Source organism: Somniosus microcephalus, unplaced genomic scaffold (genome assembly GCF_052327205.1).
Source record: "Somniosus microcephalus isolate GS21.2 unplaced genomic scaffold, FLI_Smic_1.0 unresolved_chr7, whole genome shotgun sequence".
NCBI lineage: Eukaryota > Metazoa > Chordata > Chondrichthyes > Squaliformes > Somniosidae > Somniosus > Somniosus microcephalus.
In genome coordinates this window covers 9,278,297-9,419,414 of record NW_028225185.1, presented here as the reverse complement: position 1 = coordinate 9,419,414, position 141,118 = coordinate 9,278,297, and the positions used below count along the sequence as shown (strand labels likewise).

The window sequence follows — 141,118 nt, the reverse complement described above, 5'->3', positions numbered from 1 at the left end:
ACTTGGGCACGCCACGGACTGGTACTGCATTCAATAATGCCGTCCCGCAGGAGTCTGTCCACTTCCGCCTTGATAAAGTGTCTGTCTTCCAGACTGTACCATCTACTTTTGGTCGCTATGGGCCTACAGTTCGGAGTGAGATTAGCGAATAAAGAGGGCGGGCTGATTTTTAAGGTTGATAGGCCACAGACTGTGAGTGGCGGCTGGGACCCGCCATATGCTAGCGTGACACTTTCGTGGTGGCACTGGAAGTCCAGGCCCAAGATTACATTAACACAGAGTTCTGGCATCACGAGGAGTTTAAAATCCTTGTAGTCCGTGCCTTTTACAGTCAGTGTTACCACACAGTAGCCCAAAATGTCCGAAGTGTGGGGCTTAGCAGCCATAGCAATTCTGCTCCGTGTAGGGGTTACCGTTAATGAGTGCTGCCGTACCAGGCTAGGGTGGATAAAACTCTCGGTACTCCCACAGTCAATTAAACATTTCGTTAAATTCCCGTTTACCTTGTATGTCCATCATGGATTTTGTCAACGGGTGTGGCCTGGATTGATCCACCGTGATCAAAGCCACTGTTGGGCCCTGGGCGGCCGTTGAGTCGGGAAAAGATGGCGGATCCCAAGATGGCGGCCCGCACGGCACGCACGAGGCGGTGACGGAGTTGGAAATCGGATTCCCCCTGCAGACTTTGCTAAAATGCCCCTTTTTCTTACATTTGAAGCATGTAGCATCCTTCGCTGGGCATCGTTGTCTGGGGTGCTTGGCCTGGCCGCAGAAGTAGCATTTCGGGCCTTGAGACATTGCCGCTGTAGTAGGACTCCTGGGTGAACTTCTGTGTGGGGACTCCGGCGGTGTAGAGCTGGTCTGAGACCTGGATGGGGAAGATGGCTGATTCCAAGATGGCGGCCCGCTCGGTGCGCACGAGGCGGTGAGGGCCGCATGGCCGGAAGAATAAGAGTCAGAGTTTTTCTGGGCCACGTCCAGCGATCGTGCAGTGGCCACTGCCTTTTTTAAGTCCAGGACCTCCTTCTCCAGCAGTCTCTGCCGGATATAATTCGATTTGAGGCCCGTGATGAAGGAATCGTGGACCAATTCGTCAGAGTACACGTTGGCCGTCACGGCCTTGCAGTTACAGTCCCGGACCAAGTCCTTTAGGCTCTGTAGGAAATCGTCCATTGATTCCTCTGGTCGCTGCCTGCGTGTAGCCAGCAGATGTCTGGCATACACTTCGTTTACTGGCCTCTGGTATTGGGCCTTCAGGATAGTGATGGCCTCCGTGTAAGAGGTGGCATCCCGGATGAACGAATAAATCCGATGATTAACGCGAGTAGTCAGTAGACTCAGTTTATCTACCTCGCTAGTGGATGAGGCCCTCGCGAAGAGTTCGAAGTATTTGAGCCAGTGTCCAAATTGATTTGATGCTTCAGCAGAATATGGATCCAAGCCCAGACGCTCTGGTTTTAGGAGTCGATCCATCGTAGTATTCTTTAGTGATTAAAATTGATGTGCCTTCAATAACCACAAAACTAGAAGTTATAGGCTTTAACAAGTTATCTTTTAATCACTAAGATCAGAGCTAACATCTCAACACACTGACTGGCTCCTAGGAAGGAGTCATACAGATCCTGGGATCTTTATGTAAGAGAAGTCAGGGGCGGAACCAAGAGCCAAGACCTGGAACCTTCCAGGTTAGTCAGGAGAGAGGAAGTGAAACTATACCCCGTGTGGGGGTGGGTAATATACATGAGTGCAAAACGAATACAGGCAAGAACAAATACAGGCAAGGCAAACAGATTTCATTACGCCCTCCCTGCTCTAAGGAGAACAATCGCAGCCTCTCCAGTCTCTCTGCACGACTGAAGTCCCTCATCCCTGGTACTATTCTAGTATATCTCCTCTGCACCCTCTACAGGTCTTGACATCCTTCTTAACGTGTGGTGCCCAGAATTGAACACAATACTCCAGCTGAGGCCTAACCAGTGTTGATTAACGTTTTGCATAACAGCCCTGTTTTGTCATCTATACCTCTATTTTAACAGCATTCACAACCTGTCCTGACACTTTGAAAGATGGGTGTACCTGAACCCCAGGTCTTTCTGTTCCTGCACCCACTGTACTAACTGAAATGGCGCTATAAACCCTGGCAACATGTTTCCAGAAAGGCGCACTTTACAAGTAATAATTAATAATTCTTCACGGTTCCTTCTTTCCATATTAATCTCCGATTGTGATGATTTAGTACATGCCCGCTTCCCCATTGCTACATTTCTCCGGCACAATTCACTGCTATGTAAGTAGATGAAATGTGTTCAGCTGTATTATGGCATTGGGTAGTATGATAAATACTGTAAAAAACGAATAGCTCCTCTTGGTAACACCTAAATATGTAACAGTAACTTCCTCCACACATAATTTGTATTCTCTAAGTATCCTCGATTCACTGCATTATGCTGGAGAAATCACCCAGCATTTACCAGGCGAAGTTGCTCAGTTCCGGTCATGAGTTCTGTTTGATGTAGTTTATTCATGCTCTTTTTAAATAGACCCTGTAGACTGTTTGCTGTCATGCGCTGCTTAAATAGACTCGGTCTGCTGAATAAATAGAGTTGGTTTGCTGTAAGGTAGACTCTTCAATGTGAATCCCGCCTAAAGTCCCGTCCCAACTCCAACAACAACAAAAACTTATATTCATATAGCACCTTTAATTTAGCAAAACGTCCAAAGTCACTTCACAGGAGTGTTTCCAAAAAAATTTGAGACCCAGCCACATGAGGAGATATTAGTGCCGATGACCAAAAACTTGGTCAAAGAAGCAGGATTTAGGGAGTGTCTTAATGGCGGAAAGAGAGGTAGAGAAGCAGAGAGGTGCAGCGAGGGAAGTCCAGAGCTAAGGGCCCAGGCAGTTGAAAGCTCTGCCGCCAATGGTGGAGCGATGCTCAAGAGGCCAGAATTAGAGGAGCGCAGGGAGTGTACTATAGGCCCCCAAACAGTCAGGGGGAGATAGAGGAACAGATATGTAGGCAAATCTCAGAGAAGTGCGAAAATAATAGGGTAATAATAGTGGGGGATTTCAACTTCCCCAATATAAATTGGGACAGTCAGAGTGTGAAAGGCTTAGAGGGTGCAGAATTCTTAAAGTGCATCCAGGAGAGCTTTTTGAGCCAACATGTAGAAAGTCCTGCAAGAGAGGGGGCGGTACTGGACCTAATTCTGGGGAATGTAGCCGGGCAAGTGGTGGAAGTGTCAGTAGGAGAGCATTTTGGCGACAGTGACCATAATTCGGTGAGTTTTAAGGTGGTCATGGAAAAAGACAAAGACGGCCCGGAAATAAGGGTTCTAAATTGGGGGAAGGCCGATTTTAATATGATAAGGCAGGATCTGGCCAAACTGGACTGGGAGCAGCTGCTTATAGGAAAATCCACATCAAAACAGTGGGAGACTTTCAGAAGGGAAATAGAGAGAGTACAACGCCAACATGTTCCTGTAAAGGTCAAGGGTGGGACCAACAAGCAAAGGGAACCTTGGATGACAAGGGATATACAAAAATGCATTAGAAATAAAAGGGGGGCTTTTGGCAGTTACAAAAGACTAAAGACAGAAGAAGCCCTAGAGGAGTATAAAAAGTGCAGGGGCATACTTAAAAAAGAAATTAGGAGGGCGAGGAGGGGCCATGAAATAACACTGGCGAGCAAAATAAAGGAAAATCCTAAGATGTTTTATAAGTATATTAAGGGCAAGAGGATAACCAGGGAAAGGGTAGGGCCCATTAGGGACCAAAGTGGCAATCTGTGTGTAGAGCCAGAGGATGTAGGCGGGGTTTTAAATGAATTTTTTGCATCTGTGTTCACTATGGAGAAAGACGATGCAGACATAGAAATCGGGCAAGGGGACTGTGACATACTTGAACATATTAGCATCGAGAGGGAGGAGGTGCTAGCGGTTTTAGCGGGCCAAAAAGTTGATAAATCCCCAGGCCCGGACGAGATGTATCCCAGGCTGCTGTGGGAGGCAAGGGAGGAGATTGCAGGGGCTCTGACACTAATTTTCAGAACCTCTCTGGCCACAGGGGATGTACCAGAGGACTGGAGAACAGCTAACGTAGTACCATTATTCAAGAAGGGTAGCAGGGATAAACCAGGGAATTACAGGCCAGTGAGTCTAACATCTGTGGTGGGGAAATTATTGGAAAAAATTCTGAGGGCCAAAATTAATCTCCACTTGGAGAGGCAAGGATTAATCGGGGATAGTCAGCATGGCTTTGTCAAGGGTAAATCATGTCTAACAAATCTGATCGAATTTTTCGAGGGGGTGACTAGTGGGGTGGATGAGGGAAATGCTGTGGATGTGGTTTACATGGACTTCAGTAAAGCGTTTGACAAAGTCCCGCATAGGAGACTGGTCAAGAAGGTAAGAGCCCATGGGATCCAGGGTGCCTTGGCGCGTTGGATCCTAAACTGGCTGAGTGGCAGGAGGCAGAGGGTGATGGTCGAAGGTTGCTTTTGTGACTGGAAGCCTGTGTCCAGTGGGGTACCTCAGGGATCGGTGCTGGGTCCCTTATTGTTTGTGATCTACATAAATGATTTGGATGAGAATGTAAAAGGTATGATCAGTAAGTTCGCAGATGACACGAAAATTGGTGGGGTGGTAAATTGCGAGGAGGAAAGCCTCCGGCTACAGGACGATATAAACGGGTTGGTCAGATGGGCGGAAAAGTGGCCAATGGAATTTAACCCTGAAAAGTGCGAGGTGATGCATTTTGGACGGACAAATAAGGCAAGGGAATACACAATGAGTGGTAGGACCCTAGGAAGTACAGAGGGTCAGAGGGACCTTGGTGTACATGTACATAGATCCCTGAAGGCAGCGGAGCAGGTAGATAAGGTGGTTAAAAAGGCATATGGGATACTTGCCTTCATTAGCCGAGGCATAGAATATAAGAGCAGGGAGGTTATGATGGAGCTGTGCAAAACGCTGGTGAGGCCACAGCTGGAGTACTGTGTGCAGTTCTGGTCGCCTCACTATAGGAAGGATGTGATTGCTTTGGAGAGGGTGCAGAGAAGATTCACCAGGATGTTACCTGGGATGGAGCGCCTCAGCTATGAAGAGAGGCTGGACAGGCTGGAGTTGTTTTCCTTGGAGCAGAGAAGGCTGAGGGGGGACCTGATTGAGGTGTACAAAATAATGAGGGGCATAGATAGGGTAGATAAAGAGGAACTTTTCCCCTTAGTGGGGGGGTCAATAACAAGGGGGCATAGATTCAGGGTAAGGGGCAGGAGATTTAGAGGGGATTTGAGGAGGAACTTTTTCACCCAGAGGGTGGTTGGAATGTGGAACTCAATGCCTGAAAGGGTGGTGGAGGCAGGAACCCTCACAACATCCAAGAAGCATTTGGATGAGCACTTGAAATGCCATTGCATACAAGGCTATGGACCAAATGCTGGAAAATGGGATTAGACTGGACAGGGATGGACGGGCGGCGCAGACACGATGGGCCGAAGGGCCTCTTTCTGTGCTGTAAAACTCTATGACTCTCTATGACTCTATGATATCTCGGAGTGTTGTACGGCTGGAGGAGACGGCAGAGAAAGGGAGGGGTGAGGCCAGGGAGGGATTTGAAAACAAGAATGATCATTTTAAAATTGAGGTGATACTTCACCAGGAGCCAATGTAGGTCATCGAGCACAGGGGTGAAGGGACATGGTGCATGTTCTGGATGGTCTCAAGTTTACAGAGGGTAGAACGTGGGAGGCCGGCCAGGAGAGTGTTGGTATAGTCAAGACCAGAGGTAAAAAATGTGCGCATGAGGGTTTCAGCAGCAGATGAGATGAGGGGCGGTGGAGTCGGGCGATGTTAGTGAGGTGGAAATAGGCTGTCTTAGTTATGGCAGATATAAAACCATGGTTGCCAACGGTCTGTATCAGCCTCAGACATTTCCCAGGTAGAGGGATGGAGTCGGTGGTGAGGGAACGGAATTTGTGGCGGAGACCGAAGTGAATGGCTTCGGTATTCCCAATATTTAGTTGGATGAAACTTCTGCTCATCCAGTGCTGGGTGTCGGACAAGCAGTGTGACAATTTAGAGACAGTGATGGAGTCGAGAGAGGTGGTGGTGAGGTCGAGCTGACACAGTGGTGTCAATAGACACGCTGATCTTGGCTATTGCCCAATGTGGAACTACAGTTCCCAAGGTGCAGTGCGCGGTGTGGCCAGTGCTCTGCAATGATTGGTTCTCCAGTCAGCCGTGTCGGTGTCAGCAGTGACAAAGCTCTTGCTCCCTGTGCAAGGTTGAGAGAGCAGCTCCAGTCACAGCACCAAAGCCCCTTGAATAATTCTAACAGATCAGAGGAATCAGTGATCAGTTCAAGCGCAGAAACAGAACCAAGCACCTGGGCTTCACCGAAAAGCCCCTTGTCCAGGTGAGAACCAATCCCTGCCCGAATTCAGTGCCGGCTACTCCCGTGGGCGAGAATCCCTCCGGCCGCCCTGTGTGATTTTCTAAGGAACAGGGGAATACCTAACTTCACAGTTACACAGTTCAGATATTTATTAAAGAAAAAATATTATTCCTTTGACGCTATCTCGAGACAATCCATTTATTAACAATTTGATGCATTTTTCTTTCTCCCTCAAGTAACTGACACCAACCAGTTTCAATCTGCCTTTTAAAAACATGAACCCAGACTCAGTGTGGGGAGTTAGGGATTGACTCCAAACAGGGGAAGTGTTCAACATCAGAGAGCCCCAGAAACAACTGACCCCGCCGCTTAATAATTCAACTGGAACAGGGTTTAAAACGGGAGCTGCGCGCATTAATCGGACCGGCAGCAAATTAAAGGCAATGTGTCATTTTATTAATATCGTGCCGAGTTTTATTTGCCCTCCTGAATTTTAAAGGGGGTGACTCAGACTATAATAGAACAACTTCTCTTTAATCCGGGGCAGGGTGTAAAATGCCGCTTTCTTCCCCTCTTTCTCATTCATCTAATCCGCTCTTTTCTCCGCCTCAGGAATATTCTCATCAGAAATGTATTTACAGACTGAAGCCCTAATCATATTTGTCCGTTGAAAGACCAATTTTAAAGGGATTGACAAATCCAGGGTTGTCTTGCTGCTGATTTAGAGAAAGGGACGTCAGTCTATTATGAAATATGTATTTTAGGGGAAAGGATTATTTTAAAATCTGATGCAGTATATCAGAGAGTAACAGCGCGCTATCAGAACGATTCCGGCCGAAGTGCATCAGCTGATCCGTATCTCTACAATCCGCCCCTCATTTTTCTGGGGTAGAACACAGACTAAATATTCATTAAACGCAAAAATCATCGAAATCTTGGAAACTTCCCTGAACAGAAACTCCAATTGGAGATTAAACATATTTATATTAAAGGTTTAAGATTTTAATAATTAATCAGCCAAAAACAGATTAAAAAAAACATCTAAGTAATAATTTGCCGCCTTCCTTTTCCTGGCCCCTCCCAGCCATTTGCATACCGGGTAATAAATAGACCCGGAGTCTCGGGTTTGCAGACACTGTAACCGGACCGGGTCCTGGAGTTTACAGGAACAGCGCACGGTTCAGACGGAAATTTGAGCGGTGGCTGTTGGCGCTTGTCCGGAGGAAATGGCTCCAGCGATGCATCTCCTGTGGGCTCTGCTGATCCATTTAACAGGTGAGAAACGGATGGTTTTAGTCACGGGTTTATCCGCAACTAATTCGGTTCAATAACGAGAATCACGCGGTTTTCTCCGTGTTTATTGAAGCATTAACGTCCTATTTGTTGCAAGTCTCTGAATGAGTTGATTTTTTTCTTTTATTGAAGGTGTCCTGGCGGCTCCCGTCCTCAATCAGTCCCCAATATCCGATCCTGTCTCCGCGGGTCAGACCGCCCGGTTACAGTGTGCGATGCAGAACGGGGCTGTGGGCAGCAAGCCTGCGTACTGGTACCGACAGCGACCCGGGGAAGCTCCGGTGTGGGTGATAACCCATTATACCGATGGCAGCATCAACCGAGGCACCGGCTTCACAGGCCGTTTTCAACCTACCAGAGACTCCTCCAGTAACAGTTTCATTCTGACAATCGGAACCCTGGTGCCCGGTGACTCCGCCGTCTATTACTGTGCTACGTGGGACTCGGGAATCATCTTCGGACCGGGGACCGTCCTGAGTATAAAGAGTAAGTGACTCTCTCATTCTATCATTCACATTGTTTCAATTATTATTAATTTACAGTCGCTTTCATTCCCGGGCGCCAGAGAAATCTCCATTCAGTGAATTTTGATGTTGGATCTATTTATACCCAAAACATGTTAAACTGGTCAGAATTGGAATTGTTGAAGCGCCTCGGGGAATAATACTGCGCTGAAATGAATTTTGACACCATTTCCTGCTCCCATTCAATAGGGGAGATGAGGAGAAGTGTTTTTTTAACGCAGCGAGTTGTTGTGATCTGGAACGCGCTGCCTGAAAGGGCAGTGGAAGCAGATTCAATTGTGACTTTCAAAAGGGAATTGGAGAAATACTTGAAAAGAATAATGCAGGGGCTTTGCGGAAAGAGCAGGGGAGTGGGAATAATTGGAGAGCTCTATTCAAAGAGCCGGCACAAGCTCGATGGGCTGAATGTCCTCATAGGAGAACTGATTGATAAAATAGTGACAGAGGGACAAGAGGAGGCCATTCAGCCTCTCGAGCCTGTGTTTAAAAGAGCTTTCCTCCTAAACGGCCCGGCTCTATTTTTAAGTTGATCTCCCCTTGTTCTTGATTCCCCGACCGGAGTAAATCGTTTATCTGCGTTTACCTGATCGAATCCCTTTTCACATTTTAAACACCCCGGCCTCGTAATTTAACCCTCTAAACGCCGGTATCATTCGGGTGCGGCAAGAGACAGAGAGAGAGAGAGAGAGAGAGAGCGAGAAAGCTGTGAGCTACACTGTGAAGTTCTGATAGTGGACACTGAATATGTCCCTATGTTACACTGAGACTTGAACAGGAGACTATTGCAGGGCTGTGGGGAAAGAGCAGGGGAGTGGGACTGATTGGAGAGCTCTTTCAAACAGCCGGCACTGGCACGATGGGCCGAATGGCCTCCTTCTGTGCTGTGTGATTCTATGCCATGCATTTCTTATTTCTTGGTGTGTGTAGAATTATATCTGTTGTCCAGAGTGGGCAACGTTCGATTTTTATAAATTGCCCGGAGCCGGCGGGAGAGCCCCCGGGGAATCCCAATCCATTTACCGTCATTTGCAACTTTCAATGTTGCTGCTGGTTTTATTCCTGTGGCGTATTGTCCCCCTGACCGCAGCCGTCGGGTGTCCGGCTCTCGGCTGGGAGAGAGAGAGGACCCTCCCGAGACCCGCTGTCCCAGCACACAACAGCTTGGATCGACTCCCTTTCGCCAGCAACACCGGGACGAGTCGGGATTGTATTCGTTTGATGGGACTGGTTTTATTCTGAATTTCCTGCTCCGATATTTAATCTATCTCAGGTCATTATTCGCAATCTCCCCGCTGTTTATAGAGCAGAACCGGCGCTTTACCATGGAGCGGCGCAGTGACAATTACTGACCAGCCCCGTGTGTGTGAGTGAGACTGGGTGATGCTTGTTGAAGGGAACTTTCTCTCCATCTCATTCTCTCGCTGCTGACCGTCTCCCCTCCCCCAGGCTGTGTCTGATGACTCTCCCTGTCCAGTATCTCCCCGGGGATAGCGCCGATTCTCCTGGGTTGATCTGTCGGGTCCCGCTACCGCCCAGTGTTTAACGGATCGCTCCGGGACCAGCGAGACTGAGCTGATCCCGAGAGAGAAATCAGTTCACCCGCGCGGGGAGGAATCCTTACTTGTCTCTGGAGCGAGAATACTTTACAATCCTTGTGCCCGCTGTCCTAGAAATATCAAACAGTGAAAACCCTTCATCAAACCGGGAGAAAGATAAGACTGAGGAGTGACCGAATAGAGGTCTTTAAAATGATGAAAGGTTTTGATAGAGTGGACACAGAGAGAAAGTTTCCACTTGCGGGGAAGAGCAAAACTAGAGACCATTAATATAAGATAGTTACCAAAAATGCAATAGGAAATTCTGGATAAAATTTTTTCCCAGAGAGTGGCGAGAATGTGGAATTCGCTATCACGGGGAATGATTAAGGCGAATAGTAAAGATGAATTTAAGAGAAGGCGTTTGAGGGAGAAGCGAATTGAGGGTTAGGCTGATAGATTTAGATGAGGAAGGATTGGAGGAGGGTCGAGTGGATCATAAACACCGGCATGGACTGCTTAGTCCGAATGAACTGTTTCTGTGCCGTATATTCTGTGTAAACCATTTACAGTATTGTGTGTTGTATATTCTGTGTAACTCTGTGTAAACTATTTACAATATTGTTAGACAGAGTCACTACATTAATTCCCAGCCCGTGTACAATGTCCTCTCTTTATTCAGTGAGCTCTTCAATACCCGGTATCAGACCCGGCTCAATTAGCATCACCACAACATTTAAAGCGGGTCAGTTTCTAACACGCAATTCTAAAATAAATTGTAATGGTAAAAACCTTCCGGAATCTTATAGAATGATTCAGCACAGAAGGGGACCATTCGGCCCACCGTGCCTGTGGCGGATCTTTGAAAGGGCTGCATCAGTTTGAGATATCAGAACAGAAATGGACTCTCGGTGAAAAGCGGGTCACAGCTCCGTGAATTCACCTCTTTAAAGTTAACACTGACCGCATTTTAACACAATCAAACGCTTTATTATATTGAAGTAAAATGGGAAAAAACTGCAACTATAGGAAATTAAATAATAACAGAAAATGCTGGGACTACACGGCCGGTCGGTCAGTGTGTGGAACGGGAACAGACAGGTTAGTGCGGTTCCGGGGGTGTAACCTGCACCTGAACTGGTCAGTTACTGATCTTTCCACCTCACACATGCTGACTGACCCGGTCTGTATTTCTAACATTTTCTATTGTTACTTTGCAAGATAGAAAGAAAGAAGGAAAGAAAGAAATAATGAAAGGAAGAAAGAAAGAAATAAATTACTTTTAAAAATCCCCTTTCACGACCTCAGGATTTCCCAAAGCGCTTTACAGCCAATTAATTATTTTTGAACCAAGTCACGGTTATACTGTAGGCAAAAGTATTGGCAGAGGAGCAGAGATTTAAGAATTTATTGAACTCCTGTATTAATCAGTAATTTATTTTAAAGTGAATGTTCGGGGATTTTTAGTGTCTTTGATTTCAGATCAGAGCGTCCCACTGCTGACGGATTCCATAAACTAATGAATTGTCTCTCCCCCACACATAGGCAGCGAGGATCGAAGCCCCTCGGTTCTTCTCCTCCCTCCCTCCTCGGAAGAAATCGGCTCGGGATCGGCCACTCTGTCCTGCCTGGTGAGTCGCTTTAAGCCGGGCTTGGTGCGGCTCCGCTGGAGCGTGGATGGCCAAGAGACAGACAGCGGGGTGACGACAGGCGCCGTGTCCCCGGACAGCGATCAAACCTACAGCCTGAGCAGTTACCTGAGAGTCCCCGCCGCCGCCTGGAACAAGGGCTCCAGCTATTCCTGCAGCGTCAGCCACGGCTCCCTGAGCTCACCTCTTCTCAAGACCATCAGCGCTTCCTGGTGTTCCGACTGAGGCGGTGCGAGTTGGCAGTGGAGTTTGATTTTTGCTAGCGTTTAATGTAACGTAAGAGATCATTCGATGTGTGCAATCTGCCTTTATTGCAATGTAATCGCTGCAGCAATTTCAGTTTTTGGCAAAATCCGAATGTTTAATAATATCTGAATTGACTGAAATGATTGTCCAGCTTTGTGAGATGGAACTTTCGGTACAGCTGCCCCCAATACCTTGTGTGTAATCTTTCGCTGTGTGTAGAATGGGGACAGATTCCCCTTTAGTCTGTGATCATATTATGATTGGGAACTTGTGTAACACAGCTCTTAATAAACATGAAATGCTGTCACGAGCTTAATGTGGTCCGTCTTTACTCAGCACTCAAAGGGACATTGAATGGATTACATAGAATGTACAGCACAAACAGACCATTCAGCCCAACTGCCCCATGCCGGTGTTTATGCTCCAGACGAGCCTCCGCCCAACCTTTTACATCTCAGTCCATCAACATATCCTTCTATTCCTTTGTCCCTCAAGTACCTATCGAGCTTCCGCTTAAATACTTCTCTGCTATTCCAGTCAAGTATTGCATATGGAAGTGAGTTCCACATTCCCAGCACTCTCTGGGTATAAAAGGTTTGTCCTGAATTCACTGATGTTTTCTTAATTTTAAGGTTCTGCCCCTTTGTTCTGGACGACCCCCAACAGAGGAGTAATGTTTCTCCATCTACCCAATTAATTCCTTTCAAAATCTTAAAAACCTCAATCAAATCACCGCTTAACTTTCTATATTCCAAGGATTACAAGCCTAGTTTTGTAATCTGTCCTCCTAATTTAAACCTTGTATCCCTGGTAACAGTTTGGTGAATCTGCGCTGAACTCTTTCCAATATATCCTTTCTGAGATGCGGTGCCCAGAACCTGTACACAGTGCTCCAGATACTGAATTATTGAAGAAGGGTGGGAGAGATAAACTAGGATTAACATCAGTTGTGGGGGAGTTAATAGTGTCTGTCATTAAGGATAGAGTGACTGCACAATTATGCAAATTTGAGCTGATCAGAGGGGGCCAGCGTAGCTTTGTTGAAGGTAAATCATGCTTGACTAATGTAGTTGCGTTTTTTGAGGAGGTCACTAATCAGATAGCGAAAGGAGTGTCTATGGATGTTATCTATATGAACTCCCAGAAGGCACTCAATAAGGTTGCACGTTAAAGATTTTTGGCCGAGTTGAGACCGCATGGATTTGGGGGAGACTTTGAATTGGGTTGGAGTTTGGGTGGGAAGTAAGAGAGATAGACTTGGGATAATGAACAGGTACTCAGACTGGCGGGATGTGAAATGTGGTGTTCCCCAGGGATGTGTTCTGGGGCCTCAATCTTTCCACTGTATTTATTAATGAGTTGGATGAAGGAATAGAGAGTTGAATATCCATGTTTGCAGGTGGTGTTAAGATCGGAGGCACAGTAACTTGTGTAGATGGGAGCAACAATTTGAAAGGGGATATTTACAGGTTGTGAGTGGAGTGAAATATGACACATGTCGCTCAATGTGGGGGAGTGTGAGGTAATCCGCTGTGGATCTACTCCTGTTCCTGCGCTCCTAGATCAGCAAGTGAGGATTCTGAATATGGTTAATTATGCCTGTGAAATGTCCAGAGAACACTGGACAGAGAGTGTCACCAATGAGCATGTGCAAGGGTGGTGGGGGAGGTGAGGGTGCGAGTAGCATGCGTGGGCACCAACGAGCTTACATAGGGGACACAACTTTAAGGTTTTGGCAAGAAATTCAGGGGGCTTGTGAGAAAAACTGTTTTACGCAGCGAGTGGTGAGGACCTGGAACTCGCTGCCGACGAAAGTGGTGGAAGCGGACACACTCAATGTTTTCAACGGGAGATTGGATAGGCACTTGAGAGAAATAAACTTGCAGGCCTACGGGGATAGAGCGGGGGAATGGGACTGACTGGATCGCTCTACAGAGAGCCGGCATGGACTCGATGGGCCGAATGGCCTCCTTCTGTTCGGTTATGACTCTATGACTCTATATTAACCCTGCGTGTGTACATAATAACCGCACGTACGATGAACGTGCTGACGTACAATCACCGTGCTTACCTTGCATAATTAAATAGCTGTGCTTGTGAGTACAATTGATGTCATTCTGATAGAACAGGAGGTGCTAAGTTTCTATAAGTGTACTAATAAATAAAGATTATAACTCTATCTCTTGAATCCACCAGCATATATTAAAGTGAAGGGTAAGGATTATTCTGACACCACACATCACGTGGCTGTTTGATTTCCAAACCTTCAGCTTCTGTAGATCGGTGCTGAGACCACACGTGTCACTTTGGTGCCCTAGCTTCAAAAGCGAAATTGATCCATTGCAGGCCATCCATTAAAGAGCGCCACGCATCATTCTGGGAGTAGATTATGATAGAGATTGCTAAAACTCAGTCTGGTTCTGTTGCTCAATCAAGTATTGAAAGGGGACATCATCCTGGTCGGAAAAGTACAGATAATGAACATATCTTCAGTTTCTTTGGGCTGGGCTGTGAACGGGGAACTGGACGATAGCATGAACTACACGAGGGGCAGCAAAAGAGTAAAATATGAACATTTCCCACGCAGTATAGTAGGTCTGTGTCAAAGACTCCCTGTGGAGACACTTAAACCGAGATTTCCCCTAACTGGGCGGGTCCGTGGCGGGCGAGGTCGTTGGCGGGTTGCGGCCTCGCTGCTGGCTCAATCCCGCCCTCCGACATGACTTGATCCTGATTGGGCTTGTTAATCCCGTTTTTTGGGGTAATCCAGCCAATTGAAGTAAGTGGGTCTGATGACGTCATTTGCTGGCGCGTCATCAGCCGGTTTTCTTAAAGGGACCATGTGCAAATTTACTTTGACATTTGTGCTGTTCGTGTTCTGCAGCATTGAAGAGCTGCAAACATTGACAAGCACTTCACAGAGGTGCACTGCTGCACGCAGGCTCTCCCATGACTCCCTCCACAGCACGTAGGGAGGTTATTTTCCCTTCCAAAGAGACCACACCAGGAGAACAACGCGGCCTGATTGCACATTGGACAGGAGGACACAAGCAGGGATATCGTCAAAAGGACCAGGCTTCAGTGGCGCAAACCTTTCAATGATCTCAGTAGAACACGAAAGTTTAGTGCAAAGCCACACTCAACCTCACCCTGCTGTGCCACTCATCACATCCCCATCACTCTGTCTTCTGTCCTACTCCTGCACAGCCTTACGCACACCAACTTACCTTGCACCTCCACCCATCCCTCCCTATCTACATTCTCACTTCCACATCTCAATAGCCAACCCTCACACTCAGCCTCATCCTAGTCCAATGACACCAAGTAACAACACACAAGGGTAGGAACTTGTGTGTTTTAGCCAATTTCATTTGAAATTTCTGTTAATGTGCTGTCAGACATACAAATCTTTTTCTAACACTTTCCATTCTTCGACAGATTGGTGTGCAGCTTTGAAAATGGCTTAGTGAGTTGCAGTGAATGGTGAAACATAAACGTACCCCCATGCCTGCAATGCTGATGAGTGAGAAAGGAATGGCTTGGGCATTGTAGGGATGCTTTACGTTGTTGGTGTGGTGTGGTGCCAACCTGGCACATCATGTGGCAGCCATATGGGTGTGGAGCGTCAAGTGTAGTAAGTTCGGCCATGGTGAGGCCATCCCTGGCGTCCTGGGCAGCAATGTGGTTGGGTGTTAATGGCCTCTGTCCTGTGCTGCAATGATTGCAGAGACGGTTGGTGTTGTTGTTGGGGCTGCTGGTGTGCCTGGTGATGCTGGTGTTGCAGCTGAGCATGCTCAGATTCTGAGGACCAAGGTGAGAGAGTATAAACCATACCCATGCTGATGGAATAGATGGCAGTTGAACTTCAGATGAGAGAAGGAATCTGTCAGTGGTGTGAGAGGTTGTTCCAATGAGGTGATGCTGGATAGAGAGTTTGCTCCAAACACTTGCAACCTGCTTAAAGCTCAACCTGCCTTCCAAATGCAGTAAGCAACAGCTTTTTAGCCTGGAAAGTGAACAGCTGTGAGTTGGGAGCTTTTATGGCACATTTCTAGATGTCAAGCAATGAGATGATTCCATGGCCATTCAATTCCCGCTCAGCTAACGAGTTGTGATACTCGAGCTGCGTGGATCCCATTAGCGAGCTGTTAATTTCTAAAGGTGAGCGCATAATGACTGACTTGCCTCCCCTGCCACAGACTGTTGGGACTGATCAGCGCTGACAGGCCCGACATTGGGGAAAGGCACGCGGTGGCGGGTTGAAAGCGAGGTCAGGACACCACTGTCATCTCCCCTGTAGACGCCTTAGCGCACCGACAGCATTAAGTTAAAGTTTAAACTTCAAATGTAATGTGGCCATGGTCCCTTTAAAGATCCTGGCTCAAAACGCGCCATGAATGACGTCAGCAGACCCGCTCCATCTCATTGGGCCGGGTAACGCGCTGGGCGGGCTTAATAGGCCCCATTAAGGTAAGTTCATTATCCACAGCGGGATGGAACCATCAGCCGGGTCGCGACCCGCCATGGCCACCGCCCACACCGGACCCACCCAGGTAAGCAAAGATCTGGCATTGACTCCAAAGCGAAAGGACAATCCGGGAGGTGTGAATCCGGTGGAATGACACTCCTGTCACTTAAAGTGCTCCAGCTGCTCGATTCCCCCGCACATTTCTGAACATTTCATATTTTAGTTGTTGGGAGTGAAACTGCGTGGATTCCAATCTGTCCCAAGCCCTTCCCTAAACCTCTCCGCCTCTCTCTTCAACTTTAAGGAATTTCTTCAAGCCTATCTCTTTGGCCAAGCTTTTGTGCACCTGTCCTAATATCTCCTTATGTGGCTCGGTGTCAAATGTTGTTTGATAATCGCTCCTGTGAAGCACCTTGGGACGTTTTACTACATTAGCGGCGCTGTATAAAAATAACTGTTTGCTGGTGCTCTGTAACCTACATATATTGCTCTTAGATTATTTTATTGAGCTCGCAATTTATTCCTGAACCCAATAGGACCTGGGAACTGTATTGTGGGAATGGGTGGGAATAAGATGGGTGGGAGAGGGTGGGGGGATACATATAAAAATGAGGTAACACCACCTGAACCCACTGCATAAGCTCTTGCCGCCATATTTAAGCTCTCAGGCGGGAAACCTCATTATAATATTTAAATCAGGCTCCCACAGTGCAGTTGGGAGCCTGACTTGAATTTACCAGCTGCGAGCCGGGTTTCCCAGTGCTCAGGAAACCCGGCATCGAAATCTCCCTTTATCGCTCCCTGCTCTAAGGATAACAATTCCAGTTTTTCCACATAAGTGAAGTCCCTTATCCCTGGTGCCATTCTAGTAAATCTCCTCTGCACCCTGTACAAGGTCTTCACATCCATCTTAAAGTGTGAGGCCCAGAATTGAACACAATAGTCCAGCTGAGGCCTAAACAGTGTTTAGCATAACCCGCTTGTTTTGTCATCTATACCTCTATTTTAACAGCCTTCGCAACTTGTCCTGCCACCTTCAAAGATGGGTGTGCCTGAACCCCAGGTCTCTCTGTTCCTGCACCCCCTTTACTAACTGAAATGGAGCCATAAACGCTGTCAACATGTTTCTAGAAAGGCGCACTTTACTAGTAATAATTAATAACTCTTCAGGATTCCATTTTTCCATATTAATCTCCGATTGTGATGATTTAGTACATGCCCAGTTCCCCAGTGCTACAGTTCACCTGCACAATTTACTTCTATATAAGTCGATGAAATGTGTTCAGCTGTATTATGGCATTCGGTAGTATTGTAGGAATTAACGAACTCCTACGAATAACGGAGATCGACACAAGAGAACAATCAAACATGTCTTTACTCAATGGAGATGCCACGAGGACTGCCTGGGCAGTATCGTGGTTTGTGATGTGACGTCTTCGCGTTTGCCGGTGTTTTCCTGCGCTCTTAAAGGGGCCACGCCCTGTACATGCAAACTCTATTTTCAAAACACAGTAATGCCTAACACAATGGTACAGGTTTAGGCTGCTGTTAGAACATCGTTAAAGAGAATTATATACAGTTAGCCAGAGTCATTCAGTGGTTCTTCCACTTGCGCCCCCCCAGAATTCGCTTTAATGGACAAAGTCAAATGGTGAGGGGGTCTGACGAGCCTGTCAGAATGTCTCCTGTGCTCTCGAGGCAGAGGCTGCAGGGCGGCTGGCGGTCTGGCTGGCGGTCGCACTTGGTCTGTCTTAACGACGTTGGGTGGCCAACCCTGTCTTGGCAGTTGTGCTGTCTCGACGGGGTGGTCGAGGTCCAAATGTGCTGGCTTTAAGCGGTCGACCGAAATGTGGCCCGGTTTACCACCGACATCTACCGTGAAGGTTTTGTTCCCTGCTTCCAACACATGGAAGGGACCAGTATATGGGGCCTTGCGTGGATCCCTATGTGCATCATGGCGAATAATAATGTATTCAGCCTTGTGAAGCTCCGTGGGAAAGTGTGACCTCTGCAGCCCGTGGTGCGAAGTGGGCACCATTGCGAAACGTCTGGCCACATCTTGGTGATTAGCAAGCTGGGCAGACGTGGACCAGTGCACTATCGATGTTGGTAGGAAGTCCCCTGGGACTCACAGCGGCTGACCATACACGAGTTCCGCTGATGAAGAGTGAAGGTCTTCTTTGGGGGCTGTGCGAAGGCCCAACAGGACCCAAGGTAGCTTGTCTGCCCATCCAGCATCCTGGAGGCTGGCCCTCAGGGCAGCTTTCATTGAGCAGTGGAAGCGTTCACAGAGGCCATTCGCCTGTGGGTGGTAGGCTGTGGTGTGGTGTAATTTGACACTGAGTCCTTGGGCCACTGCATTCCAGAGTTCGGAGGAAAACTGCGGTCCCCTGTCCGACGAAATATCTGCGGGCACTCCGAAACGGGCGATCCAGGAGGAAATGAATGCCCTGGCCACGTCCGCCGAAGTAGTGGATGACAGGTGGACCACCTCTGGCCATCTGGTGGTGCGGTCAAGCATGGTCAGGATGTGTGAAAAACCATGGGAGGATGGGAGTGTTCCTACCAGCTCCACGTTGACATGGTCAAAACGTCGCTCCGTAACTGTGAAGGTGGCCAACGGAGCTTTGATGTGGCGCTGTACCTTGGCCTTTTGGCAGACCACGCAGGTGTTGGCCCATAGTCGCGGACATCTTTATGCATGCCATGCCATACAAATTTCGCTGACATCAGTTTCTGAGAGGCCTTCATTCCAGGGTGTGACAACCCATGTATGGCATCGAACACTTTGCGGCGTCAGACGACTGGCATGACAGGGCGAGGATCCTGTATGGAGACATCACACAACAGCGTGGTACCTGCCGAATGGAACTTGACGTCAGCCAACTGGAGGCCAGTGAGGGCCGTTCTGTAAACTTGGACTTCCGGGTCTGAGGCTTGGTCCGCTGCCATGAGGGCGTAGTTGATGCCCAAATGAACCGTATTGACGAACGCGCGGGAGAGGCAGTCTGCCACCAGGTTGTCCTTACCGGCCATGTGCCGTATTTCTGTGGTGAATTCAGATATGTAGGTCAGTTGACGCTGCTGTTGGGCTGACCACAGTTCGGCGGTCTTGGACATTGCAAAGGTCAGCGGCTTATGGTCCACAAAGGCGGTGAAATGACATACTTCCAGAAGGAACTGAAAATGGCGGATGGCCAGAAAAAGGGCGAGCAACTCCCGGTCGAACATGCTGTATGCTCTCTCGTTCTGCCGTAGTTGATGGCTGAAGAATGCCAACGGCTGCCACGTCCCGTTCACCCACTGCTGTTGCACGGCACTGACTGCGTAGTCCGACGCGTCAGTGGTGAGGGCGATGGTGGCTCCCGGCAGCAGGTGCGCTAGCATAGTCACGTTGGCTAAGGTGCTTTTGGTGTTGGCGAACGCTCGGGCCATGTCATCCGTCCAGTCTACCGGGTTCTTGCCAGTCTTGCCCTTGAGGGCCTCGTACAGGTGCTGCATGAGTAGCGCTGCCTTAGGCATGAAACGGTTGTAAAAGTTTACCATGCCTTGGAATTCCTGCAGGGCCTTTATGTTCTGCGGGCATGGAAAGGATGTCACCGCCTCTACCTTTGAAGGTAAAGGAACCGCTCCCTCTGAGGTGATGCGATGCCCCAGGAAGTCAATTTGGTGCAGGCCAAACTGACACTTGGCCGGGTTGATAATCAGGCCGTGTTGGCTGAGGCGTCGAAAAAGGGTGCGTAGGTGACAGATATGTTCTTCCTTAGTAGGACTGGCAATTAGAACGTCATCCAGGTAAACAAAGAGGAACTTGAGGTCCCGCAGCACGGAGCCCATCAGGCGTTGTAAAGCCTGGGCGACGTTCTTTAACCCAAACGGCATTCGTAAAAACTCAAAGAGGCCGAATGAGATGATGACTGCGGTCTTCTGGACGTCTTGTGGATGAACTGGGACCTGGTGGTAGCCCCGGACGAGGTCGACTTTAGAGAACACGGTGTTCCCTGCCAAATGGGCAGAGAAATCCTGGATATGGGGGATTGGGTACCGATCGGGAGTGGTGGCGTCATTTAGGCATCAATAGTCACCACATGGCCGCCATCCACCACCAGGCTTCGGGACGATATGGAGGGGTGAAGGCCAGGGACTTTCGACCGGCGAATAATCCCTAACCATTCCATGGTTGCGAACTCTGCATTTGCAACTGCCAGCTTGCCAGGTTCCAGGTGCCGGGCCCGCGCGTAGACCGGGGGGCCGTTGGTGGTGAAGTGGTGTTCCACCCCATGTTTTGTGGCTGTGGAGGAGAACGTGGGTCTTGTCAGGTTGGGCAATTCGCCGAGCAGGCGAGCGAACTCATCAGGAGTCGGGAACGCACAGGAGATGGTGCGTGACATAGTGTTACTACGGTAACATGGAAGTGAATTAAAAGTTGCTGCGTTGATGAGCCGCCGGTTCCTGACGTCGACCAGGAGGCTGTTGGCGCACAGGAAATCTGTGCCAGGGAGGGGCTGGGAAACTTTGGCCGTAACAAAATCCCAGTGAAAACGTTGCCCCCCAAGGCACACCTCCACTTGCCGTCTGCCAAAGGTCCGAATTGCTCTGCCATTGGCCGCTTCAAGGGTGGGGCCATGATTCCCTGTGTGCACGTCGAGGGCGGACCCAGGTAAAATGCTGCACTGCGCTCTGGTGTCGCACAGAAAAAGACGACCAGAGAGAGTATCGGTAATGAACAGCAATTTTCCCGCATTGCTGATCGCCATCGTGGCCGCGGGGTGCCCGTTAGACCCTTTCCTCGGTGGTCGCAGTGTCAGTTGTTGTATTTTTTTGGGAAAACTGCAGGAAGGGTGGCAACGCTTCGCCTTTGCGCCGAACTGCACGTGGTAGAAAGACAGATCAGCAGGCTGATGAGCTGGGGTGGTGTCTGCGGGGGATGCGCACCTTGTGGCGGCACAGTACTGCCGAGTTAAAGTGAAAATTTTATCAGCCTCCGCAGCGAGTGTTGCGCAGTCTTCAACTTCAGATCTGGCCAGGGCAGCTTGTACCTGTTCAGGCAGTTGGCTGAGGAAACATTCCCATTCTGAGCCGAGGAGTGTGAGCATTTGGCTCATCAACTCTGAAGTCTTGTAGTCCCTGAGCCCGGGCATAGCGAGTAATCGACGGGTGCGCTCTGATTTTGTGAGCCCGAAAACCTGCAGTAACCACGCTTTTAGGGTTTCATACTTACGCTCCGTTGGGGGTTTTTCGAGGAGGCTGATGATCCGAGAGGCGGTAGAGCTGTCGAGTGTGGAGACCGCATAAAGATACTTGGTCTGATCTGCATCGATGCTCCTCAGGGCGAACTGGGCCTCGACCTGAATACACCACGAGGGCGCTTGCTGCTCCCAGAACTGCGGTAGCTTCAGCAAAACGGCGTTTGCTTCCATGCTGTGCTCTTCTTTTGTGGAAAATTTCACAAAAACGGGATCACCAATGTAGGAACTAACGTATTCGTACGAATAACGGAGATCGACACAAGAGAACAATCAAACAGGTCTTTACTCAATGGAGATGCCACGAGGACTGCCTGTGCAGTCCCGTGGTTTGCAACGTGAGATCATTGGAATTTCCCGCGCTCTTAAGGGGCCATGCCCCGTACATGCAAACTCTATATACAAAACACAGTAATGCCTAACAGGTTTAGGCTGGTGTTAGAACATCGTTAAAGAGAATTATATACAGTTAGCCAGAGTCATTCAGTGGATCTGCCACATGATGATAAATACCATTAAACAATTAACAGCTCCTCTCGGTAACACCTAATTATGTAACAGTAATTTTTTACACACATAATTTGTATTCTCTAAGTATCCTCGACTCACTGCATTATACTGGAGAAATCACCCAGCTTTTATCAGGCGAAGTTGCTCACTTCCGGTCATGAGTTCTGTTTGCTGTAGTTTTTTAATGCTCTTTTTAAATAGACCCTTTAGACTGTTTGCTATCACGCGTTGCTTAAATAGACTCGGCCTACTGAATTAATAGAGTTTGGTCCTCCCAATATTTAGTTGGAGGAAATTTCTGCTCATCCAGTGCTGGATGTCAGACAAGCAGTGTGAAAATTTAGAGAGAGTGGAGGGGTCGAGAGAGTTGGTGGGAGGTAGAGCTGGCACAGTGGTGTCAATAGACACGCTGATCTTGGCTATTGCCCAATGTGGAACTACAGTTCCCAAGGTGCAGTGCGCGGTGTGGCCAGTGCTGCGCTGTGATTGGTTCTCCAGTCAGCCGTGTCGGTGTCAGCAGTGACAAAGCCCTTGGACCCTGTGCAAGGTTGAGAGAGCAGCTCCAGTCACAGCTCCGAAGCCCCTTTAATAGTTCTAACAGACCAGAGGAATCAGTGATCAGTTCAAGCGCAGAAACAGAACCAAGCACCTGGGCTTCACCGAAAAGCCCCTTGTCCAGGTGAGAACCAATCCCCGCCCGAATTCAGTGCCGGCTACTCCCGTGGGCGAGAATCCCTACGGCCGCTCTGGGTGATTTTCTAAGGAACAGGGGAATACCTAACTTCACAGTTACACAGTTCAGATATTTATTAAACAAAAATATTATTCCTTTAACGGTAATATCTCGAGACAACCCAATTCTTAACAATTTATTGCAGTTTCTTTCGCCCTCAAGTAACTGACACCAACCAGTTTCAATCTGCCTTTTAAAAACATGAACCCAGACTCAGTGTGGGGAGTTAGGGACTGACTCCAAACAGGGGAAGTGTTCAACATCACAGAGCCCCAGAAACAACTGACCCCGCCGCTTAATAATTCAACTGAAACAGGGTTTAAAACGGGAGCTGCGCGCATTAATCGGACCCGCAGCAAATTAAAGGCAAGGTGTAATTTTATTAATATTGTGCCGAGTTTTATTTGCCCTCCTGAGTTTTAAAGGGGGCGACTCAGACTATAATAGAACAACCTCTCTTTAATCCGGGGCAGGGTGTAAAATGCCGCTTTCTTCCCCTCTTTCTCATTCATCTAATTCACTCTTTACTCCGCCTCAGGAATATACTCATCAGAAATGTATTTACAGACTGAAGCCCAAATCATATTTATCAATTGTAACACCAATTTTAAAGGGATTGACAAATCCAGGGTTGTCTTGCTGCTGATTTAGAGAAAAGGACGTCAGTCTATTATGAAATATGTATTTTAGGGGGAAACGTTTATTTTAAAATCTGATGCAGGATATCAGAAAGCAACAGCGCGTTATCAGAACGATTCCGGCCGAAGTGCATCAGCTGATTCCTATCTCTACAATCCGCCCCTCATTTTTCTGGGGTAGAACACAGACTAAATATTCATTAAACGCAAAAATCTTCGGAATCTTGGAACTTTCGCTTAACAGATACTCCAATTGGACAGTAAACATTTTTATATTAAAGTTTTAAGATTTTAATAATTTAATCAGCCAAAAACAGATTTAAAAAAAACTAAATAATAATCTGACTCCATCCAATTCCTGGCCCCTCCCAGTCATTTGCATACCGGGTAATAAATAGACCCGGAGTCTCGGGTTTGCAGACACTGTAACCGGACCGAGTCCCTGAGTTTTCAGGAACAGCGCACGGTTCAGTCGGAAATTTGAGCGGCGGCTGTTGGCGCTTCTCCGGAGGAAATGGCTCCAGCGATGTATCTCCTGTGGGCTCTGCTGATCCATTTAACAGGTGAGAGACGGATGGTTTTAATCACGGGTTTATCCGTAACTAAATCGGTTCAATACCGAGAATCGGACGGTTTTCTCTCCGTGTTTATTGAAGCATTAACGTCCTCTTTGTTCCAAGTCTCTGAATGGGTTGATTTTTTTCTTTTATTGAAGGTGTCCTGGCGGCTCCCGTCCTCAATCAGTCCCCAATATCCGATCCTGTCTCCGCGGGTCAGACCGCCCGGTTACAGTGTGCGACGCAGAACTGGGATGTGAGCAGAAACAGCGTGTGGTGGTACCGACAGCGACCCGGGGAAGCTCCGGTGTGGGTGATCTATCACAAGCATGATGGCACCATCAATCGAGGCACCGGCTTCACGGACCGTTTCCAACCTACCAGAGACTCCTCCAGTAAAAGTTACATTCTGACCATCGGAACCCTGGTGCCCGGTGACTCCGCCGTCTATTACTGTGCTGTGTTGGACTCGGGATCCATCTTCGGACCGGGGACCGCCCTGAGTATAAAGAGTAAGTGACTCTCTCATTCTACCATTCACATTGTTTCAATTATTATTAATTTGCAGTCGCTTTCATTCCCGGGCGCCAGAGAAATCTCCATTGTCAATTTTAACGTTAGATCTATTTATATCCCAAACATGTTAAACTGGTCAGAATTGGAATTGTTGAAGCGCCTCGGGGAATAATATTGCGCTGAAATGAAGTTTGACACCATTTCCTGCTCCCATTCAATAGGGGAGATGAGGAGAAGTGTTCTTTTTACGCAGCGAGTTGTTGTGATCTGGAACGCGCTGCCTGCAGGGGCGGTGGAAGCAGATTCAATAGTAACTTTCAAAAGGGAATTGGAGAAATACTTGAAAAGAATAATGCAGGGCTTTGGGGAAAGAACAAGGGAGTGGGAATAATTGGAGAGCTCTATTCAAAGAGCCGGCACAAGCACGATGGGCTGCATGTCCTCATAGGAGAACTGATTGATAAAATAGTGACAGAGGGACAAGAGGAGGCCATTCAGCCTCTCGAGCCTGTGTGAAAAAGAGCTTCCCTCCTAAACGGCCCGGCTCTATTTTTAAGTTGATCTCCCCTTGTTCTTGATTCCCCGACCGGAGTAAATCGTTTCTCTGTGTTTACCTGATCGAATCCTTTTTCACATTTTAAACACCCCGGCCTCGTAATTTAACCCTCTAAACGCCGGTATCATTCGGGTGCGGCAAGAGACAGAGAGAGAGAGAGAGAGAGAGAGAAAGCTGTGAGCTACACTGTGAGGTTCTGACAGTGGACACTGAATATGTCCCTATGTTACACTGAGACTTGAACAGGAGACTATTGCAGGGCTGTGGGGAAAGAGCAGGGGAGTGGGACTGATTGGAGAGCTCTTTCAAACAGCCGGCACTGGCACGATGGGCCGAATGGCCTCCTTCTGTGCTGTGTGATTCTATGCCATGCATTTCTTATTTCTTAGTGTATGTAGAATTATATCTACTGTCCAGAGTGGCCAACGTTCGATTTTAAAGATTGCCCGGAGCCGGCGGGAGAGCCCCCGGGGGAATCCCAACCCATTTACCGTCATTTACAACTTTCAATGTTGCTGCTGGTTTTATTCCTGTGGCGTATTGTCCCCCTGACCGCAGCCGTCGGGTGTCCGGCTCTGGGCTGGGAGAGAGAGAGGACCCTCCCGAGACCCGCTGTCCCAGCACACAACAGGTTGGATCGACTCCCTGTCGCCAGCATCACAGGGACTAGTCGGGATTGTAGTCGTTTGCCGGGACTGATTTTATTCTGAATTTCCTGCTCCGATATTTAATCTGTCTGAGCTCATTATTCGCAATCTCCCCGCTGTTTATAGAGCAGAACCGGCGCTTTAACATGGAGCTGCGCAGTGACAATTACTGACCAGCCCCGTGTGTGTGAGTGAGACTGGGTGATGCTTGTTGAAGGGAACTTTCTCTCCATCTCATTCTCTCGCTGCTGACCCTCTCCCCTCCCCCAGGCTGTGTCCACTGACTCTCCCTGTCCAGTGTCTCCCCGGGGATAGCGCCGATTCTCCTGGATTGATCTGTCGGGTCACGCTGCCGCCCAGTGTTGAACGGATCGCTCCGGGACCAGCGAGACTGGGCTGCCGAGAGAGAGATCAGTTCACCCGCGCGGGGAGGAATCCTTACTTGTCTCTGTAGCGAGAAACGTGTACAATCCTTGATCACCCTTTCACTAGAAATATCAAACAGTGTAAACCCTTCATCAAACCGGGGAAAGAGAAGGCTGAGGGGTGACCGAATAGAGGTCTTTAAAGTGATGAAAGGTTTTGATAGAGTGGATACAGAGAGAATGTTTCCATTTGTGGGGAAGAGCAAAACTAAAGACCATCAATATAAGATAGTCACCAAGAAATCCAATAGGTAGTTCAAGCGAAACTCCTTTACCCAGAGAGTGGTGAGAATGTGGAACTCGCTGCCACAAGGAGTGGTTGAGGCGAATAGTATAGATGCATTTAAGGGGAGGCTAGCTAAGCACATGAGGGAGAAGGGAATAGAGGGCTAGGCTGATAGAGTTAGATCAGGAAGGATTGGAGGAGGCTCGAGTGGATCATAAACACCGGCATGGACTGGTTGGGCCGAATGGCCTGTTTCTGTGCCGTATATTCGGTGTAATTCTGTGTAAACTATGTACAATATTGTGAGACAGAGTCACTACATTAATTCCCAGCCCGTGTACAATGTCCTCTTTTTATTCAGTGAGCTCTTCAATACCCGGTAACAGACCCGGCTCAATTATCATCGCTGCAACATTGAAAGCCGATCAGTTTCTAACACGGAATTGTAAAATAAAATATGAATTGTAAAAAAAACCTTCCGGTCTCTTATCTAATGATACAGCACAGAAGGAGGCCATTCGGCCCATCGTGCCTGTGGCGGCTCTTTGAAAGGGCTGCATCAGTTTGCGATATCAGAACATATGTGGACTCTCGGTGAAAAGCGGCTCACAGCTCCGTGAATTCACCTCTTTAAAGATAACACTGACCGCATTTTAAGACAATCAAACGCTTTATTATATTCAAGTAAAAAGGGAAAAAACTGCAATTATAGGAAATTAAATAAAAACAGAATATGCTGGGAATACACGGCCGGTCGGTCAGTGTGTGTAACGGGAACAGACAGGTTAGTGCGGTTCCGGGGGTGTAACCTGCACCTGAACTGGTCAGTTACTGATCTTTCCACCTCACACATGCTGACTGACCCGGTCTGTATTTCCAGCATTTTCTATTGTTATTTTACCAGATAGATAGAAAGAAAGAAAGAATGAGTGAAAGAAATAAAGAAAGAAAGTGTTTGCTGTTAAGAAGCTCCTTTCACGACCTCAGGACGTCCCAAAACCCTTTAAAGCCAATGAAGTAGTTTGAACCAAGTCAGTTTTTTAATGTAGGTAACAGAATTGTCAGAGGAGCAGAGGAATTAGAGATTGAAGAATTTATTGAACTCCTGTATTAATCAGTAATTTATTTTAAAGTGAATTTTATTCGGGGATTTTTGGCGTCTTTGATTTCAGATCAGAGCGTCCCACTGCTGACGGATTCCATAAACTAATGAATTTTCTCTCACCCCACACACAGGCAGCGAGGATCGAAGCCCCTCGGTTCTTCTCCTCCCTCCCTCCTCGGAAGAAATCGGCTCGGGATCGGCCACTCTGTCCTGCCTGGTGAGTCGCTTTAAGCCGGGCTTGGTGCGGCTCCGCTGGAGCGTGGATGGCCAAGAGACAGACAGCGGGGTGACGACAGGCGCCGTGTCCCCGGACAGCGATCAAACCTACAGCCTGAGCAGTTACCTGAAAGTCCCCGCCGCCGCCTGGAACAAGGGCTCCAGCTATTCCTGCAGCGTCAGCCACGGCTCCCTGAGCTCGCCTCTTCTCGAGACCATCAGCGCCTCCTCGTGTTCAGACTGAGGCGGTGCGAGTTGGCAGTGGAGTTTGATTTTCGCTAGTGTTTTATGTAATGAAACAGATAATTCGATGTGTGCAATCTGCCTTTTTTTGCAATGAAATCGCTGTAGCAATTTCAGTTTTTGTCAAATGATCCGAATGTTTAATAATATCAGACGTCAGTGAAATGATTGTCCAGCTTTGTGAGATGGAACTTTCTGTACAACTGTCCCCAATATCTTGTGTGCAAAATTTCTGTCTGTGTAGAATGGGGACAAATTTCCCTTTATTCGCTGACCGTATTGTGATTGGGAACTTGTGTAACACAGCTCTTAATAAACATGAAATGCTGCCACGAGCTTAAAGTGGTCCGTCTTTACTCAGCACTTAAAGGGACATTGAGTGGATTACATAGAATGTACAGCACAAGCAGGCCATTCAGCCCAACTGGCTCATGCCTGTGTTTATGCTCCACTCGAAACTCCTCCCATTCTTCCTCATCTACCACTATCAGCACAACCCTCTATTCCCTTCTCCCTCGTGTGTTTATCTCGCTTCCTCTTAAATGTATCTATACTATTCTCCTCAACTATTCCCTGTGGTAGCGAGTTCCACAGTCTCACCACTCTCTGGGTAAAGAATTCCCCATTAGATTTATTAATGACTATCTTATATTTATGGCCCTTAGTTCTGGGTCTTCTCCACAAGTGAAACATCTTCTCTTTGTCTACCCCATCAAACCCTTTCCTAATTTTAAATACCTCTATCAGGTCACCCCTCAGCCTTCTGCTTTCTAGAGAAAAGAGCCCCAGACTGTTCCATCTTTCCTGATAGGTATCACCTCTCAATTGTGTTTCATCCTTGTAAATCTTTGATTTTATCTTCTCTAATGCCAGATTCGGGGGGCACAGAGAGCTGGGGTAGATAGTGATGTAGGAGGTTACAGAGATCGGGAATGGCTTAGGCATGAACGGATTTGAACAAGGGGATGACTATTTTAAATTGGGGACCTTTGGGGATTGAGGAGTCCCTGCAGTTCAGCAAGACCGTGGATGGTGAGTGAGTGGGAGTTGTGGGGGATGGGCTACGGGCAGAAGAGTTTTGGATGAGCTCAAGATTACTAAATGTCTTAGGTAGAGGTGTCCTGAGCATTGGACAAGTCACGTTAGGAGGTAACAAAGGCTTGGATGAGGGTTTACCGACAGGTGGACTGAGGTAGCGGGGAAGGCAGGAAAGGTTACCGAGTTGAAAGTAGGCGGCCTTTCACATGGACAGGTCATGGGCCGGGGAACTCAGATATGGGTGGAATAGGCCCCTGAGATTGCGAACAGTCTGAGTCGATTGAGACCGGGAAGGGGGTGGAATCAATGGGCGAGGGTGGCGAGTCTGTGGCGAGAGAGAGAGAGAGAGAGAGTGCTTTCCCGGGGAAAAGATTCCCTAGTGAAAAGTTCCAAAACACTACATGGAGACCACCTTCAAGTACAGGTGACCAGCTCGGCCACCTCGTTTTCAAATATTGTCCGCTTCAGCCAGATGTGATCTGGAGCCAGCAGAGAGTGGACATCCTGGTATTTCCCAGGTGCAAGCGGTTTGGCGCTATTTTAATTCAGTCCGGGGGAGAGCTCAGTATAAGCGTTACTAATCGGTACCCCTCCCACCTCACCCCTCCCACCGGTACATGTACAGTTACGCTCAGTGAGATAATCTGCATAACAGTGCTACATAAGAGAGTGCTTCAGAATCAACACAACCCATAATTCAGGCAGGGAATCGTGCACCTTATTTTCCCAGTTAGGATCTTAGGAAGAGGAAGAGGCCAGTCAGCCCCTGGAGCCTGTTACATAGGAAAAGGAGGAGGCTATTCTGGCCCTGGAGCCTGTTACATAGGATCAGGAGGAGGCCATTCAGCCCCTCGAGTCTGTTCCGCCGTGCAATTAGGTCATGGCTGATCTGTATCTCAACTCCATCTACCTGTCTTGGCTCCGTAACCCTTAATACCGATACCCAACAAAATCCATCGATCTCAGTTTTGAAATTTGCAATTGACCCCCAGCCTCAACAGTTTTTTGGGGGAGAGCGTTCCGGATTTCCACTACTCATTGAGTGAAGAAGTGCTTCCTGACATCACCCCTGAACGGCCTGGCTCTAATTTTAAGGTTACACCCCGTTGTTCTGGACTCCCCCCCACCAGAGGAAATAGTTTCTCTCTACCTTATCGAATCCTTTAATCATCTTAAACACCACAATTAGATTGCCCGTTAATCTTCTATATTCAAGGGGATTGTAGCCTAGTCTGTGCAACGCTCACCCTTTTTGTCCACAGTAGCGTTTGGTTTGTTCTCTTATGCCGTTTAGTGCATATGCTTCCATATGCTCAACGGTGAGTGATTTTACTCCAATCTCTCCAGATTTCTCCTGTCTTTAATGGTAATTCCATCTCCTGACGGTTTGTGACTCTACTCTGAAGCTGGTCAAGGGCTGGGATGTCTCCCACATATTATGGGGCGCTTCTATACTCAAAAGTTAGCCAGACTACAAATCAGTTTCCATCTCACAGTAACGTATAATGCTGATCGGGAATTCTGGCCCAACCAGACCCCTAAGAGTAGTGCTGTGTTGCCGGACTGGGAGCGAATGTAGGTCAGCGAGCACAGGAGGTAATGTTTGAACGGGACTTGGTGCGAGTTAGGACACAGCCCAGCAGAGTTTACACATCTGATTATTCTCCTTTAGAGAGACTGGGATACCAGCATCCCAGAATCAAATTTGCTCCGAACGACCGTTTCACCACCATGGGCTCCACTGAAGCCGTGACTTGATTGTACATTGTGGGTATCATTCTCCATTGAACATTGCAAGATATCTGGGAGTCACAGGAAGGAAGTGGCCCTCTCGCTGCTTCCCAAATGCAGCTCTAAAGTGTGAAAATGAGTCGCCAGGGGGTGACAGAGAAACGCCACCAGGCACAAACACCCTTATCACATGTTGCCTCCAGGGGGCGTTTGTTTAAGGGAGCGACCCCATTCAGATCTAAGTTTCAACTATATAAAAATTGAATCATTACACTGTTTCAGACTAATTGACTGGAAATATTTAATGATTCTATGGAATATCAGAGCGATAAAAAGAATGCTGTTTGACATTGTTATTATGAAATATTCAAATACTTTGATGGTGGAAACCTGTGGATCACAGCCGGGTACACACTCTTACTGCTATTTTCTGGCATAACTGGCCATTTTTAGAAAACGTTATCCAGATATAAAGATTTATCAATGAGTTACCTGAAACATGGCCAATAGATTTTGCAATGAGTTCTGCTGGGCGTTAATCTTATTTAGCTAGAGTCGCTCCTGTGAATAACTGGTTACCTGGATACTTCCGGAAATTAAGAAACGTGGATTGTAGCTAGCACCCAGTTGAACTTTGTTTACTCCAGTCTCTAGAAATTGTCCATCTCTGTTTGTAGGTTATAACTATCTGGAAAGATTGAACAGGCTGGGGCTCTTTTCTCTACAAAACAGAAGGCTCAGGGGGGTGACCTGATAGAGGTCTTTAAGATTGTGAAAGGGTTTGATAGGGTAGACATAGAGGAGATGTTTCCATTTCTGGGGGAGACCAGAACTAGGGACCATAAATATAAGATGGTCACTAATAAATCCAATAGGGTTAGAATGTGGAACTCCCAACCACAGGGAGTGGTTGAGACAAATGGCATAGATGCTTTTAAGGGGAAGTTAGATAAACACGTGAGGCAGAAAGGAACAGAAGGATATGTTGAAAGGGTGAGATGAAGAGGGATGGGAGGAGGCTCGTGTGGAGCATAAATTCCGGCATGGACCAGTTGGGCCGAATGGCCTGTCTCTGTGCTGCACATTCTATGTAATTCAATGTAGTGAAGGGGTTGCAGTGAAAGGACCATTTGCACATCTCTCACTCTTTCCTGGTTTTCTCTACAGTTTTCCCCGACACGCTCTTCTCCATATGTAACTGGAGAAGCCTAGTGGAACAGCACAAAGTACAGACAGCGCCGCTGCCCCAAGCTTGCACCGAGACACTGATGTGACTGTTATTGCTGTCCGGTTCTATTGTACCAGGAATCGGTGCGCCCCTCTGTAACCCCGCCCGGAAACAACTCAGAAAATAGCAATCCGGTTCGAGGAAACACCACTGACCAAACACAGTAAGGAGACTGTGTCCATCTAATAAACTTTGAATTTGCAGGGATGGGTTTTTGTTACTTTCGTGCCGACTCCTTACAGGTTTGATACAGAAATTAAAGTCCATGAACATAGGAACAGGGGGAGGCCATTCAGCAACTGGAGCCTGTCCCATAACGCAGTTAGATCATGGCTGATTTGTATCTTAACTCCATCTATCCGCCTTGGTTACGTAACCCTTAATACCCGTACCCAACAAAAATCCATCAATCCGATAGCAAAATACTACAAATGCTGGAAATCCGAAATAACAACAGAAAATGCTGGAAAAACTCAGCAGGCCAGGCAACATCCGTGGAGAGAGAAATAGAGTCAACGTTTCAGGTCAAACCCTTTGTCAAGACTCCATGCAGGTTTGTAACAGAAATGATACCGAGTCTTGACAAAGGGTTTTGACCTGAAATGTTGACTCTATTTCTCCCTCCACGGATGTTGCCTGGCCTGCTGAGTTTTCCCAGCATTTTCTGTTGTTATTTCAAAAATTCATCAATCTCAGTTTTGAGATTTCAATTGACCCCCAGCCTCAACAGCTTTTTGGAGGAGAGGGTTCAAGATTGCCACTACCCTTTGTGTGAAGAAGTGCTTCCTGACATCACCTTTGAATGGCCTGGCTCTAATTTAATTAACAAACTGTCCATTCGTTGTAATGATATAGATGCTGAATACACAAACCCACTCGCTGCTCAGTTTACATGTGTAGATTTCCCCACATTCACTCCCATTACAAGGATCTCCGATGGACAGAAAACGTTTTAAATGATTGCTTTTGAATGCAACGGGAAAAACTATCAGTTAATTCTCATTGTGCATAATTCCATTGGCCGACCCCTTTCCCATTCATCCCATTCGAAGGGGGATGATCACCAACTACACATGTGCAAAATACCAAAGGGTCAAACCTCATTACTGTTTAATAAACCAAATATAATATTGGCAACATTAAATCAATCTTTATCAAAGTTAAGGTATTCCATATTAATGCAGTGTTTGATTGCTCAGACACAGTATCTGACACAACAAGAAAGCGTTGCAAAAATTGAATGCAATCAAGCTCCCACAAAGAGCAGTGTGATAATCATCAGGACATCTCTTTTATTGATGTTGACTGAGGTATAAATGTTGGTCCAGGACACCGAGGAGAACTCCACTGCTATTCTTCCAATAGCGGCCCTGGGATCTTTCACAGCCAACTGAGAGAGAAGACAGGGCCTCGGTTTAACGTTGCATCCGAAAGTCGGCCCCTCCAACAGTGTAGACTCTTCGGTATTGCCCCTCCGACAGTGCAGTGCTCCCTCAGTACTGCCCCTCCGACAGTGCAGCGCTCCCTCAGTATTGCCCCTCCGACAGTGCAGCACTACCTCCGTAATGCCCCTCCGACAGTGCGGCACTTCCTCAGTATTGCCCCTCCGACAGTGCAGCGCTCCCTCAGTATTGCCCCTCCGACAGTGCAGCGCTACCTCAGTACTGACCCCCAAAAGTGCGGCGCTCCCTCAGTAATGCCCCTCCGACAGTGCGGCACTTCCTCAGTACTGCCCCTCTGACAGTGTGGTGCTCCCTCGGTACTGCTCCTCCGACAGTGCGGCGCTCCCTCTGTACTGACCCTTCCACAATGTGGCATTTCCTCAGTACTGCCCCCCCCGACAGTGCAGCGCTCCCTATGTACTGCCCCTCCGACAGTGCGGCGTTCCCTCAGCACCGCAATGGGGGTGTTGGCCTGGATTATGTGTTCAGGTCTCTGGAGTGGGATCTGAACAACACACTGATCTTCTGCCTCAGACGCGAGAGTGCTAGCCACTGAACCACGGCTGATATAATAACAGATGATTGCAACTTTCTTCAAACTGGTCTATTTTTGTTGGTACAAGTAAGGGTGTATGAATGAATGGGTTCTGGACCAATAAAAAGCAACACTCGGAATAGGATCATGTCCTCGCGCCCACACAAATGACACAACCAGTGCGGTGCGTGCAATTCAGCACTGCCTGCCCTCAATTCACATTTTAATCAGCCTGCATTGCACGCCGCCTTTCAGGCCTGTTTAACACGAACTGGAATGTATTGCCCTTTGCAGGCAGACCTGTGCGTGGGCGTTTAATGTGTCAACAGGAAACCCGCAGCGAGCCTCGACATGGCGCTGTATTTTCCAGCCTGCTATTTTTAAAACGCAATTTCCGCAGGTGTGCCTTTCACATCTCTTGTGAGCCGGGCCCCGCGCAAAGATATCCCAGCACAGTGTTCAGTGTGCAGCTCACAGCAAGGGCCTCGGTCGCCGACAATGAGGTTCTTAACACCCTGCGCGCTGTTCCATCTCTTTCCAGGTCAGTCTTATGTGCTTCTAATTCATGGCGGAAATCCGGCGTTATATCATTGAGCTAGTCAGTCAAGTAGAAGATAGCGCGCTGTATTCTGTAATATTAGTCTCATGTTGAAGGACTGGGTTTTCTCAGTGGAATGAAATTGGACCAAATGTCAATATTTTCCATCTATCGGATGCCCCGTCTGCCCTATCAGGTGGAGGTAAAAGATCCCACGGCCACAATTGGAAGGAGAGCTGGAGTGTTCTCCCTGGTGTCCTGGGGCCAATATTATGTCCCTCAATCAACATCACAGGTTACCTGGTCCTTATCACATTGCTATTTGTGGGAGCTTGCTGTGCGCAATTTGGCTGCCGCCCGTCCTACATTAGAACAGTGACTACACTTCAAAAAAACTACTTCATTGGCTGTAAAGATCTTTCTTGCTTTCTTTCTTGCATTCTTTCTTCCTTCCTTTCATGTTGTCTTTCTTGCTTCCTTTCTTTCATTCTTTCTCCTGTTACAGGTTTAATTTTAACCCCCAGCATTTAACACATTTAGAGATTAGGATCCATGATCATTAATGATCGGATGGTCCTTTTCACAGTTTACTGCTGTATCCGTTTCTTTAGAGCAATCGGTGTTTATTTCTGCCGTGTAACAGACCCTCTTGTGAATATGTTGTTCTCTCAGTTATTGTCTCTCAGGCAGTTTTTGCTTGTCACACGGGTGGGTTGACAGCAGGAGCTGTACACTGGTATAAGCGGCAGCACCGAGAGCCTCTAGAGATGGTTTACACCGTGTGGAAGCACGTGCCTCCTGAAGGAAGATTTTCCGGGCAAGTTAACGAGGAACCCAGTATTTACTCTCTGACTGTGAAAGATGTCCAGAGGAATGACTCGGGGGTCTATTACTGCGCAGCTCAGACATTTAGCTTAATGCCCTTGAGATTCGGAAACGGCTCGAAATTGCTCATTGCAGGTAAGAATTGCGTTTGTTTCACTCATTTCATCATAAATAACGACGAATTTACGTCGAATAGTAATAGTATCTTAACCCCTCAAACTCCCCAGGGTCTCCGGAAATCTTTCTCTTAACTCCGCCGCCGGATGAAATTCCCTCGCTGGAAAGGGTCCCATTGATGTGTTTGGTGAAAAGCCCGTCTCCCGATTCACTTCCCATTCGCTGGAATGTTTCCGGACGGGTTACCGAGGGACGGAGCGATTCCGGGACAATAGACCTGGACGGGACGTACACTGTCAGGAGTCACATCAGCCTCTCGGCGGAAACTTGGAGCAGCGGCGCTGTCTGTACTTGCGCCGTTCCAATCAAGTCCACTGGGGATCTGATCAGTGAAAGTGTCTCATCTCAGAGAGGTGACTATTGGCAGTGACCCTTTCCTAATATCTCCCATGCTGATGTAGCGTTAATTGTTAGCAATATCACTTTATACATTCAAAGTCTCTCCCATTCTGCGTGTCCATGTATAATTACCCAATCATTGATCTGTCTCAATGTTGCAGTGTTGAGCTTTCTGAATTATAAACTCCATCTGTCTAGCTAGGCCATACATATATGGTGGGAGATAATGTCTCGGTCTGAGCTGTCCATGGGTAAATTGGGAACATATAACTGCCATTTCCAGTTTCTCACTTTCTCTCTCGATGCCTATATGCAGGTATCTGTATTATACAGGATGTCCAGCACAGAGACAGGCCATTCGGCCCAATATGTGCCAGTGTTTATGCTCCACACGAGTCCCCTCCCATCCTTCTTCATAAAAACATATCAATATCCATCTACTCGTTTCTCCCTCATGTGTTTATCTACCTGCTCTGTGCTATTCGCTTCAAACACTCCCTGTGGTAGCGAGTTCCATATTCTCACCACTCTCTGGGTAAAGAAGTTTCTCCTGAATTCGCAATTGGCTTTAATAGTGACTATTTGGCCCCTCACCCCAACAAGTGGAAACATCTTCTCCAAGCCTACCCTGTCAATGCTTTTGATAGAGTAGATAGAGAGAGAATGATTCTACTTGTGGAGAAGAGCATAGCTAGAGGCCATCAACATAAGATATTCTACAAGAAATTCAATAGCGAATTCAGGACAAACATCTTTACAAAGAGAGGGTGGGAATGTGGAGTTCGCTACCACAGGGAGCGGTTGAGGCGAAGAGTATAGATGCATTTATAGAGGGAGGCTGGACAAGCATATGAGTGAGAAGCTGATCGATTTAGATGAGGAAAGATGGGAGGAGGCTCGAGTGGAGCACAAACGCCAGCATGGACTTGTTGGGTCGAATGGGCAGTTTCTGTGCCGTATATCCTATGAAATCGTATTGAAACATTTTCATAATCTAAACTCCTCCATCAGGTCACCTCTCAGTCTTCACTGTTGCAGAGAAAAGAGCCCAGCCTGTTCAATCTTTCCTGATAGGTATAACGTCTCAATTCTGATATCATCGTAGTAAATATTTTTGTATCTTCTCCAGTGTCTCTATATCCGCTTTATAATATGGAGCCCAGAAATGTTCACAGTATTCCAAGTGTGGTCCAACCAAGGTTCTACAGAAATTGAACATAACTTCTCTGTTTTCAATTCTATCCCCCTAGAAATGAACCCCAGTTCTTGGTTTGCTTTTTTATGGCCGTATTAACCTGCGTCGCTGCTTTTAGTGATTTGTGTATCTGTACTTCCAGATCCCTCTGCTCCACTACTCCATTTAGGCACTTATATTCCAAGGAGTATGTGACCTCCTTATTCTTCCTAATCAAACGGTTTCTATCGAACGTTTCATCTAAGAGAGGAGAAAGGTGTCACTTGGGTTACCAGAGATAAGAACATAAGAACATAAGAAATAGGAGCAGGAGTAGGCCAATCGGCCCCTCGAGCCTGCTCCACCATTCAATAAGATCATGGCTGATCTGATCCTAACCTCAAATCTTCTATCACTCTGCATCCACCCGAACCCATGTGATCTCCCGGGAGAGGCGAAAAAACAGATAAAGACCCAATGGCCAATTTGGGAGAAAAAAATCTGGGAAATTCCTCTCCGACCCATCTAGGCGATCGAAATTCTTCCAGGAGATCACTCTGTCCCTATATTTTCTACAGTACTTACCTTCTGTAAAGGCGATCTCCACCCCAGCCAGGAACAGGAATAAAACCATCTCCTGAAATCTAACAGAATTAGAACACAGTAGGAGCAGAACAAGGCTACACGGCCCCTGGGCCCGCTCCACTACCCACAGGGCCATGACCATTCCGAACCCAGACTCATGTCCAATTTCCTGCCCGCTCCCCGTAACCCTTTATTCCCTTTACTTCTAGGAAACTATCTATTTCTGTTTTAAATTTATTTAATGATGTAGCTTCCACAGCTTTCTGGGGCAGCAAATTCCACAAACCTACCACCCTCTGAGTGAAGAAGTTTCTCCTCATCTCAGTTTTGAATGAGCAGCCCCTTATTTTAAGATTATGCCCCCTAGTTCTAGTTTCACCCATCATTGGGAACATCCTCACCGCATCCACCCGATCAAGCCCCTTCACAATCTTATATGTTTCAATAAGATCGCCTCTCATTCTTCTGAACTCCAATGAGTAGAGTCCCAATCTACTCAACCTCTCCTCATATGACCACCCCCTCATCCCCGGGATTAACCGAGTGAACCTTCTTTGTACTGACTCGAGAGCAAGTATGTCTTTACTTAAGTATGGACACCAAAACTGTATGCAGTATTCCAGGTGCGGCCTCACCAATACCTTGTACAACTGCAGCAATACCTCCCTGTTTTTATATTCCAACCCCCTAGCAATAAAAGCCAACATTCCATTGGCCTTCTTGATCACTTGCTGCACCTGCATACTAACTTTTTGAGTTTCGTGCACCAGGACCCCCAGATCCCTTTGTACTACAGTACTTTCCAGTTTCTTGCCATTAAGATAATAACTTGCTCTATGATTTTTCCTGCCAAAGTGCATAACTTCACACTTTCCAGTATTGTATTCCATCTGCCAAATCTCTGCCCACTTACTTAGCCTGTCTATGTCCCTTTGCAGGTTTTTTATGTCCTCCTCACTCACTACTTTCCGTCCCATCTTTGTGTCATCTGCAAACTTTGATATGTTACACTCGGTCCCCTCCTCCAAATCGTTAATATAGATTGTAAAGAGTTGGGGACCCAGCACTGACCCCTGCGGAACACCACTAGTTACTGGTTGCCAATCTGAGAACGAACCATTTATCCCAACTCTCTGCTTTCTGTTAGAGAGCCAATCCTCCACCCATGCCAGAATATTACCCCCAATCCCGTGATTTTTTATCTTGAGCAATAATCTTTTGTGTGGCACCTTGTCAAATGCCTTTTGGAAGTCTAAATACACTACGTCCACTGGTTCCCCTTTATCCACCCTGTATGTTACTTCCTCAAAAAACTCAAGCAAATTTGTTAAACATGACTTCCCCTTCATGAAACCATGCTGAGTTTGCCCTATTAAATTGTGTTTATCCAAATGTCCCGTTACTGTCTCCTTAATAATGGACTCTAACATTTTACCAACCACAGATGTTAGGCTAACAGGTCTATAGTTTCCAGCCTTCTGCCTACTACCCTTTTTAAATAATGGTGTTACATTAGCAGTTTTCCAATCTGCCGGGACCTTTGCTGAGTCCAGTGAGTTTTGGAAAATTATTACCAATGCATCCACAATCCCTACCGCTACTTCCCTCAAGACCCTGGGATGCAAGCCATCAGGTCCAGGGGATTTATCCGCCTTGAGTCCCATTATTTTACCAAGTACCACTTCCTTAGTGATTTTAATTGTATTTAGTTCCTCCCCCCCTAGAGCCCCCTGTTTGTCCAGTGTTGGGATATTCTTAGTGTCCTCTACTGTAAAGACTGATACAAAATAATTGTTCAGTGTTTTTGCCATCTCCATGTTTCCCACCATTAATTTCCCGGTCTCATCCTCTAAGGGACCAACATTTACTTTAGCCACCCTTTTTCTTTTTATATAACTATAGAAACTTTTACTGTCTGTTTTTATATTTTTTGCTAATTTACTTTCATAATCTATCTTCCCTTTCTTAATCAATCTTTTTGTTATTTTTTGCTGTCTTTTAAAGACTTCCCAATCTTCCATCCTCCCACTAGATTTGGCTACCTTATATGCCCTTGTTTTTAGTCGGATACTATCCTTAATTACTTTACTTAGCCACGGATGGCTATCTTTTCTTTTACACCCTTTTTTCCTCAGTGGAATATATTTTTTTTGGAAGTTGTAAAATAACTCCTTAAATGTACACCACTGGTCATGTACCGTCTTACCCTTTAATCTATTTTCCCAGTCCACTCTCATTAATTCCGCTCTCATACCTTCATAGTCTCCTTTATTCAAGCTCAGCACGCTTGTTTGAGATCCAACCTTCTCACCCTCTAATTGAATATGGAACCCAACCATGTTATGGTCACTCATTCCAAGGGGATCCTTTACTAGGACATTTTTAATTAATCCTGTCTCATTACACAGGACCAAATCTAAGGTTGCTTGCCCCCTGGTCGGTTCAGTTACATACTGCTCAAGAAACCCATCCCTAATACACTCAATGAACTCTTCCTCAAGGCTGCTCTGCCCAATTTGATTTGTCCAGTTAATATGATAATTAAAATCCCCCATAATTATAGCTGTTCCCTTATTACAAGCCTCAACTATTTCCTGATTAATACTCCGTCCAACAGAGTTGCAACTGTTCGGAGGCCTATAGACTACACCCACTAGTGTTTTTTTCCCCTTATTATTCCTTACCTCCACCCAAACTGTTTCACTATCGTGCTCCTTTGACCCAATATCATTTCTCTGTATTATAGTGATTCCTTCCTTTATTAACATAGCCACCCCACCTCCTCTCCCTTCCTGCCTGTCCTTCCTGATTGTTAAATAACCTGGTATGTTTAATTCCCAGTCATGGTCACCCTGCAGCCATGTTTCTGTAATGGCCACAAGATCATACCCATATGTCATTATTTGTGCCGTTAACTCATTCATTTTGTTACGAATGCTACGTGCATTCAGATAAAGAACTTTCAAATATGTTTTGTAACACTTAGTTCCTGTTTTTTCCCTTTTTAGTACTTTACTTTTTACTCCATACCTTCTGTCCCTTCCTGACACATTCTGTTTTTTAATTCCCCCACTGCTACCTAAGTCTATGACCTTCTCTGTTGTCATTTCTATGATTTGCTCTCTAGAAACCTCCCCCCCACTAATTAGTTTAAAGCCCTCTCTACAGCCCTAGTTATATGATTCGCCAGGACTCTAGTCCCAGCACTGGCCAAGTGGAGTCCGTCCCAACAGAACAGCTCCCTCCTGTCCCAGTACTGGTGCCAGTGTCCCAAGAAGCAAAACCCATTTCTCCCACACCAGTCTTTGAGCCACGCATTTAACTCTTTAATTTTATTTATCCTAGCCAAATTCGCTCGTGGCTCAGGTAATAACCCAGAGATTATTACCCTTGAGGTTCTGTTTTTTAATTTGACCCCTAGCTGCTCATACTCCTTTAACAGAACCGTCTTCCTTGTCCTATCTATGTCGTTTGTACCAACATGGACCACGACAACTGGATCCTCCCCCTCCCACTGCAAGTTTCTTTCCAGCCCAGAAGAGATGTCCTTAACCCTGGCACCAGGCAGGCAACACAGCCTTCGGGACTCCCGCTCTTGACTGCAGAGAACCCTATCTATCCCCCTAATGATACTATCCCCTACCACTACAACATTTCTTTTTACTCCCTCCACTTGAATGGCCCCCTGTACCACGGTGCTGTGGCCAGGTTGCTCATCCTCCCTGCAGTCCCCGCTCCCGCCCTCACAGGGAGTAAGAACCTCGATCCTGCTGGACAAGAACAAGGGCTGCGTCTCCTTCAACACTACATCCTGGATCCCTGTACCTTCCTCACTCGTAGTCACACCGTCCTGTCCCTGACCACGGACTACATCTGCAGTAATTAACTTCATAGGTGTGACCATCTCCTGAAACATAGAGTCCAGGAACTTCTCCCCCTCCCTGATGTGTCGCAGTGTCCGAAGCTCGGTCTCAAGCTCCATAACATGGAACTTGAGTTCCTCTAGCAGCAAACACTTGTCGCAGATGTAATCACCGTTAGCCTCAATGGGGTTCACCGGCTCCCACATCTCGCAACAGTAACACATCACCTGCTCCATTCTATATAATTAATTAAATTTCTTATTATTAGTTATGAAGACCCTGCCCGGATATATATGATAATATCACACCACTATTCAATAGGACTTACCAACTTAAAGGTATGAAAGAGAAGAGAAGGAAGAAAACCAACCAACCAGCTGATCACCAACCTCCTCCTTGAATACTGTCTGTGGAGCCTGTTTGTGTTCAGATGTGTTGCGGACAAACGGTTAGAATCCGTAATTTGAACTGAAGGTGGTGAGCATTTCTAAATGGCTGGGCTGGTTAAGGACAACCAGCACCGATTTGTGAAAGTGGAGTCGTGTTTAACAAATTTAATAGAGCTTCTGTAGAAGTGACCAATTGGATAGTTAAAGGGATTGCAGTAGATGTAAGGTGTATGGATTTCCAGAAGGCGTTTGATAAGATGTCGCACAAGAGGGCTGTTGGGAAACACTTTAGACGTTTGGTGCGAAGGAGATGTGGCAGCATGGATGGAAAGTTAGATGGCAGTCAAGAAAAAAGGAGACATGGTAAATGGGTATTCCTCAGATTGGCGACGTGTTGGGAGTGGTGCATTCCAGGGGACAGAGCGGGCTTTGGAGTTTGTTTTGGATTGATACAGGAATATGGAGGGAGAGCAGGGTAATGGGATTAGTTTTGGACCCATCTACCAAAGAGCTGGCACAAACATGGAGGGCCTTATAGTCTCCTTCTGTGCCCCAGCCTTCGATAGGTTCATGGTTATACGGTTCTGTCTGTCTTTGTGCCTGTCTATTTGTTTGTCTGTCTGTCTGCCTGTCTGTCTGTCTGTCTGTCTGTCTATCTACCTATCTATCTATCTATCTATCTATCTATCTATCTATCTATCTATCTATCTATCTATCTATCTATCTATCTATTTATCTATCTATCTATCTATCTATCTATCTATCTATCTATCTATCTACCTATCGATCTATCGGTCTATCTATCTATCTATTTATCCATCTATCTATCTATCTATCTATCTATCTATCTATCTATCTATCTATCTATCTATCTATCTATCTATCTATCTGTCTATCTGTCTATCTATCTATCTATCTATCTATCTATCTATCTATCTATCTATATCTTTACCTTCTCTTATCTGATTATTTTCAGCAACATTTTTAATTTGTTCTCGTGATGTGGGTGACGGTGGTAAGTCTGTTATTGATTGTCCATCCCTAGTGGTCCTGAGAAGGTGGTGGTGGGCCTCCTTGTACCTTCTGCGAGAACCAGAAGGCTCGGGTTACGGGAATTTTTTCAATAAAATATTGTTTTTTCTCTCCCTTCAGAGCCCCCGCTACAAACCAGCTGCAGATTGCTGCTTTACGGGAGTTCGGCGGCGGCGCTTCTCCTTCTGCTGATGGTTATTGTCGCCGCGGGAAGGAGCTGCAGGAACCGGCGGTCAGGTAGCGGTTGTCGGGAGGCGCTCCAACTCCACGGCGCTCCCAATCACTCCATTTATTGTGTCATTGGCTCATCACATGTTAGTGGGCCCGTTCAGTGTGAAATGTGTTCATTTAGACTCAGATTAATTTTCTCTTTATATCAGGCAACACGGACAGCGATCAGAAATTGACGGATTGGAGACCACGTGCACAAGACAAGGAGGTAGATATGAAGAGAATTGTTTTTGCTTAACACATGTCGATACCTTGCACTGATTTAACCCAATGTTTAAGATTCATAGTTAATGAGTCTATAAAACTTTGCATAGTGAGCACTACAGGATAGCAGTGTTTTCCTTTCATGTAAAACTGCGAACCGAGATTAAAAAGCATATATCTGGATATTTTAAATTGGAGAATGATGATTCACCAGAGTGATACCCGGGGCTAAAAGGGTTAAATTACGAGGACAGGTTGCACAGATTCGGGCTTGTATTCCCTTGTGTACAGAAGATTATGGGTTGATGTAATTGAGGTGTTTAAGATGATTAAACGATTCGATGGGTAGAGAGAGAGCAATTATTTCCTTTGTGGGGGGATTCCAGAACAAGGGGGCATCACCTTAAAATTAGTGCCAGGCCCTTCAGGGATGATGTCAGGAAGCACTTCTTCACACAAAGGGTGGTGTAAATCTGGAACTCTCTCCCCCCAAAAGCTGCTGAGGGTCGGGGACAATTGAAAATTGCAAAACTGAGAGATTTTTGATAGATCCTTGTTGGGTAAGGGTATTAAGGGTTAGGCAACCAAGGCTTGTGGATGGAGTTAAGATACAGATCAGCCATGATCTGACTGAATGACGGTACAGGCTCGAGGGGCTGAACGGCCTCCTCCTGTCCCTCTGTTCCTATGACGATGATGTGGGCCATGATAATGGTTTCTATTTTCTCTCATAGACTCTTTACGCCCACCTGACGTTTAATGAGGTTCCGACCCTCTGACGGGAAAGGAAAGCGAGCGCCTGCCGGTTATGAATTTGTGTCGAAAGTTCCCTCTGCTTTGCTCTCATTGTGGGATCAGTAAGGAACGCTGCTCAGTAACAATTCAAGCAACCTTTTCCTCAATTGTGTTCCGCTTCGCGTGCTTTTGGGATCCATTGACAAGAAATTGGCAATCTCATTCAGAAGACCAACCGGTGCAGTAGAGCCCTGAGGTACGAACCCTTCTGAGAGACTTTGATACGCCAGGTTCAAGTCCCAAAGCACCGCAGAAATCTGACTATTGGAAGCAGTGGCGTGCAGCTAAAGGGTTCAATTGCTATCTTCACTGAGTCTCACTGCGACGATCTCACGTTCTCTGGCCGACTTGATGCACAATTATCAATAAATAACCCTCACTCGAAAGAGAGACTGAACAATGGAGAACCGGCGTATCGCCTACTGGAGAGTCTTAACGCCGAAAAAAACCGGCACAATTTCAAGCGCATTTTACAAATGGGAAATTTCGGCCCAATGTGGAAATTCTAAATATATTTAAATTCTCTCTTACACCTCGTCCGGTACTCTTAAGATGGCACATCGCCTGCAGTTTCGGTTCAATCTCGACATGTTTCTCCTGTCCAGTATTGGCGTTTTTGATTCATTTCGCGTCTTTATATGTGAGCACGATATAATTCAAATAATCTTTACAGTGCGTCAGTGTCCGAGTTCCAAACACAATAAAACAGGTTTTCAAACTCCAGCATTGTGTTTGTGATTCCAGCCCGTTGATCGTTCAGTCCAGATGTGCTCAGTGTATCTCTAACGCCGATTTAAAATGCACATTTATAGAGCAAAATTGTGCGGTTCAAAAGTGGGGCTCAGGACCGACTGGGCAGCTCAGGCACTGCTTCCGGATTTAGGCTGCATTGATATTAAAGCTGGAGTTTAGAAGAATGAGAGGTGATCTCATTGAAACATACAAAATTCTTCCAGGGCTTGACAGGGTAGATGCAGGGAGCATTTTTCCCCTGGCTGGGGAGTCTAGAACCAGGGGTCACAGTCTCAGAATAAGAGTTCGGCCATTTAGGACTGAGGTGAGGAGAGATTTCTTCACTCGGAGGGTGGTGAATCTTTGGAATTCTCTACCCCAGAGGGCTGTGGAGGTTCAGTCGCTGAGTATATTCAAGACAGAGATCGATAGATTTTTGAAATCTAGGGGAATTAAGGGATATGGGGATAGTAAAGGAAAGTGGAGATGAGGTAGAAGATCAGCCATGATCTCACTGAATGGCGGAGCAGGCTCGAAGGGCCAAATGGCCGACTCCTGTTCGTATTTCTTATGTTCTTGTGTAACTGGACCCCGAGTGTTCACTGGCTCTTTCCTGGGAGTGAACTCTGTCACATTTACTATCGAAAGCAAATTATTTTAAATCCATCTGCTCTTCCTAAATAATGGAGTTGAGTGATTTCGTCAGCAAATGTATGGTTGCTTTTATCCACTGATAATGTCTGTTAGCTCTTTGAAAATACGTTTTCAAATCGGGTATAGGATCTGGGGTGCAGTTACACAAATCACTAAAAGTAGTGACACAGGTTAACAAGGCCATTAAAGCAAGCAAACCAAGCACTGGTGTTAAATTCTAGAGGGATAGAATTGAAAAGCAGAGAAGTTGTGTTGAACCTGTATTGAACATTGGTTAGACCACACATGGAGCACTGTGCACAGTTCTGGTGTCCATATACCTTGGTTAGACCCCACTTGGAGCAGTGTGCACAGTTCTGGTCTCCATATACCTTGGTTAGACCGCACTTGGAGCACTGTGCACAGTTCTGGTCTCCATATTATAAAAAGGATGTAGAGGCAATGGATAAGGTGCAAAAGTGATGTATAATGATGATACAGAACTGAGAGGTTATACACATCAGGAAATTAGAACAGGCTGGAGCACTTTTTTCTTGAAAAAAGAAGGCTGAGCTTTGGCCTGATAGAAGCCTTTAAGATTATGAAAGGGTTTGATAGGAAGAGAAGTTGCTTTGACTTGTGAAGTGACCAGAAGTATGGGCCATAAATATAAGATAGTCACCAATAAATCCAATAAGGAATTCAGCAGAAACTCCTTTACCCAGAGAGTGGGGAGAATGTGGAACTCGCTACTACAGGGAGTGGTTGAGGCGAATAGCATAGATGCATTTAAGGGGAAGCTGGATAAATACATGATGGAGAAAGGAATAGAAGGATATGCTGATGGGGTGAGATGAAGAGGGGTGGAGGGGGCTCGTGTGGAGCAGAAACCCCAGCACGGACCAGTGGGTCCGAACGGCCTGTTTTTGTGCTGTGAACACTTTGTAACTTTGTAAAGCAGAACCTTTCGGCTGTGACTGAAAGCGGTTTGCTGGCGATGTTAATAATTCGCAGCGGTAATACACTTCGCTCTTTACATTAGGAATTCGGTCAAAGATAAGAGTAAAATTCAAAGGCTCTTTCGCTGAGATGCTGTGATATATTTCGGGCACACCTTCGATTTCATATACATTTAATAGCTGGGCATGAGGCCGTTGGTGTGGTGATTAATGGATCATTGAGCTGGTTATTAGGCTCTGAACTCATCGAGAAGCTGTTGTAATTCATGTACCGAGGGGATAGAAACATGCCGAAATTAACAATATTCTGTTATCAAAATATTCTGCACAGATATTACAAAGAGTATTTGGAGACACTTGTCACAAGGTCACTGCAGGTGAAAAGGCATTTCTGCCAAACGTAGCTCAGGAATCCAGAAAGATTCTGACCTTCTCGCCCATCAGGGCAGCCAAACTGTTTCCTAAATGACTCCAGGAGTTTTCATTCACACCGCACTACCCAGAGGACCATTCCATGTGCTGATCACCCTTTGTGTGATGAACTTCCAGAAATCAGTCTTCAATTTGCCTTTTATTTCATCCTACTAGCGACAGGAACAGAGGAACAGGAGGAGGCCAATCAGCCTCTGGAGCCGGTTCCACCATTCAATTAGATCACGGATTGTCTGTATCTGAACTCCATTTACCCGCCTTGGTTCTGTAACCCTTAATACCCTTACCCTACAAAAATCTATCAAACTGAGTTTTAATATTTTCAGTTGACTCCCAGCCTCAACAATATTTTGGATGAGAGTGTTCCAGATTTCCACTACCCTTTGTGTGAAGAAGTGCTTCCTGACATCATCCCTGAACGGCCTGGCTCTAATTTTATGATTTTGCCCCCTTGTTCTGGACTCTTCCCACCAGAGGAAATAGTTAATCTCTATCTACCCTATCGAATCCTTTAATCATCTTAAACATCTCAATTAGATCACCTTAATCTTCTAAACTCAAAACAATACAAGCCTAGTCTGTGCAACCTGTCCTTAGAATGTAACCCTCTTTGCCCCGGGATCGTCCTGGTGAACTTAGATCTACTTTATAAAACCCTACAGTATAAATTTACATTAACCAGAACACGGTTGTTAGGAATTTATTCAAATCCTCTTGTGATTTATTGAACTGTTTCTGGGAGATGGATTTGAAAGGGTCTTTGCCAGGAACAATATTTGTTGCTCCTGAATCTCATGCGGTTGTACATGCTGATTCCAAACTAATCAGAAGGGGAATACTTAGGCTGATGTGACTCTGATGGATAAAGCAATATAACCACCTATGGTGCAATCCTGTATCTGGTTGAATATTCTCGCCCAATACCGTGCATAGCTGGAAGCTTGAACATAGGAATCGCTGGATGAGAAAAGGCCAAGGTTCACCGAGTTCACCTTCTACCATCCCGGTGATCCCATGATACAATGATAATGGAGTTGTCATGGCAATCCATCCCTATCCACGAGTCTACAACAGACCCAGACCTGACGTGAGCAAACCCCCTGTGGTGGAGAGCTTTACGAAACCACAAGCCCAAAGTCACCCATTCCTCTCAAGCCACGCAACACTCACCATCTGTCTCTGACATGTAGTTTTGACATTAATACACATAGCAAAACACAACACCCAAAGGTAAAATGGAACCAGACCCAATTCCCCGCATTTCTTCCCGCGATTCTCTCCTGTTGTGTTCTCAGTCTGTAAATGATTAAGCATCTCGCTCCTCAGACAAAGGATATCGTCGCTAACAGTATCTCAATTCAAGACATAAGAACATAGGAACTTAAGAAATAGGGGCAGGAATAGGCCACTTGGCCCCTCGAGCCTGCTCCGCCATTCAATAAGATCATGGCTGATCATGGGCTCAAAGCCACCTCCCTGCCCGCTCCCCATAACCCTTCACTCCTTTATCTTGCAAAAATCTTTCTATCTCCAATTTAATGACTCAGCCTCCCCGGCTGCCTGGGGAAGAGAATTCCACAGATTTACGACCCTCTGAGAGAAGAAATTCCTCCTCACCTCAGTTCTAAAAGGGTCACCCTTTACTCTGAAACGATGCCCCCGTGTTCTAGATTTCCCCACAAGTGGAAACATCTTCTCTGCATCTACGTTGTCGAGCCCCCTCAGTATCTTATTTGGTTCAATAAGATCACCACTCATTCTTCTAAATTCCAATGAGTATAGACCCAACCTGCTCAACCTTCCCTCATAAGGTAACCACCTCATCTCTGGAATTAACCTAATGAATCGTCTCTGAACTGCCTCCAATGCAACTATATCCTTCCTTAAATAAGGAAACCAAAATTTTACGCAGTACTCAAGGTCTCACCAATACCCTGTACAGTTGTAGCAGGAGTTCCCTGCTTTTATGGTCCAACCCCGTTGCAATAAACCGATATTGTCAGCTCAATAGTCATTGAAGTTTTATCCCGATCACTTTTAATTACAAGTGAAGTATTGGTCGATAGGAACCACTCGTGTAGCGTTACATTCGAAGAATAATTTATTTTATTTATTCACAAGCATTTGCAAATAAAAATGTTGTTATTAACTGGAGCTGCAGGATGATCAGGAAAGGTTCAGAGAAACACCAAACCGAGAACTCCCTGCTCTTAATGTTTGTCTCACACTTGAATAACACCAATGCAGTGGAATATCTTTACAATACTCAAAGCACGTTCGTTTACATTGAACAGAAAGAGTCTTTGCAAACTCTGGCAAGTGCAGGCAGGTAGTTTAGATGTTTGACGGGAGTCTCCGTGCCTCCATTCTTATTCTCGCAGGCTTTGGGTTCTTTTGTAAGTCCGGTGTCCTCCCTCATCCATCGGATAGAAACCCTCCGGGTTCTCACCCGCGACCCGCCTTCTTTTTTGATGACTTTTCCGAGGCAGCAAATTCCAGAGAGGCGGAAAGTATCTGGTCTGGAGGGCCGCCCTGAGAGAGGAAAATATATTAAACATTGACATTTCAAGATATTTAAAGGCAAGTCAAACTATCTGGTCATGTAGTCGCGTTTCATGGAATCACAGAATGATGCAGCACAGAAGCAGGCCATTCGGTCCATCGTGCCTGTGCTGGCTGTTTTAAGGATCAGAAGAACATAAGGAAATAAGAATTAGGAGCAGGAGTCGGTCATACGGCCCCTCGAGCCTACTCCGGCATTCAATGAGATCATGGCTGATCTGCTACCTCAACTCTTCTTTCCCACCCGATCTGCACATCCCTTGCTTCCCCTAGAGTCTAAAAATCTATCGATCTCTGTTTTGAATATACTCATCGACTGAGCATCCACAGCCCTCTGGGGCAGAGAATTCCAAAGATTCACTACCCTCTGAGTGTAGAAATTCCACCTAATCTTCGTCTTAATTGGCCTACCCCTTATCCTGAGACTATGTCCCCAAGTTCTAGACACGCTGGGCAGGCAGAAACAACCTTTCATCATCTAGCCTATCAAACCCCTTCAGAATTTTGTAAGTTTCTATGAGATAACCTCTCATTCTTCTAAACTCCAGAGACTATAGAGCCAATCTATACAATCTCTCATCATAAGGCAGCTCTCTCACCCCAGGAATCCATCTAGTGAACCTTTGTTGCATCACCTCCAAGTAGACCAAAACCAAATACCCAGACAGAATCACACGCCATCACAGGTCCTGAAAGAAAGTAAGACTTGTATTTCCACAGCATCTTTCATGACCTCAGTACGTTCCAAAGCATTTTGCCACCAATTAAATATTTTTGAATCGTAGTTACTGTTGTAGTGTGGGAAACGCGGCAAACAGTCTGCGCACAGCAAGCACCCACAAACAGCCCACCTGAGAGAACAGACGGGGCCTCAATTTAACATTTCATCTGAAAGACAGCACCTGCGACAGTGCAGCACTCCCTTAGTACTACCGCTCCGACAGTGCAGCGCTCACTCTGTACTGCCCCTTCAACTGTAGCCCTCCCTCAATACCACACTGGGAGCATCAGCCTAGATTTTTGGGCGCAAGTCTCTGGAGTGGGACCTGAACCCATAATCTTCTCACCCAGAGGCGAGAGTGCAACCCACTGAGCCATGGTTGACAACCACACGCACTCACACTCACTTGCACACACAAACAATATCACAAACACACAAACACACATACACGCACACTTCTACGCACACACACGCACACACATACTCACAGACACTCACACACACGCACAAACACACACACACACTCACACTCACACACACACTCGCACACAGTCACACTCACAAACACTCACACGCACACACCCTCACCCTCACACACACATACAATCACACACACTCAATCACAATCTATCCAAAAAATTTCCTTCTTCGACGGCTTACCATAGAAACATATTTTGACTTATTTGTGAAACTATGCTGGGTGTCGTCTTGTTTCTGAATCTTCATAATAATAATTGTGCAAATATATTAAAAACAGTATCTCCGCCGGATGGGAGGCGGGGGGGGGGGCTGTTGTGGGGGGAGTGGACATGGACTCAATGTAGGTATAAAAAAATAGAAAATAGCAAAAAGTTGGAAATCTCAAATAGAACCAGAAACTGCCGGAAATCCACAGTAAATTCTGGCGAAGGCATTTTACCCGGAACATTAACCGATCCTTTCTATTATCAGCTGGGAAAAGGGCTGCAGGATATGTTCTGTTTCCAGTTGGAGCAACGAGTCGATTCGCTGCAAATTAAGACGATCTGGACGATGACCTGCTCAATGCCAATCGCGTGAAATATCCCGGATGCGGCGCATTGCACCCATCCCAGAAATCACCAACTTCCTGGATATGATTGCAACAGGTTCAATGAACTTACTTACTTGAATTGCACCCGGATGTGTCCGCTTCACCTCCATTTGACGAGTGTCACCTGTGTATTAACAGTTAAGAATATGATTTTAAACATTGTCAATTCTGGTTAATCAATAATTAATTATAGATGCACCATGCGCCAATCATCCCCTAATATGCCAATGGTCCACCAATATGCCAATGGTACCACAATACGCCAATTGTCCATCAATATGCAAATGGGCCACCAATATGCCAATGATACCCCAATAAGCCAATAATCACCCAATATGCCAATGGTCCAAAATTACGCAATGGCACCTCAATATGCCAATAGTCCCCCAGTACACCAATCGTCCAACAATGCGTCAATGGTACTCCAATAGGCCAATGGTACCCCAATACGCCAATGTATAGACACGGGCGATCCACCCCCGGTGTCTGGTGTCTATTGGCCATCTAATGCAAATATCAGCATTAATAACCAATAATTAGCCTTTCTATAGGCCCAGCAGACATGAGCACGATGGCAGGATATTTTGATGGCTGGAAATGAAGTTATTGATCTTTGAAATATCCCACAATTGATGTTCTATCTGCACCAACATTTCAATCCAACTCACCCAAGTGTCGCTCATTTCTTCCCGCTCTTGTCGTTCTCTCTCTCAAACTAAAACTATATGTGAACAAAAATGTGAAACAAGCATTACTTCTTGTAAATCCTTGGTCACATGCCATAAATATCAAGAACAGAATTGTGGAAAGGACTTTGAATCAACCTTAAAAGAATGTGGAAAATATTGAAATTGGAGTCGGGGTTAACTGTATTTTGACACAGTGTTAAATACAGTGAGACTGTTACTGATGAACTTTGTAAATGGTTCAGTTACTCACCTTTCCTTGTGGGGTCTCTTGACTCGTTCTTCTGAAACAATTAACTGTAATTAGCATTTAACGCTTCGAGAAGAGAATCACTTTAAACAAACATTTATTCAAATATTCCTGGTAAATGTAAATTCTCACCTGATCTGCCGCTTTTATGATTCCAAATGGAAATGAGGATCAAGACTAGAACCAGGATCACTGAGACAGTTATTGAAACGGGAAGGGTCGGAATGCACCACTCTACAGAGAGAAACACTAAGAAAATGATTCTGGGTGAAATCATTACTTTCTGGGATTCTCTGATGAGAAACTTGAACCAGTTACAATGTAGGAGCATCAAAACCGGGGTGTGAAAGGAAAAACCAGCCAATGCGACTAATATTGGAGAAGTGAAAGTTGAGACAAATTGACAGACAGCACTCTCAGTATTGCCCCATAATTTTAATAATGCACAATCAAATCATACTACTTGAAAACTGAATCATAGAATGATTACAGCACAGAAGGAGGCCATTCAACCCATCGTGGCTGTGCCGGCTCGTTGGTGGAGCTACCCAATTAGTCCCACTCCTCTTCTCTTTCCCCATAGCCCTGTTAATGTTATCCTTTTAAGTACTTATCCAATTTCCTTTTGAAAGTTATTATTGAATCTGCTTCCACCGCTCTTTCAGGCAGCGAATTCCAGATCACAACAACTCGCTGTGTAAAAAACTGTCTCCTCATGTCGCCTCTGGTTCTTTTGCCAATCACCTTAAATCTGTGTCCTCTGGTTCCCGACCCTTCTGCCACTGGAAACAGTTTCTCCTTATTATTCTATCAGAACCCTTCATGATTCATGATTGAACACCTCTATTAAATCTCCTCTTAATCTTCTCTGCTCTAAGGGGAACAATCCCAGCTTCTCCAGTCTCTCCACATAACTGAAGTCCCTCATCCCTGGTACCATTCTGCTAAATCTCCTCTGCATCCCTCTCCAAGGCCTTGACATCCTTCCTAAAGTTTGGTGCCCAGAACTGGACACAATACTCCAGCTGTGGCCCAAACATTGCTTCTGTACTCTATTCCTCCATTAATAAAGCCAAAGAGTCATATGTTTTTTAACAGACTTCTCGACTTGTTCCGCGACCTTCCAATATTTGTGCACAAACACCCCCATGTTTTATGAGTGATAAACTGGAATGATTACCCAATTTAACTGAGGCTTCATAACCCGATTAAACGAAAATATATTCTACGGGTTAAGTGGGGATTGATAAGGGGGGTTCGGGTCTTTAAAGCAGGAAATGAGAAAATAAACGGGTGGAAATGAGCGAGAGTCTGATCCCAACAGACGCGTTCAGCCAACTATTTCACCGCATCTCTTGACTAGGTTCAGGTCAGAAACCGTCCTCACTCCAGTCCATTCCATCGCCCGTCTCCGCCCTTGCCTCAGCTCATCCGCTGCAGAAACCCTCCTCCATGCCTTTGTTACCTCTAGACTTGACTATTCCAATGCATGCCTGGCTGACCCCCCACATTCCATCCTACGTAAACTTGAGGTCATGCAAAATTCGGTTGCCCGTGCCCGCACCAAGTCCCGTTCGCCCATCTCCCCTGTGTTCGGTGACCTACATTGGTGCCCGGTTAAGCAGCAGCTCGATTTCAAAATCCTCATCCTTGTTTTCAAATCCCTCCATTACCTTGCCCTTCCTAACCCTGTAAACTCCTTCAGCCCCACAACCCCCGAGATATCTGCGCTCCTCTAATTCTGCCCTCTTGAGCACCCCTGTTTAAAATCGCTCAACCTTCGGTGGCCGTGCCTTCTGCGCTGTATCTTTCTAAGATGACACGCAGAAATTTAAAGTCAGCCAAGAGCGGAGAAAGTTTTTACAAGACCTGGGACGAAGGGTAACCGTGGCTTATTTCAATGTATTTTATAACAGACTGACCGCACTACTCTCCTGATATATAGATATTCATGCTCATCCCGTGGTGTTGCTTTATTTACAGACTTGAGGCGCTTAGGAGCGAGTGAACTACTTCAACTGACGCTAAAGCTGAATACTGAACTTCGCTATACAGATCACCGACTCACCTGCCACTGTTTTGTGGAGCGACACGCTCTTGGCCCAAGATTTGTCCTTGGAACCCAGCTCAACAATACAGGTGCAGACCCCGCCGCTTCTCCAGGCTTCCCCCGAGACCGTCACATGGCTTCTGATGCTGTAGGTCCCGTCCGGGTCCAGTGTGCCGGAATCGCTCCGTCCCTCGGTCACCTGTCCGGTAACGTTCCAGTAAATAACAATCTGGTTCGAGGAGACGCCAGTGACCAAACACACCAAGGGGACGCTGTCACTTAAATGCGGCTCCCCTGGCGGAGCAAACACCAGCACAGCCGTCTTGGGAGTGGAACTGTCTGGACAGGGATTGGGACACAGTTAACTCTTAGTTTACACCGAATGATATTGCTGTGCATGATCTGAATTCAATTTGGTTTCGCTCTTACCTCCAACCAGCAGTGTGGATCTATTCCGGAGTGGTGCATAGCTACCCCTACCAGCACAGTAATACAAGCCAGTGTCAGCCACCTGCACATCGCGGATTTCCAGGATCAGGATATATTTGGTGTGTCCTCTTTTAGAAGTAAACTTGCAATCGGTCCGATTACAGGATGGGATATCGATTAGTCTCGGGGCTTCGCCCACACGCTGCTTGTACCAGAAATAGCTATTCACAAATTTCACTTCATAATTCTGGTGACATTCCAATTGAAACGACTGGCCGACTCCGACTGTTACTGTGAAGGGGCTCCGAGACAGAAAGGGCTGGGATTCTGCAACTAGAGGGATTATTGTTACATTAGAACTGGTTATTTAGCGATAGAAAGAAGCCGCGTTGAAACACCTCGCCTGTAATTTCAGAACAGTATCATTATTGCCTTCAGTTATTGCTGGTTATATCCATTCTCTAGTTCCCCTTTACTTCACCTTACAGAGGGACCAGAAAGTAAACCAACATTACCAACACCAACTTTCTTTGATATCGCGCCTTTAAAGTAATTAAACGTCCCAAGGCGCTTTACAGAAATTTAACACCGAGCCACAGAATTAGAGTCACACATATTAGGACAGGTGACCAAAAGCTTGGTCAAAGAGGGAGGTTTTATGGAGTGTCTTAAAGGAGGAGAGAGAGGCGGAGAGGTTTAGGGAGGGAATTCCAGAGCTTAGGGCCCAGGCAGCTGAAGGCACGACAGCCAATGGTGGAGCGATGGAAATCGGGGGATGCTCAAGAGGCCAGAATTGGAGGAGTGCAGAGATCTCGGAGGGTTGTAGGGCTGGAGGATGTTACAGAGACAGGGAGTGTGCGAAAATATGAACTGTTAGCTCGGTCACATTTATGCCTTGGTAAACACAGTCCACTTATTTCCAGTTTTTGGCTGATTCCATGTAGGAGTTTGCAACCGTGTCTCACTCACCGTAAGGCCAGAACACGTGGACAATGAGGACCAGGGAAAAAGCTTCCTTGAACATCTTGAGGCCGGAACCACGCTCAGTTATTCCCGTGCTCGCTGCGAACATTCTGCAGTGGGAGTGGGCGCCGCGTGATCCGAGCGCACACAGTTGGTTGCACCACCTTCAGATGCGATGGAAACTATTACGAGCTAAGCCTCTGGGTGCATTATCCTGTTGGATCCCACGCCTCGAGCATTTTACATGTGGGCAGCGTCTGTGCGTCACAGCGGTCAGTCTAATGCAAATTGAAGAGTGGCCATAAAGAGCTTTCGATTATAGTTCGGAGAGGGTGACAGAAAGGTTATAAGAAAGAAATATTTATATTTATACAGCGCCTTTCACGACCACCCGACATCTCAAAGCGCTTTACAGCCAATGAGATACTTTTGAAGTGTAGTCACTGTTGTAATGTGCGAATTATGGTATGGATGTGGGCATTTGTCATTGTTCTGAATATTAAATTCGGCAGTTAACGTTTAGTGGGTGCATGAACAGAGAGCCCTGGGGGTATGTGTGCACAAATCGCTGATGGTGGCCGGGCAGGTTGAGAAAGCAGTTCAAAACAACTATATTCTGGGCTTCATAAATAGAAGCATAGATCCAAAAGCAAGGAAGTTATGATGAACTTTTATAAAACACTGGTTGGGCTCCAACCGGTGTCCTGTGTCCAATTCTGGGCACCGCTCTTTAGGAAATGTGTGAAGGCCTTAGAGAAGGTGCAGAAAAGTTTTAAGGGAATGATTCCAGGGATGAGGGACTTCAGTTACGTGGAGAGACTAGAGAAGCTGGGGTTGTTCTCCTTAGAGCAGAGAAGGTTGAGAGGTGATTTGGTAGAGGTGTTCACAATCATGAGGGGTCTGGACAGGGTAGATAGAGAGAAACTGTTCCCATTGACGGATGGGGCGAGAACCAGGGGACACCGATTTAAGGTGATTGGCAGAAGAATCAAACGCGACGATGAAGGAACGGCAGATATTTGTCCAAGTCAGGTTGGTGTGTGTGACTTGGAGGGCCGAACTTGGAGGTGGTGGTGTTCCCATGTGCCTGCTCTCCTTGTCCTTCTAGGTGGTGGAGGTCGCGGGTTTGGGAGGTGCTGTCGGAGAAGCATTGGCGAGTTGCTGCAGTGCAGCTTGTATGGAGATAGTACACACTGCAGCCACGGTGAGCCGGTGGTGGATGGAGTGGATATTTACTGACTGATATTGAGGGTCAGAATAGCATCAATTACAACTGTGCAAACACCGGGCAATGCAGATAATCAGGACGCGGTGTCACATGGAAGTGCAGACTATAAATGAGGTAAATGTACTCGAGTCTGCTCTCTGTTCAGTTGAATCTACCCTGCGTGACAACTGTCTTCTGAGTGCGGTTGAACATGGTGCCTCACTGTTTGACCTTTCTGTGTGTGAGCGGCTCACCTGCAGAAACAGGAAAACCACAGAGAGCTTCTAGCTCGGCCATTATTTTCCAGCTCAAGTCAGAATCTCGGCCAGCCGTTCCCCAACTCGCTGCACTTTGCACATCTCTTCGCAAGCGGCCCGAGCAGCGTGGCCTGTGGTATTCAGAGCAACAGGCGCGGTCACAGCCAAAGCGTCTCTTCGCTGCCAACGAGCTGTCCACTCTCTGCTTCAAGGCCAGGCTCGCTTCTTTGTCAGTTGAGGTCAGGCATTTCCGCATCACTGGTCAGACATTCAGTAAGGTACTAAAATGGCCTGCTCTATTCAAAACCAATTGTACCAGAAATTCATTCTAAAATTAACATTGATGTAACTTTCTCTTAACTCCCAGTTTCCAGACCGCTTCATTCTTCTGAAGACGGCGACCCTTGACATAGGTTCCATAGGCGCCTTCCATAGAATTACACAGAATGTGCAGCACAGACACAGGCCATTCGGCCCAATTAGTCAGTGCCAGTGCTCATCCTCCACATGGGCCTCCTCCCACCCCTCTTCATCTTCCCCCATCAACATAACCTTCCATTCCTTTCTCCCTCATGTGTTTATCCAGCTTCACCTTAATTGCATCTATGCTATTCGCCTCAACCACTCCCTGTGGTAGCGAGTTCCACATTCTCACCACTCTCTGGGTAAAGAAGTTTCTCCTGAATTCCCTAGATCTTGCCTGCCCCACAAGTGGAAACATCCTCTCTATGTCCACCCTAATACACCCTTTCATAATCTTTAAGACCTCTATCAGATCACCCCTCAGCCTCCTCTTCTCTATTCAATCTTTCTGATGGGCATAACCTCTCAGTTCTGGTATCATTCTCGTGATTCTTTCCTGCACCATCACCAGTGCCTCTATACCCTTTTGTTCATATGGAGAGAACTGTGCACAGTGCTCCAAATGCCTTCTAACCAATGTTCTCTACAAGTTTAACATAACTTTCCTGCTCTTCAGTGCTATCCCTCTAGAAATGATTCCTAGTGTTTTGTTTGCATTTTATGGCCTTATTAACCTGCGTCTCTGCTTTTAGTGATTTGTATATTTGTTCCCCCAGATCCCTCTGCTCCTCTAGCCCATTTATAGTCTAATTTTCAAAGGAGTATGTGGCCTCCTTATTCTTCCTACCAAACTGCACCACCTCACACCTATATATATTGAAATTCATTAGCAAGTACACGCCCATTCTGACATTTTTGAAAATTCTTCTTGTAGTTTTTCACAGTCCACCTCAGTATTAACTGTACCTCCCAATTAGGAGTCCATTACCCAATCCAAGTCCCCATTCTTTATGTGTGGGCGGAGACAAAGCAAAACCAAAGACTGCATTTGTACAGCGCCTTTCACTTCCTCAGGGCATCCCAGGCTGCTTTCAAGCCAATAACGTACTTTTGAAGAGTAGGCAATGTTGTAATGAAGGAAACGCGACAGCTAATGCGCGCACAGCAAGATCCCACAAACAGCAGTTAATTAAATGACCAGATCATCTGGTTTTAGTGATGTTGGTTGAGGGATAAATATTGGCCCCGGGACACCAGGGAGAACTCCCCCTGCTCTTCTTCCAATAGTGGCCGTGGGATCTTTTACATCCACACACAAGAGGGTAGACAGGGCCTCGGTTTAATGTCTCATCTCATGCGGCAGTGCGGCGCTCCCTCAGTACTGCCCCTCCGACAGTGCGGCGCTCCCTCAGTACTGCCCCTCCGACAGTGCAGCGCTCCCTCAGTACTGCCCCTCTGACAGTGCGGTGCTCCCTCAGTACTGCCCCTCTGACAGTGCGGCGCTCCCTCAGTACTGCCCCTCCGACAGTGCGGCGCTCCCTCAGTACTGCCCCTCCGACAGTGCGGCGCTCCCTCAGTACTGCCCCTCCGACAGTGCGGCGCCCCCTCAGTACTGCCCCTCTGACAGTGCGGCACTCCCTCAGTACTGCCCCTCTGACAGTGCGGCGCTCCCTCAGTACTGCCCCTCCGACAGTGCGGCGCTCCCTCAGTAGTGCCCCTCCAACAGTGCGGCGCTCCCTCAGTACTGCCCCTCCGACAGTGCGGCGCTCCCTCAGTACTGCCCCTCCGACAGTGCGGCGCTCCCTCAGTACTGCCCCTCCGACAGTGCGGCGCTCCCTCAGTACTGCCCCTCTGACAGTGCGGCGCTCCCTCAGTACTGCCCCTCTGACAGTGCGGCTCTCCCTCAGTACCGCCCCTATGACAGTGCGGTGCTCCCTCAGTACTGCCCCTCTGACAGTGCGGCACTCCCTCAGTACTGCCCCTTCGACAGTGCGGCAGTCCCTAAGTACTGCCCCTCCAACCGTGCGGCGCTCCCTCAGTACTGCCCGTCCAACAGTGCGGCGCTTCCTCGGTACTGCCCCTCCGACAGGGTGGTGCCCCCTCAGCACTGCCCCTCCGACAGTGCAGTGCATCCTCAGTATTGCCCGTCCGACAGTGCGGCGCTCCCTCAGTACTACCCCTCCCACAGTGCGGTGCACCCTCAGTACAGATGCTCCGACAGCGCGGAGCTCCCTCAGTGCTGCCCCTCCGACAGTGCAGTGCTCCCTCTGTACTGCCCCTCCGACAATGTGGCACTCCCTCAGTTCTGTCCCTCGAACAGTGCGGCGCTCCCTCAGTACCGCCCCTCCGACAGTGCGGCGCTCCCTCAGTACTGCCCCTCCGACAGTGTGGCGCTCCACCAGTACTGCCCCTCCAACACTGCAGCACTCCCTCAGTTCTGTCCCGCGAACAGTGTGGCGCTCCCTCAGTACTGCCCCTCCGACAGTGCGGCGCTCCCTCAGTACTGCCCCTCCGACAGTGCGGCACTCCCTCAGTACTGCCCCTCCGACAGTGCAGCACCCCTTCAGTACTGCCCCTCCGACAGTGCAGCGCTCCCTCAGTACTGGCCCTCCGACAGTGCGGCACTCCCTCAGTACTGCCCCGCCGACAGTAAGGCGCTCCCTCAGTACTGCCCCTCCGACAGTGCAGCACTCTCTCAGTACTGCCCCTCCGACAGTGCAGCTCTCCCTCAGTACTGCCCCTCCGACAGTGCAGCACTCCATCAGTACTGGCACTGGGACTGTGAGCCTAGATTTTGCGCTGAAGTCTCTGGAGTGGGACGTGAACCCACAACCTGCTATCACTGAGCCGCAGATAAATGTATAGGCATCACACTTTGCCCAAGGATATCTGGTTGCTTTATACCTTTCGTCACTGAAGATTTGAAATAATTTAACAGATTTTCTGATCAAAAATGAGTTAATGCTTGCAAATGCTCCCACTTGATTGATAGCGTGGGACTGCTGGCATGGGAGGAGACCCAACTACACCCGTTTTCTTTATTTCCCCTTTTGTAAAACTATAACCCCGCTCAGTTTGCTCAAGAGAGCTATTTTCATTTGAATCAGTTTGTATTGTTGAAATCACCAATTGGCTGGAACATCACGCTCTGTTTATGAGGCTTCACAGAGATTGGTTAATTGCAAACTTTTCAAGTTTATATATAGTGACGGAGATGCAGACAGAGATCATGAAAATAGCGAGATATAGAGATAGAGAAAGATGGAGGCACAGGCCTTGAGGTAGCGATTGAGGCAGAGACAGATATAAAGATAGAGATGAAGATGGAGGTAGAGATTGAGAGAGAGACAGAGATAGAGATGGTGATATATATAGATAGAGTTAGAGATAGAAAGATAAAGATAGATAAATAGGTAGGCAGATAGCTAGATAGAGATAGAGAGGTCTAACCCTGACATATTAATGCTAATTACTTAATTTGTTAATTATTGAAATACAATTTTTCAGGGTGTTTACATAGAGCCTAGCAGTTTAAGGGGAATATATGATTGATAATAATTCTCCGCTGCAAGTGCATCTCTGGACTGAATTATATTTGTTGTGCACTGACTTTAAATTTGCCCCAAACACCAAACATAGCGCAATTTATTCCATTATATGTTTTTACTCGTCCAATATCAGTCGCCTTGGCTGGTTTGTCCTTTCACACCCCGAGTTTGATGCTCCTACATTGTAACTTGGTCAAGTTTCTCATCAGAGAATCCCAGAAAGTAATGATTTAACCCAGCAGCATTTTCTAAGTGTTTCTCTCTGTAGGGTGGAGCATGCCGACCCTTCCCGTTGCCATAACTGTCACGGTGATCCTGGTTCGAGTATTGATCCTCATTTCCATTTTGCAATCATGGCAGCGGCAGATCAGGAGAGAATTGAGGTAGTTGCTTTAGAAGAACGAGTCAAGAGACCCCACAAGGAAAGGTGAGCAGCTGAACCATTTCCCTCAGTAACAGTCTCATTGTATTTCGCACTGTGTCAAAGCCAATTAACCCCCAACTCCGATTTCACTGGTATATTTTCTTATATATTTCACGTTCTTTTAAAACTGATTGAAAGACCAGCCCACAACTCTATTCTCAATATTTATGTCACGTGACCAAGGATTCACCAGAATTAATGCTTGTTTCATATTTTGTTCCTGTACAATTTTAGCTTCAAAGGAATAATTTGCCCCGTGAACAGAGAGCAGACCGCAGTCTACGTCATCTTAATTTCCATCCAATCCCCATTGTCGCTCCGAGTGGGAACAGAGCGAATCCATCAACCGCACTGGCATCTACTGATAGAAATGATCAGTTAATGTTTTGGGCATAATGCCTTCGACAGACACTCAACCGCAGCGTCATTCCAGCAGTTCTTGTTTATATTTCAGGTACACAGAATTTACAGCGTTTTTATGATTTCTACAGGGAGTCGAGGTCCCCCCAGCCCACCCCGGTGGGGTGATTGTTTTTAATACTTTAGCCACAGGAATCATTATGGTGATGCAGAAATGCGACGAGCTTCCTGGATAATTGTGAAGATAACACAAACTATGTTGGTAAATGGCTTCCATGGTAAGTTGATATACAAAACTTAAGATTGCAATTATGTACGTGTGTATGTCTGTGTTTATATGTGGGTGAGTGTGTGTTTATATTTGTGCGTGTGTGTGTGTGTGTGTATATATAAGTGTGTGTATGTGTTTGTGTATATGTATGTGTTGTAAACAACCACCACCTAGACAGAAGGGTGTGTTGATGTGGGGGGTGGAGGACACAAGCACAGTCACAAGATTGGTAAATGAAAAACAGCAGTTAGCTGTGTTTTATTTTTAGAAAACGGGGAGAAAAGGTTCACATCTGGCAAAATCGAAAAAACATATAACGTTCAAAAAGAAAAATGAAGAAAAAAACCATCACCCGCCCCGGGGTGGTTAGGAAGGCAGTCCTTATATCAATTTCCTCCAAAAAACAATAAGCCAGGGTTACTTTACCACTGGATCTTTCTCAGCCGGTCCAGGGATCATATCAGGCTCTCAGAACTGAACAGTATTCCACCCGGGTTCAATAGCAGATCTCTCTGTGGCAGCTGTAAGCCGGTTTTCAACAGCAGTCTTGGCTTTCTCCTCAGGTCCCTGTCCCTGTCCAGGCCCTCTCCTCAGGCACTGGCCCTGAAGGGATGCACTAGTTTGCCTTTTGAACTCCTGAGCTAATGGGTAGATTTGCTTCAGGTGTGTTGGAGGTGGGTGTGGCCTTCACCTGAATTGGAGTGAGAGGGGGACTTTGGCTCCATCTGGTGGCCACTTACCGTCCATCCACCACAAACCGCCCCCATAGCTCACATATCCACCCCCCTCAGCTCCGACCTCCGGGAAGGGGCGCAGGCAGGCCAAAGGGCCTCCTCTTTTCTGCTTTTAGTTCATCCTCTATTTTTTCGGAGTTTTCTGTTGCTGTTTTATAACGAAGCACCTGTCCTTCGAGTCTGGCAACATTTTGTTCAACAGTGGCAATACCCTGTTCTGCCTTAGACAGTTTCAACTTGCACTCACTCAACTGCCTATTCGCATCTCTCTGCATTTCAAGAATTTGTAGATATGAGCAATTTTCTAGTCGATCAGAATCCGTGAGCACATTCTCAATCTTAGAGTTCTTCTGTCGTTCCTCTTCCAACTGCAATTTCAGCTTTCTGATCTGTGCAAGTAATTCTTCCTTTTCATCGGCCAGTTTCTTTAGCCGCACATCTAGTGGTCCATCTCCTGCACCTTCAAGCACTTGAACGGCCTCTTGAGACTCAACTGTAATCGCACCAACAACTGGTTCATGGTTTACATCACCATTAGGTGTGCCTTCTGGGATTATCACCAAACCGTGTTTCTCTATAAGCTCGTCTCTTTGCCAAATACCCTCTTTTAGTTCTTCTACTTTATGTTGTGACACACTACACGTATGTTTTTGTCATTCCAGATTCTTAGATTTTTCCTCATTTTCTCTATATAGCTCTGCCATTTGCTTCTCCAATTCCTCAATAACATCTTTTAGTGTGTCCACTTGGTAGACGCGGTTAGATTTTCCATTGTCTAGTTGTGCATTGGAGACCTTAGCTTTTTATTGTATTTCACTTCTACTTCTGATAAGGAATCTCGCAATTCACTGAGTGAAACATCTGGATCCAGAATGCTACTCGTATCCCCACTCCCTCATCGAGAGGAGGATCCCCCAAATGAGGCCAGTGTCACTGCTGACAACCCTGCAACTGCATTTCGAGAAGCAGGCCGAGAAAACGATTCAGCCTTCTCATCCAACTCTTTCTGCTGCAAACGGACCTCCATCGCTCCACCAACGGGTTTTCAACAATGTGTGCTTTATCCTCCCAGCCACCAGAGGGATAAAGCCAGCATTCTCCACCATATATAATCAACCACCACCTGGACCGAAGGGTGTGTTGCTGCGGGGGGTGGAGGACACAAGCACAGTCACAAGATTGGTAAATGAAAAACAGCAGTTAGCTGTGATTTATTTTTAGAAGACGGGGAAAAAAGGTTCACATCTGCCAAAATCCAAAAAACATATGATGTTCAAAAAGAAAAATGAAGAACAAAACCATCACGCGCCCCCGGGGTGGTTAGGAAGGCAGTCCTTACATCAATTTCCTCCAAAAAACAATAAGCCAGGGATACTTTACCACTGGATCTTTCTCAGCCGGTCCAGGGATCATATCAGGCTCTCAGAACTAAACAGTATTCCACCCGAGTTCAATAGTAGACCTCTCTGTGGCAGCTGCAAGCCGGTTTTCAACAGCAGTCTTGGCTTTTTCTTGGCTTTATTATCAGGTCCCTGGCCCTGTCCTGGCCCTCTCCTCATGCACTGGCCCTGAAGGGATGCACTAGTTTGCCTTTTGAACTCCTGAGCTAATGGGTAGATTTGCCTCAGGTGTGTTGGAGCTGGGTGTGGCCTTCACCTGAATTGGAGTGAGAGGGGGACTTTGTCTCCATCTGGTGGCCACATACCGTCCATCCACCACAAACCGCCCCATAGCTCACAGTGTGTATGCAAGTGTGTGTCTGTAAGTGTGTGTCTGTGTGTATGTATGTGTGTATGTAAGTGTGTGTAAGTGTGTATGTGTGTATGTGTGTGTCTGTACGTTTGTGTATGCTATAACGAGACGCTGTTGCTGTCTGTCTACGCCACTGAGCAGCGAGCTTGGCCCACTGAACTGGCAAACAGCTTTTTCATTGAGGTCCCAGGCACACGCAGACTCTTTGCTTGCCGGTAGGGGCGCCATAGCAGCGGTTTCCATTCTATTAAACCACTTTTACTTTTTGTTTTGACTGGTCGCACTGTAGCACCAGTTAGTGACCGGGTTGTTGGAAATTTCCCACAAGCAAATTAAAAAAGTTTCCCTGAAACAGAACAACGCACTAGAAGTTTGTATTGGTCAATTGTTATTTTTTAATTAGATTCCAGCATGATTTTTTGATGAGGAAGAGGATTTATCCCAGCGAGATGCTGGATATGGTAAAGATGTGTCCAAACATCCTACCTCCTAATTGGCCCGCAGGTCCCTCAAAGAAGTTCTTGATTTTAGTGTATATTTATGTTGGCCGTTAGGGGCGCTGTGTCGCGAGTTTCCATTCAGAGTATATTAAAACCAGGCCCCACCATTCGGAGTACTGTGCATTCTGACCAATTTAACTTCGGCTAATTAAGTAAACGGGACTATTTGAATAACGGTACATTAATTTTGCTTAATTCTTGAGAGGTTTTATTCACTCCCGTTATATTTCTGAAATAAAAGGTTGGGAAACCGTGTTCTTCCCCAGAGTACAGTAGTGATTCACACTGAACTAGGATAAGTAAACCACAGCGTGTTCAGGTGTTAGTGGTGCAGTTGGTAGCACTCTCGCCTCTTGACTCGGAAGTTTGTGGGCCCAACTCCCAGTCCAGATTTCAGGATGTCCCAAAACGCTTAGAGACAAGGCTGTACTTTTAAAGTGTAGTCACTGTTGTAATATAGGAAAGGCTGCAGCCATATTGCGCACAGCAAGCTCCCACAACCAGCAACGGTTATAGTTTCCAGATAATCGGTTTTAGTGATGTTGGTTGAGGGGTAAATTTTAACCAGGTTAACCCCAGCTCTTCTTCCAAATAGTGGCCATGGGATCTTTTACGTCCACCTGAGAGGGCAGATGGGGACTCGATTTATCGTCTCATCTGAAAGGCGTCAAATCCGACAGTGCAGAACTCCCTCATTACTGCCCCTCCAACAGTGCAGAGCTCCCTCAGTACTGCCCCTCCGACAGTGCAGCGCTCCCTCAGGATTGGCACTGGGTTATGAGCCTGGATTATGTGCTCAAGCCTCTGCAATGGGACTTGAACCCACAACCTTCTGACTCAGAGGCGAACAGGAGAGGTAGTTATATTCTGTAACAGCTGAATTGAACACTCTCCGAACAGAGATATCAACCACAAGTCCAGTTGAAGGCAGAAACTTCGTTACTTAACCGACCAACACCTGGCCATACTTGAGTAGGCCTGAACCCCTCCGATGATTCCTGGGAGAAGTTTACTAAAAATTGTTCTTGTGAATAAAATGCAATCCACAATAAATGAATCCCTATCAGTATCTGTACGTGTGTGTTAAAAGACAACATACATCTTGTACAATAGAATGTGTTGCAGAAATCTATTGTATTCCACAATTTAAGAAATATCCAGTAATGACACATTGCAGTAAGTCGAAAGTATTTTAAGTATGACTGGAATTGTTGGTAACCATGTTCTGCTGGAGCTTGCTTGATGCTGTAAGGGGGTTGAGGAGACATTTCCAGAGATCTTTTCTTCTGAAATTTGTTAGTTAGCATCACTGGCAGTTGTAAAGTGAGGTTTACATCCAATGGAGCTGGTTAGCATTCATTACCTGATGGTCGAAACACACCTTTCTATTAATTCATGATGGTTTTGTGTGTAACCGTTGCTTGCATTTATTTGAAGAATGTGTTCTCGCGAACATTCTTGACTGAATGATGCTCATTCCCCAATTTTTGTTTCTAGAATTATGAATAAGTTTTTAGATATGTGTGAATCACAATATCAAAGCAAAATTGTTAACTATGTCTCATTAGTAAATGTAGCAATTTGCTTCGCAAGAGTATTTTCACAAAAACAATTGACTCCAAGCCACATGGGAACTAACGATATATTGGGGCAGATAACCAAAATCTTTGTCAAAGATGTAGGTTTTAAGGAGCGTGTTAGAGGAGGAGAGAGAGATAAGGAGGTGGAGAGGTTTAGGGAGGAAATTCCAGAGCTTAAGGCACAGGCAGCTGAAAGCACAGCCGGTAATGGTTGAGAGATTATAATTGGGGATGTTCAATAGGCCAGAATTAGAGGAGTGCAGATATCACGGAGGGTTGTGGGGCTGGAGGATATTACAGATAGGGATAGTGAGGCCATGGAGGAATTTAAAAACAAGGATGAGAAATTTAAAATCGAGGTTTTGCCTAACCGGGAGCCAATACAGGTCAACGAACAGAGGGATGAACATTGAACAAGTCTTGGTACGAGTTAGGACACGGGAGCCGAATTTTGGATGACCTCAAGTTTACGGAGTGTAGAAAGTTGTAGGCTGTCCAGGAGTGCGTTGGATTTGTCAAGTCTAGAGGTAACAAAGGCATGGAGGAGGTTTTTAGCAGCAGATGAGCTGAGGCAAGGACAGAGATGGGCGATGTTACGGAGGTGGAAATAGGCAGTCTAAGTTATGGTGCAGTTATGTGGTCGGAAGATCATCTCAGGGTCCGATATGACAATAAGATTTTGAACAGTCTGGTTCTATCAGGGAGAGGGATGGAGTCTGTGTCGAGGGAGCGGAATTTGTGGCGGGGCTAAAAGCGTGGCTTTGGTCTTCCCAATATTTAGTTGGTGTAAATTTCTGCTCATCCAGTGCTGGATGTTGGACAAGTAGTGTGACAACTTAGAGACAGTGGATGGGTCGAGAGAGGTGGTGGTGAGGTAACTCTGATTCAGTGGTGGCAATAGACGCGCTGACTTGACTATTGGCCATAGAAATGAGAAATATAGAAAAATAGGAGCAGGAGTCAGCCATTCGGCCCTTCGAGCCTGTGCCGCCATTCAATATGATCATGGTTGATCCTCTATCTCAATACCATATTCCCGCTCTCCCCCCATACCCCTTGATGCCATTTGTGTCTAGAAATCTATCGATCTCCTTCTTAAATATATTCAGTGACTTGGCTTCCACAGCTGTCTGTGGTAGAAAAATCCATAGGTTCACCACCCTCTGAGTGAAGAAATTACCTCATTCCTAAATGTCCTACCCCGTATCCTGAGACTGTGACCCCTCATTCTAGACCCCCCCCCCAGCCAAGGGAAACATCCTCCCTGCATCCAGCCTGTCTAGCCCTGTCAGAATTTTATACGTTTCAATGAGATCCCCCTCTCATTCTTCTAAACTCTAGTGAATACAGGCCTATTCGACCCAATCTCTCCTTATACAATAGTCCTACCATCCCAGGAATCAGTCTGGTGAACTTTTGCTGCACTCCCTCTGTGGCAAGTATATACTTCCTTAGGCAAGGAGACCAAAACTGCAAACAGTACTCCAGGTGTGGTCTCACCAAGGCCATGTATAACAGTAGTAAGACATCCTTGCTGCTTTTCTGAAATCCTCTTGCAATGAAGGCCAAAATACCATTTGCCTTCCTACTTGCTTGCTGCAGCTGCATGTTTGCTTTCAGTGACTGGTGTACAAGGACACTCAGATCCCTCTGTACATCAACATTTCCCAATCTATCACCATTTCAATAATACCCACTTTCTCTTTTCCTGCCGAAGTGGATAACTTCACATTTAACCACGTTATACTGCACCTGCCATGTATTTGCCCACTCACTCAACTTATCTAAATCGCCTTGAAGCCTCTTTTCATCCTTCTCACAACTCACAATCCCACCCAGTTGCGTGTCGTCAGCAAAATTGGAAATATTACATTTGGTTCCCTCATCCAAATCATTGATGCATATTGTGAATAGCTGGGGCCCAAGCACTGATCCCCGCAGTACCCCACTAGTCACTGTCTGCCACGTTGAAAAAGGCACATTTATTCCTACTCTCTGTTTCCTATCTGTTAACCAATTTGCAATCCATGCCAATATATCTCCCCCAATCCCATGTGCTTTAATTTTGCACACTAACCTCTTATGTGGGACTTTATCAAAGGCCTTCTGAAAATCCAAAGACACCACATCCACTGGTTCTTCCTTATCTACTCTACCAGTTACACCTTCAAAAATCTCCTGTAGTTTTGTCAAGAACGATTTCCCTTTCATAAATCCATGTTGATTTGTCTAATCCCGTTGATATTTTCTAAGTGTCCTATTATCACATCCTTTATAATAGATTGTTGCATTTTTCGTACTACTGATGTTAGGCTCATCGGTCTGTAGTTCCCTGTTTTCTCTCTCCCTTCTTTCTTAAATAGTGGGGTTACATTTGCCACCGTCCAATTTGCAGGAACCGTTCGATAATCTATAGCATTTTGGAAGAGGACAACCAATGCATCTACTATTCCCATGGCTATCTCCTTTAGTATTCTGGGATGCAGATTATCAGGCCCTGGGGATTTATCGGTTTTCAGTCCCATTAAAGTCTCCAGCACTAGTTTTTTATTAATACTAATTTCCGTTAATTCCTCCTTCTCACAAGACCCTTGGTTCCCTAGCATTTCTGGAAAGTTATTTGTGTCCTCTTCCGTGAAGACAGATCGAACGTATTTGTTTAATTGCTCCACCATTTCCTTGTTCCCCATTATAAATTCTCCCGTTTCTGATGGTAAGGGACCTACATCTGTCTTCACTAATCTTTTTCCTTTTCACAAATTTGTCGAAGCTTTTACAGTCCGCTTTTATGTGCCCTGAAAGTTTTCTGTCATACCCTATTTTTCCACTCTTAATCAATCTCTTAGTGCTTATTTGCTGAATTCTAAACTGCTTGCTAATTTTTCTGGCAACTTTATATGACTCCTCTTTGGATCTAATACTATCCTTAATTTAATTTCTTAGCCATCGTTGGGCCACTTTTCCTTTTGTGTTTTTGCGCCAGAAAGGAATGTACAACTGTTGCATTCTATGTGGAATTACAGTTCCCAAGGTGCAGTGCGCGGTGTGGCCAGTGCTCTGCGATGATTGCTTCTCCAGTCAGCCGTGTCGGTGTCAGCAGTGACAAAGCTCTTGGCCCCTGTGCAAGGTTGAGAGAGCAGCTCCAGTCACAGCACCAAAGCCCCTTTAATAATTCTAACAGACCAGAGGAATCAGTGATCAGTTCAAGCGCAGAAACAGAACCAAGCACCTGGGCTTCACCGAAAAGCCCCTTGGCCAGGTGAGAACCAATCCCTGCCCGAATTCAGTGTCGGCTACTCCCGGGGGCGAGAATCCCTCCGGCCGCTCTGTGTGTTTTTCTAAAGAACAGGCGGATACCTAACTTCACAGTTACACAATTCAGATACTTATTAAAGAAAAAATATTTTCCTTTGATCTATCATCTCAAGAGAACCCATTTATGGACAATTTGATACATTTTTCTTTCGCCCTCAAGTAACTGACACCAACCAGTTTCAATCTGAATTTTAAAAACATAAACCCAGATTCAGTGTGGGGAGTTAGGGATTGACTCCAAACAGGGGAAGTGTTCAACATCCCAGAGCCCCAGAAACAACTGACCCCGCCGCTTAATAATTCAACTGGAACAGGGTTTAAAACGGGAGCTGCGCGCATTAATCGGACCCGCAGCAAATTAAAGGCAAGGGGTCATTTTATTAGTATTGTGCCGAGTTTTATTTGCCCTCCTGAGTTTTAAAGGGGATGTCTCAGACTATAATAGAACAACTTCTCTTTAATCCGGGGCATGGTGTAAAATGCCGCTTTCTTCCCCTCTTTCTCACTCATCTAATTCGCTCTTTACTCCGCCTCAGGAATATTCTCATCAGAAATGTTTTTACAGACTGAAGCCCAAATCATATTTAACAATTGAAAGACCAATTTTAAAAGGATTGACGAATCCAGCGTTGTCTTGCTGCTGATTTGGAGAAAGGGACGTCAGTCTATTATGAAATATGTGTTTTAGGGAAAAGATTATTTTAAAATCTGATGCAGTATATCAGAGAGTAACAGCGCGTTATCAGAACGATTCCGGCCGAAGTGCATCAGCTGATCCGTATCTCTACAATCCGCCCCTCATTTTTCTGGGGTAGAACACAGATTAAATATTCATTAAACGCAAAAATCTTCGGATTCTTGGGACCTTCCATTAACAGAAACTCCAACTGGAGTTTAAACATTTTTAAATGAAAGGTTTAAGATTGTAATAATTTAGTCAGACACAAATAGATTTAAATAAAAATCCCGAATTAAAAATCTGCCTCCTTCCTTTTCCTGGCCCCTCCCAGTCATTTGCATACCGGGTAATAAATAGACCCGGAGTCTCGGGTTTGCAGACACTGTAACCGGACCGGGTCCCGGAGTTAACAGGAACAGCGCACGGTTCAGTCGGAATTTTGAGCGGTGGCTTTTGGCGCTTCTCCGGAGGAAATGGCTCCAGCGATGCATCTCCTGTGGGCTCTGCTGATCCATTTAACAGGTGAGAGACGGATGGTTTTAGTCACGATTTTATCCGCAACTAAATCGGTTCAATACCGAGAATCGGGCGGTTTTCTCTCCGTGTTTATTGACGCATTAACGTCCTATTTGCTCCAAGTCTCTGAATGGGTTAATTTTTTTCTTTTACGGAAGGTGTCCTGGCGGCTCCCGTCCTCAATCAATCCCCAATATCCGATCCTGTCTCCGCGGGTCAGACCACCCGGTTACAGTGTGCGATGCAGAACGCGGCTGTGGGCAGCAAGGATGCGTACTGGTACCGACAGCGACCCGGGGAAGCTCCGGTGTGGGTGATAAGCCATTATACCGGTGGCACCATCTACCGAGGCACCGGCTTCACGGACCGTTTTCAACCTTCCAGAGACGCCTCCAGTAACAGTTTCATTCTGACCATCGGAACCCTGGTGCCCGGTGACTCCGCCGTCTATTACTGTGCTACGTGGGACTCGGGAATCATCTTCGGACCGGGGACCGTCCTGAGTATAAAGAGTAAGTGCCTCTCTCATTCTATCATATTGTTTCAATTATTATTAATTTACAGTCGCTTTCATTCCCGGGCGCCAGAGAAATCTCCATTCAGTGAATTTTGATGTTGGATCTATTTATACCCAAAACATGTTAAACTGGTCAGAATTGGAATTGTTGAAGCGCCTCGGGGAATAATACTGCGCTGAAATGAAGTTTGACACCATTTCCTGCTCCCATTCAATAGGGGAGATGAGGAGAAGTGTTCTTTTTACGCAGCGAGTTGTTGTGATCTGGAACGCGCTGCCTGAAAGGGCGGTGGAAGCAGATTCAATTGTGACTTTCAAAAGGGAATTGGAGAAATACTTTGAAGTTATAAGTTAATGTAAACAGTAATGAGGTTTTGATAATACACATTAGGAAGGATATAACATCCTTGGAGAGGTTGAAGAGGAGATTTACCAAAATGATACCAGGGGTTGAGGGACTTCAGTGATGTGGAGAGGGTGGAGAAGCTGGGATTGTTCTCCTTAGAGCAGAGAAGGTTAAGTGGAGATTTGATCGAGGCTTTCAAAAACATGAATGGTTTGATAGAGTAAATTAGGAGAAGTTGTTTCCACTGGCAGGAGGGTCGGTAACCAGAGGACACAGATTTAAGTTAATTGGCAACAAACTAGAAGGGAGGGAGAAGAATATTCTTTGCCCAGCGAGTTGTTGTGATCTGGAACGCGCTGCCTGAAAGGGCGGTGGAAGCAGATTCAATAGTGACTTTCAAAAGGGAATTGGATAATTAGTGGAAAAGGATTAAAGCATGGCCACGGGAAAAGGGGAGTGGGAATAACTCCTCGATCAGTTCACCCCTGAATCTTCTAAACTCAAGGAAATAAAAGCCAAGTTTATGCAACCCGTCCACGTAATTTAACCCGCCAAGCGCCGATATCATTCGGGTGCAGCAAGAGACATAGAGAGAGAGAGAGAGGAAAGTTGTGAGCTACACTGTGAAGTTCTGACAGTGGACACTGAATATGTCCCTATGTTACACTGAGACTTGAACAGGAGACTATTGCAGGGCTGTGGGGAAAGAGCAGGGGAGTGAGACTGATTGGAGAGCTCTTTCAAAGAGCCGGCACTGGCACGCTCGGCCTCCTTCTGTGCTGTGTGATTCTGTGCTATGCCTCACTTCTTCCCTTAGTGTATGTGGAATTAGTAGTATTGCCTGAGTCGGCAGCGCCCGATTTTATAAAGATTGCCCAGAGCCGGCGGGAGAGACCACGGGGGATTCACAACCCATTTACCGTCATTTGCAACTTTCAATGTTGCTGCTGGCTTTATTCCTGTGTCGTATTGTCCCCCTGACCGCAGCCGTCCGGTGTCCGGCTCTGGGCTGGGAGAGAGAGAGGACTCTCCCGAGACCCGCTGTCCCAACACACAACCGGTTGGATCGACTCCCTGTCGCCAGCAACACCGGGACTAGTCGGGATTGTATTCGTTTGCCGGGACCGGTTCTTTCTGAGTTTCGTGCTCCGATATTTAATCTATCTCAGGTCATTATTTGCAATCTCCCCGCTGTTTATAGAGCAGAACCGGCGCTTTACCATGGAGCGGCGCAGTGAAAATTACAGACCAGCCCCGTGTGTGTGAGTGAGACGGGGTGATGCTTGTTGAAGGGTACTTTCTCTCCACCTCATTCTCTCGCTGCTGACCCTCTCCCCTCCCCCAGGCTGTGTCTGATGACTCTCCCTGTCCAGTGTCCCCCCGGGGATAGCGCCGATTCTCCTGGATTGATCTGTCGGGTCCCGCTACCGCCCAGTGTTGAACGGATCGCTCCGGGACCAGCGAGACTGAGCTGACCCCGAGAGAGAAATCAGTTCACCCGCGCGGGGAGGAATCCTTACTTGTCTCTGCAGCGAGAACCTTTTACAATCCTTGTTCACCCTTTCACTAGAAATATCAAACAGTGTAAACCCTTCATCAAACCGGGGAAAGAGAAGGCTGAGGGGTGACCGAATAGAGGTCTTTAAAATGATGAAAGGCTTTGATAGAGTGGATACAGAGAGAATGTTTCCATTTGTGGGGAAGAGCAAAACTAAAGACCATCAATATAAGATAGTCACCAAGAAATCCAATAGGGAATTCAGGATAATATTCTTTACCCAAAGCGTGGTGAGAATGTGGAACTCGCTACCACAGGGAGTGGTTGAGGCGAATAGTATAGGCGCATTTAAGGGGAGGCTAGCTAAGCACATGAGGGAGAAGGGAATAGAGGGTTAGGCTGATAGAGTTAGATGAGGAAGGATTGGAGGAGGCTCGAGTGGATCATAAACACCGGCATGGACTGGTTGGGCCGAATGGCCTGTTTCTGTGACGTATACTCAGTGTAATTCCGTGTAAACTATTTACAATATTGTTAGACAGAGTCACTACATTAATTCCCGGCCCGTGTACAACGTCCTCTCTTTATTCAGTGAGCTCTTCAATACCCGGTAACAGACCCAGCTCAATTATCATCGCCGCAACATTTAAAGCCGATCAGTTTCTAACTCGCAATTCTAAAATAAGTTGGAATTGTAAAAAAAAACTTCCGGAATTTTATAGAATGATGCAGCACAGAAGGAGGCCATTCGGCCCATCGTGCCTGTGGCGGATCTTTGAAAGGGCTGCATCAGTTTGAGATATCAGAACATATGTGGACTCGGTGAAAAGCGGCTCACAGCTCCGTGAATTCACCTCTTTAAAGTTAACACTGACCGCATTTTAAGACAATCAAAGCCTTTATTATATTAAAGTAAAAAGGGAAAAAACTGCAATGATAGGAAATTAAATAAAAACAGAAAACGCTGGGACTACACGGCCGGTCGGTCAGTGTGTGTAACGGGAACAGACAGGTTAGGGCGGTTCCGGGGTGTAACCTGCACCTGAACTGGTCAGTTACTGATCTTTCCGCATCACACATGCTGACTGACCCGGTCTGTATTTCCAGCATTTTCTATAGTTATTTTACAAGATAGATTGAAAGAAGGAAAGAAAGAATGAAAGAAGGAAAGAAAGAAGGAAGAAATAAATAAATAAATAAGTACATTTTAACAATCTCCTTTCATGTCCTCAGGACGCCCCAAGGCGCTTTACAGCCAATGAAGTACTTTTGAACCAAGTCAGGTTTTTAACGTTGGCAAAATAATTGGCAGCGGATCAGAGGAATTAGAGATTGAAGAATTATTGGAACTCCTGTATTAATCAGTAATTTATTTTAAAGTTCGGGGTTTCTTTGTCGTCTTTGATTTCAGATCACAGCGTCCCACTGCTGACGGATTCCATAAACTAATGAATTTTCTCTCCCCCCACACACAGGCAGCGAGGATCGAAGCCCCTCGGTTCTTCTCCTCCCTCCCTCCTCGGAAGAAATCGGCTCGGGATCGGCCACTCTGTCCTGCCTGGTGAGTCGCTTTAAGCCGGGCTTGGTGCGGCTCCGCTGGAGCGTGGATGGCCAAGAGACAGACAGCGGGGTGACGACAGGCGCCGTGTCCCCGGACAGCGATCAAACCTACAGCCTGAGCAGTTACCTGAGAGTCCCCGCCGCCGCCTGGAACAAGGGCTCCAGCTATTCCTGCAGCGTCAGCCACGGCTCCCTGAGCTCGCCTCTTCTCAAGACCATCAGCGCCTCCTCGTGTTCCGACTGAGGCGGTGCGAGTTGGCAGTGGAGTTTGATTTTTGCTAGAGTTTACTGTAATGAAACACATCATTCGATGTATGCAATCCGCCTTTTTTGCAATGTAATCGCTGTAGCAATTTCAGGTTTTGCCAAACAACCTGAATGTTCAATATTATCAGAAGAGAACGAAATGATTGTGAGATGGAACTTTCTGTACAACTGTCCCCAATATCTTGTGTGTAAACTTTCGCTGTGTGTAGAATGGGGACAGAAGTCCCTTTAGTCTGTGAGCACATTGTGAATGGGAACTTGTGTAACACAGCTCTTAATAAACGTGAAATGCTGCCACGAGCTTAAAGTGGTCCGTCTTTACTCAGCACTTAAAGGGACATTGAGTGGATTACATAGAATGTACAGCACAAACAGGCCATTCAGCCCAACTCCTCCATGCCGGTGTTTATGCTCCACACGAGCCTCTTCCCACCCTATTTCATCTCACTCCATCAACATATCCTTCTATTCCTTCTCCCTCATGTACTTTTCGAGATTCCCCTTAGATGCTTCTATACTATTCGACTCAACTATTCCTTATGGAAGTGAGTTCCACATTCTCAGCACTCTCTGCGTATAAGAGGTTGTTGCTGAATTCCGTACTGGAATTCTAAATTTTAAGATTATGCTTCCTATTTTTGAACGACCCCCCACCAGAGGAGCAGCTTCACTCTATCTAGCCTATCAATCGTTAACAAAATCCTAAAAACCTCAATCATATCACCCCTTAACATTACATATTCCAGCGAATACAAGCCTAGTTTATCTAATCTCTCCTCGTAATTTAACCCTTGGATCCCTGGTATCATTCTGGTGAATCTGTGCAGAACTCCCTCCAATATATCCTTTCTGAGATGCGGTGCCCAGAACCTGTACACAGTGCTCCAGCTACTGGATTATTGACGATGGGTGGGAGAGAGAAGCCAGGTCAATACCGGCCTGTCAGTTCAACATCAGTTGTGAGGAAGTTAATACAATCTGTAATTAAGTATAGAGTGAGTGAATATTTAAGCAAATATGAGCTGATCAGTGGGGACCAGCATGGCTTTCTTAAAGGTAAATCATATCTGACTAATCCAGTTACATTTCTTGAGGAGGTCACTAATCAGATAGACAAAGGAGTGTCTATGGATGTTGTCTATGTGGAATCCCAGAAGGCACTCAATAAGGTTCCACATTAACGATTATTGGCCAAGTTGAGACCACATGGAATTGGGGGGAGCTTTTTGATTTGGGTTGGAGTTTGGGTGGGAAGTAATAGACAGAGAGTTGGGATAATTAGTAGGTGCTCAGATTGGCAGGATGTGAAATGTGGTGTTCCCCAGGGATCTGTTCTGGGACCTCAATCTTTCCACCGTATTTATTAATGAGTTGTATGAAGGAATAGAGAGTTGTATATCCAAGTTTGCAGGGGTGGGGGGTGTTAAGCTAGGAGGCACAGTAACTTGTGTAGATGGGAGCAACAATTTCGAATGGGATATGACAGATGTCGCTCAATGTGGGGGAGTGTGAGGTAATCCACTGTGGATCTACTCCTGTTCCTGCGGTCCTAGATGAGCAAGTGTGGATTCTGAATATGGTAATCATGCCTGTGAAATGTCAAGAGAATACTGGGCAGAGAGTGTCGCCAATGAGCATGTGCAAAGGTGGTGGGGGAGGCGGTGGTGCGAGTAGAATGCTTGAGCACCAACGAGCTTACATAGGGGACGCAGATTTAAGGTTTTGGGTATGAGATTCAGGGAGATGTGAGAAAAAACTTTTTTACGCAGCGAGTGGTGAGGACCTGGAACTCGCTGCCGACGGAAGTGCTGGAAGCGGAGACACTCAATGTTTTCAAGGGGAGACTGGATAGGCACTTGAGGGAAATAAAGTTGCAGGGCTACGGGGATAGAGCGGGGGAATGGGACTGACTGGATTGCTCTACAGAGAGCCGGCACGGACTCGATGGGCCGAATGGCCTCCTTCTGTGCGGTTATGACTCTATGACTATATGTAACCCTGCGTGCGTACGTAATAATCACACGTACTATGAACGTGCTGACGTACGATCACCGTGCTTACCTTGCACGACTAAACAGCTGTGCTTGTGAGTGCAATTGAGGTAATTCTGATAGCACTGGAGGTGCTAAGTTTCAATAAGTGTGCTGATAAATAAAAATTATTAATCTCTCCATCTCTTGAGTCCACCAGCCCTATATTACAGTGAAGGATAAGGATTACTCTGACACCACACATCACGTGGCTGTTTGATTTCCAAACCTTAAGCTTCTGTAGATCGGTGCTGAGACCACATGTGTCACTTTGGCGCCCTAGCTTCAAAAGCGAAATTGATCCATTACAGGCCATTCATTAAAGAGCGTCACGCATCATTCTGGGAATAGATTACGATAGAGATTGCTAAAACTCAGTCTGGTTCCGTTGCTCAATCAAGTATTGAAAGGGTACATAATCCAGCTCAGAAAAACACAGATAATGAACGGATGGTCAGGATCTTCGTGCTGGGCTGTGAACGAGGAACTGGAGGATAGGTAATGCACTAAACGAGGGGCAGCAAATGAGGAAAAGATGAACATTTCCCAGACAGTATAGTAGGTCTGTGTCAAAGACTACCTGTGGAGATGCTTAGGCCGCGATTTCCCCTAACTGGGCGGGTCCGTGACGGGCGAGGTCATTGGCGGGTTGCGGCCTCGCTGCTGGCTCAATCTCACCCTCCGACATGACCTGACCCTGATTGGGCTTGTTGAGCCCGCCCAGCGAGTTTCCCAGCCAATTGAAGGAAGCCGTTCAGATGATGTCAATTGATACCGCGTCATCAGCCGGTTTTCTTAAAGGGACCATGTGCAAATTTACTTCGACATTTGTGCTGTTCGTGCTCTGCAGTGTTGAAGTGCTGCAAACATTGACAAGCACTTCACAGAGATGCATGGCTGCACGCAGGCTCTCCCATGACTCCCACCACAGCACCTAGGGAAGTTCTTTTCCCTTCCAATGAGACCAACACCGCCTGGTTGTACATTGCACAGGAGGACACAAGCAGGGATATCCTCAAGAGGAACAGGCTTTAGTGGCACAAACCTTTCAATAATCTCGGTAGAACACGAAACGTTAATGCAAAGACACACTCAACCTCATCCTGCTGTGCCACTCATCACATCCCCATCACTCTGTCTTCCCTGTCCTACTCCTGCACAGGCTTACTCACACCAACTTACCTTGCACCTCCACCGATCCGTCTCGATCTACATTCTCACTTCCACATCTCACTAGCCAACCCTCATACTCACTCTCATCCAAGTCCAATCATAACAACTAACAACACACAAGGGTAGGTACTTGTGTGTTTCAGCCAATGTTCATTTGACGTTTCTGTTAATGTTCTGCCAGACATGGAAACCTTTATTTTGAACGCTTTCTGTTCTTCGACTGATTGGTGTGCACCTTTGAAGGTGGCTTAGTGAGTTGCAGTGAACGGTGAAACATAATCGTACCCTCATCCCCGCAATGCTGCTGAGTGAGAATGGAATGGCTTGGGCATTGTAGGGGTGGTTTATGTTGTTGGTGTGGGGTGGCGCCAACCTGGCACATCATGTGGCAGCCATATTGGTCTGGAGCTTCAAGTGAATTAAGTTTGGCCACGGTGAGGCCAACACTGGCATCCCGGGCAGAAATGTAGTCGCGTGCCATTGCCCTCTGTGCTGCATCAGGTGATTCTGGAGAAGGTTGGTGTTGTTGCTGGTGCTGCTGGTGTGCCTGGTAATGCCAGTGTTGCGGCTGATCGCGCTCAGATTCTGAGAACCAAGCTGGAAGAGTGTAAACGGTATCCACGCTGATGGAACAGATGGGAGGTGAGCTTGAAATGAGAGAAGGAATATGTCAATGTTGAGAGAGGTTGTTACAACGAGGTGATAGCGAGTTTGCTCCAAACACTGGCAACCTGCATAAAGCTCAATCTCTCTTCGAAATGCAGTAAACAACAGCTTTTGAACTTGGAATGTGAACAGCTGTGAGATGGGAGCTTTTTCGCACATTTCCAGATGTCAAGTAATGAGAGGATTCCATGGCCATTCAACTCCCGCCCAGCTTAACAGACGTGATCCTCGAGCAGCGTGGACCCCGTTGGCGAGCTGGTAAAATATAAAGGTGAGCTCAAAATTGTTGTTACTTCTGTGTTAACAAGGTCATAGCGACTAGAATTGCCTCCCCCGCCGCTGCATGTCGGGTCTGCTGAGCGCTGACAGACCCGACATTTGGTAAAGGCGCGTGGTGGCAAGTTGACAGTGGGGTCCTGACCACTGTAAAAAAATACACTTTCCCTCCTGACCCGTCACCGATCCCGCCCGCTGATCCCCTGGAAAAAATCCCCCTAAGAGTGTAGTTAGACTTTCATTTGAAATCGATTAGAACTAGGGACAGACCCAGGCGAATTTTCCGGGAAATTAGCGGGCGAGATCGATGGCGGGTCGGGTGGGAAAGTCCTTATTTTTGGGAGCGGGTCAGGATGCCGCTCTAATCTCGCCCGTACACGCCTGTCCCCCAGCCGCGTCTGTCATCGCGGGTCCGACCCGGTCGGCAGCAGCGGGTGACTCAATTGAGATGATTATCAAGTAGATTACAGGCACTTTAATGCCCCTTTTCACTTACATTTTTCAAATTTCCCTACATGGCCACAGGATTCACGCAGCTCGGGTACCACGTCTGTCACCCTGATGCTGTAGTTCCATGACCATTGCTCCAGCTGATTATTTGATAGCATGAAATGTACAGTAACAGCTCCCACATGACAGATAATCACTTTCCTCAGGCAGAAACTGTTGCTCAGTCCATTTGCAGCACAGATTCTGGAGGCTGCAATTCTATCCAACAAAGTCTCCATCCAGGGTCACCTCAGTGGAGGAACTCTCTCACCATTGAGAGAATGCTTCTGTCATCTGTAGTTCACCTGCCATCTATTGCATCAACATGGCTCCATTTACACTGTCTCACCATGGTCCTCACTGTCTGACACCGATGAGCCCCAACACCAGCAGCACCAACAACAACACCAACCTTCTCCACAATCACCTGATGTTGTACAGGACAGAGGGCATCAGCACCCGACCTCATTGCTGCCCAGTCGGCCAGGCATGCCCTCATTATGGCCACATTTAGTTATCTTTACGCTGTACACCCATATGACAGCCACATGGTGCGCCAGGGTGACACCACCCCACAGCAGCACCATAAAGCATCCCTACAAGATCCAGCCATTCCTTTCACACTCATCACCATTGCTGGGCGTAATGTCGCACCATTCACTGCAACTCACTAAACCATATCCAAAGGTATATGTGCAGCTGTCCAAGACCGGAGAGTGCTGAAAATAAAGATTTTTATGTTTGTTACCACATTAACAGAAACTTTACATAAACATTGGATAAAATACCCAAGCAGCTACTCTTGCGTGTTGTTAGTTTGTATGAATGTACTAGGATGAGGGTGACTGAGACGGGTGGCTAGTGAGATTGGGTTGTGATAATGTAGATTGAGTGAGAGGGATGGCTGGAGGTGCAATGTATATTGGTGTGAGTAAGGATGTGCAGGGGTAGGGTAGGGAAGGCAGAGTGAATCGGATGTGATGAGAGGCACAATAGGATGCAGCTGAGTGTGGCTTTGCACTAACCTTTCCTGATCTAATGAGATAATTGGAACGGTAGCGGCACTGCACCCAGGTCCTCTTGACCACATCACTGCTTGTGACCTCCTCTGTAACCTGCAACCAGGCTGTTTTGGTGTCCTGAGGGCGACTCTTCCGCCCATCGGAAGGGAAGGGGGCCTCCCTGCGTGCCCTGACTCCCTCCATAAACATATGGAGAACTTGGGTGCAGCCCTCTGCCTCTGTGCAGTCATTGTCCGTGTTTGCAGCACTCCAATGGTGTAGTACACCGACAGCACTATGTTAGATTAAACGTCAAATGTAATGTGCCATGGCCCTTTAAAGATCCCGGCGGAAAACACGTCATGAATAACGTGACCAGACCCGCTCCAATTCATTGGGCCGGGTAAAGCGCTGGGCCGGCTTAATAGGCCCTATTAAGGTGAGTTCATTATCAGCAGCGGGATGGAGCCAGAAGCGGGGTCGCGACCCTCCATGGCCACCGCCCGCACCGGACCCGCCCAGGTAAGCAAAGTTCCGGCCTTGACTTCATAGCGAAAGGACAATCCTGGAGGTGTGAATCCGGCGGAATGACACCCCTGTCACTTAAAGCGCTCCACCTGCTCGATTCCCCCGCAAATTTCTGAACATTTCAAGTTTTAACTGTTAGGCGAGAAACTGCGTGGATCCCAATTTTTCTGAGCCCTTCTCGAAACCTCTCCGCCTCTCTCTTCACCTTTAAGAACCTCCTTAACACCCACCTCTTCGAGCCAGCTTCTGATCACCTGTCCTAATATCTCCTTTTGTGGCTCGGTGTCAAATGTTGTCTGATTAACGCTCCTGTGAAGCGCCTTGGAACGCCGTACCATGTTCAAAGCGCTGTATAAATGAAAGCTATTGTTGGTGCTGGGTAAACTAAATATAGTGCTCTTAGAATATTTACGGAGCTAGCAATTAATTCCTGAACCCCAAAGGTATCTGGGAAATGTACTGGGGGCTTGGATGGCAATAAGATGGGCGGGTAAGACTGTGGGGTTTAAATATATAAATTGGGTAACTCCACCCCAACCCACGGCATCAGCTCATGCCGCCATATTTAATGTCTCAGGAGGGAAACCTGGATGTCGGACAGGCGTGTGACAAATAAGAGAGAGTGGGTAGGTCGAGAGAGGTGGTGGTGAGGTAGAGCTGACACACTGGTGTCAATAGACACGCTGATCTTGGCTAGTGCCCAATGTGGAACTACAGTTCCCAAGGTGCAGTGCGCGGTGTGGCCAGTGCTCTGCAATGATTGGTTCTCCAGTCAGCCGTGTCAGTGTCAGCAGTGACAAAGCTCTTGGTCCCTGTGCAAGGTTGAGAGAGCAGCTCCAGTCACAGCACCAAAGCCCCTTTAATAATTCTAACAGGCCAGAGGAATCAGTGATCAGTTCAAGCGCAGAAACAGAACCAAGCACCTGGGCTTCACTGAAAATCCCCTTGTCCAGGTGAGAACCAATCCCTGCCCGAATTCAGTGCCTGCTACTCCCGGGGGCGAGAATCCCTCCGGCCGCTCTGTGTGTTTTGCTAAGGAACAGGGGAATACCTAACTTCACAGTTGCACGGTTCAGAAATTTAGTAAAGAAAAATATTATTCCTTTGACGCTAATATGCGGAACCAACCCAATTATTAACAATTTGATGCATTTTTCTTTCGCCTTCAATTAACTGACACCAACCAGTTTCAATCTGACTTTTAAAAACATGAACCCAGACTCGGTGTGGGGAGTTAGGGATTGACTCCAAACAGGGGAAGTGTTCAACATCACAGAGCCCCAGAAACAACGGACCCCGCCGCTTAATAATTCAACTGGGACAGGGTTTAAAACGGGAGCTGCGCGCATTAATGGGACCGGCAGCAAATTAAAGGGAAGGGGTCATTTTATTAATATTGTGCCGAGTTTTATTTGTCCTCCTGAGTTTTAAAGGGGGAGACTCAGACTATAATAGAACAACTTCTCTTTAATCCGGGGCAGGGTGTAAAATGCCGCTTTCTTCCCCTCTTTTTCATTAATCTAATTCGCTCTTTACTCCGCCTCAGGAATATTCTCATCAGAAATGTATTTAAAGACTAAAGCCCAAATCATATTTTCAATTGAAACCCCAATTTTAAACGGATTGACGAATCCAGGGTTGTCTTGCTGCTGATTTAGCGAAAGGGACGTCAGTCTATTATGAAATATGTATTTTAGGTGGAAAGTTTATTTTAAAATCTGATGCAGTGTATCAGAGAGCAACAGCGCGTTATCAGAATGATTCCGGCCGAAGTGCATCAGCTGATCCGTATCTCTACAATCCGCCCCTCATTTTTCTGGGGTAGAACACAGACTAAATATTCACTAAACGCAAAATCTTCGAAATCTTGGAACATTCCCTTAACAGATACTCGAATTGGAGTTTAAACATTTTTATAAATTAAAGGTTTAAGAGTTTGAAAATGTAATCAGACACAAATAGTTTAAAAAATACCCGAATTAGAAATCTGCCTCCTCCCTTTTCCTGGCCCCTCCCAGCCATTTGCATACCGGGTAATAAATAGACCCGGAGTCTCGGGTTTGCAGACACTGTAACCGGACCGGGTCCCGGAGTTTACAGGAACAGCGCACGGTTCAGTCGGAAATTTGAGCGGTGGCTGTTGGCGCTTCTCCGGAGGAAATGGCTCCAGCGATGCATCTCCTGTGGGCTCTGCTGATCCATTTAACAGGTGAGAGACGGATGGTTTTAGTCACGGGTTTATCCGCAACTAAATCGGTTCAATACCGAGCATCGGGCGGTTTTCTCCCCGTGTTTATTGAAGCATTAACGTGCTATTTGTTCCAAGTCTCTTAATGGGTTGATTTTTTTCCTTTAATGAAGGTGTCCTGGCGGCTCCCGTGCTCAATCAGTCCCCAATATCCGATCCTGTCTCCGCGGGTCAGACCGCCCGGTTACAGTGTGCGATGCAGAACGGGGCTGTGGGCAGCAAGGATGTGGTGTGGTTCCGACAGCGACCCGGGAAAGCTCCGGCGTGGATGCTAGAGCATGAAACAGATAATGATATATACCGAGGCACCGGCTTCACGGACCGTTTTCAACCTTCCAGAGACACCTCCAGTAACAGTTACATTCTGACCATCGGAACCCTGGTGCCCGGTGACTCCGCCGTCTATTACTGTGCTGTGTGGGACTCGGGATTCATCTTCGGACCGGGGACCGCCCTGAGTATAAAGAGTAAGTGACTCTTTCATTCTATCATTCACATTGTTTCAATTATTATTAATTTACTGTCGCTTTAATTCCCGGGCGTCAGAGAAATCTCCATTCAGTGAATTTTGATGTTGGATCTATTTATACCCAAAAATGTTAAACTGGTCAGAATTGGAATTGTTGAAGCGCCTCGGGGAATAATACTGCGCTGAAATGAAGTTTGACACCATTTCCTGCTCCCATTCAATAGGGGAGATGAGGAGAAGTGTTCTTTTTACGCAGCGAGTTGTTGTGATCTGGAACGCGCTGCCTGAAAGGCGGTGGAAGCAGATTCAACAGTAACTTTCAAATGGGAATTGGAGAAATACTTGAAAAGGAAAAATGCAGGGCTGTGTGGAAAGAGCTGGGGAGTGGGAATAATTGGATAGGTCTATTCAAAGAGCTGGCACAAGCACGATGGGCTGAATGTCCTCATAGGAGAACTGAATGATAAAATAGTGACAGAGGGACAAGAGGAGGCCATTCAGCCTCTCGAGCCTGTGTGAAAAAGTGCTTCCCTCCTAAATGGCCGGGCTGTAATTTTAGTTGATGTCCCGGCGCAGAACCGGCACTTTACCATGGGGCGGCGCAGTGACAATTACTGACCAGCCCCGTGTTCTTGATTCCCCGACCGGAGGAAATCGTTTTTCTGTGTTTACCCGAGCGAATCCTTTTTCACATTTTAAACTCCTCGATCAGGTCACCCCTGAATCTTCTAAACTCAAGGGAATACAAGCCAAGCTTATGCAACCCGTCCTCATAATTTATCCCTCTCAGCGCCGGTATTATTCTGGTGCGGCAAGAGACAGAGAGAGAGAGAGAGAGAGTGAGAGAGAGAGAGAGAAAGCTGTGAGCTACAGTGTGAAGTTCTGACAGTGGACACTGAATATTTCACGATGTTACACTGAGACTTAAACAGGAGAAAATTGCAGGGCTCTGGGGAAAGAGCAGGGGGAGTGGGACTGATTGGAGAGCTCTTTCAAAGAGACGGCACTGGAACGATGGGCTGAATGGCCTCCTTCTGTGCTGTGTGATTCTGTGCTATGCTTTACTTATTCCCTTAGTGAATGTAGAATTACTCCTATTGTCCAGAGTGGGCACCGTCCGATTTAAAAACGTGTTCGCTTGGCCGGCGGGGGAGCCCACGGCGAATCCCAACCCATTTACCGTCATTTGCAACTTTCAATGTTGCTGCTGGTTTTATTCCTGTGGCGCATTGTCCCCCTGACCGCAGCCGTCGGGTGTCCGGCTCTGGGCTGGGAGAGAGAGAGGACCCTCCCGAGACCCGCTGTCGCAGCACACAACCGGTTGGATCGACTCCCTGTCGCCAGCAACACCGGGACTAATCGGGATTGTATTCGTTTGCCGGGACTGCTTTTATTCTGAATTTCCTGCTCCGATATTTAATCTGTCTGAGTTCATTATTCGCAATCTCCCCGCTGTTTATAAAGCAGAACCGGCGCTTTACCATGGAGCGGCGCAGTGACAATTACTGACCAGCCCCGTGTGTGTGAGTGAGACTGGGTGATGCTTGTTGAAGGGAACTTTCTCTCCATCTCATTCTCTCGCTGCTGACCCTCTCCCCTCCCCCAGGCGGTGTCTGCTGACTCTCCCTGTCCAGTGTCCCCCCGGGGATTGCGCCGATTCTCCTGGGTTGATCTGTCGGGTCCCGCTACTGCCCAGTGTTGAACGGATCGCTCCTGGACCAGCGAGTCTGAGCTGATCCCGAGAGAGAAATCAGTTCACCCGCGCGCGGAGGAATCCTTACTTGTCTCTGTCGCGAGAAACTTTTACAATCGTTGTTCCCCATTTCATTAGAAATATCAAACAGTGAAAACCCTTCATCAAACCGGGGAAAGAGAAGGCTGAGGGGTGACCGAATAGAGGTCTTTAAAGTGATGAAAGGTTTTGATAGAGTAGACACAGAGAGAATGTTTCCACTTGTGGGGAAGAGCAAAACCAGAGACCATCAATATAAGATAGTCACAAAGAAAGCCAATAGGGAATTCAGGATAATATTCTTTACTCAGAGAGTGGGGAGAATGTGGAACTCGCTACCACAGGGAGTGGTTGAGGCGAATAGTATAGATGCATTTAAGGGGAGGCTGGACAAGCATATGAGGGAGAAGGGAATAGAGGGTTACGCTGATAGAGTTAGATGAGGAAGGATTGGAGGAGGCTCGAGTGGATCATAAACACCGGCATGGACTAGTTGGGCCGAATGGCCTGTTTCCGTGACGTATATTCAGTGTAATTCTGTGTAAACTATTTACAATATTGTTAGACAGAGTCACTGCATTAATTCCCGGCCCGTGTACAATGTCCTCTCTTTATTCAGTGAGCTCTTCAATTCCCGGTAACAGACCCGGGTCAATTATCATCGCCGCAACATTTAAAGCGGATCAGTTTCTAACACGCAATTCTAAAAAAAAAAAAAATTGTAAAAAAATCTTCCGGACTCTTATCTAATGATGCAGCACAGAAGGGCGCCATTCGGCCCATCGTGCCCGTGGCGGCTCTTTGAAAGGGCTGCATCAGTTTGAGATATCAGAACATGTGTGGACTCTCGGTGAAAAGCGGGTCACAGCTCAGTGAATTCACCTCTTTAAAGTTAACACTGACCGCATTTTAAGACAATCAAACGCTTTATTATATTCAAGTAAGAAGGAAAAACTGTAATTATAGAAAATCAAATAAAAACAGAAAATGCTGGGAATACACGGCCGGTCGGTCAGTGTGTGTAACGGGAACAGACAGGTTAGTGCGGTTCCGGGGGTGTAACCTGCACCTGAACTGGTCAGTTACTGATCTTTCCACCTCACACATGCTGACTGACCCGGTCTGTATTTCTAACATTTTCTATTGTTACTTTGCAAGATAGAAAGAAAGAAGGAAAGAAAGAAATAATGAAAGGAAGAAAGAAAGAAATAAATTACTTTTAAAAATCCCCTTTCACGACCTCAGGATTTCCCAAAGCGCTTTACAGCCAATTAATTATTTTTGAACCAAGTCACGGTTATACTGTAGGCAAAAGTATTGGCAGAGGAGCAGAGATCTAAGAATTTATTGAACTCCTGTATTAATCAATAATTTATTTTAAAGTGAATGTTCGGGGATTTTTAGTGTCTTTGATTTCAGATCAGAGCGTCCCACTGCTGACGGATTCCATAAACTAATGAATTTTCTCTCCCCCCACACACAGGCAGCGAGGATCGAAGCCCCTCGGTTCTTCTCCTCCCTCCCTCCTCGGAAGAAATCGGCTCGGGATCGGCCACTCTGTCCTGCCTGGTGAGTCGCTTTAAGCCGGGCTTGGTGCGGCTCCGCTGGAGCGTGGATGGCCAAGAGACAGACAGCGGGGTGACGACAGGCGCCGTGTCCCCGGACAGCGATCAAACCTACAGCCTGAGCAGTTACCTGAGAGTCCCCGCCGCCGCCTGGAACAAGGGCTCCAGCTATTCCTGCAGCGTCAGCCACGGCTCCCTGAGCTCGCCTCTTCTCAAGACCATCAGCGCTTCCTCGTGTTCCGACTGAGGCGGTGCGAGTTGGCAGTGGAGTTTGATTTTTGCTAGCGTTTAATGTAACGAAAGAGATCATTCGATGTGTGCAATCTGCCTTTATTGCAATGTAATCGCTGCAGCAATTTCAGTTTTTGGCAAAATCCGAATGTTTAATAATATCTGAATTGACTGAAATGATTGTCCAGCTTTGTGAGATGGAACTTTCGGTACAACTGCCCCCAATACCTTGTGTGTAATCTTTCGCTGTGTGTAGAATGGGGACAGATTCCCCTTTAGTCTGTGATCATATTGTGATTGGGAACTTGTGTAACACAGCTCTTAATAAACATGAAATGCTGTCACGAGCTTAATGTGGTCCGTCTTTACTCAGCACTCAAAGGGACATTGAATGGATTACATAGAATGTACAGCACAAACAGACCATTCAGCCCAACTGCCCCATGCCGGTGTTTATGCTCCAGACGAGCCTCCCCCCAACCTTTTACATCTCAGTCCATCAACATATCCTTCTATTCCTTTGTCCCTCAAGTACTTATCGAGCTTCCGCTTAAATACTTCTCTGCTATTCCAGTCAAGTATTGCATATGGAAGTGAGTTCCACATTCCCAGCACTCTCTGGGTATAAAAGGTTTGTCCTGAATTCACTGATGTTTTCTTAATTTTAAGGTTATGCCCCTTTGTTCTGGACGACCCCCAACAGAGGAGTAATGTTTCTCCATCTACCCAATTAATTCCTTTCAAAATCTTAAAAACCTCAATCAAATCACCGCTTAACGTTCTATATTCCAAGGATTACAAGCCTAGTTTTGTAATCTCTCCTCCTAATTTAAACCTTGTATCCCTGGTAACAGTTTGGTGAATCTGCGCTGAACTCTTTCCAATATATCCTTTCTGAGATGCGGTGCCCAGAACCTGTACACAGTGCTCCAGATACTGAATTATTGAAGAAGGGTGGGAGAGATAAACTAGGATTAACATCAGTTGTGGGGGAGTTAATAGTGTCTGTCATTAAGGATAGAGTGACTGCACAATTATGCAAATTTGAGCTGATCAGAGGGGGCCAGCGTAGCTTTGTTGAAGGTAAATCATGCTTGACTAATGTAGTTGCGTTTTTTGAGGAGGTCACTAATCAGATAGCGAAAGGAGTGTCTATGGATGTTGTCTATATGAACTCCCAGAAGGCACTCAATAAGGTTGCACGTTAAAGATTTTTGGCCGAGTTGAGACCGCATGGATTTGGGGGAGACTTTGAATTGGGTTGGAGTTTGGGTGGGAAGTAAGAGAGATAGACTTGGGATAATGAACAGGTACTCAGACTGGCGGGATGTGAAATGTGGTGTTCCCCAGGGATGTGTTCTGGGGCCTCAATCTTTCCACTGTATTCATTAATGAGTTGGATGAAGGAATAGAGAGTTGAATATCCATGTTTGCAGGTGGTGTTAAGATAGGAGGCACAGTAACTTGTGTAGATGGGAGCAACAATTTGAAAGGGGATATTTACAGGTTGTGAGTGGAGTGAAATATGACACATGTCGCTCAATGTGGGGGAGTGTGAGGTAATCCGCTGTGGATCTACTCCTGTTCCTGCGCTCCTAGATCAGCAAGTGAGGATTCTGAATATGGTTAATTATGCCTGTGAAATGTCCAGAGAACACTGGACAGAGAGTGTCACCAATGAGCATGTGCAAGGGTGGTGGGGGAGGTGAGGGTGCGAGTAGCATGCGTGGGCACCAACGAGCTTACATAGGGGACACAACTTTAAGGTTTTGGCAAGAAATTCAGGGGGCTTGTGAGAAAAACTGTTTTACGCAGCGAGTGGTGAGGACCTGGAACTCGCTGCCGACGAAAGTGGTGGAAGCGGACACACTCAATGTTTTCAACGGGAGATTGGATAGGCACTTGAGAGAAATAAACTTGCAGGCCTACGGGGATAGAGCGGGGGAATGGGAATGACTGGATCGCTCTACAGAGAGCCGGCATGGACTCGATGGGCCGAATGGCCTCCTTCTGTTCGGTTATGACACTATGACTCTATATTAACCCTGCGTGTGTACATAATAACCGCACGTACGATGAACGTGCTGACGTACAATCACCGTGCTTACCTTGCATAATTAAATAGCTGTGCTTGTGAGTACAATTGATGTCATTCTGATAGAACAGGAGGTGCTAAGTTTCTATAAGTGTACTAATAAATAAAGATTATAACTCTATCTCTTGAATCCACCAGCATATATTAAAGTGAAGGGTAAGGATTATTCTGACACCACACATCACGTGGCTGTTTGATTTCCAAACCTTCAGCTTCTGTAGATCGGTGCTGAGACCACACGTGTCACTTTGGTGCCCTAGCTTCAAAAGCGAAATTGATCCATTGCAGGCCATCCATTAAAGAGCGCCACGCATCATTCTGGGAGTAGATTATGATAGAGATTGCTAAAACTCAGTCTGGTTCTGTTGCTCAATCAAGTATTGAAAGGGGACATCATCCTGGTCGGAAAAGTACAGATAATGAACATATCTTCAGTTTCTTTGGGCTGGGCTGTGAACGGGGAACTGGACGATAGCATGAACTACACGAGGGGCAGCAAAAGAGTAAAATATGAACATTTCCCACGCAGTATAGTAGGTCTGTGTCAAAGACTCCCTGTGGAGACACTTAAACCGAGATTTCCCCTAACTGGGCGGGTCCGTGGCGGGCGAGGTCGTTGGCGGGTTGCGGCCTCGCTGCTGGCTCAATCCCGCCCTCCGACATGACTTGATCCTGATTGGGCTTGTTAATCCCGTTTTTTGGGGTAATCCAGCCAATTGAAGTAAGTGGGTCTGATGACGTCATTTGCTGGCGCGTCATCAGCCGGTTTTCTTAAAGGGACCATGTGCAAATTTACTTTGACATTTGTGCTGTTCGTGTTCTGCAGCATTGAAGAGCTGCAAACATTGACAAGCACTTCACAGAGGTGCACTGCTGCACGCAGGCTCTCCCATGACTCCCTCCACAGCACGTAGGGAGGTTATTTTCCCTTCCAAAGAGACCACACCAGGAGAACAACGCGGCCTGATTGCACATTGCACAGGAGGACACAAGCAGGGATATCGTCAAAAGGACCAGGCTTCAGTGGCGCAAACCTTTCAATGATCTCAGTAGAACACGAAAGTTTAGTGCAAAGCCACACTCAACCTCACCCTGCTGTGCCACTCATCACATCCCCATCACTCTGTCTTCTGTCCTACTCCTGCACAGCCTTACGCACACCAACTTACCTTGCACCTCCACCCATCCCTCCCTATCTACATTCTCACTTCCACATCTCAATAGCCAACCCTCACACTCAGCCTCATCCTAGTCCAATGACACCAAGTAACAACACACAAGGGTAGGAACTTGTGTGTTTTAGCCAATTTCATTTGAAATTTCTGTTAATGTGCTGTCAGACATACAAATCTTTTTCTAACACTTTCCATTCTTCGACGGATTGGTGTGCAGCTTTGAAAATGGCTTAGTGAGTTGCAGTGAATGGTGAAACATAAACGTACCCCCATGCCTGCAATGCTGATGAGTGAGAAAGGAATGGCTTGGGCATTGTAGGGATGCTTTACGTTGTTGGTGTGGTGTGGTGCCAACCTGGCGCATCATGTGGCAGCCATATGGGTGTGGAGCGTCAAGTGTAGTAAGTTCGGCCATGGTGAGGCCATCCCTGGCGTCCTGGGCAGCAATGTGGTTGGGTGTTAATGGCCTCTGTCCTGTGCTGCAATGATTGCAGAGACGGTTGGTGTTGTTGTTGGGGCTGCTGGTGTGCCTGGTGATGCTGGTGTTGCAGCTGAGCATGCTCAGATTCTGAGGACCAAGGTGAGAGAGTATAAACCATACCCATGCTGATGGAATAGATGGCAGTTGAACTTCAGATGAGAGAAGGAATCTGTCAGTGGTGTGAGAGGTTGTTCCAATGAGGTGATGCTGGATAGAGAGTTTGCTCCAAACACTTGCAACCTGCTTAAAGCTCAACCTGCCTTCCAAATGCAGTAAGCAACAGCTTTTTAGCCTGGAAAGTGAACAGCTGTGAGTTGGGAGCTTTTATGGCACATTTCTAGATGTCAAGCAATGAGATGATTCCATGACCATTCAATTCCCGCTCAGCTAACGAGTTGTGATACTCGAGCTGCGTGGATCCCATTAGCGAGCTGTTAATTTCTAAAGGTGAGCGCATAATGACTGACTTGCCTCCCCTGCCACAGACTGTTGGGACTGATCAGCGCTGACAGGCCCGACATTGGGGAAAGGCACGCGGTGGCGGGTTGAAAGCGAGGTCAGGACACCACTGTCATCTCCCCTGTAGACGCCTTAGCGCACCGACAGCATTAAGTTAAAGTTTAAACTTCAAATGTAATGTGGCCATGGTCCCTTTAAAGATCCTGGCTCAAAACGCGCCATGAATGACGTCAGCAGACCCGCTCCATCTCATTGGGCCGGGTAACGCGCTGGGCGGGCTTAATAGGCCCCATTAAGGTAAGTTCATTATCCACAGCGGGATGGAACCATCAGCCGGGTCGCGACCCGCCATGGCCACCGCTCACACCGGACCCACCCAGGTAAGCAAAGATCTGGCATTGACTCCAAAGCGAAAGGACAATCCGGGAGGTGTGAATCCGGTGGAATGACACTCCTGTCACTTAAAGTGCTCCAGCTGCTCGATTCCCCCGCACATTTCTGAACATTTCATATTTTAGTTGTTGGGAGTGAAACTGCGTGGATTCCAATCTGTCCCAAGCCCTTCCCTAAACCTCTCCGCCTCTCTCTTCAACTTTAAGGAATTTCTTCAAGCCTATCTCTTTGGCCAAGCTTTTGTGCACCTGTCCTAATATCTCCTTATGTGGCTCGGTGTCAAATGTTGTTTGATAATCGCTCCTGTGAAGCACCTTGGGACGTTTTACTACATTAGCGGCGCTGTATAAAAATAACTGTTTGCTGGTGCTCTGTAACCTACATATATTGCTCTTAGATTATTTTATTGAGCTCGCAATTTATTCCTGAACCCAATAGGACCTGGGAACTGTATTGTGGGAATGGGTGGGAATAAGATGGGTGGGAGAGGGTGGGGGGATACATATAAAAATGAGGTAACACCACCTGAACCCACTGCATAAGCTCTTGCCGCCATATTTAAGCTCTCAGGCGGGAAACCTCAGTATAATATTTAAATCAGGCTCCCACAATGCAGTTGGGAGCCTGACTTGAATTTACCAGCTGCGAGCCGGGTTTCCCAGTGCTCAGGAAACCCAGCATCGAAATCTCCCTTTATCGCTCCCTGCTCTAAGGATAACAATTCCAGTTTTTCCACATAAGTGAAGTCCCTTATCCCTGGTGCCATTCTAGTAAATCTCCTCTGCACCCTGTACAAGGTCTTCACATCCATCTTAAAGTGTGAGGCCCAGAATTGAACACAATAGTCCAGCTGAGGCCTAAACAGTGTTTAGCATAACCCCCTTGTTTTGTCATCTATACCTCTATTTTAACAGCCTTCGCAACTTGTCCTGCCACCTTCAAAGATGGGTGTGCCTGAACCCCAGGTCTCTCTGTTCCTGCACCCCCTTTACTAACTGAAATGGAGCCATAAACGCTGTCAACATGTTTCTAGAAAGGCGCACTTTACTAGTAATAATTAATAACTCTTCAGGATTCCATTTTTCCATATTAATCTCCGATTGTGATGATTTAGTACATGCCCAGTTCCCCAGTGCTACAGTTCTCCTGCACAATTTACTTCTATATAAGTCGATGAAATGTGTTCAGCTGTATTATGGCATTCGGCAGTATTGTAGGAATTAACGAACTCCTACGAATAACGGAGATCGACACAAGAGAACAATCAAACATGTCTTTACTCAATGGAGTTGCCACGAGGACTGCCTGGGCAGTATCGTGGTTTGTGATGTGACGTCTTCGCGTTTGCCGGTGTTTTCCTGCGCTCTTAAAGGGGCCACGCCCTGTACATGCAAACTCTATTTTCAAAACACAGTAATGCCTAACACAATGGTACAGGTTTAGGCTGCTGTTAGAACATCGTTAAAGAGAATTATATACAGTTAGCCAGAGTCATTCAGTGGTTCTTCCACTTGCGCCCCCCCAGAATTCGCTTTAATGGACAAAGTCAAATGGTGAGGGGGTCTGACGAGCCTGTCAGAATGACTCCTGTGCTCTCGAGGCAGAGGCTGCAGGGCGGCTGGCGGTCTGGCTGGCGGTCGCACTTGGTCTGTCTTAACGACGTTGGGTGGCCAACCCTGTCTTGGCAGTTGTGCTGTCTCGACGGGGTGGTCGAGGTCCAAATGTGCTGGCTTTAAGCGGTCGACCGAAATGTGGCCCGGTTTACCACCGACATCTACCGTGAAGGTTTTGTTCCCTGCTTCCAACACATGGAAGGGACCGGTATATGGGGCCTTGCGCGGATCCCTATGTGCATCATGGCGAATAATAATGTATTCAGCCTTGTGAAGCTCCGTGGGAAAGTGTGACCTCTGCAGCCCGTGGTGCGAAGTGGGCACCATTGCGAAACGTCTGGCCGCCTCTTGGTGATTAGCAAGCTGGGCAGACGTGGACCAGTGCACCATCGATGTTGGTAGGAAGTCCCCTGGGACTCACAGCGGCTGACCATACACGAGTTCCGCTGATGAAGAGTGAAGGTCTTCTTTGGGGGCCGTGCGAAGGCCCAACAGGACCCACGGTAGCTTGTCTGCCCATCCAGCATCCTGGAGGCTGGCCCTCAGGGCAGCTTTCATTGAGCAGTGGAAGCGTTCACAGAGGCCATTCGCCTGTTGGTGGTAGGCTGTGGTGTGGTGTAATTTGACACTGAGTCCTTGGGCCACTGCATTCCAGAGTTCGGAGGAAAACTGCGGTCCCCTGTCCGACGAAATATCTGCGGGCACTCCGAAGCGGGCGATCCAGGAGGAAATGAATGCCCTGGCCACGTCCGCCGAAGTAGTGGATGACAGGTGGACCACCTCTGGCCATCTGGTGGTGCGGTCAAGCATGGTCAGGATGTGTGAAAAACCATGGGAGGATGGGAGTGTTCCTACCAGGTCCACGTTGACATGGTCAAAACGTCGCTCCGTAACTGTGAAGGTGGCCAACGGAGCTTTGATGTGGCGCTGTACCTTGGCCTTTTGGCAGACCACGCAGGTGTTGGCCCATAGTCGCGGACATCTTTATGCATGCCATGCCATACAAATTTCGCTGACATCAGTTTCTGAGAGGCCTTCATTCCAGGGTGTGACAACCCATGTATGGCATTGAACGCTTTGCGGCGCCAGATGACTGGCATGACAGGGCGAGGATCCTGTATGGAGACGTCACACAACAGCGTGGTACCTGCTGAATGGAACTTGACGTCAGCCAACTGGAGGCCAGTGAGGGCCGTTCTGTAAACTTGGACTTCCGGGTCTGAGGCTTGGTCCGCTGCCATGAGGGCGTAGTCGATGCCCAAATGAACCGTATTGACGAACGCGCGGGAGAGGCAGTCTGCCACCAGGTTGTCCTTACTGGCCATGTGCCGTATTTCCGTGGTGAATTCAGATATGTAGGTCAGTTGACGCTGCTGTTGGGCTGACCACAGTTCGGCGGTCTTGGACATTGCAAAGGTCAGCGGCTTATGGTCCACAAAGGCGGTGAAATGACATACTTCCAGAAGGAACTGAAAATGGCGGATGGCCAGAAAAAGGGCGAGCAACTCCCGGTCGAACATGCTGTATGCTCTCTCGTTCTGCCATAGTTGATGGCTGAAGAATGCCAACGGCTGCCACGTCCCGTTCACCCACTGCTGTTGCACGGCACTGACTGCGTAGTCCGACGCGTCAGTGGTGAGGGCGATGGTGACTCCCGGCAGCAGGTGCGCTAGCATAGTCACGTTGGCTAAGGTGCTTTTGGTGTCGGCGAACGCTCGGGCCATGTCATCCGTCCAGTCTACCGGGTTCTTGCCAGTCTTGCCCTTGAGGGCCTCGTACAGGTGCTGCATGAGTAGTGCTGCCTTAGGCATGAAACGGTTGTAAAAGTTTACCATGCCTTGGAATTCCTGCAGGGCCTTTATGTTCTGCGGGCATGGAAAGGATGTCACCGCCTCTACCTTTGAAGGTAAAGGAACCGCTCCCTCTGAGGTGATGCGATGCCCCAGGAAGTCAATTTGGTGCAGGCCAAACTGACACTTGGCCGGGTTGATAATCAGGCCGTGTTGGCTGAGGCGTCGAAAAAGGGTGCGTAGGTGACAGATATGTTCTTCCTTAGTAGGACTGGCAATTAGAATGTCATCCAGGTAAACAAAGAGGAACTTGAGGTCCCGCAGCACGGAGTCCATCAGGCGTTGTAAAGCCTGGGCGACGTTCTTTAACCCAAACGGCATTCGTAAAAACTCAAAGAGGCCGAATGAGATGATGACTGCGGTCTTCTGGACGTCTTGTGGATGAACTGGGACCTGGTGGTAGCCCCGGACGAGGTCGACTTTAGAGAACACGGTGTTCCCTGCCAAATGGGCAGAGAAATCCTGGATATGGGGGATTGGGTACCGATCGGGAGTGGTGGCGTCATTTAGGCATCAATAGTCACCACATGGCCGCCATCCACCACCAGGCTTCGGGACGATATGGAGGGGTGAAGGCCAGGGACTTTCGACCGGCGAATAATCCCTAACCATTCCATGGTTGCGAACTCTGCATTTGCAACTGCCAGCTTGCCAGGTTCCAGGTGCCGGGCCCACGCGTAGACCGGGGGGCCGTTGGTGGTGATGTGGTGTTCCACCCCATGTTTTGTGGCTGTGGAGGAGAACGTGGGTCTTGTCATGTCGGGCAATTCGCCGAGCAGGCGAGCGAACTCATCAGGAGTCGGGAACGCACAGGAGATGGTGCGTGACATAGTGTTACTACGGTAACATGGAAGTGAATTAAAAGTTGCTGCGTTGATGAGCCGCCGGTTCCTGACGTCGACCAGGAGGCTGTTGGCGCACAGGAAATCTGTGCCAGGGAGGGGCTGGGAAACTTTGGCCGTAACAAAATCCCAGTGAAAACGTTGCCCCCCAAGGCACACCTCCACTTGCTGTCTGCCAAAGGTCCGAATTGCTCTGCCATTGGCCGCTTCAAGGGTGGGGCCATGATTCCCTGTGTGCACGTCGAGGGCGGACCCAGGTAAAATGCTGCACTGCGCTCTGGTGTCGCACAGAAAAAGACGACCAGAGAGCGTATCGGTAATGAACAGCAATTTTCCCGCATTGCTGATCGCCATCGTGGCCGCGGGGTGCCCGTTAGACCCTTTCCTCGGTGGTCGCAGTGTCAGTTGTTGTATTTTTTTGGGAAAACTGCAGGAAGGGCGGCAACGCTTCGCCTTTGCGCTGAACTGCACGTGGTAGAAAGACAGACCAGCAGGCCGATGAGCTGGGGTGGTGTCTGCGGGGGATGCGTGCCTTGTGGCGGCACAGTACTGCCGAGTTAAAGTGAAAATTTTATCAGCCTCCGCAGCGAGTGTTGCGCAGTCTTCAACTTCAGATCTGGCCAGGGCAGCTTGTACCTGTTCAGGCAGTTGGCTGAGGAAACATTCCCATTCTGAGCCCAGGAGTGTGAGCATTTGGCTCATCAACTCTGAAGTCTTGTAGTCCCTGAGCCCGGGCATAGCGAGTAATCGACGGGTGCGCTCTGATTTTGTGAGCCCGAAAACCTGCAGTAACCGCGCTTTTAGGGTTTCATACTTGCGCTCTGTTGGGGGTTTTTCGAGGAGGCTGACAATCCGAGAGGCGGTAGAGCTGTCGAGTGTGGAGACCGCATAAAGATACTTGGTCTGATCTGCATCGATGCTCCTCAGGGCGAACTGGGCCTCGACCTGAATACACCACGAGGGCGCTTGCTGCTCCCAGAACTGTGGTAGCTTCAGCAAAACGGCGTTTGCTTCCATGCTGTGCTCTTCTTTTGTGAAAAATTTCACAAAAACGGGATCACCAATGTAGGAACTAACGTATTCGTACGAATAACGGAGATCGACACAAGAGAACAATCAAACAGGTCTTTACTCAATGGAGATGCCACGAGGACTGCCTGTGCAGTCCCGTGGTTTGCAACGTGACATCATCGCATTTTCCCGCGCTCTTAAGGGGCCACGCCCCGTACATGCAAACTCTATATACAAAACACAGTAATGCCTAACAGGTTTAGGCTGGTGTTAGAACATCGTTAAAGAGAATTATATACAGTTAGCCAGAGTCATTCAGTGGTTCTGCCACATGATGATAAATACCATTAAAAAATTAACAGCTCCTCTGGGTAACACTTAATTATGTAACAGTAATTTTTTACACACATAATTTGTATTCTCTAAGTATCCTCGACTCACTGCATTATACTGGAGAAATCACCCAGCTTTTATCAGGCGAAGTTGCTCACTTCCGGTCATGAGTTCTGTTTGCTGTAGTTTTTTAAATGCTCTTTTTAAATAGACCCTTTAGACTGTTTGCTGTCACGCGTTGCTTAAATAGACTCGGCCTACTGAATTAATAGAGTTTGGTCCTCCCAATATTTAGTTGGAGGAAATTTCTGCTCATCCAGTGCTGGATGTCAGACAAGCAGTGTGACAATTTAGAGAGAGTGGAGGGGTCGAGAGAGGTGGTGGTGAGGTAGAGCTGGCACAGTGGTGTCAATAGACACGCTGATCTTGGCTATTGCCCAATGTGGAACTACAGTTCCCAAGGTGCAGTGCGCGGTGTGGCCAGTGCTGCGTTGTGATTGGTTTTCCAGTCAGCCGTGTCGGTGTCAGCAGTGACAAAGCCCTTGGACCCTGTGCAAGGTTGAGAGAGCAGCTCCAGTCACAGCTCCAAAGCCTCTTTTATAGTTCTAACAGACCAGAGGAATCAGTGATCAGTTCAAGCGCAGAAACAGAACCAAGCACCTGGGCTTCACCGAAAAGCCCCTTGTCCAGGTGAGAACCAATCCCCGCCCGAATTCAGTGCCGGCTACTCCCGTGGGCGAGAATCCCTACGGCCGCTCTGGGTGATTTTCTAAGGAACAGGGGAATACCTAACTTCACAGATACACAGTTCAGATATTTATTAAACAAAAATATTATTCCTTTAACGGTAATATCTCGAGACAACCCAATTCTTAACAATTTATTGCAGTTTCTTTCGCCCTCAAGTAACTGACACCAACCAGTTTCAATCTGCCTTTTAAAAACATGAACCCAGACTCAGTGTGGGGAGTTAGGGACTGACTCCAAACAGGGGAAGTGTTCAACACCACAGAGCCCCAGAAACAACTGACCCCGCCGCTTAATAATTCAACTGAAACAGGGTTTAAAACGGGAGCTGCGCGCATTAATCGGACCCGCAGCAAATTAAAGGCAAGGTGTAATTTTATTAATATTGTGCCGAGTTTTATTTGCCCTCCTGAGTTTTAAAGGGGGCGACTCAGACTATAATAGAACAACTTCTCTTTAATCCGGGGCAGGGTGTAAAATGCCGCTTTCTTCCCCTCTTTCTCATTCATCTAATTCACTCTTTACTCCGCCTCAGGAATATTCTCATCAGAAATTTATTTACAGACTGAAGCCCAAATCATATTTATCAATTGTAACACCAATTTTAAAGGGATTGACAAATCCAGGGTTGTCTTGCTGCTGATTTAGAGAAAAGGACGTCAGTCTATCATGAAATATGTATTTTAGGGGGAAACGTTTATTTTAAAATCTGATGCAGGATATCAGAGAGCAACAGCGCGTTATCAGAACGATTCCGGCCGAAGTGCATCAGCTGATTCCTATCTCTACAATCCGCCCCTCATTTTTCTGGGGTAGAACACAGACTAAATATTCATTAAACGCAAAAATCTTCGGAATCTTGGAACTTTCGCTTAACAGATACTCCAATTGGAGAGTAAACATTTTTATATTAAAGGTTTAAGATTTTAATAATTTAATCAGCCAAAAACAGATTTAAAAAAAACGAAATAATAATCTGACTCCATCCAATTCCTGGCCCCTCCCAGTCATTTGCATACCGGGTAATAAATAGACCCGGAGTCTCGGGTTTGCAGACACTGTAACCGGACGGGGTCCCGGAGTTTTCAGGAACAGCGCACGGTTCAGTCGGAAATTTGAACGGCGGCTGTTGGCGCTTCTCCGGAGGAAATGGCTCCAGCGATGTATCTCCTGTGGGCTCTGCTGATCCATTTAACAGGTGAGAGACGGATGGTTTTAGTCACGGGTTTATCCGCAACTAAATCGGTTCAATACCGAGAATCGGACGGTTTTCTCTCCGTGTTTATTGAAGCATTAACGTCCTCTTTGTTCCAAGTCTCTGAATGGGTTGATTTTTTTCTTTTATTGAAGGTGTCCTGGCGGCTCCCGTCCTCAATCAGTCCCCAATATCCGATCCTGTCTCCGCGGGTCAGACCGCCCGGTTACAGTGTGCGACGCAGAACTGGGATGTGAGCAGAAACAGCGTGCGGTGGTACCGACAGCGACCCGGGGAAGCTCCGGTGTGGGTGATCTATCACAAGCATGATGGCACCATCAAGCGAGGCACCGGCTTCACGGACCGTTTCCAACCTACCAGAGACGCCTCCAGTAAAAGTTACATTCTGACCATCGGAACCCTGGTGCCCGGTGACTCCGCCGTCTATTACTGTGCTGTGTGGGACTCGGGATTCATCTTCGGACCGGGGACCGCCCTGAGTATAAAGAGTAAGTGACTCTCTCATTCTACCATTCACATTGTTTCAATTATTATTAATTTGCAGTCGCTTTCATTCCCGGGCGCCAGAGAAATCTCCATTGTCAATTTTGACGTTAGATCTATTTATATCCCAAACATGTTAAACTGGTCAGAATTGGAATTGTTGAAGCGCCTCGGGGAATAATATTGCGCTGAAATGAAGTTTGACACCATTTCCTGCTCCCATTCAATAGGGGAGATGAGGAGAAGTGTTCTTTTTACGCAGCGAGTTGTTGTGATCTGGAACGCGCTGCCTGAAAGGGCGGTGGAAGCAGATTCAATAGTAACTTTCAAAAGGGAATTGGAGAAATACGTGAAAAGAATAATGCAGGGCTTTGGGGAAAGAACAAGGGAGTGGGAATAATTGGAGAGCTCTATTCAAAGAGCCGGCACAAGCACGATGGGCTGCATGTCCTCATAGGAGAACTGATTGATAAAATAGTGACAGAGGGACAAGAGGAGGCCATTCAGCCTCTCGAGCCTGTGTGAAAAAGAGCTTCCCTCCTAAACGGCCCGGCTCTATTTTTAAGTTGATCTCCCCTTGTTCTTGATTCCCCGACCGGAGTAAATCGTTTCTCTGTGTTTACCTGATCGAATCCCTTTTCACATTTTAAACACCCCGGCCTCGTAATTTAACCCTCTAAACGCCGGTATCATTCGGGTGCGGCAAGAGACAGAGAGAGAGAGAGAGAGAGAGAGAAAGCTGTGAGCTACACTGTGAGGTTCTGACAGTGGACACTGAATATGTCCCTATGTTACACTGAGACTTGAACAGGAGACTATTGCAGGGCTGTGGGGAAAGAGCAGGGGAGTGGGACTGATTGGAGAGCTCTTTCAAACAGCCGGCACTGGCACGATGGGCCGAATGGCCTCCTTCTGTGCTGTGTGATTCTATGCCATGCATTTCTTATTTCTTAGTGTATGTAGAATTATATCTACTGTCCAGAGTGGGCAACGTTCGATTTTAAAGATTGCCCGGAGCCGGCTGGAGAGCCCCCGGGGAATCCCAACCCATTTACCGTCATTTACAACTTTCAATGTTGCTGCTGGTTTTATTCCTGTGGCGTATTGTCCCCCTGACCGCAGCCGTCGGGTGTCCGGCTCTGGGCTGGGAGAGAGAGAGGACCCTCCCGAGGCCCGCTGTCCCAGCACACAACAGGTTGCATCGACTCCCTGTCGCCAGCATCACAGGGACTAGTCGGGATTGTAGTCGTTTGCCGGGACTGATTTTATTCTGAATTTCCTGCTCCGATATTTAATCTGTCTGAGCTCATTATTCGCAATCTCCCCGCTGTTTATAGAGCAGAACCGGCGCTTTAACATGGAGCGGCGCAGTGACAATTACTGACCAGCCCCGTGTGTGTGTGAGACTGGGTGATGCTTGTTGAAGGGAACTTTCTCTCCATCTCATTCTCTCGCTGCTGACCCTCTCCCCTCCCCCAGGCTGTGTCCACTGACTCTCCCTGTCCAGTGTCCCCCGGGGATAGCGCCGATTCTCCTGGATTGATCTGTCGGGTCACGCTGCCGCCCAGTGTTGAACGGATCGCTCCGGGACCAGCGAGACTGGGCTGCCGAGAGAGAGATCAGTTCACCCGCGCGGGGAGGAGTCCTTACTTGTCTCTGTAGCGAGAAACTTGTACAATCCTTGATCACCCTTTCACTAGAAATATCAAACAGTGTAAACCCTTCATCAAACCGGGGAAAGAGAAGGCTGAGGGGTGACCGAATAGAGGTCTTTAAAGTGATGAAAGGTTTTGATAGAGTGGATACAGAGAGAATGTTTCCATTTGTGGGGAAGAGCAAAACTAAAGACCATCAATATAAGATAGTCACCAAGAAATCCAATAGGTAGTTCAAGAGAAACTCCTTTACCCAGAGAGTGGTGAGAATGTGGAACTCGCTGCCACAGGGAGTGGTTGAGGCGAATAGTATAGATGCATTTAAGGGGAGGCTAGCTAAGCACATGAGGGAGAAGGGAATAGAGGGTTAGGCTGATAGAGTTAGATCAGGAAGGATTGGAGGAGGCTCGAGTGGATCATAAACACCGGCATGGACTGGTTGGGCCGAATGGCCTGTTTCTGTGCCGTATATTCGGTGTAATTCTGTGTAAACTATGTACAATATTGTGAGACAGAGTCACTACATTAATTCCCAGCCCGTGTACAATGTCCTCTTTTTATTCAGTGAGCTCTTCAATACCCGGTAACAGACCCGGCTCAATTATCATCGCTGCAACATTGAAAGCCGATCAGTTTCTAACACGGAATTGTAAAATAAAATATGAATTGTAAAAAAAACCTTCCGGTCTCTTATCTAATGATACAGCACAGAAGGAGGCCATTCGGCCCATCGTGCCTGTGGCGGCTCTTTGAAAGGGCTGCATCAGTTTGCGATATCAGAACATATGTGGACTCTCGGTGAAAAGCGGCTCACAGCCCCGTGAATTCACCTCTTTAAAGATAACACTGACCGCATTTTAAGACAATCAAACGCTTTATTATATTCAAGTAAAAAGGGAAAAAACTGCAATTATAGGAAATTAAATAATAACAGAATATGCTGGGAATACACGGCCGGTCGGTCAGTGTGTGTAACGGGAACAGACAGGTTAGTGCGGTTCCGGGGGTGTAACCTGCACCTGAACTGGTCAGTTACTGATCTTTCCACCTCACACATGCTGACTGACCCGGTCTGTATTTCCAGCATTTTCTATTGTTATTTTACCAGATAGATAGAAAGAAAGAAAGAATGAGTGAAAGAAATAAAGAAAGAAAGTGTTTGCTGTTAAGAAGCTCCTTTCACGACCTCAGGACGTCCCAAAGCGCTTTAAAGCCAATGAAGTATTTTGAACCAAGTCAGTTTTTTAATGTAGGTAACAGAATTGTCAGAGGAGCAGAGGAATTAGAGATTGAAGAATTTATTGAACTCCTGTATTAATCAGTAATTTATTTTAAAGTGAATTTTGTTCGGGGATTTTTGGCGTCTTTGATTTCAGATCAGAGCGTCCCACTGCTGACGGATTCCATAAATTAATGAATTTTCTCTCACCCCACACACAGGCAGCGAGGATCGAAGCCCCTCGGTTCTTCTCCTCCCTCCCTCCTCGGAAGAAATCGGCTCGGGATCGGCCACTCTGTCCTGCCTGGTGAGTCGCTTTAAGCCGGGCTTGGTGCGGCTCCGCTGGAGCGTGGATGGCCAAGAGACAGACAGCGGGGTGACGACAGGCGCCGTGTCCCCGGACAGCGATCAAACCTACAGCCTGAGCAGTTACCTGAGAGTCCCCGCCGCCGCCTGGAACAAGGGCTCCAGCTATTCCTGCAGCGTCAGCCACGGCTCCCTGAGCTCGCCTCTTCTCAAAACCATCAGCGCCTCCTCGTGTTCAGACTGAGGCGGTGCGAGTTGGCAGTGGAGTTTGATTTTCGCTAGTGTTTTATGTAATGAAACAGATAATTCGATGTGTGCAATCTGCCTTTTTTTGCAATGTAATCGCTGTAGCAATTTCAGTTTTTGTCAAATGATCCGAATGTTTAATAATATCAGACGTCAGTGAAATGATTGTCCAGCTTTGTGAGATGGAACTTTCTGTACAACTGTCCCCAATACCTTGTGTGCAAAATTTCTGTCTGTGTAGAATGGGGACAAATTTCCCTTTATTCGCTGACCGTATTGTGATTGGGAACTTGTGTAACACAGCTCTTAATAAACATGAAATGCTGCCACGAGCTTAAAGTGGTCCGTCTTTACTCAGCACTTAAAGGGACATTGAGTGGATTACATAGAATGTACAGCACAAGCAGGCCATTCAGCCCAACTGGCCCATGCCTGTGTTTATGCTCCACTCGAAACTCCTCCCATTCTTCCTCATCTACCACTATCAGCACAACCCTCTATTCCCTTCTCCCTCGTGTGTTTATCTCGCTTCCCCTTAAATGTATCTATACTATTCTCCTCAACTATTCCCCGTGGTAGCGAGTTCCACAGTCTCACCACTCTCTGGGTAAAGAATTCCCCATTAGATTTATTAATGACTATCTTATATTTATGGCCCTTAGTTCTGGGTCTTCTCCACAAGTGAAACATCTTCTCTTTGTCTACCCCATCAAACTCTTTCCTAATTTTAAATACCTCTATCAGGTCACCCCTCAGCCTTCTGCTTCTTAGAGAAAAGAGCCCCAGACTGTTCCATCTTTCCTGATAGGTATCACCTCTCAATTGTGTTTCATCCTTGTAAATCTTTGATTTTATCTTCTCTAATGCCAGATTCGGGGGGCACAGAGAGCTGGGGTAGATAGTGATGTAGGAGGTTACAGAGATCGGGAATGGCTTAGGCATGAACGGATTTGAACAAGGGGATGACTATTTTAAATTGGGGACCTTTGGGGATTGAGGAGTCCCTGCAGTTCAGCAAGACCGTGGATGGTGAGTGAGTGGGAGTTGTGTGGGATGGGCTACGGGCAGAAGAGTTTTGGATGAGCTCAAGATTACCAAATGTCTTAAGTAGAGGTGTCCTGAGCATTGGACAAGTCACGTTAGGAGGTAACAAAGGCTTGGATGAGGGTTTACCGGCAGGTGGACTGAGGTAGCGGGGAAGGCAGGAAAGGTTACCGAGTTGAAAGTAGGCGGCCTTTCACATGGACAGGTCATGGGCCGGGGAACTCAGATATGGGTGGAATAGGCCCCTGAGATTGCGAACAGTCTGGGTCGATTGAGACCGGGAAGGGGGTGGAATCAATGGGCGAGGGTGGCGAGTCTGTGGCGAGAGAGAGAGAGAGAGAGAGAGTGCTTTCCCGGGGAAAAGATTCCCTAGTGAAAAGTTCCAAAACACTACATGGAGACCACCTTCAGGTACAGGTGACCAGCTCGGCCACCTCGTTTTCAAATATTGTCCGCTTCAGCCAGATGTGATCTGGAGCCAGCAGAGAGTGGACATCCTGGTATTTCCCAGGTGCAAGCGGTTTGGCGCTATTTTAATTCAGTCCGGGGGAGAGCTCAGTATAAGCGTTACTAATCGGTACCCCTCCCACCTCACCCCTCCCACCGGTACATGTACAGTTACGCTCAGTGAGATAATCTGCATAACAGTGCTACATAAGAGAGTGCTTCAGAATCAACACAACCCATAATTCAGGCAGGGAATCGTGCACCTTATTTTCCCAGTTAGGATCTTAGGAAGAGGAAGAGGCCATTCAGCCCCTGGAGCCTGTTACATAGGAAAAGGAGGAGGCTATTCTGGCCCTGGAGCCTGTTACATAGGATCAGGAGGAGGCCATTCAGCCCCTCGAGTCTGTTCCGCCGTGCAATTAGGTCATGGCTGATCTGTATCTCAACTCCATCTACCTGTCTTGGCTCCGTAACCCTTAATACCGATACCCAACAAAATCCATCGATCTCAGTTTTGAAATTTGCAATTGACCCCCAGCCTCAACAGTTTTTTGGGGGAGAGCGTTCCGGATTTCCACTACCCATTGAGTGAAGAAGTGCTTCCTGACATCACCCCTGAACGGCCTGGCTCTAATTTTAAGGTTACACCCCGTTGTTCTGGACTCCCCCCCACCAGAGGAAATAGTTTCTCTCTACCTTATCGAATCCTTTAATCATCTTAAACACCACAATTAGATTGCCCTTTAATCTTCTATATTCAAGGGGATTGTAGCCTAGTCTGTGCAACGCTCACCCTTTTTGTCCACAGTAGCGTTTGGTTTGTTCTCTTATGCCGTTTAGTGCATATGCTTCCATATGCTCAACGGTGAGTGAATTTACTCCAATCTCTCCAGATTTCTCCTGTCTTTAATGGTAATTCCATCTCCTGACGGTTTGTGACTCTACTCTGAAGCTGGTCAAGGGCTGGGATGTCTCCCACATATTATGGGGCGCTTCTATACTCAAAAGTTAGCCAGACTACAAATCAGTTTCCATCTCACAGTAACGTATAATACTGATCGGGAATTCTGGCCCAACCAGACCCCTAAGAGTAGTGCTGTGTTGCCGGACTGGGAGCGAATGTAGGTCAGCGAGCACAGGAGGTAATGTTTGAACGGGACTTGGTGCGAGTTAGGACACAGCCCAGCAGAGTTTACACATCTGATTATTCTCCTTTAGAGAGACTGGGATACCAGCATCCCAGAATCAAATTTGCTCCGAACGACCGTTTCACCACCATGGGCTCCACTGAAGCCGTGACTTGATTGTACATTGTGGGTATCATTCTCCATTGAACATTGCAAGATATCTGGGAGTCACAGGAAGGAAGTGGCCCTCTCGCTGCTTCCCAAATGCAGCTCTAAAGCGTGAAAATGAGTCGCCAGGGGGTGACAGAGAAACGCCACCAGGCACAAACACCCTTATCACATGTTGCCTCCAGGGGGCGTTTGTTTAAGGGAGCGACCCCATTCAGATCTAAGTTTCAACTATATAAAAATTGAATCATTACACTGGTTCAGACTAATTGACTGGAAATATTTAATGATTCTTTGGAATATCAGAGCGATAAAAAGAATGCTGTTTGACATTGTTATTATGAAATATTCAAATACTTTGATGGTGGAAACCTGTGGATCACAGCCGGGTACACACTCTTACTGCTATTTTCTGGCATAACTGGCCATTTTTAGAAAACGTTATCCAGATATAAAGATTTATCAATGAGTTACCTGAAACATGGCCAATAGATTTTGCAATGAGTTCTGCTGGGAGTTAATCTTATTTAGCTAGAGTCGCTCCTGTGAATAACTGGTTACCTGGATACTTCCGGAAATTAAGAAACGTGGATTGTAGCCAGCACCCAGTTGAACTTTGTTTACTCCAGTCTCTAGAAATTGTCCATCTCTGTTTGTAGGTTATAACTATCTGGAAAGATTGAACAGGCTGGGGCTCTTTTCTCTACAAAACAGAAGGCTCAGGGGGGTGACCTGATAGAGGTCTTTAAGATTGTGAAAGGGTTTGATAGGGTAGACATAGAGGAGATGTTTCCATTTCTGGGGGAGACCAGAACTAGGGACCATAAATATAAGATGGTCACTAATAAATCCAATAGGGTTAGAATGTGGAACTCGCAACCACAGGGAGTGGTTGAGGCAAATGGCATAGATGCTTTTAAGGGGAAGTTAGATAAACACGTGAGGCAGAAAGGAAAAGAAGGATATGTTGAAAGGGTGAGATGAAGAGGGATGGGAGGAGGCTCGTGTGGAGCATAAATTCCGGCATGGACCAGTTGGGCCGAATGGCCTGTCTCTGTGCTGCACATTCTATGTAATTCAATGTAGTGAAGGGGTTGCAGTGAAAGGACCATTTGCACATCTCTCACTCTTTCCTGGTTTTCTCTACAGTTTTCCCCGACACGCTCTTCTCCATATGTAACTAGGGAAGCCTAGTGGAACAGCACAAAGTACAGACAGCGCCGCTGCCCCATGCTTGCACCGAGACACTGATGTGACTGTTATTGCTGTCCGGTTCTATTGTACCGGGAATCGGTGCGCCCCTCTGTAACCCCGCCCGGAAACAACTCAGAAAAAAGCAATCCGGTTCGAGGAAACACCACTGACCAAACACAGTAAGGAGACTGTGTCCATCTAATAAACTTTGAATTTGCAGGGATGGGTTTTTGTTACTTTCGTGCCGACTCCTTACAGGTTTGATACAGAAATTAAAGTCCATGAACATAGGAACAGGGGGAGGCCATTCAGCAACTGGAGCCTGTCCCATAACGCAGTTAGATCATGGCTGATCTGTACCTTAACTCCATCTATCCGCCTTGGTTACGTAACCCTTAATACCCGTACCCAACAAAAATCCATCAATCCGATATCAAAATACTACAAATGCTGGAAATCCGAAATAACAACAGAAAATGCTGGAAAAACTCAGCAGGCCAGGCAACATCCGTGGAGAGAGAAATAGAGTCAACGTTTCAGGTCAAACCCTTTGTCAAGACTCCATACAGGTTTGTAACAGAAATGATACCGAGTCTTGACAAAGGGTTTTGACCTGAAATGTTGACTCTATTTCTCCCTCCACGGATGTTGCCTGGCCTGCTGAGTTTTCCCAGCATTTTCTGTTGTTATTTCAAAAATTCATCAATCTCAGTTTTGAGATTTCAATTGACCCCCAGCCTCAACAGCTTTTTGGAGGAGAGGGTTCAAGATTGCCACTACCCTTTGTGTGAAGAAGTGCTTCCTGACATCACCTTTGAATGGCCTGGCTCTAATTTAATTAACAAACTGTCCATTCGTTGTAATGATATAAATGCTGAATACACAAACCCGCTTGCTGCTCAGTTTACATGTGTAGAATTCCCCACATTCACTCCCATTACAAGGATCTCCGATGGACAGAAAACGTTTTAAATGATTGCTTTTGAATGCAACGGGAAAAACTATCAGTTAATTCTCATTGTGCATAATTCCAGTGGCCGACCCCTTTCCCATTCATCCCATTCGAAAGGGGGATAATCACCAACTACATATGTGCAAAATACCAAAGGGACAAACCTCATTACTGTTTAATAAACCAAATATAATATTGGCAACTTTAAATCAATCTTTATCAAAGTTAAGGTATTCCATATTAATGCAGTGTTTGATTGCTCAGACACAGTATCTGACACAACAAGAAAGCGTTGCAAAAATTGAATGCAATCAAGCTCCCACAAAGAGCAGTGTGATAATCATCAGGACATCTCTTTTATTGATGTTGACTGAGGTATAAATGTTGGTCCAGGACACCGAGGAGAACTCCACTGCTATTCTTCCAATAGCGGCCCTGGGATCTTTCACAGCCAACTGAGAGAGAAGACAGGGCCTCGGTTTAAAGTTGCATCCGAAAGTCGGCCCCTCCAACAGTGTAGACTCTTCGGTATTGCCCCTCCGACAGTGCAGTGCTCCCTCAGTACTGCCTCTCCGACAGTGCAGCGCTCCCTCAGTATTGCCCCTCCGACAGTGCAGCGCTACCTCAGTACTGACCCCCAAAAGTGCGGCGCTCCCTCAGTAATGCCCCTCCGACAGTGCGGAACTTCCTCAGTACTGCCCCTCTGACAGTGTGGTGCCCCCTCGGTACTGCTCCTCCGACAGTGCGGCGCTCCCTCTGTACTGACCCTTCCACAATGTGGCATTTCCTCAGTACTGCCCCCCCCGACAGTGCAGCGCTCCCTATGTACTGCCCCTCCGACAGTGCAGCGTTCCCTCAGCACCGCAATGGGGGTGTTGGCCTGGATTATGTGTTCAGGTCTCTGGAGTGGGATCTGAACAACACACTGATCTTCTGCCTCAGACGCGAGAGTGCTAGCCACTGAACCACGGCTGATATAATAACAGATGATTGCACCTTTCTTCAAACTGGTCTATTTTTGTTGGTACAAGTAAGGGTGTATGAATGAATGGGTTCTGAACCAATAAAAAGCAACACTCGGAATAGGATCATGTCCTCGCGCCCACACAAATGACACAACCAGTGCGGTGCGTGCAATTCAGCACTGCCTGCCCTCAATTCACAGTTTAATCAGCCTGCATTGCACGCCGCCTTTCAGGCCTGTTTAACACGAACTGGAATGTATTGCCCTTTGCAGGCAGACCTGTGCGTGGGCGTTTAATGTCTCAACAGGAAACCCGCAGCGAGCCTCGACATGGCGCTGTATTTTCCAGCCTGCTATTTTTAAAACGCAATTTCCGCAGGTGTGCCTTTCACTTCTCTTGTGAGCCGGGCCCAGCGCAAAGATATCCCAGCACAGTGTTCAGTGTGCAGCTCACAGCAAGGGCCTCGGTCGCCGACAATGAGGTTCTTAACACCCTGCGCGCTGTTCCCATCTCTTTCCAGGTCAGTCTTATGTGCTTCTAATTCATGGCGGAATTCCGGCGTTATATCATTGAGCTAGTCAGTCAAGTAGAAGATAGCGCGCTGTATTCTGTAATATTAGTCTCATGTTGAAGGACTGGGTTTTCTCAGTGGAATGAAATTGGACCAAATGTCAATATTTTCCATCTATCGGAAGCCCCGTCTGCCCTATCAGGTGGAGGTAAAAGATCCCACGGCCACAATTGGAAGGAGAGCTGGAGTGTTCTCCCTGGTGTCCTGGGGCCAATATTATGTCCCTCAATCAACATCACAGGTTACCTGGTCGTTATCACATTGCTATTTGTGGGAGCTTGCTGTGCGCAATTTGGCTGCCGCCCGTCCTACATTAGAACAGTGACTACACTTCAAAAAAACTACTTCATTGGCTGTAAAGATCTTTCTTGCTTTCTTTCTTGCATTCTTTCTTCCTTCCTTTCATGTTGTCTTTCTTGCTTCCTTTCTTTCATTCTTTCTCCTGTTACAGGTTTAATTTTAACCCCCAGCATTTAACACATTTAAAGATTAGGATCCATGATCATTAATGATCGGATGGTCCTTTTCACAGTTTACTGCTGTATCCGTTTCTTTAGAGCAATCGGTGTTTATTTCTGCCGTGTAACAGATCCTCTTGTGAATATGTTGTTCTCTCAGTTATTGTCTCTCAGGCAGTTTTTGCCCAGAATCCGCCGGTTGAGACTCTCTCCGTTGGAAGTATCTTTAAGGTGGATTGTCACACGGGTGGGTTGACAGCAGGAGCTGTACACTGGTATAAGCGGCAGCACCGAGAGCCTCTAGAGATGGTTTACACCGTGTGGAAGCACGTGCCTCCTGAAGGAAGATTTTCCGGGCAAGTTAACGAGGAATCCAGTATTTACTCTCTGATTGTGAAAGATGTCCAGAGGAATGACTCGGGGATCTATTACTGCGCAGCTCAGACATTTAGCTTAATGCCCTTGAGATTCGGAAACGGCTCGAAATTGCTCATTGCAGGTAAGAATTGCGTTTGTTTCACTCATTTCATCATAAATAACGACGAATTTACGTCGAATAGTAATAGTATCTTAACCCCTCAAACTCCCCAGGGTCTCCGGAAATCTTTCTCTGAACTCCGCCGCCGGATGAAATTCCCTCGCTGGAAAGGGTCCCATTGATGTGTTTGGTGAAAAGCCCGTCTCCCGATTCACTTCCCATTCGCTGGAATGTTTCCGGACGGGTTACCGAGGGACGGAGCGATTCCGGGACAATAGACCTGGACGGGACGTACTCTGTCAGGAGTCACATCAGCATCTCGGCGGAAACTTGGAGCAGCGGCGCTGTCTGTACTTGCGCCGTTCCAATCAACTCCACTGGGGATCTGATCAGTGAAAGTGTCTCATCTCAGAGAGGTGACTATTGGCAGTGACCCTTTCCTAATATCTCCCATGCTGATGTAGCGTTAATTGTTAGCAATATCACTTTATACATTCAAAGTCTCTCCCATTCTGCGTGTCCATGTATAATTACCCAATCATTGATCTGTCTCAATGTTGCAGTGTTGAGCTTTCTGAATTATAAACTCCATCTGTCTAGCTAGGCCATACATATATGGTGGGAGATAATGTCTCGGTCTGAGCTGTCCATGGGTAAATTGGGAACATATAACTGCCATTTCCAGTTTCTCACTTTCTCTCTCGATGCCTATATGCAGGTATCTGTATTATACAGGATGTCCAGCACAGAGACAGGCCATTCGGCCCAATATGTGCCAGTGTTTATGCTCCACACGAGTCCCCTCCCATCCTTCTTCATAAAAACATATCAATGTCCATCTACTCGTTTCTCCCTCATGTGTTTATCTACCTGCTCTGTGCTATTCGCTTCAAACACTCCCTGTGGTAGCGAGTTCCATATTCTCACCACTCTCTGGGTGAAGAAGTTTCTCCTGAATTCGCAATTGGCTTTAATAGTGACTATTTGGCCCCTCACCCCAACAAGTGGAAACATCTTCTCCAAGCCTACCCTGTCAATGCTTTTGATAGAGTAGATAGAGAGAGAATGATTCTACTTGTGGAGAAGAGCATAGCTAGAGGCCATCAATATAAGACATTCTACAAGAAATTCAATAGCGAATTCAGGACAAACATCTTTACAAAGAGAGGGTGGGAATGTGGAGTTCGCTACCACAGGGAGCGGTTGAGGCGAAGAGTATAGATGCATTTATAGGGGAAGGCTGGACAAGCATATGAGTGAGAAGCTGATCGATTTAGATGAGGAAAGACGGGAGGAGGCTCGAGTGGAGCACAAACGCCAGCATGGACTTGTTGGGTCGAATGGGCAGTTTCTGTGCCGTATATCCTATGAAATCGTATTGAAACATTTTCATAATCTAAACTCCTCCATCAGGTCACCTCTCAGTCTTCACTGTTGTAGAGAAAAGAGCCCAGCCTGTTCAATCTTTCCTGATAGGTATAACGTCTCAATTCTGATATCATCGTAGTAAATATTTTTGTATCTTCTCCAGTGTCTCTATATCCGCTTTATAATATGGAGCCCAGAAATGTTCACAGTATTCCAAGTGTGGTCCAACCAAGGTTCTACAGAAATTGAACATAACTTCTCTGTTTTCAATTCTATCCCCCTAGAAATGAACCCCAGTTCTTGGTTTGCTTTTTTATGGCCGTATTAACCTGCGTCGCTGCTTTTAGTGATTTGTGTATCTGTACCTCCAGATCCCTCTGCTCCACTACTCCATTTAGGCACTTATATTCCAAGGAGTATGTGACCTCCTTATTCTTCCTAACCAAACGGTTTCTATCGAACGTTTCATCTAAGAGAGGAGAAAGGTGTCACTTGGGTTACCAGAGATCAGATGTGTTGCGGACAAACGGTTAGAATCCGTAATTTGAACTGAAAGTGGTGAGCATTTCTAAATGGCTGGGCTAGTTAAGGACAACCAGCACCGATTTGTGAAAGTGGAGTCGTGTTTAACAAATTTAATAGAGCTTCTGTAGAAGTGACCAATTGGATAGTTAAAGGGATTGCAGTAGATGTAAGGTGTATGGATTTCCAGAAGGCGTTTGATAAGATGTCACACAAGAGGGCTGTTGGGAAACACTTTAGACGTTTGGTGCGAAGGAGATGTGGCAGCATGGATGGAAAGTTAGATGGCAGTCAAGAAAAAAGGAGACATGGTAAATGGGTATTCCTCAGATTGGCGACGTGTTGGGAGTGGTGCATTCCAGGGGACAGAGCGGGCTTTGGAGTTTGTTTTGGATTGATACAGGAATATGGAGGGAGAGCAGGGTAATGGGATTAGTTTTGGACCCATCTACCAAAGAGCTGGCACAAACATGGAGGGCCTTATAGTCTCCTTCTGTGCCCCAGCCTTCGATAGGTTCATGGTTATACGGTTCTGTCTGTCTTTGTGCCTGTCTATTTGTTTGTCTGTCTGTCTGCCTGTCTGTCTGTCTGTCTGTCTGTCTGTCTATCTACCTATCTATCTATCTATCTATCTATCTATCTATCTATCTATCTATCTATCTATCTATCTATCTATCTATCTATCTATCTATCTATCTACCTATCTATCTATCTATCTATCTTTCTATCGATCTATCGGTCTATCTATCGATCTATTTATCCATCTATCTATCTATCTATCTATCTATCTATCTATCTATCTATCTATCTATCTATCTATCTATCTATCTATCTATCTATCTATCTATCTATCTATCTATCTATCTATCTATCTATCTATCTATCTATCTATCTATCTATCTATATCTTTACCTTCTCTTATCTGATTATTTTCAGCAACATTTTTAAATTGTTCTCGTGATGTGGGTGACGGTGGTAAGTCTGTTATTGATTGTCCATCCCTAGTGGTCCTGAGAAGGTGGTGGTGGGCCTCCTTGTACCTTCTGCGAGAACCAGAAGGCTCGGGTTACGGGAATTTTTTCAATAAAAGATTGTTTTTTTCTCCCTTCAGAGCCCCCGCTACAAACCAGCTGCAGATTGCTGCTTTACGGGAGTTCGGCGGCGGCGCTTCTCCTTCTGCTGATGGTTATTGTCGCCGCGGGAAGGAGCTGCAGGAACCGGCGGTCAGGTAGCGGTTGTCGGGAGGCGCTCCAACTCCACGGCGCTCCCAATCACTCCATTTATTGTGTCATTGGCTCATCACATGTTAGTGGGCCCGTTCAGTGTGAAATGTGTTCATTTGGACTCAGATTAATTTTCTCTTTATATCAGGCAACACGGACAGCGATCAGAAATTGACGGATTGGAGACCACGTGCACAAGACAAGGAGGTAGATATGAAGAGAATTGTTTTTGCTTAACACATGTCGATACCTTGCACTGATTTAACCCAATGTTTAAGATTCATAGTTAATGAGTCTATAAAACTTTGCATAGTGAGCACTACAGGATAGCAGTGTTTTCCTTTCATGTAAAACTGCGAACCGAGATTAAAAAGCATATATCTGGATATTTTCAATTGGAGAATGATGATTCACCAGAGTGATACCCGGGGCTAAAAGGGTTAAATTACGAGGACAGGTTGCACAGATTCGGGCTTGTATTCCCTTGTGTACAGAAGATTATGGGTTGATGTAATTGAGGTGTTTAAGATGATTAAACGATTCGATGGGTAGAGAGAGAGCAATTATTTCCTTTGTGGGGGGATTCCAGAACAAGGGGGCATCACCTTAAAATTAGTGCCAGGCCCTTCAGGGATGATGTCAGGAAGCACTTCTTCACACAAAGGGTGGTGTAAATCTGGAACTCTCTCCCCCCAAAAGCTGCTGAGGGTCGGGGACAATTGAAAATTGCAAAACTGAGAGATTTTTGATAGATCCTTGTTGGGTAAGGGTATTAAGGGTTAGGCAACCAAGGCTTGTGGATGGAGTTAAGATACAGATCAGCCATGATCTGACTGAATGATGGTACAGGCTCGAGGGGCTGAACGGCCTCCTCCTGTCCCTCTGTTCCTATGACGATGATGTGGGCCATGATAATGGTTTCTATTTTCTCTCATAGACTCTTTACGCCCACCTGACGTTTAATGAGGTTCCGACCCTCTGACGGGAAAGGAAAGCGAGCGCCTGCCGGTTATGAATTCGTGTCGAAAGTTCCCTCTGCTTTGCTCTCATTGTGGGATCAGTAAGGAACGCTGCTCAGTAACAATTCAAGCAACCTTTTCCTCAATTGTGTTCCGCTTCGCGTGCTTTTGGGATCCATTGATAAGAAATTGGCAATCTCATTCAGAAGACCAACCGGTGCCGGAGAGCCCTGAGGTACGAACCCTTCTGAGAGACTTTGATACGCCAGGTTCAAGTCCCAAAGCACCGCAGAAATCTGACTATTGGAAGCAGTGGCGTGCAGCTAAAGGGTTCAATTGCTATCTTCACTGAGTCTCACTGCGACGATCTCACGTTCTCTGGCCGACTTGATGCACAATTATCAATAAATAACCCTCACTCGAAAGAGAGACTGAACAATGGAGAACCGGCGTATCGCCTACTGGAGAGTCTTAACGCCGAAAAAACCGGCACAATTTCAAGCGCATTTTGCAAACGGGAAATTTCGGCCCAAAGCGGAAATTCTAAACATATTTAAATTTTCTCTTACACATCGTCCGCTATTCTTAAGAAGACACATCGCCTGCAGTTTCGGTTGAATCTCGACATGCTTCTCATGTCCTGTATTGGTGTTTTTAGATTCATTTCTCGTCTTTGTACGTGAGCACGATATAATTCAAATAATCTTTACAATGCAATAGTGCCCGAGTTCCAAACGCAATAAAATAGGTTTTCAAATTCCAGCATTGTGTCCGTGATTCCAGCTCTTTGATCGTTCAGTCTAGATGCGCCCAGTGCATCTCTAACGCCGATTTACAATGCACATTTATAGAGCAAATTTGTGCGGTTCAAAAGTGGGGCTTAAGACCGACTGGGTAGCTCAGGCACTGCCTCCGGATTTAGGCTGCATTGATATTAAAGCTGGAGTTTAGAAGAATGAGAGGTGATCTCATTGAAACATACAAAATTCTTCCAGGGCTTGACAGGGTAGATGCAGGGAGCATGTTTCCCCTGGCTGGGGAGTCTAGAACCAGGGGTCACAGTCTCAGAATAAGAGTTCGGCCATTTAGGACTGAGGTGAGGAGAGATTTCTTCACTCGGAGGGTGGTGAATCTTTGGAATTCTCTACCCCAGAGGGCTGTGGAGGTTCAGTCGCTGAGTATATTCAATACAGAGATCGATAGATTTTTGAAATCTAGGGGAATTAAGGGATATGGGGATAGTAAAGGAAAGTGGAGATGAGGTAGAAGATCAGCCATGATCTCACTGAATGGCGGCGCAGGCTCGACGGGCCAAATGGCCGACTCCTGTTCGTTTTTCTTATGCTCTTGTGTAACTGGACCCCGAGTGTTCACTGGCTCTTTCCTGGGAGTGAACTCTGTCACATTTACTATCGAAAGCAAATTATTTTAAATCCATCTGCTCTTCCTAAATAATGGAGTTAAGTGATTTCGTCAGCAAATGTATGGTTGCTTTTATCCACTGATAATGTCTGTTAGCTCTTTGAAAATACGTTTTCAAATCGGGTATAGGATCTGGGGTGCAGTTACACAAATCACTAAAAGTAGTGACACAGGTTAACAAGGCCATTAAAGCAAGCAAACCAAGCACTGGTGTTAAATTCTAGAGGGATAGAATTGAAAAGCAGAGAAGTTGTGTTGAACCTGTATTGAACATTGGTTAGACCACACATGGAGCACTGTGCACAGTTCTGGTGTCCATATACCTTGGTTAGACCGCACTTGGAGCACTGTGCACAGTTCTGGTCTCCATATTATAAAAAGGATGTAGAGGCAATGGATAAGGTGCAAAAGTGATGTATAATGATGATACAGAACTGAGAGGTTATACACATCAGGAAATTAGAACAGGCTGGGGCACTTTTTTCTTGAAAAAAGAAGGCTGAGCTTTGGCCTGATAGAAGCCTTTAAGATTATGAAAGGGTTTGATAGGAAGAGAAGTTGCTTTGACTTGTGAAGTGACCAGAAGTATGGGCCATAAATATAAGATAGTCACCAATAAATCCAATAAGGAATTCAGCAGAAACTCCTTTACCCAGAGAGTGGGGAGAATGTGGAACTCGCTACTACAGGGAGTGGTTGACGTGAATAGCATAGATGCATTCAAGGGGAAGCTGGATAAATACATGATGGAGAAAGGAATAGAAGGATATGCTGATGGGGTGAGATGAAGAGGGGTGGAGGGGGCTCGTGTGGAGCAGAAACCCCAGCACGGACCAGTGGGTCCGAACGGCCTGTTTTTGTGCTGTGAACACTTTGTAACTTTGTAAAGCAGAACCTTTCGGCTGTGACTGAAAGCGGTTTGCTGGCGATGTTAATAATTCGCAGCGGTAATACACTTCGCTCTTCACATTAGGAAATCGGTCAAAGATAAGAGTAAAATTCAAAGGCTCTTTCGCTGAGATGCTGTGATATGTTTCGGGCACACCTTCGCTTTCATATACATTTAATAGCTGGGCATGAGGCCGTTGGTGTGGTGATTAATGGATCATTGAGCTGGTTATTAGGCTCTGAACTCATCGAGAAGCTGTTGTAATTCATGTACCGAGGGGATAGAAACATGCCGAAATTAACAATATTCTGTTATCAAAATATTCTGCACAGGTATTACAAAGAGTATTTGGAGACACTTGTCACAAGGTCACTGCAGGTGAAAAGGCATTTCTGCCAAACGTAGCTCAGGAATCCAGAAAGATTCTGACCTTCTCGCCCATCAGGGCAGCCAAACTGTTTCCTAAATGACTCCAGGAGTTTTCATTCACACCGCACTACCCAGAGGACCATTCCATGTGCTGATCACCCTTTGTGTGATGAACCTCCAGAAATCAGTCTTCAATTTGCCTTTTATTTCATCCTACTAGCGACAGGAACAGAGGAACAGGAAGAGGCCAATCAGCCTCTGGAGCCGGTTCCACCATTCAATTAGATCACGGATTGTCTGTATCTTAACTCCATTTACCCGCCTTGGTTCTGTAACCCTTAATACCCTTACCCTACAAAAATCTATCAAACTGAGTTTTAATATTTTCAGTTGACTCCCAGCCTCAACAATATTTTGGATGAGAGTGTTCCAGATTTCCACTACCCTTTGTGTGAAGAAGTGCTTCCTGACATCATCCCTGAACGGCCTGGCTCTAATTTTATGATTTTGCCCCCTTGTTCTGGACTCTCCCCACCAGAGGAAATAGTTAATCTCTATCTACCCTATCGAATCCTTTAATCATCTTAAACATCTCAATTAGATCACCTTAATCTTCTAAACTCAAAACAATACAAGCCTAGTCTGTGCAACCTGTCCTTAGAATGTAACCCTCTTTGCCCCGGCATCGTCCTGGTGAACTTAGATCTACTTTATAAAACCCTACAGTATAAATTTACATTAACCAGAACACGGTTGTTAGGAATTTATTCAAATCCTCTTGTGATTTATTGGACTGTTTCTGGGAGATGGATTTGAAAGGGTCTTTGCCAGGAACAATATTTGTTGCTCCTGAATCTCATGCGGTTGTACATGCTGATTCCAAACTAATCAGAAGGGGAATACTTAGGCTGATGTGACTCTGATGGATAAAGCAATATAACCACCTATGGTGCAATCCTGTATCTGGTTGAATATTCTCGCCCAATACCGTGCATAGCTGGAAGCTTGAACATAGGAATTGCTGGATGAGAAAAGGCCAAGGTCCACCGAGTTCACCTTCTACCATCCCGGTGATCCCATGATACAATGATAATGGAGTTGTCATGGCAATCCATCCCTATCCACGAGTCTACAACAGACCCAGACCTGACGTGAGCAAACCCGCAGTGGTGGAGAGCTTTAGGAAACCACAAGCCCAAAGTCACCCATTCCTCCCAAGCCACGCGACACTAACCATCTGTCTCTGACATGTAGTTTTGACATTAATACACATAGCAAAACACAACACCCAAAGGTAAAATGGAACCAGACCCAATTCCCCGCATTTCTTCCCGCGATTCTCTCCTGTTGTGTTCTCAGTCTGTAAATGATTAAGCATCTCGTTTCTCAGACAAAGGATATCGTCGCCAACAGTATCTCAATGCAGGACATAAGAACATAGGAACTTAAGAAATAGGGGCAGGAATAGGCCACTTGGCCCCTCGAGCCTGCTCCGCCATTCAATAAGATCATGGCTGATCATGGGCTCAAAGCCACCTCCCTGCCCGCTCCCCATAACCCTTCACTCCTTTATCTTGCAAAAATCTCTCTATCTCCAATTTAATGACTCAGCCTCCACGGCTGTCTGGGGAAGAGAATTCCACAGATTTACGACCCTCTGAGAGAAGAAATTCCTCCTCACCTCAGTTCTAAAAGGGTCACCCTTTACTCTGAAACGATGCCCCCGTGTTCTAGATTTCCCCACAAGTGGAAACATCTTCTCTGCATCTACGTTGTCGAGCCCCCTCAGTATCTTATTTGGTTCAATAAGATCACCACTCATTCTTCTAAATTCCAATGAGTATAGACCCAACCTGCTCAACCTTCCCTCATAAGGTAACCACCTCATCTCTGGAATTAACCTAATGAATCGTCTCTGAACTGCCTCCAATGCAACTATATCCTTCCTTAAATAAGGAAACCAAAATTGTGCGCAGTACTCAAGGTCTCACCAATACCCTGTACAGTTGTAGCAGGAGTTCCCTGCTTTTATGCTCCATCCCCGTTGCAATAAACCGATATTGTCAGCTCAATAGTCATTGAAGTTTTATCCCGATCACTTTTAATTACAAGTGAAGTATTGGTCGATAGGAACCACTCGTGTAGCGTTACATTCGAAGAATAATTTATTTTATTTATTCACAAGCATTTGCAAATAAAAATGTTGTTATTAACTGGAGCTGCAGGATGATCAGGAAAGGTTCAGAGAAACACCAAACCGAGAACTCCCTGCTCTTAATGTTTGTCTCACACTTGAATTACACCAATGCAGTGGAATATCTTTACAATACTCAAAGCACGTTCGTTTACATTGAACAGAAAGAGTCTTTGCAAACTCTGGCAAGTGCAGGCAGGTAGTTCAGATGTTTGACGGGAGTCTCCGTGCCTCCATTCTTATTCTCGCAGGCTTTTGGTTCTTTTGTAAGTCCGGTGTCCTCCCTCATCCATCGGATAGAAACCCTCCGGGTTCTCACCCGCGACCCACCTTCTTTTTTGATGACTTTTCCGAGGCAGCAAATTCCAGAGAGGCGTAAAGTATCTGGTCTGGAGGGCCGCCCTGAGAGAGGAAAATATATTAAACATTGACATTTCAAGATATTTAAAGGCAAGTCAAACTATCTGGTCATGTAGTCGCGTTTCATGGAATCACAGAATGATGCAGCACAGAAGCAGGCCATTCGGTCCATCGTGCCTGTGCTGGCTGTTTTAAGGATCAGAAGAACATAAGGAAATAAGAATTAGGAGCAGGAGTCGGTCATACGGCCCCTCGAGCCTACTCCGGCATTCAATGAGATCATGGCTGATCTGCTACCTCAACTCCTCTTCCCCACCCGATCTGCACATCCCTTGATTCCCCTAGAGTCTAAAAATCTATCGATCTCTGTTTTGAATATACTCATCGACTGAGCATCCACAGCCCTCTGGGGCAGAGAATTCCAAAGATTCACTACCCTCTGAGTGTAGAAATTCCACCTAATCTTCGTCTTAATTGGCCTACCCCTTATCCTGAGACTATGTCCCCAAGTTCTAGACACGCTGGGCAGGCAGAAACAACCTTTCATCATCTAGCCTATCAAACCCCTTCAGAATTTTGTAAGTTTCTATGAGATAACCTCTCATTCTTCTAAACTCCAGAGACTATAGAGCCAATCTACACAATCTTTCATCATAAGGCAGCTCTCTCACCCCAGGAATCCATCTAGTGAACCTTTGTTGCATCACCTCCAAGTAGACCAAAACCAAATACCCAGACAGAATCACACGCCATCACAGGTCCTGAAAGAAAGTAAGACTTGTATTTCCACAGCATCTTTCATGACCTCAGTCCGTTCCAAAGCGCTTTGCCACCAATTAAATATTTTTGAATCGTAGTTACTGTTGTAATGTGGGAAACGCGGCAAACAGTCTGCGCACAGCAAGCACCCACAAACAGCCCACCTGAGAGAACAGACGGGGCCTCAATTTAACATTTCATCTGAAAGACAGCACCTGCGACAGTGCAGCACTCCCTTAGTACTACCGCTCCGACAGTGCAGCGCTCACTCTGTACTGCCCCTTCAACTGTGGCCCTCCCTCAATACCACACTGGGAGCATCAGCCTAGATTTTTGGGCGCAAGTCTCTGGAGTGGGACCTGAACCCATAATCTTCTCACCCAGAGGCGAGAGTGCAACCCACTGAGCCATGGCTGACAACCACACGCACTCACACTCACTTGCACACACAAACAATATCACAAACACACAAACACACACACACGCACACTTCTACGCACACACACGCACACACATACTCACAGACACTCACATACACGCACAAACACACACACACGCACACTCACACACACACTCGCACACAGTCACACTCACAAACACTCACACGCACACACCCTCACCCTCACACACACATACAATCACACACACTCAATCACAATCTATCCAAAAAAAACCTTCTTCGACGGCTTACCATAGAACCATATTTTGACTTATTTGTGAAACTATGCTGGGTGTCGTCTTGTTTCTGAATCTTCATAATAATAATTGTGCAAATATATTAAAAACAGTATCTCCGCCGGATGGGAGCGGGGGGGGGGGGGTGTTGTGGTGGGAGTGGACATGGACTCAATGTAGGTATAAAAAAATAGAAAATAGCAAAAAGTTGGAAATCTCAAATAGAACCAGAAACTGCCGGAAATCCACAGTAAATTCTGGCGAAGGCATTTTACCCGGAACATTAACCGATCCTTTCTATTATCAGCTGGGAAAAGGGCTGCAGGATATGTTCTGTTTCCAGTTGGAGCAACGAGTCGATTCGCTGCAAATTAAGACGATCTGGACGATGACCTGCTCAATGCCAATCGCGTGAAATATCCCGGATGTGGCGCATTGCACCCATCCCAGAATCACCAACTTCCTGGATATGATTGCAACAGGTTCAATGAACTTACTTACTTGAATTGCACCCTGATGTGTCCGCTTCACCTCCATTTGACGAGTGTCACCTGTGTATTAACAGTTAAGAATATGATTTTAAACATTCTCAATTCTGGTTAATCGATAATTAATTATACATGCACCATGCGCCAATCATCCCCTAATATGCCAATGGTCCACCAATATGCCAATGGTACCACAATACGCCAATTGTCCATCAATATGCAAATGGGCCACCAATATGCCAATGATACCCCAATAAGCCAATAATCACCCAATATGCCAATGGTCCAAAATTACGCAATGGCACCTCAATATGCCAATAGTCCCCCAGTACACCAATCGTCCAACAATGCGTCAATGGTACTCCAATAGGCCAATGGTACCCCAATACGCCAATGTATAGACACGGGCGATCCACCCCCCGGTGTCTGGTGTCTATTGGCCATCTAATGCAAATATCAGCATTAATAACCAATAATTAGCCTTTCTATAGGCCCAGCAGACATGAGCACGATGGCAGGATATTTTGATGGCTGGAAATGAAGTTATTGATCTTTGAAATATCCCACAATTGATGTTCTATCTGCACCAACATTTCAATCCAACTCACCCAAGTGTCGCTCATTTCTTCCCGCTCTTGTCGTTCTCTCTCTCAAACTAAAACTATATGCGAACAAAAATGTGAAACAAGCATTACTTCTTGTAAATCCTTGGTCACATGCCATAAATATCAAGAACAGAATTGTGGAAAGGACTTTGAATCAACCTTAAAAGAATGTGGAAAATATTGAAATTGGAGTCGGGGTTAACTGTATTTTGACACAGTGTTAAATACAGTGAGACTGTTACTGATGAACTTTGTAAATGGTTCAGTTACTCACCTTTCCTTGTGGGGTCTCTTGACTCGTTCTTCTGAAACAATTAACTGTAATTAGCATTTAACGCTTCGAGAAGAGAATCACATTAAACAAACATTTATTCAAATATTCCTGGTAAATGTAAATTCTCACCTGATCTGCCTCTTTTATGATTCCAAATGGAAATGAGGATCAAGACTAGAACCAGGATCACTGAGACAGTTATTGAAACGGGAAGGGTCGGAATGCACCACTCTACAGAGAGAAACACTAAGAAAATGTTTCTGGGTGAAATCATTACTTTCTGGGATTCTCTGATGAGAAACTTGAACCAGTTACAATGTAGGAGCATCAAAACCGGGGTGTGAAAGGAAAAACCAGCCAATGCGACTAATATTGGAGAAGTGAAAGTTGAGACAAATTGACAGACGGCACTCTCAGTATTGCCCCATAATTTTAATAATGCAGAATCAAATCATACTACTTGAAAACTGAATCATAGAATGATTACAGCACAGAAGGAGGCCATTCAACCCATCGTGGCTGTGCCGGCTCGTTGGTGGAGCTACCCAATTAGTCCCACTCCTCTTCTCTTTCCCCATAGCCCTGTTAATGTTATCCTTTTAAGTATTTATCCAATTTCCTTTTGAAAGTTACTATTGAATCTGCTTCCACCGCTCTTTCAGGCAGCGCATTCTAGATCACAACAACTCGCTGTGTAAAAAAGTGTCTCCTCATGTCGCCTCTGGTTCTTTTGCCAATCACCTTAAATCTGTGTCCTCTGGTTCCCGACCCTTCTGCCACTGGAAACAGTTTCTCCTTATTATTCTATCAGAACCCTTCATGATTCATGATTGAACACCTCTATTAAATCTCCTCTTAATCTTCTCTGCTCTAAGGGGATCAATCCCAGCTTCTCCAGGCTCTCCACATAACCGAAGTCCCTCATCCCTGGTACCATTCTGCTAAATCTCCTCTGCATCCCTCTCCAAGGCCTTGACATCCTTCCTAAAGTTTGGTGCCCAGAACTGGACACAATACTCCAGGTGTGGCCCAAACATTGCTTCTGTACTCTATTCCTCCATTAATAAAGCCAAAGAGTCATATGTTTTTTAACAGACTTCTCGACTTGTTCCGCGACCTTCCAATATTTGTGCACAAACACCCCCATGTTTTATGAGTGATAAACTGGAATGATTATCCAATTTAACTGAGGCTTCATAACCCGATTAAACGAAAATATATTCTACGGGTTAAGTGGGGATTGATAAGGGGGGTTCGGGTCTTTAAAGCAGGAAATGAGAAAATAAACGGGTGGAAATGAGCGAGAGTCTGATCCCAACAGACGCGTTCAGCCAACTATTTCACCGCATCTCTTGACTAGGTTCAGGTCAGAAAGCGTGCTCACTCCAGTCCATTCCATCGCCCGTCTCCGCCCTTGCCTCAGCTCATCCGCTGCAGAAACCCTCCTCCATGCCTTTGTTACCTCTAGACTTGACTATTTCAATGCATGCCTGGCTGACCCCCCACATTCCACCCTACGTAAACTTGAGGTCATGCAAAATTCGGTTGCCCGTGCCCGCACCAAGTCCCGTTCGCCCATCTCCCCTGTGCTCGGTGACCTACATTGGTGCCCGGTTAAGCAGCAGCTCGATTTCAAAATCCTCATCCTTGTTTTCAAATCCCTCCATTACCTTGCCCTTCCTAACCCTGTAAACTCCTTCAGCCCCACAACCCCCGAGATATCTGCGCTCCTCTAATTCTGCCCTCTTGAGCACCCCTGTTTAAAATCGCTCAACCTTCGGTGGCCGTGCCTTCTGCGCTGTATCTTTCTAAGATGACACGCAGAAATTTAAAGTCAGCCAAGAGCGGAGAAAGTTTTTACAAGACCTGGGACGAAGGGTAACCGTGGCTTATTTCAATGTATTTTATAACAGACTGACCGCACTACTCTCCTGATATATAGATATTCATGCTCATCCCGTGGTGTTGCTTTATTTACAGACTTGAGGCGCTTAGGAGCGAGTGAACTACTTCAACTGACGCTAAAGCTGAATACTGAACTTCGCTATACAGATCACCGACTCACCTGCCACTGTTTTGGGGAGCGACACGCTCTTGGCCCAAGATTTTTCCTTGGAACCCAGCTCAACAATACAGGTGCAGACCCCGCCGCTTCTCCAGGCTTCCCCCGAGACCGTCACATGGCTTCTGATGCTGTAGGTCCCGTCCGGGTCCAGTGTGCCGGAATCGCTCCGTCCCTCGGTCACCTGTCCGGTAACGTTCCAGTAAATAACAATCTGGTTCGAGGAGACGCCAGTGACCAAACACACCAAGGGGACGCTGTCACTTAAATGCGGCTCCCCTGGCGGAGCAAACACCAGCACAGCCGTCGTGGGAGTGGAACTGTCTGGACAGGGATTGGGACACAGTTAACTCTTAGTTTACACCGAATGATATTGCTGTGCATGATCTGAATTCAATTTGGTTTCGCTCTTACCTCCAACCAGCAGTGTGGATCTATTCCGGAGTGCTGCATAGCTACCCCTACCAGCACAGTAATACAAGCCAGTGTCAGCCACCTGCACATCGCGGATTTCCAGGATCAGGATATATTTGGTGTGTCCTCTTTTAGAAGTAAACTTGCAATCGGTCCGATCACAGGATGGGATATCGATTAGTCTCGGGGCTTCGCCCACACGCTGCTTGTACCAGAAACAGCTATTCACAAATTTCACTTCATAATTCTGGTGACATTCCAATTGAAACGACTGGCCGACTCCGACTGTTACTGTGAAGGGGCTCCGAGACAGAAAGGGCTGGGATTCTGCAACTAGAGGGATTATTGTTACATTAGAACTGATTATTTAGCGATAGAAAGAAGCCGCGTTGAAACACCTCGCCTGGAATTTCAGAACAGTATCATTATTGCCTTCAGTTATTGCTGGTTATATCCATTCTCTAGTTCCCCTTTACTTCACCTTACAGAGGGACCAGAAAGTAAACCAACATTACCAACAACAACTTTCTTTGATATCGCGCCTTTAAAGTAATTAAACGTCCCAAGGCGCTTTACAGAAATTTAACACCAAGTCACAGAATTAGAGTCACACATATTAGGACAGGTGACCAAAAGCTTGGTCAAAGAGGGAGGTTTTATGGAGTGTCTTAAAGGAGGAGAGAGAGGCGGAGAGGTTTAGGGAGGGAATTCCAGAGCTTAGGGCCCAGGCAGCTGAAGGCACGACAGCCAATGGTGGAGCGATGGAAATCGGGGGATGCTCAAGAGGCCAGAATTGGAGGAGTGCAGAGATCTCGGAGGGTTGTAGGGCTGGAGGATGTTACAGAGACAGGGAGTGGGCGAAAATATCAGCTGTTAGCTCGGTCACATTTATGCCTTGGCAAACACAGTCCACTTATTTCCAGTTTTTGGCTGATTCCATGTAGGAGCTTGCAACCGTGTCTCACTCGCCGTAAGGCCAGAACACGTGGACAATGAGGGCCAGGGAAAAAGCTTCCTTGAACATCTTGAGGCCGGAACCACGCTCAGTTATTCCCGTGCTCGCTGCGAACATTCTGCAGTGGGAGTGGGCGCCGAGTGATCCGAGCGCACACAGTTGGTTACACCACCTTCAGATGCGATGGAAACTATTACGAGCTAAGCCTCTGGGTGCATTATCCTGTTGGATCCCACGCCTCGAGCATTTTACATGTGGGCAGCGTCTGTGCGTCACAGCGGTCAGTCTAATGCAAATTGCAGAGTGGCCATAAAGAGCTTTCGATTATAGTTCGGAGAGGGTGACAGAAAGGTTATAAGAAATAAATATTTATATTTATACAGCGCTTTCACGACCACCCGACATCTCAAAGCGCTTTACAGCCAATGAGATACTTTTGAAGTGTAGTCACTGCTGTAATGTGCGAATTATGGTATGGATGTGGGCATTTGTCATTGTTCTGAATATTAAATTCGGCAGTTAACGTTTAGAGGGTGCATGAACAGAGAGCCCTGGGGGTGTGTGTGCACAAATCGCTGATGGTGGCAGGGCAGGTTGAGAAAGCGGTTCAAAACAACTATATTCTGGGCTTCATAAATAGAAGCATAGATTCCAAAAGCAAGGAAGTTATGATGAACTTTTATAAAACACTGGTTCGGCTCCAACCGGTGTCCTGTGTCCAATTCTGGGCACCGCAATTTAGGAAATGTGTGAAGGCCTTAGAGAAGGTGCAGAAAAGATTTAAGGGAATGATTCCAGGGATGAGGGACTTCAGTCACGTGGAGAGACTAGAGAAGCTGGGGTTGTTCTCCTTAGAGCAGAGAAGGTTGAGAGGTGATTTGATAGAGGTGTTCAAAATCATGAGGGGTCTGGACAGGGTAGATAGAGAGAAACTTTTCCCATTGACGGATGGGGCGAGAACCAGAGGACACAGATTTAAGGTGATTGGCAGAAGAATCAAACGCGACGATGAAGGAACGGCAGATAATTGTCCAAGTCAGGTTCGTGTGTGTGACTTGGAGGGCCGAACTTGGAGGTCGTGTTGTTCCCATGTGCCTACTCTCCTTGTCCTTCTAGGTGGTGGAGGTCGCGGGTTTGGGAGGTGCTGTCGGAGAAGCATTGGCGAGTTGCTGCAGTGCAGCTTGTATGGAGATAGTACACACTGCAGCCACGGTGAGCCGGTGGTGGATGGAGTGGATATTTACTGACTGATATTGAGGGTCAGAATAGCATCAATTACAACTGTGCAAACACCGGGCAATGCAGATAATCAGGACGCGGTGTCACATGGAAGGGCAGACTATAAATGAGGTAAATGTACTCGAGTCTGCTCTCTGTTCAGTTGAATCTACCCTGCGTGACAACTGTCTTCTGAGTGCGGTTGAACATGGTGCCTCACTGTTTGACCTTTCTGTGTGTGAGCGGCTCACCTGCAGAAACAGGAAAACCACAGAGAGCTTCTAGCTCGGCCATTATTTTCCAGCTCAAGTCAGAATCTCGGCCAGCCGTTCCCCAACTCGCTGCACTTTGCACATCTCTTCGCAAGCGGCCCGAGCAGCGTGGCCTGTGGTATTCAGAGCAACAGGCGCGGTCACAGCCAAAGCGTCTCTTCGCTGCCAACGAGCTGTCCACTCTCTGCTTCAAGGCCAGGCTCGCTTCTTTGTCAGTTGAGGTCAGGCATTTCCGCATCACTGGTCAGACATTCAGTAAGGTACTAAAATGGCCTGCTCTATTCAAAACCAATTGTACCAGAAATTCATTCTAAAATTAAAATTGATGTAACTTTCTCTTAACTCCCAGTTTCCAGACCGCTTCATTCTTCTGAAGACGGCGACCCTTGACATAGGTTCCATTGGCGCCTTCCATAGAATTACACAGAATGTGCAGCACAGACACAGGCCATTCGGCCCAATTAGTCAGTGCCAGTGCTCATCCTCCACATGTGCCTCCTCCCACCCCTCTTCATCTTCCCCCATCAACATAACCTTCCATTCCTTTCTCCCTCATGTGTTTATCCAGCTTCACCTTAATTGCATCTATGCTATTCGCCTCAACCACTCCCTGTGGTAGCGAGTTCCACATTCTCACCGCTCTCTGGGTAAAGAAGTTTCTCCTGAATTCCCTAGATCTTGCCTGCCCCACAAGTGGAAGCATCCTCTCTATGTCCACCCTAACACACCCTTTCATAATCTTTAAGACCTCTATCAGATCACCCCTCAGCCTCCTCTTCTCTATTCAATCTTTCTGATGGGCATAACCTCTCAGTTCTGGTATCATTCTCGTGAATCTTTCCTGCACCATCTCCAGTGCCTCTACACCCTTTTGTTCATATGGAGAGAACTGTGCACAGTGCTCCAAATGCCTTCTAACCAATGTTCTCTACAAGTTTAACATAACTTCCCTGCTCTTCAGTGCTATCCCTCTAGAAATGATTCCTAGTGTTTTGTTTGCATTTTATGGCCTTATTAACCTGCGTCTCTGCTTTTAGCGATTTGTATATTTGTTCCCCCAGATCCCTCTGCTCCTCTAGCCCACTTATAGTCTAATTTTCAAAGGAGTATGTGGCCTCCTTATTCTTCCTACCAAACTGCACCACCTCACACCTATATATATTGAAATTCATTAGCAAGTACACGCCCATTCTGACATTTTTGAAAATTCTTCTTGTAGTTTTTCACTGTCCACCTCAGTATTAACTGTACCTCCCAATTAGGAGTCCATTACCCAATCCAAGTCCCCATTCTTTATGTGTGGGCGGAGACAAAGCAAAACCAAAGACTGCATTTGTACAGCGCCTTTCACTTCCTCAGGGCGTCCCAGGCTGCTTTCAAGCCAATAACGTACTTTTGAAGAGTAGGCACTGTTGTAATGAAGGAAACGCGACAGCTAATGTGCGCACAGCAAGATCCCACAAACAGCAGTTAATTAAATGACCAGATCATCTGGTTTTAGTGATGTTGGTTGAGGGATAAATATTGGCCCCGGGACACCAGGGAGAACTCCCCCTGCTCTTCTTCCAATAGTGGCCGTGGGATCTTTTACATCCACACACAAGAGGGTAGACAGGGCCTCGGTTTAATGTCTCATCTCATGCGGCAGTGCGGCGCTCCCTCAGTACTGCCCCTCTGACAGTGCGGCGCTCCCTCAGTACTGCCCCTCCGACAGTGCGGCGCTCCCTCAGTACTGCCCCTCTGACAGTGCGGCGCTCCCTCAGTACTGCCCCTCTGACAGTGCAGCGCTCCCTCAGTACTGCCCCTCCGACAGTGCGGCGCTCCCTCAGTAGTGCCCCTCCAACAGTGCGGCGCTCCCTCAGTACTGCCCCTCCGATCGTGCGGCGCTCCCTCAGTACTGCCCCTCAGACAGTGCGGTGCTCCCTCAGTACTGCCCCTCCGACAGTGCAGCGCTCCCTCAGTACTGCCCCTCCGACAGTGCGGCGCTCCCTCAGTACTGCCCCTCTGACAGTGCGGCGCTCCCTCAGTACTGCCCCTCTGACAGTGCGGCGCTCCCTCAGTACTGCCCCTCTGACAGTGCGGCGCTCCCTCAGTACTGCCCCTCCGACAGTGCGGCGCTCCCTCAGTACTGCCCCTCTGACAGTGCGGCGCTCCCTCAGTACTGCCCCTCTGACAGTGCGGCGCTCCATCAGTACTGCCCCTCCGACAGTGCGGCGCTCCCTCAGTAGTGCCCCTCCAACAGTGCGGCGCTCCCTCAGTACTGCCCCTCCGATCGTGCGGCGCTCCCTCAGTACTGCCCCTCCGACAGTGCGGCGCTCCCTCAGTACTGCCCCTCCGACAGTGCGGCGCTCCCTCAGTACTGCCCCTCTGACAGTGCGGCGCTCCCTCAGTACTGCCCCTCCGACAGTGCGGCGCTCCCTCAGTACTGCCCCTCTGACAGTGCGGCGCTCCCTCAGTACTGCCCCTCTGACAGTGCGGCGCTCCCTCAGTACTGCCCCGCCGACAGTGCGGCACTCCCTCAGTCGTGCCCCTCCAACAGTGCAGCGCTCCCTCAGTACTGCCCCTCCGATCGTGCGGCGCTCCCTCAGTACTGCCCCTCCGACAGTGCGGTGCTCCCTCAGTACTGCCCCTCCGACAGTGCAGCGCTCCCTCAGTACTGCCCCTCCGACAGTGCGGCGCTCCCTCAGTACTGCCCCTCTGACAGTGCGGCGCTCCCTCAGTACTGCCCCTCTGACAGTGCGGCGCTCCCTCAGTACTGCCCCTCCGACAGTGCGGCGCTCCCTCAGTAGTGCCCCTCTGACAGTGCGGCGCTCCCTCAGTACTGCCCCTCCAACAGTGCGGCGCTCCCTCAGTACTGCCCCTCCGACAGAGCGGCGCTCCCTCAGTACTGCCCCTCCGACAGTGCGGCGCTCCCTCAGTACTGCCCCTCTGACAGTGCGGCGCTCCCTCAGTACCGCCCCTATGACAGTGCGGTGCTCCCTCAGTACTGCCCCTCTGAGAGTGCGGCACTCCCTCAGTACCGCCCCTTCGACAGTGCGGCAGTCCCTAAGTACTGCCCCTCCAACAGTGCGGCGCTCCCTCAGTACTGCCCGTCCGACAGTGCGGCGCTTCCTCGGTACTGCCCCTCCGACAGGGTGGTGCCCCCTCAGCACTGCCCCTCCGACAGTGCAGTGCATCCTCAGTATTGCCCATCCGACAGTGCGGCGCTCCCTCAGTACTACCCCTCCCACAGTGCAGTGCTCCCTCAGTACAGATGCTCCGACAGCGCGGAGCTCCCTCAGTGCTGCCCCTCCGACAGTGCAGTGCTCCCTCTGTACTGCCCCTCCGACAATGTGGCACTGCCTCAGTACTGTCCCTCCAACAGTGCAGTGCACCCTCAGTACGGCCCGTCCGACAGTGCGGCGCTCCACCAGTACTGCCCCTCCGACACTGCAGCACTCCCTCAGTTCTGTCGCTCGAGCAGTGCGGCGCTCCCTCAGTACTGCCCCTCCGACAGTGCGGCGCTCCCTCAGTACTGCCCCTCCGACAGTGCGGCGCTCCACCAGTACTGCCCCTCCAACACTGCAGCACTCCCTCAGTTCTGTCCCGCGAACAGTGTGGCGCTCCCTCAGTACTGCCCCTCCGACAGTGCGGCGCTCCCTCAGTACTGCCCCTCCGACAGTGCGGCACTCCCTCAGTACTGCCCCTCCGACAGTGCAGCACCCCTTCAGTACTGCCCCTCCGACAGTGCAGCGCTCCCTCAGTACTGGCCCTCCGACAGTGCGGCACTCCCTCAGTACTGCCCCGGCGACAGTAAGGCGCTCCCTCAGTACTGCCCCTCCGACAGTGCAGCACTCTCTCAGTACTGCCCCTCCGACAGTGCAGCTCTCCCTCAGTACTGCCCCTCCGACAGTGCAGCACTCCATCAGTACTGGCACTGGGACTGTGAGCCTAGATTTTGCGCTGAAGTCTCTGGAGTGGGACGTGAACCCACAACCTGCTATCACTGAGCCGCAGATAAATGTATAGGCATCACACTTTGCCCAAGGATATCTGGTTGCTTTATACCTTTCGTCACTGAAGATTTGAAATAATTTAACAGATTTTCTGATCAAAAATGAGTTAATGCTCGCAAATGCTCCCACTTGATTGATAGCGTGGGACTGCTGGCATGGGAGGAGACCCAACGACACCCGTTTTCTTTATTTCCCCTTTTGTAAAACTATAACCCCGCTCAGTTTGCTCAAGAGAGCTATTTTCATTTGAATCAGTTTGTATTGTTGAAATCACCAATTGGCTGGAACATCACGCTCTGTTTATGAGGCTTCACAGAGATTGGTTAATTGCAAACTTTTCAAGTTTATATATAGTGACGGAGATGCAGACAGAGATCATGAAAATAGCGAGATATAGAGATAGAGAAAGATGGAGGCACAGGCCTTGAGGTAGCGATTGAGGCAGAGACAGATATAAAGATAGAGATGAAGATGGAGGTAGAGATTGAGAGAGAGACAGAGATAGAGATGGTGATATATATAGATAGAGTTAGAGATAGAAAGATAAAGATAGATAAATAGGTAGGCAGATAGCTAGATAGAGATAGAGAGGTCTAACCCTGACATATTAATGCTAATTACTTAATTTGTTAATTATTGAAATACAATTTTTCAGGGTGTTTACATAGAGCCTAGCAGTTTAAGGGGAATATATGATTGATAATAATTCTCCGCTGCAAGTGCATCTCTGGACTGAATTATATTTGTTGTGCACTGACTTTAAATTTGCCCCAAACACCAAACATAGCGCAATTTATTCCATTATATGTTTTTACTCGTCCAATATCAGTCGCCTTGGCTGGTTTGTCCTTTCACACCCCGAGTTTGATGCTCCTACATTGTAACTTGGTCAAGTTTCTCATCAGAGAATCCCAGAAAGTAATGATTTAACCCAGCAGCATTTTCTAAGTGTTTCTCTCTGTAGGGTGGAGCATGCCGACCCTTCCCGTTGCCATAACTGTCACGGTGATCCTGGTTCGAGTATTGATCCTCATTTCCATTTTGCAATCATGGCAGCGGCAGATCAGGAGAGAATTGAGGTAGTTGCTTTAGAAGAACGAGTCAAGAGACCCCACAAGGAAAGGTGAGCAGCTGAACCATTTCCCTCAGTAACAGTCTCATTGTATTTCGCACTGTGTCAAAGCCAATTAACCCCCAGCTCCGATTTCACTGGTATATTTTCTTATATATTTCACGTTCTTTTAAAACTGATTGAAAGACCAGCCCACAACTCTATTCTCAATATTTATGTCACGTGACCAAGGATTCACCAGAATTAATGCTTGTTTCATATTTTGTTCCTGTACAATTTTAGCTTCAAAGGAATAATTTGCCCCGTGAACAGAGAGCAGACCGCAGTCTACGTCATCTTAATTTCCATCCAATCCCCATTGTCGCTCCGAGTGGGAACAGAGCGAATCCATCAACCGCACTGGCATCTACTGATAGAAATGATCAGTTAATGTTTTGGGCATAATGCCTTCGACAGACACTCAACCGCAGCGTCATTCCAGCAGTTCTTGTTTATATTTCAGGTACACAGAATTTACAGCGTTTTTATGATTTCTACAGGGAGTCGAGGTCCCCCCAGCCCACCCCGGTGGGGTGATTGTTTTTAATACTTTAGCCACAGGAATCATTATGGTGATGCAGAAATGCGACGAGCTTCCTGGATAATTGTGAAGATAACACAAACTATGTTGGTAAATGGCTTCCATGGTAAGTTGATATACAAAACTTAAGATTGCAATTATGTACGTGTGTATGTCTGTGTTTATATGTGGGTGAGTGTGTGTTTATATTTGTGCGTGTGTGTGTGTGTGTGTATATATAAGTGTGTGTATGTGTTTGTGTATATGTATGTGTTGTAAACAACCACCACCTAGACAGAAGGGTGTGTTGATGTGGGGGGTGGAGGACACAAGCACAGTCACAAGATTGGTAAATGAAAAACAGCAGTTAGCTGTGTTTTATTTTTAGAAAACGGGGAGAAAAGGTTCACATCTGGCAAAATCGAAAAAACATATAACGTTCAAAAAGAAAAATGAAGAAAAAAACCATCACCCGCCCCGGGGTGGTTAGGAAGGCAGTCCTTATATCAATTTCCTCCAAAAAACAATAAGCCAGGGTTACTTTACCACTGGATCTTTCTCAGCCGGTCCAGGGATCATATCAGGCTCTCAGAACTGAACAGTATTCCACCCGGGTTCAATAGCAGATCTCTCTGTGGCAGCTGTAAGCCGGTTTTCAACAGCAGTCTTGGCTTTCTCCTCAGGTCCCTGTCCCTGTCCAGGCCCTCTCCTCAGGCACTGGCCCTGAAGGGATGCACTAGTTTGCCTTTTGAACTCCTGAGCTAATGGGTAGATTTGCTTCAGGTGTGTTGGAGGTGGGTGTGGCCTTCACCTGAATTGGAGTGAGAGGGGGACTTTGGCTCCATCTGGTGGCCACTTACCGTCCATCCACCACAAACCGCCCCCATAGCTCACATATCCACCCCCCTCAGCTCCGACCTCCGGGAAGGGGCGCAGGCAGGCCAAAGGGCCTCCTCTTTTCTGCTTTTAGTTCATCCTCTATTTTTTCGGAGTTTTCTGTTGCTGTTTTATAACGAAGCACCTGTCCTTCGAGTCTGGCAACATTTTGTTCAACAGTGGCAATACCCTGTTCTGCCTTAGACAGTTTCAACTTGCACTCACTCAACTGCCTATTCGCATCTCTCTGCATTTCAAGAATTTGTAGATATGAGCAATTTTCTAGTCGATCAGAATCCGTGAGCACATTCTCAATCTTAGAGTTCTTCTGTCGTTCCTCTTCCAACTGCAATTTCAGCTTTCTGATCTGTGCAAGTAATTCTTCCTTTTCATCGGCCAGTTTCTTTAGCCGCACATCTAGTGGTCCATCTCCTGCACCTTCAAGCACTTGAACGGCCTCTTGAGACTCAACTGTAATCGCACCAACAACTGGTTCATGGTTTACATCACCATTAGGTGTGCCTTCTGGGATTATCACCAAACCGTGTTTCTCTATAAGCTCGTCTCTTTGCCAAATACCCTCTTTTAGTTCTTCTACTTTATGTTGTGACACACTACACGTATGTTTTTGTCATTCCAGATTCTTAGATTTTTCCTCATTTTCTCTATATAGCTCTGCCATTTGCTTCTCCAATTCCTCAATAACATCTTTTAGTGTGTCCACTTGGTAGACGCGGTTAGATTTTCCATTGTCTAGTTGTGCATTGGAGACCTTAGCTTTTTATTGTATTTCACTTCTACTTCTGATAAGGAATCTCGCAATTCACTGAGTGAAACATCTGGATCCAGAATGCTACTCGTATCCCCACTCCCTCATCGAGAGGAGGATCCCCCAAATGAGGCCAGTGTCACTGCTGACAACCCTGCAACTGCATTTCGAGAAGCAGGCCGAGAAAACGATTCAGCCTTCTCATCCAACTCTTTCTGCTGCAAACGGACCTCCATCGCTCCACCAACGGGTTTTCAACAATGTGTGCTTTATCCTCCCAGCCACCAGAGGGATAAAGCCAGCATTCTCCACCATATATAATCAACCACCACCTGGACCGAAGGGTGTGTTGCTGCGGGGGGTGGAGGACACAAGCACAGTCACAAGATTGGTAAATGAAAAACAGCAGTTAGCTGTGATTTATTTTTAGAAGACGGGGAAAAAAGGTTCACATCTGCCAAAATCCAAAAAACATATGATGTTCAAAAAGAAAAATGAAGAACAAAACCATCACGCGCCCCCGGGGTGGTTAGGAAGGCAGTCCTTACATCAATTTCCTCCAAAAAACAATAAGCCAGGGATACTTTACCACTGGATCTTTCTCAGCCGGTCCAGGGATCATATCAGGCTCTCAGAACTAAACAGTATTCCACCCGAGTTCAATAGTAGACCTCTCTGTGGCAGCTGCAAGCCGGTTTTCAACAGCAGTCTTGGCTTTTTCTTGGCTTTATTATCAGGTCCCTGGCCCTGTCCTGGCCCTCTCCTCATGCACTGGCCCTGAAGGGATGCACTAGTTTGCCTTTTGAACTCCTGAGCTAATGGGTAGATTTGCCTCAGGTGTGTTGGAGCTGGGTGTGGCCTTCACCTGAATTGGAGTGAGAGGGGGACTTTGTCTCCATCTGGTGGCCACATACCGTCCATCCACCACAAACCGCCCCATAGCTCACAGTGTGTATGCAAGTGTGTGTCTGTAAGTGTGTGTCTGTGTGTATGTATGTGTGTATGTAAGTGTGTGTAAGTGTGTATGTGTGTATGTGTGTGTCTGTACGTTTGTGTATGCTATAACGAGACGCTGTTGCTGTCTGTCTACGCCACTGAGCAGCGAGCTTGGCCCACTGAACTGGCAAACAGCTTTTTCATTGAGGTCCCAGGCACACGCAGACTCTTTGCTTGCCGGTAGGGGCGCCATAGCAGCGGTTTCCATTCTATTAAACCACTTTTACTTTTTGTTTTGACTGGTCGCACTGTAGCACCAGTTAGTGACCGGGTTGTTGGAAATTTCCCACAAGCAAATTAAAAAAGTTTCCCTGAAACAGAACAACGCACTAGAAGTTTGTATTGGTCAATTGTTATTTTTTAATTAGATTCCAGCATGATTTTTTGATGAGGAAGAGGATTTATCCCAGCGAGATGCTGGATATGGTAAAGATGTGTCCAAACATCCTACCTCCTAATTGGCCCGCAGGTCCCTCAAAGAAGTTCTTGATTTTAGTGTATATTTATGTTGGCCGTTAGGGGCGCTGTGTCGCGAGTTTCCATTCAGAGTATATTAAAACCAGGCCCCACCATTCGGAGTACTGTGCATTCTGACCAATTTAACTTCGGCTAATTAAGTAAACGGGACTATTTGAATAACGGTACATTAATTTTGCTTAATTCTTGAGAGGTTTTATTCACTCCCGTTATATTTCTGAAATAAAAGGTTGGGAAACCGTGTTCTTCCCCAGAGTACAGTAGTGATTCACACTGAACTAGGATAAGTAAACCACAGCGTGTTCAGGTGTTAGTGGTGCAGTTGGTAGCACTCTCGCCTCTTGACTCGGAAGTTTGTGGGCCCAACTCCCAGTCCAGATTTCAGGATGTCCCAAAACGCTTAGAGACAAGGCTGTACTTTTAAAGTGTAGTCACTGTTGTAATATAGGAAAGGCTGCAGCCATATTGCGCACAGCAAGCTCCCACAACCAGCAACGGTTATAGTTTCCAGATAATCGGTTTTAGTGATGTTGGTTGAGGGGTAAATTTTAACCAGGTTAACCCCAGCTCTTCTTCCAAATAGTGGCCATGGGATCTTTTACGTCCACCTGAGAGGGCAGATGGGGACTCGATTTATCGTCTCATCTGAAAGGCGTCAAATCCGACAGTGCAGAACTCCCTCATTACTGCCCCTCCAACAGTGCAGAGCTCCCTCAGTACTGCCCCTCCGACAGTGCAGCGCTCCCTCAGGATTGGCACTGGGTTATGAGCCTGGATTATGTGCTCAAGCCTCTGCAATGGGACTTGAACCCACAACCTTCTGACTCAGAGGCGAACAGGAGAGGTAGTTATATTCTGTAACAGCTGAATTGAACACTCTCCGAACAGAGATATCAACCACAAGTCCAGTTGAAGGCAGAAACTTCGTTACTTAACCGACCAACACCTGGCCATACTTGAGTAGGCCTGAACCCCTCCGATGATTCCTGGGAGAAGTTTACTAAAAATTGTTCTTGTGAATAAAATGCAATCCACAATAAATGAATCCCTATCAGTATCTGTACGTGTGTGTTAAAAGACAACATACATCTTGTACAATAGAATGTGTTGCAGAAATCTATTGTATTCCACAATTTAAGAAATATCCAGTAATGACACATTGCAGTAAGTCGAAAGTATTTTAAGTATGACTGGAATTGTTGGTAACCATGTTCTGCTGGAGCTTGCTTGATGCTGTAAGGGGGTTGAGGAGACATTTCCAGAGATCTTTTCTTCTGAAATTTGTTAGTTAGCATCACTGGCAGTTGTAAAGTGAGGTTTACATCCAATGGAGCTGGTTAGCATTCATTACCTGATGGTCGAAACACACCTTTCTATTAATTCATGATGGTTTTGTGTGTAACCGTTGCTTGCATTTATTTGAAGAATGTGTTCTCGCGAACATTCTTGACTGAATGATGCTCATTCCCCAATTTTTGTTTCTAGAATTATGAATAAGTTTTTAGATATGTGTGAATCACAATATCAAAGCAAAATTGTTAACTATGTCTCATTAGTAAATGTAGCAATTTGCTTCGCAAGAGTATTTTCACAAAAACAATTGACTCCAAGCCACATGGGAACTAACGATATATTGGGGCAGATAACCAAAATCTTTGTCAAAGATGTAGGTTTTAAGGAGCGTGTTAGAGGAGGAGAGAGAGATAAGGAGGTGGAGAGGTTTAGGGAGGAAATTCCAGAGCTTAAGGCACAGGCAGCTGAAAGCACAGCCGGTAATGGTTGAGAGATTATAATTGGGGATGTTCAATAGGCCAGAATTAGAGGAGTGCAGATATCACGGAGGGTTGTGGGGCTGGAGGATATTGCAGATAGGGATAGTGAGGCCATGGAGGAATTTAAAAACAAGGATGAGAAATTTAAAATCGAGGTTTTGCCTAACCGGGAGCCAATACAGGTCAACGAACAGAGGGATGAACATTGAACAAGTCTTGGTACGAGTTAGGACACGGGAGCCGAATTTTGGATGACCTCAAGTTTACGGAGTGTAGAAAGTTGTAGGCTGTCCAGGAGTGCGTTGGATTTGTCAAGTCTAGAGGTAACAAAGGCATGGAGGAGGTTTTTAGCAGCAGATGAGCTGAGGCAAGGACAGAGATGGGCGATGTTACGGAGGTGGAAATAGGCAGTCTAAGTTATGGTGCAGTTATGTGGTCGGAAGATCATCTCAGGGTCCGATATGACAATAAGATTTTGAACAGTCTGGTTCTATCAGGGAGAGGGATGGAGTCTGTGTCGAGGGAGCGGAATTTGTGGCGGGGCTAAAAGCGTGGCTTTGGTCTTCCCAATATTTAGTTGGTGTAAATTTCTGCTCATCCAGTGCTGGATGTTGGACAAGTAGTGTGACAACTTAGAGACAGTGGATGGGTCGAGAGAGGTGGTGGTGAGGTAACTCTGATTCAGTGGTGGCAATAGACGCGCTGACTTGACTATTGGCCATAGAAATGAGAAATATAGAAAAATAGGAGCAGGAGTCAGCCATTCGGCCCTTCGAGCCTGTGCCGCCATTCAATATGATCATGGTTGATCCTCTATCTCAATACCATATTCCCGCTCTCCCCCCATACCCCTTGATGCCATTTGTGTCTAGAAATCTATCGATCTCCTTCTTAAATATATTCAGTGACTTGGCTTCCACAGCTGTCTGTGGTAGAAAAATCCATAGGTTCACCACCCTCTGAGTGAAGAAATTACCTCATTCCTAAATGTCCTACCCCGTATCCTGAGACTGTGACCCCTCATTCTAGACCCCCCCCCCCAGCCAAGGGAAACATCCTCCCTGCATCCAGCCTGTCTAGCCCTGTCAGAATTTTATACGTTTCAATGAGATCCCCCTCTCATTCTTCTAAACTCTAGTGAATACAGGCCTATTCGACCCAATCTCTCCTTATACAATAGTCCTACCATCCCAGGAATCAGTCTGGTGAACTTTTGCTGCACTCCCTCTGTGGCAAGTATATACTTCCTTAGGCAAGGAGACCAAAACTGCAAACAGTACTCCAGGTGTGGTCTCACCAAGGCCATGTATAACAGTAGTAAGACATCCTTGCTGCTTTTCTGAAATCCTCTTGCAATGAAGGCCAAAATACCATTTGCCTTCCTACTTGCTTGCTGCAGCTGCATGTTTGCTTTCAGTGACTGGTGTACAAGGACACTCAGATCCCTCTGTACATCAACATTTCCCAATCTATCACCATTTCAATAATACCCACTTTCTCTTTTCCTGCCGAAGTGGATAACTTCACATTTAACCACGTTATACTGCACCTGCCATGTATTTGCCCACTCACTCAACTTATCTAAATCGCCTTGAAGCCTCTTTTCATCCTTCTCACAACTCACAATCCCACCCAGTTGCGTGTGGTCAGCAAAATTGGAAATATTACATTTGGTTCCCTCATCCAAATCATTGATGCATATTGTGAATAGCTGGGGCCCAAGCACTGATCCCCGCAGTACCCCACTAGTCACTGTCTGCCACGTTGAAAAAGGCACATTTATTCCAACTCTCTGTTTCCTATCTGTTAACCAATTTGCAATCCATGCCAATATATCTCCCCCAATCCCATGTGCTTTAATTTTGCACACTAACCTCTTATGTGGGACTTTATCAAAGGCCTTCTGAAAATCCAAAGACACCACATCCACTGGTTCTTCCTTATCTACTCTACCAGTTACACCTTCAAAAATCTCCTGTAGTTTTGTCAAGAACGATTTCCCTTTCATAAATCCATGTTGATTTGTCTAATCCCGTTGATATTTTCTAAGTGTCCTATTATCACATCCTTTATAATAGATTGTTGCATTTTTCGTACTACTGATGTTAGGCTAATCGGTCTGTAGTTCCCTGTTTTCTCTCTCCCTTCTTTCTTAAATAGTGGGGTTACATTTGCCACCGTCCAATTTGCAGGAACCGTTCGATAATCTATAGCATTTTGGAAGAGGACAACCAATGCATCTACTATTCCCATGGCTATCTCCTTTAGTATTCTGGGATGCAGATTATCAGGCCCTGGGGATTTATCGGTTTTCAGTCCCATTAATGTCTCCAGCACTAGTTTTTTATTAATTCTAATTTCCGTTAATTCCTCCTTCTCACAAGACCCTTGGTTCCCTAGCATTTCTGGAAAGTTATTTGTGTCCTCTTCCGTGAAGACAGATCGAACGTATTTGTTTAATTGCGCCACCATTTCCTTGTTCCCCATTATAAATTCTCCCGTTTCTGATGGTAAGGGACCTACATCTGTCTTCACTAATCTTTTTCCTTTTCACAAATTTGTCGAAGCTTTTACAGTCCGCTTTTATGTTCCCTGAAAGTTTTCTGTCATACTCTATTTTTCCATTCTTAATCAATCTCTTAGTGCTTTTTTGCTGAATTCTAAA

The 141,118-nt window shown here is 46.8% G+C and overlaps 8 protein-coding genes and 3 pseudogenes across 8 annotated transcripts; 7 read left to right on the top strand and 4 right to left on the bottom strand.

Moving 5' to 3' along the window:
* The first annotated feature begins 7,538 nt into the window (after window positions 1–7,538).
* Window positions 7,539–11,949, top strand: LOC147086485 (immunoglobulin lambda-1 light chain-like). Its single transcript, XM_085978578.1, has 3 exons — window positions 7,539–7,666; window positions 7,817–8,170; window positions 11,289–11,949. The coding sequence occupies exons 1-3, from the start codon at window positions 7,618–7,620 to the stop codon at window positions 11,615–11,617; spliced, it is 732 nt and encodes a 243-aa protein (XP_085834704.1). The 5' UTR covers window positions 7,539–7,617; the 3' UTR covers window positions 11,618–11,949.
* An 11,722-nt stretch (window positions 11,950–23,671) lies between these two features.
* On the top strand, window positions 23,672–28,059 carry LOC147086484 (immunoglobulin lambda-1 light chain-like). The gene is made up of 3 exons (XM_085978579.1): window positions 23,672–23,796; window positions 23,949–24,302; window positions 27,397–28,059. Exons 1-3 carry the CDS (start codon window positions 23,748–23,750, stop codon window positions 27,723–27,725), a joined length of 732 nt encoding a protein of 243 aa, XP_085834705.1. The 5' UTR covers window positions 23,672–23,747; the 3' UTR covers window positions 27,726–28,059.
* A 6,137-nt stretch (window positions 28,060–34,196) lies between these two features.
* Window positions 34,197–43,910, top strand: LOC147086483 (M1-specific T cell receptor beta chain-like). The gene is made up of 6 exons (XM_085978571.1): window positions 34,197–34,239; window positions 34,909–35,196; window positions 35,289–35,591; window positions 42,741–42,857; window positions 43,001–43,059; window positions 43,790–43,910. Exons 1-6 carry the CDS (start codon window positions 34,197–34,199, stop codon window positions 43,832–43,834), a joined length of 855 nt encoding a protein of 284 aa, XP_085834697.1. The 3' UTR covers window positions 43,835–43,910.
* A 4,845-nt stretch (window positions 43,911–48,755) lies between these two features.
* Window positions 48,756–55,400, bottom strand: LOC147086482 (Ig heavy chain Mem5-like). Its single transcript, XM_085978570.1, has 8 exons — window positions 55,346–55,400; window positions 54,377–54,709; window positions 53,966–54,286; window positions 52,030–52,131; window positions 51,901–51,931; window positions 51,630–51,682; window positions 51,036–51,085; window positions 48,756–49,144 (listed from the first exon to the last, which is right to left on the bottom strand). The coding sequence occupies exons 1-8, from the start codon at window positions 55,398–55,400 to the stop codon at window positions 49,052–49,054; spliced, it is 1,038 nt and encodes a 345-aa protein (XP_085834696.1). The 3' UTR covers window positions 48,756–49,051.
* A 7,096-nt stretch (window positions 55,401–62,496) lies between these two features.
* LOC147086481 (leucine-rich repeat flightless-interacting protein 2 pseudogene) lies at window positions 62,497–63,470 on the bottom strand (annotated as a pseudogene).
* Window positions 63,471–70,642: 7,172 nt separating this feature from the next.
* Window positions 70,643–75,274, top strand: LOC147086480 (immunoglobulin lambda-1 light chain-like). The gene is made up of 3 exons (XM_085978572.1): window positions 70,643–70,791; window positions 70,944–71,297; window positions 74,622–75,274. The coding sequence occupies exons 1-3, from the start codon at window positions 70,743–70,745 to the stop codon at window positions 74,948–74,950; spliced, it is 732 nt and encodes a 243-aa protein (XP_085834698.1). The 5' UTR covers window positions 70,643–70,742; the 3' UTR covers window positions 74,951–75,274.
* Window positions 75,275–83,195: 7,921 nt separating this feature from the next.
* On the top strand, window positions 83,196–87,729 carry LOC147086479 (immunoglobulin lambda-1 light chain-like). Its single transcript, XM_085978576.1, has 3 exons — window positions 83,196–83,345; window positions 83,498–83,851; window positions 87,069–87,729. Exons 1-3 carry the CDS (start codon window positions 83,297–83,299, stop codon window positions 87,395–87,397), a joined length of 732 nt encoding a protein of 243 aa, XP_085834702.1. The 5' UTR covers window positions 83,196–83,296; the 3' UTR covers window positions 87,398–87,729.
* Window positions 87,730–99,451: 11,722 nt separating this feature from the next.
* Window positions 99,452–103,838, top strand: LOC147086478 (immunoglobulin lambda-1 light chain-like). Its single transcript, XM_085978577.1, has 3 exons — window positions 99,452–99,578; window positions 99,731–100,084; window positions 103,175–103,838. The coding sequence occupies exons 1-3, from the start codon at window positions 99,530–99,532 to the stop codon at window positions 103,501–103,503; spliced, it is 732 nt and encodes a 243-aa protein (XP_085834703.1). The 5' UTR covers window positions 99,452–99,529; the 3' UTR covers window positions 103,504–103,838.
* A 6,040-nt stretch (window positions 103,839–109,878) lies between these two features.
* On the top strand, window positions 109,879–115,183 carry LOC147086477 (M1-specific T cell receptor beta chain-like; annotated as a pseudogene).
* Window positions 115,184–119,875: 4,692 nt separating this feature from the next.
* Window positions 119,876–126,516, bottom strand: LOC147086476 (immunoglobulin alpha-2 heavy chain-like). The gene is made up of 8 exons (XM_085978569.1): window positions 126,462–126,516; window positions 125,493–125,825; window positions 125,082–125,402; window positions 123,146–123,247; window positions 123,017–123,047; window positions 122,746–122,798; window positions 122,151–122,200; window positions 119,876–120,263 (listed from the first exon to the last, which is right to left on the bottom strand). Exons 1-8 carry the CDS (start codon window positions 126,514–126,516, stop codon window positions 120,171–120,173), a joined length of 1,038 nt encoding a protein of 345 aa, XP_085834695.1. The 3' UTR covers window positions 119,876–120,170.
* A 7,954-nt stretch (window positions 126,517–134,470) lies between these two features.
* LOC147086475 (leucine-rich repeat flightless-interacting protein 2 pseudogene) lies at window positions 134,471–135,444 on the bottom strand (annotated as a pseudogene).
* Between the last annotated feature and the right edge of the window lie 5,674 nt (window positions 135,445–141,118).

Coding starts and splice junctions, on each gene's coding strand:
- LOC147086485 (XM_085978578.1), top strand. CDS start 7,618: ATGGCTCCAGCGATGCATCTCCTGTGGGCTCTGCTGATCCATTTAACA. Junction 7,667..7,816: donor TCTGCTGATCCATTTAACAG/GTGAGAAACGGA, acceptor CTTTTATTGAAG/GTGTCCTGGCGGCTCCCGTC. Junction 8,171..11,288: donor GACCGTCCTGAGTATAAAGA/GTAAGTGACTCT, acceptor CCCCACACATAG/GCAGCGAGGATCGAAGCCCC.
- LOC147086484 (XM_085978579.1), top strand. CDS start 23,748: ATGGCTCCAGCGATGTATCTCCTGTGGGCTCTGCTGATCCATTTAACA. Junction 23,797..23,948: donor TCTGCTGATCCATTTAACAG/GTGAGAGACGGA, acceptor CTTTTATTGAAG/GTGTCCTGGCGGCTCCCGTC. Junction 24,303..27,396: donor GACCGCCCTGAGTATAAAGA/GTAAGTGACTCT, acceptor CCCCACACACAG/GCAGCGAGGATCGAAGCCCC.
- LOC147086483 (XM_085978571.1), top strand. CDS start 34,197: ATGAGGTTCTTAACACCCTGCGCGCTGTTCCATCTCTTTCCAG. Junction 35,197..35,288: donor CTCGAAATTGCTCATTGCAG/GTAAGAATTGCG, acceptor CAAACTCCCCAG/GGTCTCCGGAAATCTTTCTC. Junction 35,592..42,740: donor AAGTGTCTCATCTCAGAGAG/GTGACTATTGGC, acceptor CTCTCCCTTCAG/AGCCCCCGCTACAAACCAGC.
- LOC147086482 (XM_085978570.1), bottom strand. CDS start 55,400: ATGTTCAAGGAAGCTTTTTCCCTGGTCCTCATTGTCCACGTGTTCTGG. Junction 54,710..55,345: donor CCACGTGTTCTGGCCTTACG/GTGAGTGAGACA, acceptor TAATCCCTCTAG/TTGCAGAATCCCAGCCCTTT. Junction 49,145..51,035: donor CACATCCGGGTGCAATTCAA/GTAAGTAAGTTC, acceptor TATATTTTCCTC/TCTCAGGGCGGCCCTCCAGA.
- LOC147086480 (XM_085978572.1), top strand. CDS start 70,743: ATGGCTCCAGCGATGCATCTCCTGTGGGCTCTGCTGATCCATTTAACA. Junction 70,792..70,943: donor TCTGCTGATCCATTTAACAG/GTGAGAGACGGA, acceptor CTTTTACGGAAG/GTGTCCTGGCGGCTCCCGTC. Junction 71,298..74,621: donor GACCGTCCTGAGTATAAAGA/GTAAGTGCCTCT, acceptor CCCCACACACAG/GCAGCGAGGATCGAAGCCCC.
- LOC147086479 (XM_085978576.1), top strand. CDS start 83,297: ATGGCTCCAGCGATGCATCTCCTGTGGGCTCTGCTGATCCATTTAACA. Junction 83,346..83,497: donor TCTGCTGATCCATTTAACAG/GTGAGAGACGGA, acceptor CCTTTAATGAAG/GTGTCCTGGCGGCTCCCGTG. Junction 83,852..87,068: donor GACCGCCCTGAGTATAAAGA/GTAAGTGACTCT, acceptor CCCCACACACAG/GCAGCGAGGATCGAAGCCCC.
- LOC147086478 (XM_085978577.1), top strand. CDS start 99,530: ATGGCTCCAGCGATGTATCTCCTGTGGGCTCTGCTGATCCATTTAACA. Junction 99,579..99,730: donor TCTGCTGATCCATTTAACAG/GTGAGAGACGGA, acceptor CTTTTATTGAAG/GTGTCCTGGCGGCTCCCGTC. Junction 100,085..103,174: donor GACCGCCCTGAGTATAAAGA/GTAAGTGACTCT, acceptor CCCCACACACAG/GCAGCGAGGATCGAAGCCCC.
- LOC147086476 (XM_085978569.1), bottom strand. CDS start 126,516: ATGTTCAAGGAAGCTTTTTCCCTGGCCCTCATTGTCCACGTGTTCTGG. Junction 123,048..123,145: donor TCATAAAAGAGGCAGATCAG/GTGAGAATTTAC, acceptor TAATTGTTTCAG/AAGAACGAGTCAAGAGACCC. Junction 120,264..122,150: donor CACATCAGGGTGCAATTCAA/GTAAGTAAGTTC, acceptor TATATTTTCCTC/TCTCAGGGCGGCCCTCCAGA.